Source organism: Furipterus horrens, unplaced genomic scaffold, assembly GCF_987537825.1.
Source record: "Furipterus horrens unplaced genomic scaffold, mFurHor1.1.pri manual_scaffold_11, whole genome shotgun sequence".
NCBI classification, from domain to species: Eukaryota; Metazoa; Chordata; class Mammalia; order Chiroptera; family Furipteridae; genus Furipterus; species Furipterus horrens.
Window position 1 is genome coordinate 14,562,218 of NW_028327181.1, and position 144,179 is coordinate 14,706,396.

Sequence of the window (144,179 nt, forward strand, 5' to 3'; positions counted from 1 at the left end):
GAGAATCTTAAAAGCAGCAAGAGAAAAGCAAAGTTACCTATAAAGGAGTTCCCATAAGACTATCAGCTGATTTCTCAAAAGAAACATTGCAGGCAAGAAGGGACTGGCAAGAAGTATTCAATGTGATAAAAAGCAAGGACCTACAACCAAGATTACTCTATCCAGCAAAACTATCATTTAGAATGGAAGGGCAGATAAAGTGCTTCCCAGACAAGGTAAAGCTAAAGGAGTTCATCAACACCAAGTCCTTATATGAAATGTTAAAGGGACTTATTTAAGAAAGAGAAGATCAAAACTATGAACACCAAAATGATAACAAACTCACAACTATCAACAACTGAATCTAAAAAATACAAACTAAGCAAACAACTAGAACAAGAACAGAATCATAGGTATGGGGATCATATGGAGGGTTATCATCTGGGAGAGGGAAGGAAGAGAATTGGGGAAATGGTGCAGGGATTAAGAAGCATAATTGGTAGGAACAAAATAGGGGGATGTTAACACGTTGCATTCAGATGGTGAGAATGCTCATCATTTGATCGCGTAATTTTAAACAAATAAGGTTACTTAGACATTCAGTAGTAATTTTTCGTTTGCTTTTTTTATTAATTAAGGATAGTAGTAGCTTAATTGTTAATTTTGTGAAGTCGTTTCATTAATATTAGCCATATAACCATATTTAAATCTTAAAAACCTGCTGGAACAGAGGATTAAAAGGCATTTAAATACCCTGGCACGCAACGTGTTAAGAATAGTACAGCAGCCCCTCTCTATATCGCGGTTCACTTATCACGGCCTCACTGTATTGCGGGATTTTTTAAAATATTATATTTGATTACTTATCGTGGATTTTTCGCTATATCGCGAGATTTTGCGGTACTGTATACCTATGTTGTTAAAGTTACGTACGTTTAAGAGTGTAGAATATGTTTAAGAACATAAGTAGTGTTTATAAAAGTGTGGAAAAGGTTAATAAGGGACTGGGAACAGTTTATAAGTGTGTGGGAAGGGTTTATAAAGTCTTAAAATGTATATAAATACTAAAGTAAATGTAAGGTTCCTACTTGGCGGATTTTCACTTATCGCGGGGTGGGTGTAGAATGTAATACCCACGATAAGTGAGGGAATACTGTATAGGAAATGGAGAAGCCAAAGAACGTATATGCACGACTCATGGACATGAACGAAGGGGGGGTGGGATTGCTGGAGGGAAGGGGGGTACTGGGTGAAGGGGGGCAAAGGGGGGAAATTGGGACAACTATAATAGCATAATCAATAAAATATACTTAAAAAAATAGCTGACCACTTAACTAAACTGAGCAGACTTCGGTGGCTACACATGACAAATAATATAGACTTTAAAAATCAGTCCAGGACAGTAGCAAATTCACAAAAGACAATAAAACAACAAATAACAATTAAACAGGTAAGTCTAGGCCATGAAAAAACCCAAACATCGGAGTTACGAAACAAAGACATTTTAATATTAAATTTTTCTTTCTTCTTCCTTTTTTTTTTTTTTTTTTTTTTCTGTTGTTATTGATTTGTTCCTGAGAGGCTACACCACCAAACAGAACAACACCCTGGTATCTAATGCCTGTGCAGGACTGTAGCTCCTTAAAACATTCAGATCTGCTTTGGGCTTCCCGCTCCCACCTCATCCCCATGAAGTCAAGTAATTTTCACATTTTTTAGTAAAATACCGTTAGCCATATAAATACTTTTTCCCATATTCCCAACTTCTTTTTTTCTTTCATGTCTGTGGATAAAACATTAACTAAAGAAAATTCTTAAAAACTAAAACTTAGAATATACATTGCTATCTCATTCACCCCAATTTTGGCTCTTCTCTGAAACACTGATGACAACTTAATATGGATTGGAAGTAGATTTAGAGATTGACTACAGTGGTCAGAGTTGGGATACAGATGAATTTTGGTCCTGGCAGGTCCTGGTATCCCTGATGTGACAATAAAAAAGCGAAAAGGCTCCTTGCTTACTCCTCCCTGTCTGAACAACTCTAAAGGCGGTAAGCAATGTCTGGGGAGGATAGGAGAAATTTCTACTCTATTAAAAGAGGAGGGGAAATGATACAGGATGATGGGAAAGAGAGAGGACAAAACAATAAAAGACCTTAAGAGATGATCCTGAGCCCCGGCTGGTGTGGCTCAGTGGATTGAGCATGGACCTGTGAACCAAAGGGTGGCTGGTTCAATTCCCACTCAGGGCACATGCCTGGGTTGCGGTCCAGGTCCCCAGTTGGGGGCGCACGAGAGGAAACCACACATTGATATTTCTCTCCTTCTCTTTCTCCCTCCCCTTCCCCTCTCTAAAAATAAAATCTAAAAAAAAAAAAAGACAGAGATGATCCTGAATCCTTTCCTCCAACTGCAGATATTTAATTCACTTGAATTATCATTTTCCCTAAGCAACTATTTTTGTTTCAGAGAATGTTTGTAATTTTATTTTTCTGTATGCACAAACATGTTAGCACATATTTGCAGGTGCATGTAGGTATGCATATGTGTCATTTGCTACCAGGCAAATGTTTCAGTTCTGGCTTTAGTTTAGTTTTCCTTTTTCTTTTTATTTCCTTAAAATTATTTTTCATTTTAGAAACAAGTTTGCCAGGGAACCAGCTCCTCTCCCACAACGCCAGACAGGCTGCAGCCATCTTTTTGTAAATCTCACTGATTTTCCCCTCACACCTCCAAACAGGAACTCCTCATGATGGCCACAAAAGGCTAGAGTCTCTCTCTGTCTGGTGGGAGGCCCTGGTGATGGTGAAGTCCCCTCTGCCCAAATGAAAGTTTCTGACTGTGGGACAGTCTGGTTTTTGTTGTTTCTTCCTGTCTTCTAATTTAAAAAGACATTCCTGGGTGACAGGCACTGTGCAGGAATGTGAGCTATCGAAACAACCCAGTGCAGTCTCGCAGGCCCAGCAAACTGGTTTACATTCCTCCGCACCAGTGACTTGTTTGTGGAAATCTGCTAGTTGTTTGTGTGTCACTGTGACGGCTCCCACAGTTGACTCCTTTGGCAAACCTTTCAAAGAATTCTCTAACCATCAACAAAAAGGTGCTGTCAACCTGCATGATCTCCCAGAGCACTCTGGCCACATCTGGTAGGGTATGGGGAAGACAAAAACAGCATGTGTGGAGCAGCTGGCTTACGAGTTGCTGTCCAAGCTGGTTCATCACCTGTCCAATCAGTTCTTTCCGTCATTCAAAGTCCTCTTCACTATCGTTGGCTACCCCAGGATGGATAAGGTCTTGTAGGAACCTCAAAACACTGCAGTTGGCATCCTGGTGGTGCAGGGTAGTAGAGGCAGTGGCCCACTGTAAGACAGGGATGGCCACCTGGGTCCTCAGCAGGGTAACAGGGCTAAGCTGAATAAACCCAGCGGCTCGCCTGAATAGGTCACCCACTGTGTCAGGGTGATTCTGGAACCCATTCTGCTCTTCTGGGAGCTGAATGTGGAGATGCATAGTGCCTGGAGCATGTCTAACAGTTCCTGCCAACAGCCCTCCTCCAGGCCACACTCAGCCACAAGGACACTGCCAAGGCACAGGAAAGCAGAATGCTGATGTGTACACGTTCGCCACCTCCACGACCAGCTGCAGAGCCCTTGTCCACACAGCAACAGTAAACAGCAAAGCAGAGGCATCTGCAACAACGTGCTACAACCAGATTAGCAGCCTGGTACTCACTCCCTGGGAATGGGCAGTCCCCAAGAGTCCATTACAAAGGCTTTATTTATTTATTTTATTTCATTTTTTAATCCTCACCCATTGGCTTTTTAGAGAGAGGGGAAGGGAGAGAGGGAGAGGAAGAAGAAGAGAGATAAACATTGACTTGAGAGAGACAAGACTTGAAAGAGATAAATAAAGACTTTAAATTAGGTATTATAACCATCTTTGAAGTACTAAACAAAACCGTATCTGAAGAATTAAAAGAGTGAGCACAATGCTTCACCAAATACAGAATATCAATAAGGAGATATAAATTATTTGATTTAAAAGACAATGGCACAAGGCGAACCCATAAGACTATGCTGATGGGTTTATAATGTATAAAGGTGTAATTTATAAAAAAAAAAAAAAAAAAAAGGATGCAATTTGGTAGACAATAATAGCACAAAGGAAGAAGAAGGGAAGGAGCTACACTGGAGCAAAGCTTTATATACTATTGAAATTATGTTGATATGATTTCAAACTATGTTGTCTTAAATTAAAATTTTAATTATAATCCCAGGACAACCACCAAGAAAATGACTAAACATATATACAGGATGGAGCAAAAGCAGGTTTATACAGTTTTTCATATGGAAAATAATACAATAATTACTAAATAATAATACAAGAATAAACTGTTTTGCATACTCACAACCGTAAATCTGCTTTTGCCCCATCCTGTAGTAAAAGAAACAACAAGGCAATTTAAACAGTACATTAGAAAATAATTATTTAACATAAAAGAGGGAAATAATGCAGAATGAGAAGAAAAGAGCATGAGTATATAGAAAAATAACAAAGACATAAGGAAACAAATAATAAAAAGGCAGGTATAAATCCTATGCTATTAGCAGTTACATTAAATATAAATGGATTAGACACTACAATCTAAGAACAGGAATTGGCAGAATAGATTTTTTTAAGTATATTATATTGATTATGTTGTTACAGTAGTCCCTATTTTATCCCCTTTGTTCCCCTCTGACCAGTATCACACTTCCCCCAGCAATCCCACCCCTTTTAGTTCATGTCATGGGTCATGCATATATGTTCTTTGGCTTCACACTTCCCTTTATTATTCTTAACCTCCCCCTGTCTATTTTGTACCAACCAATTATACTTCTTAATCCCTGCACCATTTCCCCATTTATCTCCCTTCCCCCTCCCAGCTGATAACCCTCAAATGATCCCTTTACCTATGATTTTGTTCCTATTCTGGTTTGCTTAGTTGGATTTTGTTTTTACTTTTTAAATTCAGTTGTTGATAGTTGTGAGTTTGTTGTCATTTCAGTGTTCATAGTTTTGATCTTCTTTTTCTTAAATAAGTCCCTTTAACATTTCATACAATAATGGCTTGGTGATAAGAAACTCTTTTAGCTTTACCTTGTCTGGGAAGCACTTCATCTGCCCTTTCATTCTAAATGATAGCTTTGCTGGATAAAATAATCTTGGTTGTAAGTCCTTGCTTTTCATCACATTGAATACTCCTTACCAGTCCCTTCTTGCCTGCAAAGTTTCTTTTGAGAAATCAGCTGACAAGTCTTATAGGCACTCCTTTGTAGGTAACTCTCTGCTTTTCTCTTGCTGCTTTTAAGATTCTCTCTTCCTCTTGAACGTTTGGCATTTTAATTATGATGTGCCTTGGTGTGATCCTCTTTGGGTCTGGCTTGTTTGGGACTCTCTGTGCTTCCTGGACTTGTATGTCTATTTCCTTCACCAAATTTGGGGAAGTTTTCCTTCATTATGTTTTCACATAAGATTTCCATTTCTTGCTCTCCCTCTTCTCCTTCTGGCACCCCTATGATTTGAATGTTGGCATGTTTAAAGTTGTCCCAGAGGTTTCTAAGCCTCTCCTCGTGTTTTTCAATTCTTGTTTTCTTATTCTGTACTGGTTGACTGTTTTTTTCTTCCTTTGTTCCAAATCATTGATTTGAACCCTGGTTTCCTTCCCTTCACCATTGGTTTTGTGGATTTTCCTTCATTTCACTTAGCATAGCCCTCACTTCTTCCCTTATGCATTTGCCATACTCAAGCATATCTGTCAAGCCTATGAGCTTTGAACTCTGAGTCTGTCAGGTTGGTTATCTCCTCGTCGCTTAGTTCTCCCACTGGAACCTTGATCCGTTCCCTCCTTTTGAGCCATACCTCTCTCTCTCCTCATCTTGACAGGCTCCTGTGTTTGTTTGCCTCTGTGTCTTAGGTAGAGCTGTCGCTCCTGTTACATTGTAAGGGCAGAGCCTTAGGTATTCGTCAGTACAGGGCAACCTGTTTCACCACATTGTGGTGCTGTATGTGGGGGAGGGGTCAGAGAGGGAACAGTGCTGTTTGATCAGCACTCATCCCTTTTCCAGGCACTTCTCCCACTTCCATATGGGACTGGCACCTCTCTAGCTATTGCCTTGGCTGTCATTCCCAGAGTGGGTGGGTCTGCAGATGATCTAGGTCCGTGGGGGCCCTTTAAACAAGCGGACTATGCTGAAAGACTGGCAATTTCTTCCTTGGCTCCAACCCCCACTGGTTTGCACAGTCAGAAGCAATGAGGCTTGATTTTCCCCGGTGCTGGGACTGTGAGCTACGCAGTCTCGTCAGGAACTGGGAACTCTCCCCAGGTGTCCTTCCCCACTTTTTAAAACATGTGACTGCACTTTCCGCTGGCCTTCTACTGCTGTCGCTGATGCCACTACCACACTGCATTCTCTCCACCCCAGCTCCACCCCTCCTACCTGTCTGGATGAGTATTTCTTCTTTATACCTTTGTTTGTTGGACTTCCATGCAACTTGATTTTCTGGAACTTCTGGTTGTCTCTGGTTTTGAAGTAGTTGTATTCCTTCTTAGTTGTGGAGGGAGACGCAGCGTGTCTGTCTTGGCCGGAAGTCCAAATATTTTTTTTTAAAAACATGATGCTACTATATGCTGTCTATAAGACATTCACTTAAGTTTCAAAGACACAAAGAGGTAGAAAGGGAAAGTATAGAAAAAGATGTATCATGCAAGCACTTACCCGAAAGAGATGGAATGGCTATATTCATATCAGACAAAATAGATTTTAGGACAAAAATTCTTACTAGAGATAGAACAGGATATTTTGTAATGATATAAGAATCAATTTTTCAGGAAGACATAATAATCATAAAATATAAACAGCCAACAATAAAGCCCCCAAAATACATGAAGCAAAAATTGACAGAATCAGAGAAATAGAAAATTCAACAATAATAACTGGAGACTTCAATACCCCAATTTCAATAATGAATAAAACCATCAATGACATCAATAAGAAAACAGAAGACATGAACAACACTATAAACTAGACATAATGGACATCTATAGAATATCCCACCCAACACCAGCAGAATACACAATTTTCTCAAGTGCACATGGAACATTCTTAAGGACAAGCTTCAATAAATATAAAAGGACTGACATGGTATCAAATATGTTCTCCAAACACAATGGAATAAAATGTGAAATAAATAACAGAAGGAAATTGGGAAGTCATAAATATGTGAAAATTAAACATACTCATAACCTTTAACGAGGCCGACCATATATTCAACATATCATTCTTCTAGTTAAAATCTTCCGAAGAGATTCCATCAGTCTTTGAATAAAATATTACCTGTTTACAGTGGCTTAAAAGGCCCTATAGCCCTGGCTGGATACCAGCCAATTAAGAGTGTCATCCCAACACATTAGGTTGCAGGATTGATCCCGGGTCAGGTCACATACAAGAAGTGACCAGTGAATGCATAAATAAATGGAACAATAAATTGATGTTTTCTCTCTCTCTCACTCTCCCTCCCTTCCCCTGTCTCTAAAATCAGTGAGCAAGTCCTCAGGTGAGGATTTTAAAAAAAAAAAGTCCAACTCTCCCAGTTACTAGCTAGATGTCCTGGACAAGTTACTTCATCTCTTACTAAGCATAAATATTCTCTATTGTTCCCTGATCAATGTGGATCAGTTGGTTAGGCATCATCCTGCAAAGCAAAAGGTTACTGGTTTGATTCCTGGTCAGGGCACATGCGTGGGCTAGGGCATGTAGAACACAACTGATCAATGTTTCTCTCTCACATCGAAGTTTCTCTCTCACATCAATGTCTTCCTTTTTCTCCCTCTAATCTCCTCTAAGATATAAATAAATTCTCTAAAAAACTCTCTATTATAAAGTTGGAATAATAATATCTACTCCATAAGATTACTGTGAGTATAAATTTGATATCACAAATAAAAGGATTCAGATAATCCTTCAGTAAATATGCACTCAATAAGAACTATTATTTCTGGTTACTATTATAATATAGATACACCAAAATGAAACATGTAGCCAAGATATTTTTAACATTTTCTTTCTTGCATATAATTCTGTCATTAGGTATAATACCTGACAAACAGGTATAATACTCTGTCATCAACTATTATACCCAATGACAGAATTCTGTCATCAGAAACAATTAATGAATGGGAAGAACTTTAAATCCATGAAGAAAGAGAGGTATTTATTGTGTGCTTTAAAATTAATAGAAAAATTCCCTTGTGAATGTTTCCTTTCCATGGTATTATACCATATGAAAATCTACTATTCCATGGGTTTCTCTTCTTATGGTAGGAACCCTTGAAGAAAAAAAACTATTTTGGTAACTCATAATTCACAATAAAATGATAGTAACTATTTCACAACTGACTTGTCTGAAAAGATGTGATTCAAAAAAATCCCAGAACAGAAATATAAAGGGTAAAAAGTCAAAATAAAATAGCTACAACTAAAAAGGGATATCTTCTATTAAGTGATAGTACATGAATATGTACCATACTGTTAATATGATCTGACAAAGAATACTGAGATAAATTACAAGGATGGCTACAAAGTCTTCCCTTCTATATGTTCTTGAGTAATCCCCTCCAATAGCAGTTCTGAGCTTGGCCATGTGATATGCTCTGGTCAATAAGATAATAGCAAATGTGGTACAGGCTTAAAAAATGCTTGGGCATTGGTGTTTCCAATCTCTTGCCATTCTTGGAATCCTACAACTGTCCTGTGAAGAAGCCCAGGAAAACCTGCTGGATGATAAAAGACACATGGCCCAGTTGCTGCTATTCCCCTTGCCAACACCATACCAACTGTCAGAAATGTGATGAGACTGTCTTGGATGATCCAACCACCTGGCAAACCTCTAGTTGACCTCAAACAGATGAGCAAGTCCAACAGAAATCAGCTGGATCAACCCAGACGAGAAGAGCCACACAACTGGAATACAGAATCATTATCTAAATAAGTGGTTGTTATTTTAAGCGACCAAATTTTGCAGTAATTTGTTACAGAACAAAAGCTAGTAGATACAAATACAGATCATCAATACGTTCCTTTTCTTCCCCCAAACAGTGAAGAGGTAGAACACTACAACAATGGAAAAACAGTATGCATAATTTTTAAAAAATCAATTAAATACTTTTACCAGAGCAGACAGTAGCAGAACTATGCTTATCTATCATAAATACCTAATAGATATTTATTGAATTGAAATAAATAAAATATAGCCACATATAAAATAGCAATAGGGTCTAATAAGTTATTCAAAAGAAGACATGTACTATATATGTGGTAAAAATTTATATTATTATTCCCTCTGTAACAGATATATATTAATGAGATATTTTATCAATTTTGGCATCATGCTTTTTTTTTAAATGATCAGCAAAAATTGAAAGTATTCAGAAGATTACTGCGATTATTACAAGGGAAAGAAAAATGCTCAAAAAAAGACTGGGTAGTTTCACTAAACATTATGTGTGTATAAATATACAACAATAAATAACATCATCATGATGATCATCATTATTAATGGCTATCATGTATTAGGTAACCTATAATGAAAAACTGTGCTAAGTACCTAACATTATTTTATTTAATCCTCAATGCAATCCTTCAAGGTTTGTAATGTTAACCCAGTTTATAAATGGAAAAATTGAGGCTTACAGAGGTGAAGTAACATGTAAGGGGGTAAAAAACTCCAAAGAACCAACAGTCCTTACTTCACATGTTTCAATATACATGAATTTCAGTTATCAAGAGTTAAATAACACCAGTTCCCTAACGACACATTTCAAATTTCAGTTACCATGGGATATTAACTGTGAGTAAATACATAAAGTACAAATTCTGCTGCTAGTTCTTTAGAGTACAATCATTTTGAAATTAAGAGATGAGCATCATGATTAGTGACCAATCACAACACGTGTTTCAAAGTCTGGCAGTGACTGGTCACTGCACATCTGTATTCAGCTCAAACACAGAGATAAACCCATGTGGACATTTTATAAAAATGAATTTTTAAAAAGATTTTATTTATTTATTTTTAGAGAGAGGGGAAGGGAGGGAGAAAGAGAGGTAGAGAAACCTCAATGTATGGTTGCCTCTCACACACACCAAACTGGGGACCTGGCCCACAACCCAGACATGTGCCCTGACTGGGAATCATACCAGCGACCCTTTAGTTCACAGGCCAGCACTCAATCCACTGAGCCACACCAGCCTGGGCTAAAAAAATGAATTTTTAAAAGAGATAACCGACAAACAAAGATGAATGCAACAAAAAAATATAAAATAAAATAAGAAGTGATAATGCTGCCCTGGAGGTGGCTCAGTGGGTTGGAGTGTTGTCCCCACATACCAAAAGGTTGCGGGTTCATTTCCAGGTACAGACATATCTAGGCTGTGGGTTCCATCCCAGTCAGGGCACATTCAGGAGGCAACCAATAGATGTTTCCCTCTCACATCTCTCTCTCTCACTCATTCATTCATTCATTCACTCATTCATTCTCTCTCTCTCTCTCTCTCTCTCTCTCTCTCTCTCTCTCTCTCTCTCTCTCTCTCTCTCTCTCTCTCCCCCTCTCTCCCCACCCCCCACGCCTGCCCCAACCCCCATCCCTTCCTCTCTCGCTAAAATAAATGAACATATCCTCAGATGAGGATTTTTTTTTTAAGTGATAATGCTGAAGGTAAAATTCAAAACAAACGTAAAGGGAATTACATAAGAAAGAGCTGCCAGTGGAGATGTGACCCCGCACCACAGGAGAGACTTAGAAGAACTGAGTGAGGTGAGCTTACCAACATAAATGAGGAAAGTAATTGTGACAAAAGGCTCAAAATCGTCCGGAGAAAGTGATGCTGGCAAATTTTTTGGAATTTAGGAATTTTCAGAGATATTTCACAAAACTCAAAGCACAAAGGTAGTTAAAGTGTTGGAAGTTGAAATTAGAAAGGAGTTTGAAATTTGCCAAGGCATCAAAAAGATGTTGACTCTTCATTGTAAATTATATTGTGAGAGAGCAGCAAGCATTGTTCAAATAACTCTGGATAAGTTTTTTTACAGGAAAATAAAGCAAATTCTCAATGTTTCTAACAGTTTAAATCAGTGTACTAAATAGTTTTAATATGTTTCCCATTCCTTATGCATTATATATCTACAGTAAAAAAGTTTTTAATGCTTTGACAAAAACTTTAAAAGTCACAGAACAATCAAAATTGCTCTGAAGATCAAACTGCAAGATTCTTCAGCTTACATAGACATTTCTATGGTACCATGAAAAGACAGGACTGCCTGAATATGCTATTTCCATTATACTCTGCTAGCTCACTAAACATATGAAAGGTTTTCATGTGGGGTAATAGAAAGAAATGTTAGATTGCTTCCAGAACTGATTAAAAAGTAGACTAAAACTATGAAGGAATTCGGCTAATGGTAAACAAGAACTTCTAAACCATCAGGGTGGTAAGTTTACGGTCTGTGAAATCTGCATCCTTAGAAGTCTTCAAGAAGAAAATATACAGTTACATCTCTGTATTTTCTCATTGATTTAAACACTGATTTTTTTTTTAAGTGGCCAGCAATAGCAAGGCTATAAAATAAGTAGAAGAGAATCTTTCAAGGAATGTTCAAGCTAGTTTAAGACTCAGGAAAGAAAAAAAAAGATTCAGATACACTCAAGTGACATGTTTACATAACAATATAATTAACTAAGTGAAATCAGCAATAGACAATGAATGTTATATTCATAACTTGATGTTCCAGTAAAGCTTCCAGAAAAAGGTAAGAGTTGACTGGATCTACTAGTGGGAGCAAAGAGAAAAATCCAGGCACAGGGGTTGGCATATATGTATGAGGAAGGAGACCGGACCAACAAGAAGAGCAAGCTTGTCAAAAAATAAAGGGGGAAATGTGGCCACTTGTGCAGTCTTGAATATCAAGCCAATTGGCAACATGGAACAACAGAATATTTTTGATGAGAACACTGCTACAATAGGAGGTTATTACAAATAAAATAAGAACCTGGACTGAAATACTGGCTGTGGAAATAAACTATGTAAAACATTTACGAATACATTTACATGCAGAGAAGTTATTGACTAATTTGATTCAAACAACAAAAAAGGAAAAAGATAAATATCCTAAATATATGAGACCAGGTAAATGAGAACAATAACCAATGAGAACACTCAAAACATCAAAAAAGACACCTGGACCAGGGAGGAAAGATGAGAGTGTTGGGGATCCCCTGAACATGATGAAACTCAAATCACTGAAAATAAGTCAATTCCGATTCCAGTAATGACCGAGCAAGATCCCAGCGAACCCACTCCCACACAGAAAACAACTATAAAATCTAGATATAATATAAAAAGAAGCCACCTGAAAGCACTGGAGAGTGAAGGGAAGCAGACAGATTCTGGAGGAAAAGCGCTGAGAAGTGAGTTCCCATTGTCAAGTGCAGAGGTAAAGGGCAGAATGTTGAGCAGGGTGACAGGAACGCTGTCTTTCTGGCTTGGGGAACCAGCATACGAAAGCACAGATGACCACAGCCTTTGGCCACGGAGGAAGGTGATCCCAGAAGGAAAAGAACCAGAAAAGGAATACTCAAATTCTGTCTGCCCACATCTTTGGCTAACCCTTAAGTTACACATGTATGGAACAAAGACAAAGCAGTTCAGCTAAAGAAAAAATATCTGTACTAAAGCTGCAGCTGCAATTCAAGAAACAAAGTATGCAGTTTTATTCTAAACAAGAAATTTATTTGCCAAACATCAACAACAATCAAAAACAATATAAAATTTTCTTGATAAAAAAGTAAACTCAAAAATATTCAGATAAACATACAAATGATAGGAAAAGAATAACAAAGGAACAAAAACAGAGAAGATAAATAAATAATAAAATAATTGAGGCAAAATCAACAGCATCAATAATTACATTAAATGTTAATGCATGAAGATTCCAACTAAAAAGGAAAAGTGATCAAATTGATTTAAAAAGCAAGACAAAATTACATGCTGTCGAAAATAGATAAATTTTAAACATAAAGTCCCGGAGAGGTTAAAAATATGTGGAGAGAAACAGATACATAAGACAAAGAGTAAGCATAAGATGGCTTAAGTAATATTATTATCAGTCATCATAGATTTGGAACACAAAAGAACTACCAGAAATACAGCAGAATCTTTCACAATGATAAAAAGATCAACTCGATAATAATAAATGTATAATATGTTAATAACAGAGCTTCAAAAAATATATGATGTAAAAGTTGACAGTATTAAAGGAATGGATAAAGTCAATTCCAAAATCTCAGCTGGAGATTTTAATTTTCTTATTTCAGCAACCGATGAACAAAAACTAGACAAAAGGAAAGTAAATACATAGAAGACATGAACAACAGTATCAATCACCTTGACTTAATTGATAAGCCACCCACAGGTCTGAAAAAAAAGAAAAGACACATGCCAAGCCATGCTAGAATAATTTACTAATCAAACTTCTTTTAAAAAAATCCCAAACATATTTATTATATATCAAACTTTAGTACGTACTGTAGCTATTATATACAAGTAACAGATTAACTCTTAAATAACCTTACAAGATAGGTATTATTATCTAATTTATCATAACCCTAGAGAGGTTCAAGAGATTTACCCAAAGCCACATGTCATTAATAGAAGGGGGGAAAAAATGAACTTAGATCTGTCCTTTGAAAACAGTATTCTACCTCCCAAATGTCATATAACCGTTCTTTAAAAACAGATTTTGTTTAATATACAATGATTATAGTTACTAAAGAAATCCTTTAGCCCTGGCTGGTGTGGCTTAGTGGACTGAGCAATGGCCTGCGAACTGAAAGGTCACAGGTTTGATTTCCAGTGAGGGCACCTGCCTGGGTTGTGGACCAGGTCCCGGGTTGGGGCCATACGAAAACTGATCGGGATCAGTTGTCTTGTACACTAATGTTCCCCTCTCTCTCTTTCTCTCTCCCTCCCCCTCTCTCTAAAAATAAATAAATAAAAATCTAAAAAAAAAAAGCAATGCCCCCAAATCTTTTAGAAAGAAAGAAAGAGAGGAAGAAATCCTTTAGGGAATTACAGAATACTAAACAATTCCTGAGGCAGCAGCAATACTGGAAATTCCACAGAGTGAGGCCAAAAATAACTACCAGAGTAGAAGTATAAAGTAATATGACTGTGACATATCATTAAGACAGTAAGAATCTCTTTTTAAATCTCTAAGAAAGAGTCATTAACCTTTGTTAACCCAACAGCCAAGAACAGGATCAAGTGGTTTTACATTCAATAAAAAATATCTCAAACATTTCAGTCACATGTTAAGAAATAGTTTCTAAAATAAACTGGGGGTTAGGCAGTAAATAGGAACACTGAAAAGAAAGTATATTTCCAAAACAAAGATAACTCAATCCTATAAGGGAATACAGATAATTACAATGATTTATTAGGAAAAGAAGTTTCACCAATCAAATACCATTCTGAAAATAAGTAGTTATTGACAGGGAATAATTAAATCAAAGGAAAGAAAAATGACCATCATACTCCATCTAAAACATCGGTGCAAAAATAATGTCCAAAACTTACGAAATAACTAGAATGTATCCTATCAAAAAGCTCAGTGAAAAAAAGTTCAAATCTCAAACATACAGGAAAAGGATTAAATCCGGACATAGAAAGCATACTTCCAAAGCATAGAAAAGGAAGCCATTCACTAGTGTACAACTCAATGAAACCATTCTACATTTTGCCAAAGTACAGACTATTAAAATAATAATTGCACTGAAGGAATAAAATTTTACATCAAAATTAAAAATCAACACAAAAGATTCTGTGAAAGTAAGTCAAATTTCTACCTTAGGCCACTTGGGATTGAGAAGTCGAGCCTTGATTGCATCATCCAGGGCCTTGTCATATTGCTGGATTTTCATATAAGCTGCCGATCTATTGCTGTACAGGATGCAATTCTGAGGGTCAACAGCCAGAGCTTCATTGTACAGGACAATAGCTGTATGGAAATCTCCATCATGGCAGGCCTGGTTACTCTGACGAACTTTTTCAACAAATTCAGCTTTGCTCAGCACTGGACCATCAGGACTTCTCTGGCCAATAGCCTTAGCACCAAAGAGAGGAATCTACAAACAAAGAAACTTGTGAGACAAAGTTCTGACAACCCAGAGGGGTTCCGTGTCTAAACTTCAAGAGAACACGGATATTCTTCATGGTCTACTTTATATTATAGTTAACTTTTGTGCCCTGAAAGACAATAAACTTTCCAAAAAGCAGCCAACAATAGTGCCTTGAGTACAAATGTATATATGTATGTGTATGTCTAGTTAAAAACTTACATATTTACATTTACATATTATATATTTTTTACTGAGCGCAATGAATATGAATGCAAAAGAGTACTCAAGCTTTTCCTTGGCAATTTAAAGTTATACTAAGGGAAAGACCAAAATACAAACTTCTATAGACAATATTATCTCAACTATGTTAAGATGGTTTCACTTAAGAATATAATGAGAAAAAAAACCAACATCAAAATATTAACTCTGCTAAGCTATCTTGAAATATAAGATTATGAATTACTTTTATTTTCTTAAAATTTTCTCTTACCCAACTATTGGGAAATGAGCATATGTTAGTTATAAAATTAAAAAATAGCCCTAGCTGCTGTGACTCAGTGGAGTGGGTGCCGGCCTGCAGACCAAAAGATTGCTGGTTTAGTTCCCGGTCAGGGCACATGCCTGGGTTGCGGGCCAGGTACCCAGTGGAGGCGTGAAAGAGGCAACCATTAATGTTTTCTTCTCTTTCTTCCTCCTTTCCGCTCTCTAAAAATAAAATATTTTTTGAACTAAAAAATAAATTTTAATGTATCAATGAATCTTTTTTAAAGATTTCATTTATTTATTTATTTAGAGAGGAGGAGAAACATTGATGCAAAAGAGAAACATCGATCAGTTGCCTCTCGCGCCTACCCTGACCAGGAACCAAACCCGCAACCCAGACATGAGCCCTGACCAGGAATCAAAGTGGCGAACTTTTGCTTTGCAGGACAATGCCCAAACTGAGCCACACAAGTCAGGGCAATGAATTTTTTAGAATGGCAAATCTGGTAACTGTAATTTGGCTACTACCATGGAATTCTAAGACAAACATCAGTTTTTGGAGATCACCAAAAAGAAAAAAAATCTGCTACAAATTATATCTTGGCAATTTAAGGTCCGATTTTGATGTTGATTTTTCCAACTCACTAAGTTTTCTATGACTTTATAGCAGTGACCTTAAAACCAAAGGAACTGACTCAGTGAAATGTTATGCACTTTTAAAACATGAAAATTAAGAATTGCATTAGAGTCCCAACAGAAGAAACTTAAGACAGCAATATCAAGAGACAGTTTCAAGTCTAAGCAGGCTTAAAACAAATTAAAACAAACGTGTAATTTTCTTTCCCATGTCTTCCTTTAAGACTAAGTCCAGTCTCTCAATTCAAAAGAGGGTAGATCTAATAATGTAACACACTAACTTATACAAAAGTAATAGACTCCTCACAGAGGTATTTGGATTAAAAAGAACAAATTCCACAGAGAGGAGAAAGAAAGGCAGAGCTAATCTCCCATATAGACAACCACTATTTGTCCTCTGCTTACAGAAATATCATGTCCTAGATTTCAAGGACAATTTGAAACACAAATTGAAACACAATTAAGATACCCTAGAAATTTCAAATATCAAGGTCCAAGTGATATCCCTGACCGTCCTCATACTGGAAGAGGCTAGCCAATAATGTATTCTGGTTACTCGTTGTTGTCCTGTTATGAGCATGAAACATATTGCTTGAAAGTGAACAGACTTTGTAATCTTTACTGAGCAATAAGGATTTTTCTAAACAGTCTTGTTAATCATTGTATCCCCATCATCAAACCAATGTATAAGACATTAATAATGTATCATATAAGACTAGCCTCATTTTGGAAAATAGTCATCATGACAATACTTAAGGGTAGTTCTGTGCAAGGCAGTTACAGACATGAGCGGAGCAAGGACGATGGGCCAGGTACAGAAGGTCACCAGGGTGGAAAGCGAAAGGCAAAACTGGGAAACAAGGACCTTGTCCCCAGGGTAACCTTCTCTCCCTTAGCATATCACTGGTCACACCGTTTAGACCCCTTGATCTTTCATATTGCTGGTCATGTGGTTTGGGCCCTCCCCTGACCTTTCCTCCCCAGGCATGTGGCTAGTCATGCAGATTAGACCCCCCATTAGAGGGGGAGTAAATAAGGCAGCCAAAGAACAGCCCTTCAGCATTAAGCATCCAGGACAATGAGGTTCCAACCTGCATGAAGTACTTCTAGGTCTCAGTTGTATTTCAGAAAAAGAGCAAAACCAGACAAGTGACTAATGACCCCCTTGCCCTAGTACCAACCAATCAGTGGAGACCACGACCCTGAAAGGACACACCTGGAAAGCTATTGAGACCCTTCCCTGAGATATCCCCCTAAAATCCCTGCCCTTACAAGCCCTTAGGAAGAAGGACCCTGCCCACTATCCCTCCCCTCCCTGCTGGGAGCAGGGGCTCCCCTCCCCCGAGGTTGCCTGTGCCTTTCCCCTCACCCTTACCCTCCTTTCCCCACCAGGTACATTACCTTTACCTCCCTCTCTCCTAAGCTCCAAGGGCCTTTCCTTTGCCTCCATCATGTGTTTCTTCTACAGCTCACTTCTTCTACCTCTGTGACTTTCTAAATACACCTTCCCTTATAGTTTGAGTCTTGGCCCTGAATTCTTTCCTAGCCAGAACTCAAGTACCAAGGTTGCTGAACCAAGGTCCAGTCTGACCCCCACCCCCGGTGACCTAACACCTGGTGCTGTTCTCGCCATCAACAACAGTACTAGCCATAAATTATAGAGAAAAAAAAATATTTGAAAATCTAGGGGTACAATATAAAAAAAGGTAATAATAGCCTTTAGAAGTAAAATCATTGGGTCCATATGTAGCCTAACAGTAAAAAAGACATGATCATACTATTACAGCATTCCCTACTTCGCAGAGTAATAATTTTGGTTCAGTGCCAACATGGAAAAGAATCAAACGACATGGAAAAGAATCAAACTAAGAAAAGAGAGGGTCTGCATTCTACTCTCTCCATTTATAGTAATACAAAGTAACATTTCCTAAAATATTATGCTCAGGATACTGGAATGAACAAGGTTAAGTTTCTTCTTTAGTGGAAGGCTTCTTAGACCTTTCATTGTACACATTGTGAACCTGAGAGGCGAGATACCATATATAATGAGATCAAAGGACCTATTTGGTAGAGTCCCTAGCTGGACCAGAAATTGCTGGAAACACACATATAATTAGAATCCCAGAAGGACAGAGAAGGGAATAGAAGCAATTTTGAATTCCTTGTGACCAAGAATTTTCTGAAACTGATGAAAGACATCAACTCATAGAATATTGAACCCATTGCTTTAAGAATTTCATCCAGCCCTGGCTGGTGTGGCTCAGTGGATTGAGCGCCAGCCTGTGAACTGAAAGGTTGCGAGTTCAATCCCAGTCAGGGTACATGCCTGGGTTTCAGGCTGGGTCCCCAGTTGGGGGCTTGTGAGAGGCAACTGATCGATATATCTCTCTCACACATCAATGTTTCTCTCCCTCTTTCTCCCTCCCTTCCCCTCTCTCTAAAACTAAATAAATATAATCATTTAAAAAATTCATCCAAGCACAAGATACCACAAAGAAAACTACACCTACATGCATCACAGGCAAACTACTAAAATCAAAAACAAAGAGACAAATGTTAAAGCAGACAAAGGAAAAAAAGATACACTACCTTCAAAGAAGCTACAGGCTGTTAACCCAACAGAAATGACAGAAACTGAAATAGCAGCTAATCTAAAATTCTATACCCAGAGAAAATACTACGATTACCTACTGTATGCTAGGCACTGTCACAGGAACTGTAGACAAAATCTGTACATAGTAAACAACAGCACAAGCTGCTTGCCAAATAAACACTGGCTCCATCTGTGACAAGCACACTCAAGCAGTTCTTTATGTCTTATAAAGCCCTGTGCTTCTACAGGGGAAAAAATCCTCCTAACCAAACCACAAGCGATCAGACCAGACCCCAACAGAGAGCCTCTCAATCAAGGAGTGACAAACCAGAAAGCACAGAAATTGGTCGTGCAAATAGAAATGCAATTACAAATCTAGAGGAAACAAAATAAAGGCAGTAAAGGCTAGGCACATTTGAGGAACTGCGAACAAGCCAGTGTAGATGAGCACAGGGCAGAAAGTAAAGGCATGTAAGGTCACAGAGGTAACTATAGGGTCCAAACTGTTCAGAGCTATACTACACAATAGCCACCAGCCACAGGTGGCTATTTAAATTTTTATTTTACTTAATTAAAACGAAATAAAAATAAAGATTCCGTTTCTCAGATGTACTATCCACATTGCAAGTGAACATGGCTAGTGATTAACAAATTGGACACTGTAGATAGAGCACATATCTATCTTCACAGAAAATTCTATTCGACAGAGCTAGTTTAGAGCTTTGTTGGCTATCATAAAGATACTTAGAGAAACTAATACAAGTCTCAGGGAAAACAAGATACACCACAAGAGGTCATCAGCTCTCCACACTAAAGCAGAGTTGTTGCCATTATCCTTACAGTAAATTCCCAGTCCTTAGGCCAATTAAATGAACACTCCCCAAACTCTTCCTTAAAATGATCTTAATAGGCATCCTTAAAAAGGTATTCCATTTTTCAACAATTTGGAGAAAATTAATATAAATAACTTGGGGGAAATTCCTCACTCATAAGTTTAAAAATTTTATTTCTTAGATTTGAAATCTTTTTTAGCTGATTCCAGAACAAGTTACCAATACTTTCAAATAGGTTGGAGGAAAACAAATTTGGTTACTGTAAGCCTTCCTTGGAATCTTTAATTTGCCAACGTATATAGTAAGTTTCCAAGAAAGAAACAGAATATAAAGTGTTTCCAAAGAACAATAATTATAATAATTATATATAATTATTACAATTATTGAACACTTACATGGCTAGACTTATTCTAAATGCTTTACATATGTTAACTCCTTTAATCCTCACAAAACCCTATGAAGTAGAAACTATTATTTTCCCCACTTTTAGATTAACAAACAAGGCACAGAAAGGTTAAATGACTAACAAAAAGGCAGGGTGTGAAAGGAATAAGCTAATATGCAGTAGGGCTGTGATTCAAACCCAGGCAGTCTGGCTCTGGAGTCTGTGATCTTACCATTATATGCTTCCTCTCAGAATTATTTGAAAACATAATATTTTATTCACCTCCAAGAGTACCTTTTAATCTTGCAGAACTTTGTTCCTACAGTATGGGAAACACTAAAAGACTACTTAGTACTTAAGCCTGTCTCTTTCTTACAACCTAAGACACGCTAGCAAATTACTTATGCTCATTTAAACACATTCCAGTTCCTAGTTTTTAGGTTTTACAATCTGTTGAGGTTTAATTTGGTTTGGTTTGTTCTAAGAAAGGCTAGGCCAGTCAGCTCCAAACTGTATTTACTTGTTAATTGCCAGTTTCATGCCAGTGAATAATACACTATGAACCATTCAATAAAAACCCTGATTTTGAGATTTACTACAACATAAATCTGATACTCATAACTTTGTATTTCTACACTGTTCTATTCACTTGAGATGGTTATAAATAAGTCAATACCATTTTATTAGGTAAACAACCAACTCTCTTCTTTTAAGGCTAATGTAGAAAATAGTTTGGCTTGTTCACTTATAACAATAGATATTCAAAGTACACAAGGTCACAATTAATTATTAAAATTTCAAGTTCAACCAACTTACAAATACAGTCAACTTACACATTTAACATGTAAGCATAAATAATTTATATTATCACATCCCATTAAACTTTAAAAGCACTATTTTTCAGCAATTGTGACAAACAAATCCCTGAGGCTATTACTGATCTCTGAATTTATTGGTACTTTCACACTCTTCTTTTTAGACAGCTATTTTCTGAGAGGTGAACCAGTAAATAAAAAACTACTCAACAACCTTGTTCCTGTTAAAATATCCATTTATGTAAAGGTAAAATCATGACTCTCAGGCAAATGTAAAATGAACATACATCAGAGACTTTATTTAACTCATTAATTAATGAGTGACCCAGTAAAATATTACAACCAATTCAGAGGAGAAGTCAAAGTATCACATATGTACAGACGATCAGAAATGTTGAAATGAATTTCTAAATTTGATGCAAACTTGCCTTTTCAGGGAAGGAGAAAAGTGAAATCAATTGTCCCTCAACCTGGAAAGAACAGTTGCATATCTCAGAAAAGAACAATTTGCATTGCTTTCAGTCATCTACAATGTACAGGGCTATAACGTAGTTCAAAGACAATGAAAGGTACAAAGTTCACAGAATCATCGATAACCCAGAAGGGGACACTGCATTTCAGACAACCCGGTTTTCCACTGAAGATACCTATAATCTTTTTCCAAGCCCATTTCAAGTATTTTACAATTTTTTCCAATAGTCCCACCTCCCACACTACCTGATATCAAACTACACTACAAAGTCATAGTAATCAAAACAGCAGGATGCCTTGGCCAGTGTGGCTCAGTTGGTTGAAGCACTGTCCCATACACCAAAGGGTCGCAGGTTTGATTCTGGGTCAGGGCACAGACCCAAGTTGCGGGTCCGATCCCTAGTCGGGGCACTATGAAAAGGCAACCAATCCATGTTTCTCTCTCTTTCTCTCTCTCTCCCTCCCTCCCCCTCCCTCCACCCTTTTTCCTCCCTTTCTCTCTTTCTCTCTAACAGTAGCGAGAGAGAAAAATAACAAAATGATACTGGCATAAAAACAGGTACATAGATCAATGAAACAGAATAGAGAGCCCAGAAATAAACTCACACCTATATGGTTAATTAATAATTAATAACATACAATGAAGTAAAGATAGTTTATTCAATAAATGGTATGGGAAAATTGAACAGTATCCAAGAAATGAAACTAGACCATCTTACACCATATACAAAAATAAATGAATTATATGCATATATAAAATTCCTAGAAAAAAAAAAAAACATGGGCAGTAAAATCTCAAACATTTCTCTTAGTAATATTTTTTCTGATGGATCTCCTCAGTCAAGGGAAACAAAAGAAAAACAAACAAATGGAACTACATCAAACTAAAAAGTTCTTGCACAGCAAAAGAAAACATCAACAAAATGAAAAGACAGCCCATTAAATGAGAGAACATACTCACCAATAATACATCTGATAAGGGGTTAATATCCAAAATGTATAAAGAACTCACATAACTTAACACCATAAAACAAACAATCCAATTTAAAAATAGGCAAAAGACCTGAACAGATGCTTCTCCAAAGAGGACACACAGATGGCCAATAGACATGAAAAGATGCTTAGAGCTTTTCTGTCTCCTGAGCTGACTCTCTTTCAGGCTCACTCTCAAGCTCGTTCTCAAGTTCATTCTCAAGCTTACTCTCAGGCTCTTCTTCTTCCAGGACGCTTGGATGGTGGTGCTGCAGCTGCTTGCATTTCCCAACAGACAGTATTTTGAATGCGAAGAAACGCCAGGCACAGCCTAGGATCCGGCTGGCCTGACAGAGGGTGGCAGGGTTATTCTTCGGGTGTTCTAGAGGGGACGAGCTCTGAGGCAGAGCCTGCCATTCTCCCAAAATTGTGTAATTTTTGTATTTTATTTTGTTTTAGTTTGTAAACTAAACCTATAGAAATAAGTAAAAACTAACATGGGGAATGGTAAGAGAACCCAGGTGTTAGAGTTTAGCCTTAATTGATAGGCCTCAGGGACTAATTCAGTTAGAAAACTGCTACACTACAGTACTCCCTCACTTATCGCGGGTATTACGATCTAGACCCCCCACGAAGTAGAAACCTTACATTTATTCTACGTAACTTTAACAACATATGTATACAGTACTGAAAAATCCTGTGATATAGCAAAAAATCCACGATAAATAATTAAATATAATATTTTTAAAAATCCCGCGATACAGTGAGGCCGCGATAAGTGAACCGCGATATAGAGAGAGACTGCTGTACTCCAAAATTGTGAAGCTGTTGAATAAAGACTCCTTTACTTTATCACACACACACAAAAAAATAATGCTCAATGTCACTAGCCATCAGAGAAATGCAAATTAAAACCACAATGAGATATCGCTTCACTCCTGTCGGAATGGCCATCGTCAATAGAACAACAAACAACAAGTGCTGGCGAGGAGGTGAAGAAAAGGGAACCTTCATGCACTATTGGTGGGAATGCAGACTGGTGCAGCCAGTATGGAGAACAGTATGGAGTTTTCTCAAAAAATTAAAAATGGAACCGCCTTATGACCCAAAGAAACCTAAAACACTAATTCAAGAGAATATATGCACCCCTATGTTTATTGTAGTGTTCTTTACAACAGCCAACCTGTGAAAGCAACCCAAGTCCCCATCAACAGATGAGTAGATAAAAAAAGCCGTGGTATACACACACACACACACACACACACACAATGGAATATTACTCAGCCATAAAAAGAATGAAAACTTACCATTGCAACAGCATGAATGGATAGAGGATATTGTGCTAAGTGAAATAACTCAGTCAGAAAAAGACAAATACCATATGATTTCACTCATATGTGGAATCTAAAGAACAATATAGATGAACAAATAAAACAGAAACAGACTCACAGATACACAGAACAGACTGATGGTTCCCAAAGAGGAGGGAGTTTGGGTGACTGGGTGGAAAAGGTGAAGGGATTGGGTAGTACAGATTGGTAGTTACAGAATCGTCATGGGAATGTAAAGTGCAGCATAGGAAATATAGTTAATAATGCTATAATAACTATGTATGGTGCCAGTTGGTTACTAGATATATCAGGGAGAACACTTTGTAAAGTATATGACTGTCTAACCACTATGCTGTACACCTGAAACTAATACAAGAAAGTCAATGTAAACTGAGTGAAAAAAAGGTTATTAAAAAATAAAATATAAAGAACACAGCAGAGTAAAACATCTCCAGATATTCAACTATTTCAAATCTCTTTCAGGAATAAAGAATGTGCCCTGGCCAGTGTGGCTGAGTTGGTTGGGTGTTGTCCCACAAACTGAAGGGTCGCAGGTGCGATTACTGGCCAGGACACATGCCTGGATTGCAGGCTTGGTCCTCAGGGCACCTATGGAAGGCAATCAATTGATGTTTCTCTCTCACAACAATGTTCCTGTCCATCTCGTTCTCCCTCCCTACCCCTTTCTCTAAAATCAATAAGCATGTCCTCGTATGAGGATAATAAAATAAAAATAAAGAATAAGCTCAAAATTTAATATTAAGTAAATATCTACATTTTGCCCTCACAAGAAATTCAAATGAAGAATAAATACCTGGAATTATTTTTATTTTTACAAAGGAAAAAAAAACACTTTTCTCAGGAAACTATAATTATACATTTATTTCACAAATATGGCCTAGGGCTAAAATTCTGAATCAAGAAACAACTTATAGTATTAATATGCTGTGTCTTTAGTTAACATTTAACTTGCTGTCTAAAGACTGATACCCAGTCTTTCCTGGAGAGTGAATAAAAAGTTTACTCTCTAATAAGGAAAAATAAAATACGGATACCCTTCGTCAATAAACAGGGAAGATATAAACAGAGACTGTATTTTATAATTCCTTTTATTTCAGAGATGCACACAAAATAAGAATCATGTCTTTACAATCTTAAAAACAGTTGTTTTTATGTAGTCTCATTTCATTTAATACTTTTCTTCATTATCTGGTTTAATTCCCATAATTCATTCAAGAAACATTTATCTCAGGTACTACATTAAGTATTAGTTTTAGAAGTTTTCTAACTTTAAATACTTAAAAATTAAACTGCTTATACTGTAGCTAATTTTATCTTTTAAATGATAATAAAATTCAAGAATAAACAGTATCAAATACTCATCCCTCTACTCTATCATCATTATAGAGACTCCAATCCAGAACACTACTGTGCCAACATAACCTTAAACTGCACAATAAAAACGAGGTTTTAACAAGATCCCCAGGGGAACTGCCTATAGTCCTGTCCTGCAATAAGTCTAACATTCAGCAGCAAATGATAGTTATAATTGACCACAATTTGCTTAATGATCATTCAAATCAAAGGCAGTCTAGTGCAACGACTCCACAAGGTTCATGGCTGTACAGCTGGCCAAAGGGTGTCCCTCCTTCTCTGTGGGAAAGGGCACCTGAGGCCATTTGGGGGCCCAGCAGCACTGCGGGGAGCCTTGGGGATGGCATGTGCACATGAGCACTGGGTGACCAGGCAGCATGAATGCCTCAGGGAAACAGGACCAAAAGGACACTTGGGTTGAGTACAACAGACGCAAACAGTGCGGTTTGGGTGGAGGCTAGTGGCCAGAGAACCGGGTGCTGGTTGCTGGGGGACCCAGTGCGTGGTAATGAACAGAATGCCCATTTGTGTGGAGAGCTCCAGGGCAACGCCTCGTCTGGCCTTTCATTTCCCCCCTAAGGACTGTAAAAGGAAAAAAAGCCACAAAAGCTTCACCGGCTGGCTTTCAGCATTTATTTAGCATTAATTGGGTGTGTTGTTTTTAATGGCGTCATAAGTGTGATGAAGTTAACTTAATAATGCTGGTTTCAGAAGGAATAGTGTGATGGTCTAGAGAGAAAGAAATTGAATAAACCCATTAAAATAAAATAAAATTTAAAAAGAATGTAGACTCCAGAAGGAGACTACTGAATCAGAATCCAGAGCCACTCAGCTTCCCAGCTGTGCGACCTTGAACGAGTTACTTAATAACCTCGCTGTATCTCAAGTTTCCTTATATGTAAGAAAGAAAGGATAACAGCAGTACCTACCTCACAGTGCAGTCGTGAGGAGTGAATGAGTTAATGCGCATAAAGGACTCAGAACAGTGCCTGCTACACAGCAAGCGCAACACGTGAGCTATAATAACCTGAACCAACAGACTATACTTATGCCACCCACGTACTCTATACTTTACACAGAACTTCCAAATATGCCTAATGAAAATTTTATTTTTTATAAAATATATTTGGAATTTATGGTCAATTTCCTGGACAGTTTAAGTGCTTTTCATAAATCTTTGTGGAGATTAGGAAGCAAAGAATTTAAACAGCATTATTTGACAGTAGGACAAATTTCAAAATTTCTGTTTCTACGTACGTTAAAATCATAGGTGCAAGTCAGCACTCAATACAAACCAGGACACAGAGAACGAAAGCGGCTGTGGCCGGGTCTTCAGCGCCTTCTCAGGAAATTGTGCCATCCGCTACAGTACACTGTTCCTAGTGACGAGAAACTACTAGCAGGGTCAAATGTCCAATAAAGGTGCCTGAATTCCAAATTCATGTTGGTAACATGCAAACTCCAGAGAGGAGAAGGAGAATATACCAGTTAACTTCAAAATAAAATGGGTTATCACACCCTAAGTGCTCGGCCTTATTAAATGTATACTCTTCAATACCAAACTGTGCTACCTAAATATCAGGAAACTAAGTTCCTAGTAGAGACTAGGTCACAGAAAGTCTTATGGGGTTGACAGTTTCCTTTGTTTTACATACAATTTGGCACAGTAATCTTATAAACACATAAAGGTTAAACATGCTTGTCATTTATGACTAATTATTTCAAAGGAAGTTCAGACATCTTAACATGTTCACATGACTTTTTCTTTTAATCCTCACCCAAGGGTATGCTTTCCATTGATTTTAGAGAGAAACAGGGAGAGAGAAAAAGGAAGAGAGAAACATCGATGTGAGAGAGAAACATCAACCAGTTGCCCCCCATATGCGCCCCGACCAGGAATCAAACCCACAACCCTTCTGGTGTGCAGAACGATGTGCCAACAAACTGAGCCACCAGCGAGGGCTCACATGACATTTTTTTACTTCATAGAAACTTTTTCATCCATCTTAATTTCTGGTGTTTTCTATATAAATGCTTAGTGAACATTTATTCTATTTTAGAAATCTTAACTATTTTGCAAAATATATCCAATTACTAGCAAAGTGTTAATAATTATTAAAGTAACGAGAGAATATAAAGATTTATTGTTGGATTCAATGTACTTTTCCATATACTTGAAATTGTTTATACATATACATCCTATTTTAACTATTACTTTTGAATTTAGTTTGTCACTCCATAAGACAGCCTTAGATGACAGTATGATCTCAGATGACAGGTATAATCCTGCTCATTTTACCATGTATTAATGAAAATTAAAATGGGGGTTGGAGGGAATAAAGACTTTAGGAGAATATCTTTAACAGCATTTTTTAATATTAGATATTTTTATTTTCTAATTTACATTTATAATATCACTAATGAGATATATTTCACATGCCATAAAATTCATCCATTTAATATGTACAGTTCAATGTTTTATTTGTTCACAGAGTTTTATAACCATTACAAGTTTATTTCCATCACCCCAAAAAGAAGCCCCATGCCCAGGAGCAGTCACCCCCCACTACTCCTCTGAACGTCCCTGGCAAATACTAATGCATCTTGGGTCTCCACGGATTTGCCTGTGCTAAATATTTCACATAAATGGAGCTATACAATATATGATCTTTCATGACTCGTTTCTTTCATTCAGAATAATGTTTTCAAGGTTCATTTACATTATATCATATATTGGTACTTCTCCCTTTATGGCTGAATAATATTCCATTGCATGAATATATCATTTTGTTTTTCCACTCAATAATTGATGCACATATGTGTTGTTTTCATTTTGGGGCTATTATAAATAATGCTGCTATGAACATTCATATGCAAATGTCTATGGGAACAAATGCTTTTATTTCTCTCAGGTATATACCTGGGAGTGAAATTACTGGGCCAGCCATATGGCAGCTCCATGTTTAGCATGCTGAAAAACTGCCAGACTATTTTCCAAAATGGCTACATGATTTCACATTCTCACCAGCAATGTATAAGGGCTCCAATTTCTTCTCATCCACATCAACACTTGTTATTGTCTTTTTTACTTTAGCCACCCTAGTAGGTGTGAAGTGGTACCTTAGGGTTTTGATTTGCACTTCCCTGATGACTAATAATGTTGCATACCTTTTCAGGTGCTTATTGGCCATTTGTATATATTCTTTGAAAAATGTCTCCTCAAATACTCCATCCATTTTTTAACTGAGTTATCTACTTATCACTGAGTTGTAAGAGTTCTTTATTTTTTTTATACTAAGTATTTATTCATATGCTGCTGCCAGTGTATATAAAATAATCATCCTTGTGAAACAGAAATCCATGAAAATTCAGAGAGGTAGATGTTAAGGATTGACAAAAGAAGTTTGTATGGTGTGGCATGTGTTACAGGGATCAGCTTTTTGTACAGGCTCCAAATTTAGCTCTCTTTGAATATTCACTGGTTCATGAGAAGTGGTTTAGAACACCTTCAAAGATTCATTTCACTACAAAAAGGAACAGACTTTCTGAGGTCTGAAGGGATTGGTACTTGAAGATACTCCAGTCAGCAGAGGGTCATGTTGAGCGTTCTGCAGACAGAATTGTTTCAAATCTGCAGCTGCCTGGGAAACCTTCACGCAGTTGAGCCCGGCCTCCAGCCGGAGCTGGTGAACCACTTTCTTCATAGCGGTGACACTGGAGGAACCAGTCATGGTGCACGCGAAAGCTGGGCCGATTTGTCCGTAGTGGGTCGGTCGGTCGGTCGGTCGGTCGGTCGGCCAGCCGTAGGTCCGCGGGGCAAGACGGCCGAGTTCTTTATTCTTGATGCAATTTATTTGTCAATATATGATTTGCAAATAGTTTCTTCCCTTCTGCAGGATTTATTTTCACTTTCTTTTTCTTTTATTGATTGATTTTAGAGAGCGAGAGGAAGGGAGCAAAGGCGGAGGGAAGAGAGAAACATTGATTTGTTGTTCCACTTATTTATGCATTCATTGGTTGATTCTTGTATGTGCCCTGACCCGAGATGAAACCCACAACCTTAGCATATTGGGATGACACTCTAACCAACTGAGCTGTCTGTCCAGGACTCATCGCTCATCAATTTCTTAAATATAATACCAAAATACAAGTAACAAAACAAAAAATAAAGTGGACTTCATCAAAACTAAAAACAGTATCAAGAAAGTGAAAAGAGCTCTTCTCTTTTCAAGATTGCCTTGGCTTTTCTGGGCACCCTGCACTTCTGTATGGATTTTAGGATCAGCTTGTCAATTTCTGTAAAAAAAGTGAAATTTTGATAGGGATTGCACTTAATCTTTACATCATTTGGAGGCATACTGCCATCTTAACAATGTTAAGTCTTCTGGGCCATGAACATAGGAAGTCAAGATTAGATTTATTCTTATTTTAAAACTACATTCCTTAAACTGCCTAGGCCAACTGCTAAAACAAAAATAACCAAGGGAAATACCTTCATCCCCCAAAAACGAAACCCATTACAGTTGTACTTGATACTTCAGAGGTCAATCACAAAAGAAAGAAGTGTCCCAGTTACATAGATACCAATAATATCTTTTAGAATGTCTATTTTGCAAATCTAATCATTATCCTCTTCTCTGCTCCCATCTCCATTTACTTCTACTTTCTACTTATTTAGTTGATTCTTTTCCAATACACCTTTTTCTTTTAATCTATTCTATCACTACTTCCTCCTCCTCATCTTCAAATACTATTTTTTCTTGTGTTTATAATCTAAAAATGAGTACTAATGGCTTTCTATATGCGTGATTTGTCAAAATATAAGTATCAATCTTAACTTGATTTCTTTATGATGACTGACATTAGAAGACAATTAAGAATCTTAGCAATTTTCATCTTCATCAAAGTGATCATCTTTGTGCAATTCTGCAAGCGCAAAGAATGTTGACAAATTTTTCCTACCATTTTCTGAACCAAGTCCATAGTAAGTCAAAACATTACTATGGTAATTTCTGAATTTTCGCTATGGCAAACTTAGCAAGTGATAGCATGAAAATATAAATATATAATCATGGAACAGGAAGCCATTTACAATAATATGCCTGCCTTCATTTAACAGTCATAGCTAACTTTTTTCTTTTTCTTTTTTTTTTTACTATTGCAAAACCACAACACAAAGTCAGGTTTTCTGTGTTACTTACACTACCAGCTACAATCTGTTCTTTATCCACAAAATTAGTACCACATCCTCATTACAAGTCATCAATTACTCATACACTAGAATCTCAACAGATCACATTTCAGATTACCACAGGTTAACTTTACACTATTAATCATTTAAAATAATGCATGTTCTTCAGACTGAGATGTCCTCTCCTAGAGGTTATATAGTCATAATATTAAAAAAGGGCTTTTGTTAGTGGTCACTGTGAGGGCAATTAGAACCATACTACTGACATGTACTTCCCCTCATTTCCCGTTCTATCCTCTAGTTATTGTTAATCACCTTTTCAGTCTCCCAATACTACTTCTGGTCTCTAGTAAAAGTGTCTACTCTTTGATCTCTAGTTAAAGAACACAGGGACATTATGGTTGCTTGCCCTTTCTCAACAGCAAGAAAACATTAATAATAAAACAAGCCTGATACTGCAACATTCAGTACCCATTCCAATGATATAATCTAGCCAAAAACATTTAATTTATATCCATCAAGTCTTCTTATACAGCTACCACTTTATAGGAAAGAGAGGAATAAGATAAAGTATGTAACATGGAAGGTACCAGACAAATCCAGAAGACAGGACATCTGGTTTGGTCCCTACTGTGAGTCAATGTCGTGAAAAAAGGGACCGTGCTAGATTAAAAGAAACTTAAGTGGCATTAATTAAGGCATGGCCCTGAATTAAATGCTGATTTTGACACAACAACTTTAAAGTACACTCTAGAATAGATTGGAAAAAAATTTAAATGGGAATTTGGGGGAATCATTAACTGAAAAAAAAGTGGGTTTCAAAATTGTATCCATTGGGTGGCCCAAAAAGTTCATTTGGTTTTTTTCCATAAGATGGCTCTGATAGCACTTAGTTGTCTTTAACTTCATTCAAAACAATTTCGTTAGACTGTATTGTGACAGTTGCCATATCAGCTTGCATTTTTTTAAAACTTACCAAATTGGTGAATTTTTGTGTAACCATTTTAATACTGAAGATGGAAGAAAATAAGTGACATTTTCAGCATATTATGCTTTATTATTTCAAGAAAGTTAAAAATGCAACTAAAATACAAAAAAAGATTTGAGCATTGTATGGAGAAGGTGCTGTGACTGATCGAATGTGTCAAAAATGGTTTGCAAAGTTTCGTGCTGGAGATTTCTCACTGAACAATTCTCCATGGTCAGGTAGACCAGTTGAAGGTGATAGTGATCAAATCAAGAGATTAACTGAGAACAACCAACATTATACCATGTGGGAGATAGCTGGCATACTCAAAATATCCAAATCAATAAAGTTATTGATGGAAATGAAAAATATGTCTTTCATTTTACAGAAAAAAAAACACACAAACTTTTTGGGCAACCCAATATATATACATTCACCAAACAAACCAGCAATCGCACTCTTAAAATACCACTCTTAAGTACTTAACAAAATATATATATATGTATATATATGTACACACATACACATACACACACACTCATATACATGTATATCTGAAATACGCAAAGACTTGTATGTGGATGTTCATGGTAGCTCTATTCACAATCACCAAAAAACTTGAAACAACAAAAATGTCCATCAACAGGTAAATGGATAACAAACTGCAGGACACATACAAGCACATAGTCTCAATCAAAATGGATGCAAAAGGCCCACTCCAAGACACATTATAATTAAAATGCCACAGGTGCCTTGGCTGGTGTGGCCCAATGGCTTGAGCACCAGCCCATGAACTAAAAGACTGTGGTTTGATTCTTGGCCAGGGCACATGCCTGGGATGCCAGCCAGGTCCCCAGTTGGGGGCATGAGAGAGGCAACTGAGCAATGTTTTACACATCGATGTTTCTGACCCTCTCTTTCTCTGTCCCTTCCCCACTCTCTAAAAATACATAAATAAAATCGTTTTTTAAAATGCCAAAGGTTAGAAATAAGAGAATCTTAAAAGCAGCAAGAGAAAAGAAGTTAGTTACCTACAGCAGAGTTCCCATAAGATGGTCAGCTAATTTCTCAAAAGAAACTTTGCAGGCTAGAAGGGATTGGCAAGAAATAGTCAAAGTCATGAAAAGTAAGGACCTACAGCCAAGATTGCTCTACCCAGCACTGCTATCATTTACAATCTAAGGGCAGCTAGAGCTTCCCAGATAAAAACAAACAAACAAAAAACTAAAGGAGTTCATCATCACCAAGCCATTATTACATGAAATGTTAAAGGGACTTATTGAAGAAAAAGAAGATCAAAACTATGAACAATAAAATGGCAATAAATACATATCTAGCAACAAGTGAATCTAAAAACAAACTGAGCAAACAAGAACAGAGACAGAATCATGGATATGGAGAGCATTTTGATGGATGCCAGATGGAATGGGGGAATGGGTGAAGAGGTGAGGGGATTAAAAAGTACAAATAGGGTAGTTACAGAATAGCCATGGGAACATAAAGTATAGTATAGGAGATGGAGCAGCCAAAGAACTTATACACATGACCCATGGACATGAATGATGACGTGCGACTGCCTGAGGGAATGGGGGTTGCTGGGTGGAGGGGTACATGGGGAAAAAACTGGGACAACTGTAACAGCGTAACCAATAAAATATAATTAATAGATTTTATTTATTTATTTTTAGAGAGAGGGTAAGAGAGGGAGAAAGAGAGGGAAAGAAACATCAATGTGTGGTTGCCTCTCGTGCACCCCCAACCAGGGCTAGCCTGCAACTCAGGCATGTGTCCCGACTGGGAATTGAACCTGCAACCCTTTGGTTCACAGGGCGGCGCTCAATCCACGGAGCCTCAGCCTGCAAACTGGGAGGTGGCCTGTTCGATTCCAAGTCAGGGCACTTGCCTGGGTAATGGGCATGAGAATATGAAAGAGGCAACTGATTGGTGCATCTCACACATGGATGTTTCTCTCCCTCTCTTTCTCCCTCCCTTCCTCTCTCTCTTCAAGTAAGTAAATAAAATCTTTTTTAGAAGATAGTATTTCCAGTGTAAATGATTATTTTCTTTGGTTCATAGTTAATATACATTCAATGAAAATGATACATTCCAAGCATTATATTTAGGTTATATCGTGTCTCTGATTTATTCCCATACAAAACAGCAATCTACTCTATCTACTGAAGAGACACCAAAAGCACTATTAAATTTAAGTTCAAACATCAACCTTTGTCTCTAACAGTTTTTTTAAATAGCTATCATCCAAAAGAAACAAGAATTAATTTAATTTCATTTTATATTGCTTTTGTTTTTAGAAGAAATAAGTAGCGAATGAACAGGGTAGTAAATATAAGCTATAGGATAAAACAAACAGCTTTGAGTTACTTATTATTTTTAATAATAATTACAAATACATTTCAAACACCCTATAAGCAGCTTAGGTTTAGCAAGCTTTTACAATGCAACAGTGAGGTGTGACAGACTTGGTCTTTCACTGTTCCTCAAGCACTCACAGAGTTTTCTTAGGTCACAGAATAGTGATAGGTACAGGAAGAGGTTTGAGGTTTTTGTTTGTGGGTTTTTCCTTCTTTTTTTTTTTTTTAATGTGTGTGTGGGTCTGTGGTTTGGGGTTTGTTTGTTTTAGGGAAGATTTTTTGGTTATTTTTGTTTTGATTTGGTGTCTTCTTTGCTTTTTGTTGTTTGGCATGCTTTTAAATGGAGTTAATTAACACAAGAAGATAAACAACAAATACCAAACCCCTACCACATGCAAGGCATTGTTCCAAATACCTACTTACCTTCTCTTTTATTTAACAGTTCCTTCAGATGGCTATTACTGTCCCATTACATATATGAGAACACTGAGACATAACAGTGAAAATTTGTCAAAACTCATACAACTAGTAAATAGTAGAACCAAAACTTAGAAATGTGCATCTAAATCTGTATCCACACTTAAGCTTTCAAAGACAATTCTTCCTCTCTATTTTGGTGGGGGTGGGGTGTGAAGGGCAGAGAGATTTGAAATGGAAAATTGGATCAGTGGTATATCCTTCCAATGAAATATTATTCAACAATAAAAAGGAATGGAGTACATACTGACACATGCTACAACATAGAGAAGCCTCCAAAAAAAACTGTGCTAAGTGAAAGAAACTAGCCATAAAAGACAATGTGTTACATTATGGTTAATGTCCAGAACAGTTAAATTCATAGAGACGGAAAGTAGGTTAGTTATTGCCAGGGGCTGAGAGAAAGGCAAATAAGGAATGCTAATAGGTACAAGCTTTCTTTGTGGGATGATGAAAATGCTCTAAAAGTAGATAATGGTGATGTTGGACATATAGTGAGTATACTCTAAACTGAGAATTGCACACTAAAGACCTTAATTTTATGGTAGGTGAATTATATCTCAATAAAGCTGTTTTTTTTTAAAGCTGGTCATGGGGATATGATATACAGCATAACTTCAGTTAATAGTATTATATTGTATATGAGGGATTTGTTAAGACAGTATATCATAAAAGTTTTCTTCACAGGGGGAAAACTTTTGTAACTATCTCTGGTGACAGATGTGTACTAGACTAATTGTAGTGATTTTTTTTGTAATATATACAAATATGAAATTATTACGTTGAAAACCTGAAATTAATAAGTTACATGTCAATTATACCTCACTTTTAAAAATTAAAAAATAGCCATGGCTGCTGTGGCTCAATTGGTTGGGGCATCATCCCATAAACCAAAAGGTTAAGGGTTCGATTCCCAGTCAGGGCACATGCCTAGATTGCAGGTTCGGTCCCTGAGAGAGCATGTAGGAAAGGCAACCAATCCATGTTTCTCTCTCGCATTGATGTTTCTCTCTCCCTCTCTCTCTCCTTCCTTTCCTTCTTTCTAAAATCAATAAGCATGTCCTCAAGTAAGGATTAAAAATAATAATAAATAACATCCATACAAAGCATTGTACAAAAATGTCATACTAAGACAATAAAGCACCTAGTTTTTCAATACTTATTTAGATGCAGTCTCAACTCCTAAAGTCTTGTGTTCCTATACATTCATATTTTGTCAGTGAACCAAAAAAAAAGAAGCTAATTAAATGAAATCAACTACTGAAATACCAAAAAAAGCAAGAAAAAAAGAGCCCCTGAAATATCAAATAAATTTCAATCAAATATATTTTAGCATTCACTCTGAACTAAACATAAGATTCAATTTCAAAATATCACATACAGAGGACAAATACTCAGAGATTTAAGTTAACCTTCAGCTTTTCTGAATAAACAATAATTCAGATTTGCTTTGATGAAAATGTAAATATTTACCTGCCTCAAAGGAACAAAATCCAATAAGCCTAGTGTTCCCAAATGATGGAGAGAAAGAAACATGCAATTTTGGGGGTGGGAGGGACATGCAACTTTTTTATTCAGAACTTCGTTTCAGAATTAGTTTTAACCTAGCTAGGGTATACATACTTTATAGTTTATACTAAGCAATGTATACCCGGCTTTGCCTCCAACATACTCAAAACAAGGCATTATAAACAGTCACAAAAGTTATGTTGGAACTTGATTTAAAAATCACATTATACAGTAATCTGACGTTCATTAATCTCAAAAGACTCCTGAAAATGTCTCAAGAACTATTTTGGAAACCCCCTAAGTCATTTAGTCTTCCGACAAATATTTACTAACCTTCTATCATGTGCCAAGCACTGCACCTGGTACCAGAATGCTATGGTGAGCTATAAACAGAACAGGTCCCTGCTCACAGGAAGATAGCGCTTATCAGATGTGCCTGATCATGACTTGGAAGTTTGTGAAAAATTCAAGGTCTGCTTGTATGCCTTGAAGAGCCCGTGGGCCTGGGGTGAGTTGTGACACCTGTATTTTCATAAAGGGCTGCTATACCCCGGTCGTTTTGAGAACCCAACGCTCAGGGCCATCCCATCCCATCCAGCAAGATGCCACACCTCCAAAGTCCATTTCGCTCAGCATCTTTCACCCTAACCAATAGGCCAAACACATCACGAAGCTGGGACAGATGTTTACAAACATTCCCAAACCATTCTGTACTAAGCCACTGACAAGATTTGCTTCCTTCCTGGGATGGACAGCTCACTCTCTCCGATTCCACCAGGGGCTGTCTGCACCTGAGCCTCCCGCGACTGCGCCTACACCTGCCTCCCAGCGGCTACTGTTTACCTCTCCCGTGGGCCCCGCGGGCCATCCCGCAAGAACGGAGGTAAGCGCGCGCATTAGGCGCCGACTGTATACCGCTAACCACCTCCCCCCAACCCCGGCGCGCGCACATACAATCCCGAGAAAACTGAGGCACACAGGCGACAGATCAGATCCCACCGCCCAGCGATGCGAGGCGGGGTTCGAACTTGCACGAAGGGGCGGGTTCAGCTTCGCAAGCGCTAGTCAGCCGCGGAGGCCCGGCCCCACTCGCACCGACGGAGTTTCACAAAGAAAGTCTCCCGGCCCGCGCCCCTCACGCACTCACCGGCGCTGGCGGCGACTCAGGCTCCCGCCGCCTACGGCTCCGTGCCGGGGTCGACCCCGGGGTTGGCTCGAGCGCCAGCGGCGACGATTGCTCCATCCCCGCGGGCCCCGGGCCGTGTTCGCTTCGATCTAACGGTCCCGCCAGCTAGGCGCGCGCGCCGGCTCCGCGCGCCATGTTCCCGCTGTTCCGCGCGCCGCCGCGGCAACCCACACCAGCCCCCGCCGACCGCGCACGCGCGCACTCGCCGCACCCGCTCCCCGCGCGCCCCCGCGGAACACCCCCTACCCTTCGCGCAAGCGCGCACTCGCCGCGTGCCCCGCCTCGCGCCCTTCTAGCTGGCCGCTGTTCCCGGCGTGGCACTTACCCCCTCCGCTCCCCTCCGGCCGGGCTGGAGCATTAGCCGTTCTGGGTTCGGCAACGCCGCCTGCTGCGCTGCGGACAACCCCAGGCCAGGTTCCTTGGCCCCTTCCTGGCACTGCTCCTTTTGCTTCACCCGCTACGCGGGGCTTGGACCAAGGGTCTGGGCCATGAGGGAATTACCCACAAGAAGTGCCGGGCGAAAGATGTGTCTAAGATGATGAGATCATCTTAGGTGTGCAAGCACGTGTGCCAACGTAATTGGCACAGTGAATGGCTGTGTCTCTGGGAGAGCCGGACTCCATTGAGACCCTTAGAATCCCGCATCTCCACTAACCTTTGTGATTAAGGTCAGGTGTCTGGGGATCTGTTTCTCCTTAATCAGGAATGCCTGACGACTAAGGCATGTTGGGAGGACACAATGAAATAATACAGGTAAAATGCCAACACCGCGCCTAAGACATACTAAGTGGTAACCAGGTGGCAAGACTTCTTAAAAGACAGTTTCATTTAATGGTTAAAAAACAAGGGCTCTTGAGAAGGGAAATCTCGGTTCAAGTCTAGCCTCCACCTATTACAAACTGGGAAAACTTGAATAGGTCACTGGACTGAGCCAGAGAACCTTGATTTCTAGGTCTGCAAAGGGAGAGTGGCAGTAATAACTCACAGAGATGAGTGTTCAGATGACCCATGTTATGTCCCTGAGCACAATGCCTGGCACACACCAAGCTCTCCAAGCTTCACTGATAGGATTTCAGCCCTATCCTTCCAAGACTCCTAAAAGTTTAATGAAAGGGGCTCTGCTCCCAAACCCTGTGGTGTAATTTAGCTGGGAGGGGTTCACTCAACCTTGGAGCTGGAAGGACTGTTACTTCCCACATCTTTGCTTTCCATTCTCTGCCCCAAACCACCTCTCTGAAAACCCTAAAGTTGGCAGAAAAACAGGAGCACAGAATATTTTCCCTAGTGGGGGTGGGGGGGAGAAGTCTCCAAGCTTCTCTCGAGTTAGTAAATGGTTGAATTTATTAGTCTGATCTTTTCCAGATACAAGTGACAAAAAACAAAACAAAACAAAAAAAACCCTCAGCCATATAAAATAAAACAGAGAACATGCTGAAAAGTCCTGGGGTGGTACCTTTCAGGCATAGCCAGATCTAGGTGCTCAAACAACCCCACTTTCCAATCACAGCTCTGCTTCCCTGTGTGATGGCTTCATTCTCATACTTCTCTTCCCATAGTGTCCCATGAAGCTCCTACCTCATATCTGACCAGGAAAGCAGAAGATTCCCAATGGTTTCCTCCAAAATCTCAGGGTTGACTGATAGCACCCATTTGGGACACATGCCCTTGCCTGAGCCACTCTAGGAAATGGGTGGGGTCAAGCTCTCCTAAAGGACATGGAGTGACAGCAAGTGGGATGAGAGATGCCTCCCCCAGAAAAATGGGAGTGCAGTTAGCACAAGAGGTATAAGGTGCAGGACTGGCACAATTGAGTTGTCCACTGCACCATCACCTTGGCACACAGCAGGTTTACCATGGAGCAACATGCCTGTTCTTCAGGAGAAAGTGGCAGTTGCTTCAGCCACTGGGAAATGCCCCTCCACCTCTGCTCCCCCACCACCCACCCCAGGCCTGGCATTCCTCAAATCTGCTTTGTCAAAGACATCTCAATCATCTACCCATTTCATGTGTCCTCCAAAAAGCTGAACAGATACTTCCTTGCTCAAGAACTTTCAATGGCTGCCCCTGGTTACTTATGTGGCCCTCCTACCTTTAACGATGGAAGCCAACACTGATGGAGATAGATCCCTTACCACATACACGCCAGGCACTTTAAATAGACCTTGTACCACGGAATCCTCATCAACACAAAATCAGTTGCACCTGTTTTGAATTTGCCCAAAGCCAGAGTCAGAAAATGCAGAGTTCAGATTAGCACATTGGCTCCTACCACTGTTGTCATCCATTTGCTCTATCACCATTTGCCCAAGTTTCAAAGTTCTGTGATCATCTTCAGCTGGGTGGTCAGTGGGACGAGCTCTACCAGGGAAAACCTCTAGGGACCCCTTCAGCTTCCATAGTGGGGGATCAGGTGGTCTTAGCTTTACCATTCCCCCCCCCCAAAAAAAAAGTAAGAGATTATAAAGTGATATTAGGTGGCCCTACATCAGCAGCTGATACCTCCCCACTGGTGAGTATATTACCTTCCCATGACTGCTGTAACAAATTACCATTAATTGGCTGGCTTCAAAGAGCACAGATTTATTCTTTTAGTTTCACCTGGTGTAAGAATGGGTTCCTTCAAGAGGCTCTGAAGGGACAATCCATTTCCCTGCTTTTTTTTTTTTCAGCTTCTAGTGTAAGCCCATATTCCTTAGCTTTCTCCACTTTTGAAATGCTTCACTCCATCTCTTCTGACTCTGACTTCTCCCGTGTCCCTCTTAAAAAGAACATTGTAATGACACGGGGCCCACCCATGTAAGACAGGACAATTTTCCCATCTCAAGACCCCTAACTGCAAAGTCTCTCTCGCCATGTAAAGGAACATAAATTCTGGGAATTATGATGACATCTTTGGGAGCCATTATTCGGCCTACTCTGGTAGGTATAATCAGAGGGGCTAACACAAAGTGCTCTGGAAACAAAAAAGAGCTCACTGACTATCCCGAGGGGAAAATGCCCCAAGAAACCACAGCTTTAACATTATTCAAATGAGCTAAACCCCATCTAACTTGGCAATCTCAGCCCCATTCCTTTGAACATGAAAACCACCTAATACCCATCTAGTCCCCAGACCAGCCAAGACTCAAGATTACTTGCACACCCTTTTAATGGAAAATGCAACCAGTACCCTCACTGCCTGGAGCAACAGCTGTGTACCCCTGCCCCTGCCCTGCCCTGGCTAGTTCACCGGTGGCATGTGAACCGAGGCACTCAATTTATGGCATGGCCAGCAAGCTACAATGTGGCATCAACCAGCTGAAGTTACAAGAGGCAAATGAGTGAGGAAGAGACAAGAGCAGGCAGCCATTAGAACTATCTGGGGTCCTGATGACTCCCAGGTCCAGCCAAGTGCAACCTTGAAAGCAAATCCCCTTTTCCATGAAGTAACTTAAATGGGCCTCCTGTTCCTTGCAATCAAGGTGTCCCAACTTCCAGATCATGGGGCTGTACCCACCCGTAACTGAACACACTAGCATTCAGGAATTAGACATCGGTGTCCTTGGAGTTTTGTCTGAGTCAGCATGCCTGGGTTGAATTGAACAGGGACTAAGGAGATGAAGAACATTAGTCAGGAAGACCTGGGTTGGGTCCCAGCTCTGCCACTAACTAGCTGTGTGACATTGGACAATCACCTTATTCCTTCAGCCTGTGTTCCTCACCTATAACATAAGGATGGTCAGAGGACCTAGCTCACAGAATCACTTTGAGGACTAGACAAAACCAACCAAGGGGGGCTTTACATAGGGCCTTCCTGATCATTGTGGGCAACAGGACACACCCACATGCCTTATCTGCATTTCTAAAATCCAAACAGGTCACCAAAACTCATTTGACAGAAAAGACCCAATTGATATCTCTGCAAGGCTTCTCAATCCTTTTTACTGAGAATATCTGCTACAGAAATATTAATGTTTGGTTACAGGACTGCTGGTTATTACACATAATACAGTTGATGTTCCATGTAGATCCCCTTCCTAAAATCAGGAAAATATTGACTTTTACAACTTATCTGACCCCGAGGTTTCAGGGACTGTGGTCCTGTATCTTTTTTTTTTCTTTTTTTTTTTTTTTTAATTGTTTTATTGTGGTAAAATACACGTAAGATAAAATTTAACATCTTAACCATTTTTTAAGTACACAGTTCAGTGGGATTAAGTACATTCACATTGTTGTACATTCATCAATACCATCCATCTCCAGAACTCTTTTCATCTTGCAAAAAAGAAATTCTATATCTATTAAACAAAAACTCCCCACCCCCAGCTCCTGGCAACCACATTCTACTTTCTGTCACTGTGAGTTTTACTCTAGGTACCTCATATAAGTGGGACCGTATTAACATCTGGCTTATTTCCCTGAGCGTAACTGTGGACCAGTATTTTTATGAGGGTGAGGATGAGAAATTAAAACAGGCCCGTGGTATTTGCACCAACATACCTACTAGCTCAGGACTCTGGCAGTCAGCCAGTCTCTACAAACCCCACCCAACTTCCCGTGCCCCTTTCCCTGCAACTTTCTAGGGAGCCTTTAGAATTTGTATGCCTCTTGCACAGGCTGAGATCAGCGATGTATCCTGAGAAATCTTACTGGTGACAGCCAAGGTGCAGTGCCAGACAAAAGGCATGTGATTTCAAATACACACACAAAAAGGCGTGCCAACTAGAGGGCTGATCATCACGCTAAAGCACAAAGCCCAGGTTCCATGCGGTTTTTGTGTGCTGATGACTAAGGAAAAGCAACTCCTCCCGTAATTAAAATGAAAACTCTAAAAAAACAAAGATAAAGAAAATGGCAGCAGAGTTCAAGAAGATATGTTTCTTTCAGGTGCAACCAGTGTTCACGACACAGCAGCACACACAGCCAAGCGTTTTGTGGTGCCGGCATCCTCCGGTTCCCCTTCCAGGAGCCGTTTTCGACTTGTAGAAGGCTGGAAGAGAAAAAAAGGAAGAAATGGTCAAAGAAAACCACTGGCTTCTTTGAGATGATCAGTTTCCCAATATGCTCCTAGTAAACCTAGAGCACTTCATGTGAAACTTCTTGTACCAAGAATGACTGGTGGTCCTCACTGACTTCGGAATCCCCGCCATGCTCCCGGGACTCAGACACATTCATCAAACTGCCATTTCTCTCCCTGTGGCTTCCCATCACTCAAGGATGGATATTTACAGTAAGCAGCGTAAGCAGCCTCCTCTTGGTCACCTCCCAAATTATGAAGTTTAAAGAGATGACAATGCCTTTCACTGGGAGCCCAAAGTCTTGCTCTTCTGGGAAGACAGACTTTTCTGTGTCTGTTTTATCCCATTTATAAAATTGCACGGGGAATGTGGGAAAAGGAGTGTTATCATTCACCAAAAGAAAGCAAGAAGAGAAAGATAGATGTTAACTTATACTTATAAAGAACTTTGGAGGAGTAAAATTATAATCACTAAATCATCAACCACTCACCCAATTTTAAATTGTTTAATACATTTAAAATTGAGCCTCTAATACAGTCTTTTAATCTTGCCTTGCAGGAGACTTCTTGAATGACAATCCCTAGCTCTGCTTCCCTAATGTATGAAGCATACTTTCATTATTAAATCTTCTAAGGGTACTAGAGCAGATCAAGCTGAAACAAAATATCTACTAATCACTATAAAACAATGTTAAGTAATTGCTATTGAAGAGGCTATTCAAACTCATCACCCTTGCTCACTGGCTCTTTAAACTTAGCCTACAGTTAATGACCACCACCTGGAATACCTGGGCTGGGACCTGGGGTAAAGCCGTTGACTTATTTTCTTCAAAAAGCAAATTTTGAAATTTTCTCTTCATGTCCTCATCCTATAAAGAAATGAAAAACATAAGTAGACTGTGTTTGAGAGAACGCTCCTGGAAAGACATAGCTAGGAAGCCCCTGGCAACAGAGAAGAGGGCAGACGTCTGGTCTGTCAACTGAGTAGCATGCCTTTGTTGAAGCTCTGGGAGGGAATGGACCACCTGCTTTCCCAGGGTAGCCTAATCAGCAGTCAGTGCTCAATCAACACTGGCTGAATCAAAACCACATGCTTAAGAGGTCTTGGTGGGTCAGAGGGAACCACAGATCTAAGCAGCCGAGAGACTTGCAGAACCAGCATCCCCGATCCCGGCACAGATGGCAATCAGGAAGCCACAGGCTGGGGCTGACTCCATGCAGCTCCTGAGTCTTTCCAGGAAAAAGGGAAAAAGGAAGAAATGTTGGCCCTCCCGCTGCCAACAACGAAGCCGTCCTAACAAACCAACCCAGCAAGTGCAATACAAGTGACCAGAAAGACTTCAAACCCGCAAAAGCCAGAGCTTGCATCTACTGAGAAAGGAAGACAAGTGAACAGGTCATAACATTACAGGTGTTTCTTGCTACTGGAGGAGAGGTTTGGGGTGGGGGTAGGGAGTGTGCACAGAGAACTCTCCCCTCACCTCCCTGGATGCTCACTTCTGCAGGGTTCAAGGATTTGCATCTGGCAACCATGAGACTCAATGGTGCAGCTCTCTTCGCCTTCAGAAAGGTGAAACAACCATGACTAAGGACGCAGGCTTTGGGGCCAGCTGGAAGCCCAGCTCAGCCAATGTAAGGAGCGTGTGCAGAACACAGACCTAGAGCTGCCCGATTCCAAAGCCCTGCGTACTTCCCCCTCTTCCATTCCTCCCCCTAAGCCAAGTGGACCCGTGCTGGTTGGGGGCGAGGACATGGGAGCGAAGGCCACCAACACTCGGCAACTTGATAGCTATGGAAAAATGAGAGTGCTCAGCGATTCACTCACCTGTTCTATGTCTAGTGGCTAGACTCACCTGCTTCCATCACTGTTTGCTGCACCATTCAATGTGGCTCCCCATTACCCACACTGGAAGACTGCCAAGTCTTAGGACCCCACTTCTCATGCAGTGCCACTCTCAAAGGCCCATCCCTTATTTCCTCCTGTCCCCACTCACAGCCTCCATCGGGAATGCCCTTCTTGCCCTCCTGCCCATCTACTTTCCCCACCTTCCTTATTCACTCAGTGAACAAACATTTGCCTTAGATGCCAAGCAATGTAAGAGACACAGTAGCCTCCATATCGGAGGGACTCGATCTGTGTTAAAAATGCTGTCCCCCTCTGTTATGGACTGAAATTGGAGACAGGGCCTTTAAAGAGGTAATTACAAGTGAAAATGAGGTTGTTAGGCTGAAGCCCTAATCCAATATGACTGGTATACTCGTAAGAACAGAAAAAGACACCAAAGATGTGAACGCACAGAGAACAGACCATATGAGGACAGAGAGAAGGCAGCCATCTGCAGGGCAAGGAAAGAAGCCCCAGGAGAAATCAAATCTGCTGAGACCCTAAAATTGGACTTCTAGCCTCTAGAACTGTGAGAAAATAAATTTTTGTTGTCTAAGCCACCCAGTTTGCGGTATTTTGTTATTGCAGGTCTAACAAACTAATATACCAATATCATCCCCGGGTGACTCACTTTTTAGATACCCTTTACACCAAGTTAACCTGTGGGTACCTAAACCCCAAGAGCAACAGCCCCTTTTCATTCTAAGGATCCCCACTACTCTGCACCTCCTACTACTACCACAGGCATCACACTGCTCTGTAGTGACTGTGGTCAGGGCTGGCCCCACCCAGACTGTCAGCTCCCCAAGGCAACAATGTATCTTATTCCTCTTTGCATCGCGGTGCCCTAACATTCGCTGAGGCACAAGCCCATTAACTGTCCTCTGAAAGAACAGACGCATGAAGAAATGAAACCACTGGAGCACACCTCACGTGGCAGCTCTTCGGTGCGGCCGAATAGAGCTGACCACGAGCCTATTTAGGCCTATATAATATAAAACAAGTTATCAATTAGCAATAATACGAAAAAAGGACTCTACCTTAACGTCCTACGGTTAAGGATGTGTATCTATAAACAACCTTTCTTTGAATTGTCTACAATGTATCCAAAAACACCAAACTGTTCATGTGCCTCAAAGGCAAGCAGGAAGAAATCCTCTATTTCAGGAAGTGGACATGAGGCAAAAAGTGGATGAAACGTATGCTCCCCAAACTGGATACCCTGCTAATGACACACCAGACCAGAATTCACAGTCCCATTGCTCAGTCCAGTGCCAGACCCACAGGACAATCTGATTTCTTCAAGAACAATGAATTTTCCCAAAATGAAAATTAAGCTATCACTCACTTAATGTTCACTCCACCTTTTGCTACAAAAACAATGTAGACAGAAGAATATTCAAATGAGTCAACCCCTGTGGCTGGGTTTAACTTCACCTTTCCCTTGGCTGTTAATGCCAGTTTTCTTTTGAAACAGAAAGTACAAGAAAAATAGGTTATGCTTGTTCATAAATTTGGGGCAGAAGCAAACCCTGTTCTGAGGCCTAACTAGGCAGCTCCATGGTTTTTTTTTTTCCCAAGGACTAACATAGCTCCTTTACTTCCACATCTGGCCCCTAAGAGTTTCCCTATTAGGGCACAGGAAAAGGGCCCATGAGGCATGTTTTTCTTTTTCATCAAAATTAAATCCCCGCATGCAAGGGTACCCTTTGTTTCCAGATTCCTTGTCTCCAGGGCCCTGCTGTTCCAAATCTGTGTGGTCTATTAAGTACTAAATCATCTGACAGATTTCTTCTGGGGTAGACTGCTGTTTCCAGGGCAACATCCCAAACACATATATCTACTTTCTAAACATTTCTTTTCAGGATTTGTTATTCTCCACCTGAGCTGACCTGAGCCAAACCGTTACATGTGAAGGGCTGAAGGGGAAAAAGAATGGAGACTCTTCCCAGAATCCCAGAAGCACAGTGCTGAGACTGGATGATTCAAGGAGTTCCGGGCCCAACAATCCCCAGAGCACTCGAGCCTCTAACTCAAACTACCTGGTCAAGTTCCCCACTCCCACAGGAAACAGAGAGACCAAATGAAAGTTCATAGAAAGGAGTACAACTGTGCTAAATGGAACTGCACTTAACAGGAGACCTGACATCCGTCAGAAAACCTGCCCGATGCTGTAGCTAATTCCTAAACGAATGATTACCCCAACAAAGCCACAAAGGATTTCCAACTCTGGCAGCTGGAATGAGGTCAGCGCATAATCTAATGGCAGCCACAACTCCCAGCAGAGACACAGAGACACAGATGCAGTGCACACTTGAAAGGCACAGGTGACAGCCTGCACTAATGGCATGCTTCCTCTCCACCAACAAGCGGGACTCTTTATATCATCTGGGCCTAAGAAATAGTTAGACTCTTCCCCAGGGAGGCTGCCCTGACTGTCCAACCAACCCCTGCTTTCTTGACTTAAAGTTGCAGATGGCTGGAATGCAGCCCATCCCACCTGTTTGGGGTAGAGGGTGTGAGGGAAGAGGGGAACACAGCTGGGCGTGGAGAGTCAGAGTTAGAGCAACCTCAAGAAGGAATACAGCCAAGCTGCAGACCCAGGGAAGCCAAGTGGAACCAAGACAGGGCACAAAGAGAGCTTGTCCATCCAAGAGACACGAATCAAGTTAAAAAAGGTCGCACCCCAACACCACACAAAAACCTCCCCCTACCCCACCCTCCACACGCCTAAAGCTTCACCTAAAACAGCCGCACTAAACAGACCCAAAAGGCCAAATGTTGTGTTTCCATCCTCTTCCTCATCTCTCAGACACAGTTCAGGGCTGCCCATATTATTTTATGCTACGAGGCATCGCCCCATACCCACCTGAAGCCACGGGTGTTTTAAAGCTTCTTCTGTCGTGAAACGTGTCTTTGGATCCACTATCAACAACTTCTTGACGAGGTCCAGAGCTAAAGCAATAAGAATTTGGTAAATCACAGTGAGAAGGGTAAATGCATTCAATCAACAAAACTAAAGTACGCCAGAATCACAGGCCAACATCCAGAAAGAAGGGAGAGGGGCTGAGGTCATAGAGGAGTCGGCAGGTATGGTGGGCAGGGCCTCCTACTCCCCCTCACTCTCTGTATTCACCAGAGTGGTCTGAGAATACGGCCTCTCCCTGCTCAGACATCACAACCTCTTAGCTGGCTGTGCCTTTTCTCATTGCTGGATCCAAGTTCAAACTAATTAAAAGATGAACTTGCACCCAGTTCTAAGACACTCAGGATGCAGAGCCAACTCTCCCTAAGACCCACGAATTGATGTCGTGAGAGCTCCTCAGGCAGGAGAGGCTCCTGGAACTGCAGGCTTGGCAGATAGAAAACTTGGTGGCCAGCACCAAGTGGAGGCTGGCTTGTATATTGCAACAATATTACTCCTTAGATACCAATATGTAATACAATCCTCTATGTTACATTATTCAGTCATTCGGTTTTAGTTTTCTACCTTTTTTCTTCTGAGAATTACAATGTTATACATTTAACACAAAGTAACTAATTACATTTAGCTCTTACATGCTTACTTACTGAAAAGGAACTTTGTAACTAAAAAGTTACTTATTGTGGGGATGTAAAGTACCATAAAGGACATGGAGTAGCCAAAGAACTTATACACATGACACATGGACATGAACAATGGTGAGGGATTGTGGAGGGAGTGGAGGGGGGCAAAGGGGGAAAAATCAGGACAACTGTAAAAGCATAATAAAATATAATTAAAAAATAAAAAAGTTACTTATTATTTTGCACATTTAAATAGGTACCAGGCACTTGTGTATGTTACTTAACCCTTACAAAAACCCTTTAAAGTAGGACTTTATTGTGGTCCCCTTTACAGATAAAGAAAATGGAGACTCAGAGTTTAAGCAACTTGCCTAAGGTCGCATAGCTAGGAGTAGCAGACCTAGGACTTGAGTCTAGATCTGCCTGGCTCCCGAGCCATGCTCAGGATACCTTCTTTTGCCCCTCAAACGGTGCAAAACAGGAAATAAGAACAGGACAGGAGAAAAATATCATGGAATTTGAAAAAAACAAAAACAAAAACAGTAAAACCCTCTCCCACCACAGCACACACACATTTCAGCAAACCATAAATTCTTTAACCCTTTCGTATCCATACCCTTCTCTGAGACCACAGCCCAGACTTCGGGAATGAAGTTGTATTTTCCACTGGTGATCTGATCCTTCAGTGACACTTGAGTCTTATGCTCAGAGAAAGGTGGATACCCACTAAGGCTTAATATTGGTAGAGAGAGAAAGGAAAAGAAATCAAGTGGCATTCTCAGTGGCATTCAGATATACAGATTTCTTTTTTTATTTTTTCAGCGTAATTCAAAATTAAGATTTTTCTATAAATCAATGGTCAAAAAAAGTGACCTAAATTAAACAAAAGCCCTCCACCTGGACATGTTTTTGATTTCACCTAATGAACTCCAACCAAATTCTGAAGCAATGAAAACTTTTCTTACCAAATAAAAAGAATAACTCCTAAACTCCAGCAGTCCACAGCACGATTATATCCGGCAGTCCCAAATGAGTTAAGAACCTCAGGAGCCAAGTAAGTAGGGGTACCACATAAGGTTTTCATGAGAGAGGTCTCCCCCAAAATCTTGGATTGCCCAAAATCAGTAATCTAAAATTAAGGACAAAAAGGAATTATTTTTAATGATAGCATAAAATAAAAATATTAATAGAGTCTGCCAGTCCCAAAAGACATGTAGGTTAGATCAGTTTCTATCCTACAGTTCATGTCTGCTGTTAATCTGTAATCTACAAATTTATGTCTAATTTAAGGCAATTCTGAGTTTTGCAAATTGTTTAATTTTGCTTAAAAATTCCTGAGCTGGGAAACCTCAAGGCCCATGCTTTTCCCCAACTTATCTGTATTCTCTGCAACCTTATAAAAGGTTTACAATCCTTATCACAGACCGTCCAGGATTCTCAACAGTTATGCATGGTTCTTGTTAGACCCCAGCTTCTCAACCTTGGTTGCACACTGGAATATCTGAGGAGCAGCCTGGATGTCATGATTTTATTTATTTATTATTATTTTTAAACCAATAGGAGATTCTCAAGTGAAGCCCAGTTTGGGAAGCACCGCCTCAGACAGAGGGAAGAAGATGGGATGTAATTCACTCATCGATTTAGACACCCCTCCCTCCCTCCGAACATAAAAGGGGCTTGTACACAGTGGAGCTCAACAAACGCCCTTTATAATCGGGATTGAAGCAATACCACCTGACCTGTAGAAACAATTGCTGAAAATGGAAGGATGAAATTCTCAACCTTTTTATGCTTCTACTTTTTACCCAATGAATTTAAAAAGTTTCTGAACAGAAATATACTGAAATAGCCACGTACAAAACATAAATGTCTTACCTTTATAAGACAATCCTCTTTTTGAGATGAGAGTAGAACATTCTCTGGCTTTAAATCCCGATGTATAATACCATTTTCATGAAGATACTACACAGAAAAGGAGGCATGACCCTCAGATTTATGGAGTACACGTGCGCGTAGAGACAATACACACACACGTGCGCGCGTGCTCACACCTTACATCTGGGCAAAATTGTAAGCCATGTTACTTATAAGTATTAATATATTCCCCCAAATCATAAAAAACTACTGGGTAAAAGGATTACAGTTTACAAATCTGTTTTCAAGAAAATCTTTAAAAAGTACAAAAATGAAAAAGATAGCTTATGATAGACAGTAAGTACAGGTTTTATTTCACTTTTCAAGAAAACAAATACCCCTTCAGATTGGCAGAAACATAAGGTGTCAATATCAATAATAAAAATATAAATAGGTGATATAAAATATTTCGAAGACATTATAAACTAAACCATAAAAATTCCACCAAAAAAATACATTTGGTTATTCCAACCCTGAGAATAATATTTTAAAGAGAATCTGTAAAGTACATATTGTAAATTATGTTTAAATGCCCAGAGTTAACAAATTCGTCATAAGTCAAATCATCATAAGTCGGGGACCTTCTGTAGTATGCTGGTGTTTCTCTGTGTGTTCCTTTTTTTACAGTAAGTCATATTTCACTCAGAAAAAAATGTCCCACATGCACTGATCTGCACTCATTTCATCTTAATATCCTTGGTATACTATAAAGAAGTAAATAAATCACAAAGAAAGTAAAGAACTGGTTAGGTGTTTACGGGCTTCAATTTCTCTGGCTATCCCTTTGTCCTAGAATAAAAAATTTTCTGAAACACTTGCCTTGGGAATGGGACCTGGTAGAACCCCCAGGGAGGGTAAGCCCAAGTGCACCAGCCCCAGGAAAATCTCACTTAATCCTCACTCAATACGAGAGCTGGTCCCAATCACATTTCATGTCTTCAAGGGAAGAAACCTTGGCTGAGAATTGCCACAACCAAATCTGCTCTGAGAGAGGCTGATGTTCTTCGAAGCAGGCAGCATGCCACCAGTGGTTCCTTCACTCAGCACTTCCATGGAATAAAAAGAAGGCAGTGTACAGGCCTGCCTGCCTGCCGCAGTTAACGGGATGCTGCACATGAAGAGGACCCCTCGGACCAGGCCACAGGGGAGCAATATGACTATCACAATAACCCTAACTTGCCAGGCTTATCCTTACACCTGCTCTGCTCCCACTGAGAAGTAAGAAGGATACGAAAAGGATGAGACAGAAGTAGAGATGTGGGACTGTGTGTTTATTTCTTTAACTCTGTCTTAAACTTCACAGCCAGAGCATTTTCATCTGAGTCAAAGAGGGAGGAGGGATTTGCTAAGAACAGAACCACACACACACACACACACACACACACACACATTATACACACACAGACCCTGTTCTCTATGTTCTCATCCATGGTCCCTCACTTCTTACTAAGTCAGAAGGTAATTCACCTACAAGAAAGCAGGATGTCATAAGCACTGTGGGCTTCTTACCTGTACAGCCAGGAGCATCTGGTAAAAATAAAGTTTGCACGTAGCTTCTTTCAGGCGTCTGTTCCCCACCACCCTGTCAAACAGCTCACCTCCTTCCATCCTGAAACACACAGGCAGAGCAGGGAAACTCACTTGGGTGAACGATAATAATACAAACAAAACAAACTCATTACGACAAGCAAGGAGTTGCCATTTTTATTCACCCTTGACTTCCACTGTAAAAGCAATGCAGTTCTAAGCTTCATCCACAAAGATGCCCCCAATGGAAACTAAGAAACAAGGAAAAATGGAAAGAGGGTGCAGTGGGCATTGTAGACACTGGGTGAGCTATTAAAAATCTGATTCAGTGGATCGGAGGCAGGGCCCAGGAGTCTGTATTTTAATCACACATGCCAGGGGCTTCGGAGACTGGTCTAGAACAGCAAACAGCAGTATACACAATCAGGCAAGTAGGGGTCTAAACCCCAACTCCACAGCTTCCCAGCTGGGGAACTTTGGACAAGTTATGTGACCTCTCTGATCTTGTTTCTGCCTCTTAAACACATAAGAATGATCCCACCTCCTTGAAGGCGGTTGTAAAAATTAAGAGATAATGATGTAGAGGGCACAGTCTAGATGCCTGGCAAGGTTATTGAATCCCTCAGTTTCCTTTGCTGTAAAGTGGGACTAAAAGCAGGAACCCACCAGTAACTTGTAAGTAACCTGGATGACCGTTATGAAGGTTAAATGACTCAACCCATGTAAGGTGCTTAGAGCAATACTTGGCTCATATTAAGTGCTTACTTACTGTCAGTTACTGTTATTGTATTATCATTACTATTATTAAACTGGTTTAACTAGGCCCAGCCAGGTAACATTCTATTTAAGAGCAACAGCTATTCTGTCAAGCACCACAATGGCTGTCCAGTCTCTCCTAATGCTTTGATCAGGACTGTTCTTTACTGTGTAATCTTAATAGACATTCTGCATAGCCACCCAGGAGCAAAGCCTCGCCCTGCCACAGCAGCTGCTGCCAGAAAGGGACATCAGATAGGCCTCTTCCAGGAATGAGACAGAAAATTACTTTGGTCACACCAAATAAAACAGGACTCTATAACCACTGATATAAATCAGCACCTTGAAGATACTCAAGTGTCACCATGCAACCTGGTAGTACTGGGATTCCAAACAGATAAGTCCACCAAGCCAGGTATTTGAGAGTAATAATACCCCACTGTGATTGAGCCCCTGTGTGTGCCAGGTGCTCTGCTGGAGACGTCACAGCATTTCATCCTTCCGACTCTGTGAATGGGGTATCACTATTACCCCATTTAACACCAGGAAATTTAGACAGAGAGGTGAAGTCAACTAACCGTGGGCAGTCAGCTAGTCACCTGCAGAGTGAGATTAAAACCCAGGCCTCAGATCCAGGACCTGGAACCTCTAAGCCACCTGCCTTTGAAAACATTGGAGGGGTTTCAGATATAATATTAAGCCCCTCACGCACTTTGTGGGCCTCTCACACACACACCCTCAACCGAGGGCTGAGGGTCCCCAGGATGAAAAAAGCAAGCCAGCCTTAGTCCTTAAATAAACATTTTAATGGGGGGGGGGGGGGGGACTTACTACTTACAATTCCAAAACGATATAAAAATCTTCGGCATCAAAGAAGTCTTTAATCTTGATGATACAAGGCTAAAAGAGGGAGGAGAGAAAAAAAGTAGTGAGAAGCTCCCAAGAGGAAAACCACAGAAGCAGCACTCACAGCATTTGCCCAGGGGGTCAGGGAGGCCAAGACCAGGCATTTGGCCCCATCTTGGGACACTGCCAAGATCATGCAGGGGAAAAGGCAGAACAGAATTAATGTGGCTCCTCAGTGAGAATGTACAGGAAACTTGTCACTCCACCAAGCTGGCGAGGAACTGCTTCATGTTTCACACGTAAGGATGGCACCAAGGAGAGAAGGCCAGGTTCCTACCAGGCACTCCTCCTCACTGCCCCAGAACACAGCTGCTCAAGGACATCTCGGGACCTGGAGGAGCCTGACAAGCAGCATAAATGGAAAGCAGGCCAGGTGGGTGCCCAGCCATGCTGACGGACAGCAGGTTATTCAGCTCAGCGTAACTAGAACCACAGTGGAATAGGAACCCTGTACAACAAGTTCTCCCATTTTTCAAGGGAATCAGTTTCATAAGAGCTGTAAAAGCACACCAGTGCGGTGAGGGAGACACACACTGACGGCTGCTGGTTTGTGACTCTGATCAAGGTAGACGCACAGAACGTTCAAGAACAGAACTGTTTAAAATGCATATTTAATAGTATGATTTCATGCTTAGAAAGCAAACCTTTTGTTTTTACAGAAAAAACAGATAGACAGTAGAGCTCAGTGGTTAAGTAAAAGATGTGGCATCTATCAGGGATATGCCCCCACGTCCGAGCAAGAAGGACGACTGTGATTTTAACAGAATTAAAGAGAAGAAAGCTATGAGGATTTTAGATTGAAGAGTAGCAAAACTCACCAGAGTGATCTTCCCACAAACCCAATTTCACCACATCCACTGCTCTGATTAAAACCCCCCAGTGGTACTTTCCCGGGGTGAGCTATTATAAAGCAGTGAATGGAAGCCCCACTGCCCTCCCAACCCTGTGGATTTTGGAAACAGAATACCAAGTGGAAAAGGCAAGTCACGAGAGACTTTAAAGAGTATGAAGTGCTCCAATTGTACGGTCAAGTTTTCATTCTTAAGCTGAATGGTGAGTTAAAAGGTGTTCGTCTCACTGGTTTGCTTTATAATTTACATTTATTACATTACACGTGTCAAATATTACATGACTTTAAAAATATTTAGCCCTGGCTGATGTGGCTCAGTGGATTGAGCGCCAGCCTGCAGACTGAAAGGTTGCCGGTTCGATTCCCAGGCAGGACACATGCCTGGGGCCACGTCCCCAGTTGGAGGTGTGTGAGAGACAACCTGCATCGATATTTCTCTCCCTCTCTAAAAATAAAGATAAAATTTTTTTAATAATAATAATAAAATAATACAGTAATCCCTCTATATCGCAGTTCACTTATCGCAGCCTCACTCTATCATGGGATTTTTTAAAATATTATATTTACATATTATAAAGAGGACTCAAAAGGAGAGCTAAAATTCTAATATTGACAGGAAAGCAACAAGCTGTCTAAAATAAACCAAGAGGCAGCAGTTTATGTATATTATGTAGAAATATGGAGGCAATTTTTTTTTTAAAGGAGTTGAAAAACGTTTGCAGAGAGGGAGATCAGCAGCTCCTGTTTGCATAATAAATCTTCTAACACTCTTTAGATTATATACATGCAGTACCTTGATAAAATAAAAAGAGAAGCAGAAGACTCATGGAAAAGGAAGAAATGAGAAGGAAAAATGAGATCTTGAGAACTTCTTGGTTCCATTTGGCTTCATAACAGACGGTGCCCACCTGGGAATGGGTGCAGCTGGGAGCTAATAAGGCATAAAGCAGTCCCCGGGGTCACTGGCTGGAGCTGTCACAGCTGTAAATGTATCTCAGGAACCAGAGGCTACTAACTTAGACCCTCCACCTAGGCCACACAGGGAAACATGTAAGGAATCCCAGATCTCTGTCATTCCCCAGGTGTGTGCTCTGCTGAAAGCTCTATGGGCACATCTCATTTAATTCTCACACTGACCTTCAGGATTAAGTATCCTAATTGCATCCACTGTACAGAGGAGGAAACAGAGACTGTGAAAAGCGAAATGACCTTCTCAGAGCAGGTGACAGAGATGGGATGGGAACCCAGGTCTGGCTCTCCACCAGACTGAGGCCACATGAGAGGAAGGATGGCTGAGTCCATATGTGCTCACCACAGAAAAAAGGCTGACATAATATTTGATAATTGATTGGATCAGTGTCTGACTGCAAAGGCCAGGCTCTACTGGGCTACCAGGCTCTATCCAGTGTTACCAAAATGAACCCGTAAGCCCATACTTAGTTCCCAAGGGCTTCCACATGCCCTTGTATATTACCAAGTAATATCTACAACGCCCTTTTTTAGGGTTCTCTTGACAGCAGTGGACACTGAATTTATATGAATGTTATGTGTGGGGACCCTCCAATATCACAGAAAGTTCTCTGGGCATTCAAAGTTTTTACCTTAGGGGTATGTTAGAGGCAACCCCACCCCCCAAAATTAGAGGCCTCCTCTCTTTAGCAGGAGATTCCAGATGCCTTAGAAAAAGGAGGGGAGTTCAGAGACGAGAAAGAAGCTGCACGGGAATTAGAAGAAAGCCAAGCAGGAGGGTCGGCCACCTGTATTCTCATGGGTTTTCAGATCCACCCATGAGTTGAATTGTTGTGTCGATGGCAGTGATTTTGTTCTTGGTTTCTATTTGTTTGAGGGATCTGAGGAGGTGTGAGAAGAGAGAAGAAATCTTTTTGTTGTCTGGAGGTTAAGAACCAAAATGAGATCCTGCTTAGCTGGACACACCGGAGGTCTCGTTTCATGTTCAACCCCAGTGCCCACTTAGCTCATGACTTCATGGAGGCTCATGAATGAATGAAGGTAAACGGAAAGAATAAAAAGGCAGACGGAGTCAACCCCCTACCTCTAACTTCCTCTTCTCACATCTTTAACCTCCCACTGTAACAAGGTCATCAGTGCACAGAAAAGATAGGAACTATTAACACCGACACCACTTAATCAGACTTAAGGACAGGCTGGTGTCATATGTATTGGAAACCCTTGGATTTACTTCATTGACTCCCACTGAGGTAAATGGAAACCAGCACCATCAAAAGGTATTTAGCGGTATTAAAAACTTCAGGTATAATCAAACCAAATTTACCAAATTAGCATTATCTTTCCAAATATAATTAAATAAGTCTCCATAAGATATAAAATTTAGGAGATTCATTAAGTCTTCTGTTCAAGAACTAAATCAGTGTTAATATCATATGATTACGTAATCATGAAATCTTTACACAGCTTGTCCTTTCAAAAGCTGAGGGTAGCCCTAACCAGTGTGGCTCAGCTGTTTGTGCTTGTCCCACAAAGCGAAAGGTCACTGGTTCAGTTCCCAGTGAGGGCACATGCCTGGGTTGCAGGTTCAGTCCCCAGTCAGGGAAAGTATAAGAAACAACCAATTGATGTTTCTCTCTCACACTGATATTTCTCACCCTCTCTTTCTCTCTCCTTTCCCCTCTCTCTAAAAAAAATAATAATAATCAATAAAATCTTAAAAAAAAAAAAAAGTTCAGGATAAAGCTCTTTCCAGCAAAATGACAACTAAATACATGTATGCATGTCTATACACATGCACACACACAATTACAGAACCCAGGTTAATACTAGCTTTATTACATTAAAATGCTTTGTACTCTTCTCATATTTTGAGATAAATGATTTTAAGTAAGGGCCATATTTTACAGCAATACTTACATGATTCAATTTTTTCAAAATTTCGATTTCGTTTTTAACATTGAGAGCCGGGTCCTTTGATAAATAAAATAACATTAGAGTTTATTAATAATAACAATAGCCAATATTTAGACAGTATTTACAGTTAAACTTTGCTGAGTAACAGCTGCCTGAATGCCCAACCCAGCTCTACTCATAACAGAAAAGTCAAGGCCTAGAGGATAATGATCTAAACGACTCATCTAAAATCACTGTGTAAAGTGTGTGGCAAATAGGAAGTATTCAATAAATGAGCAAGCTGTTTATTTAAAAACATCATCTTACATAAGCCTCACAATCCCCACGTGCATTGGGTTCTATAATCCTCCCCACTTTGCAGATGGAGCAACTGAGATTCCGAGAAAGGAAGCCACTTGCTCCAGTTGCCATAGCCAGAAACATGTGTTTCCACTGTTCTCTTGCTTCCCTGGTAAGTTCTGCTTGTCTCATTAGCTATGGAATTGTTTGCAGTCTTAAAAATGATAAAACGAACAAAACCACAGACAAAAAGGTTATTTAATTAAACTATATTAAGAAACCGTCAAGTCAAATATCTAATAACAGAGCAGACCCAGGTTTCAATTTCAACTGCAGGCTGACATATTTATTGAGATTCTTAACTAGAGGAAGCTTCGGAGTCCTGAAGTTGTTCTCCATTCCAATTCCAAAAGGATGAAGCGAGTTTTACTCAACCTCATGGGCTACATCCTCCACAAGCACAGAGGATATAGAGTTACATATTTATGTAAAATGGACTTCAGCTAAGAAACCCAGATGTTTAATTTTAAAACCCTGCCTCTTCCTGTAAGCCGTTAAACTCATTACTAAGTCAGGGTGTGCTCTGATGATAGAGGTCTAAAAGAGTTCAAAATGATTTGAAAGATGGAATTAAGAACTAAAATTTTGCTGCAAGTCATTAAGAATCTGGTAGGTATTTTCTTCCTCCCCCAAATGGGAAACAAATCCAGAATCACAGGGGAAAAGATCCATAACAAAGTGAACACAGAAAGGAAATTCCTCTTGCCATGTGAGAATGGCATTGTGTTAGGGGGGAAAAAAAATCATCTTTAAGGAATGTTAAAGCATAATAGCCAGAAACAGCTGGCCACAAAGGAAAACGTGATTACAGGTCCCATTTTACATCACTTCATTGAGCCATGTGTTGAAAGACCGAAACACTTGGCCGTTTCACTCACACAGTAAAAGTGCATTACACCAAATGTAATAAAATGAATGGCTAGTATATAAAAAAACTATTAAAGTAACTTAATTAAGATTTTAAAAACCTATAAACACTAAGATGTTCATTGCCACATTACCAGGAAGAGCAAAGAATCAAAAATTATCTAAATGATCCACCAGAGAAATGGTTGAATAAACTATGATAAAGTCAATGAAATAGAGACTTGACCATCAAAAAGGATATTTTAGGGAAAAGTTTATGCGCTGATGTTTGTATGGGAGAGCAGAATACAAAATTGTATATACAATGTAATTTCAACCGTCTAAAAACACAAATTCATATGAACAAAGACTAGAAAGGAAAAAGAAAACTGAAAACAGCTGTGGGGTTACAGTGGTGGGGATATGGCTGGATTTTTTTTTTCCCCTCATTTCCTTTCATTTATTGTAAAAACAGTCTTGTGACAACTTAGAAGTGAAAAAAACCCAACTTCCTGCTAGCACATTATTAAGTGCAACCAAATATTTTTTTGGAAACAAATTAATTTTAAGTGTCTAGATTACTTGAATATACTCAAAAATTTTCAATGTTCCTTGGTACAAATTCACATATCTGAGCCGTAAATTCATCCTGATATTGAAAACAACCACTCCAACATTAATCTGGGACATTTAAGAAGTGTTAAGAACAGCTGAACAGCCAAATACGGGTACTTACTGCCTCTTTCTCGGAGCCAATAGCAAACTTCCTTTTGCTGATGATCTTTATGGCTACCTTCTTACATGTTTTCCTCTCAAAGGCTAGCTTCACCTCGCCACAGGCCCCACTACAGAGAGAAACATAGAAAGGGATTGTGAGAATGTTTTTAATCAGGAGACTCACCACTCCCGAGCTGGCCTCAGCTATTGCCAAGTAAAGGTGGTCCAGTGCTCACTTCAGCAGCACATATACTAAAACATTGAAATGACACAGAGATTAGCACGGCCCCTGCACAAGGATCTCTCTCTCTCTCTCTCTCTCTCTCTCTCTCTCTCTCTCTCTCTCTCTCTCTCTCTCTCTCTCTCTCTCTCTCTCTCTCTTTTTCTCACACACACACACAAAGGCAGTCCATATACAATCCTTCCATTGTTCCTGTTTATAAACACAGTGAAACCTCACCAACATAATATGTCAAGGGCATAAGTGAACGTGGACCATCCACCACCACCAGGTCAGCTCCAAATTCCACTTTTCAAACTGATACATACATGTCTTGCCGTCACTCCAGACGGTAAACTTCTCATAAAGACACTAAGAACAAGCAGGAGAAATGACTTATCCCAGAGATCGGCGAAGCATCAAACAAAACAAAGTCCTAGTCAAAAATGGGTCCCCGAAACAAGTTATAGCAAACAATCTCTGCCAATTACTCTCACTGACACATTTCTGTCTTCAAAGGAAGTGCATAAGCAGTTGATGCCATGAATCGTTTGCCAAATAAAATCACAATACCTAAGAAACCAAAAGTTCTACACAATTAACCTGTTTGCAGCAAGCTCTCAAAAGTTTACAATTAATTGGGACACTATAATAGAGGAATGCAAACCTAGGATGTCACTCAGTACCCTTAACACGTCGCGTACTGGGGTATTTAAATGCCTTTTAGAAATGAAGAGAATTCTCGCCACCCCTATGCAATGTGTTAATCCTATGCAGGTGCTGTTCTCCAAAGCACCTTGGATCAGCCCAAGGTCACACCTACTTGAATACCAATCATTCGTTACCTGCTTGAAATAGACCATTATAACTATTATGGGTTTTGGGGTGGCCATGAAGGGTTTGCCAAGACATCATTTTTATTGTGTACTGTCTTTTATATATAATGTACATAACACAAAATCTACCACTGTAATCATTTTAAAGTGGACAATCCAGTGGCATTAAGGACATTTATAATGTTGTACAACCACACCTATCCAGTTCCAGAACATTTTTATCAGCCCAAATGGAAATCTATATACACTAAGTATTCACTCTCTCATTCTACCCCTGCCCTCGGCCCCTGGCAACCACTCATCTGCTTTTTGTCTATGAATTTGCCTATTTTGAATATCTCATTAACAATACGATCATACAATATGTAGCTTTTTGATGTCAGACTTTACACCTAGCATGTTGTCAAGATTCGTGCATCCTGTAGCATGTATATCAGTATGTCATTCCTTTTTTTAACTAAATAATATTTCATTGTATGGAATATCACATTTGTTTATCCACTCAATTGTTGATGGACATTTGGGTTGTTTCCACCTTTTGGCTATTGTGAAGAGAGCTGCAATGAACATTCATGCACATGTTTTTGTTTGACACCTGTTTTCAATTGAAGGGGGATGTACCTACAAAGGGAGTTGCAGGGTCACATGGTAATTCTATGTTTAACATTTTGAGAAACCACCAAATTATTTCCCCCAGGGGCTGTACCATTTAACATTCCCACCAGCAGTGTACGGGGGGCTCCAATTTCACCATATCCTCACAAACACTATTTTCCGTTTCTTTATTATGACCATCCTAGTGGGTGTGAAGTGGTATCTCACTGCGGTTTTGGTCTGCATTTCCCTAATGACTAATGATGCTAAACATCTTCTCATGTGGTTTAGCCTCATTTGTATATCGTCTCTGGAGGACTGTCTATTTAAATCCTTTGCCCATTTTTAAATAGGGTTATCTTTTTGTTGTTGAGCTGAAGAAGAGTTCTCTATTCTGGATACAAGATCTTTATGATATATGATTTGCAAATATTTTCTCTCATTCTTTGAGTTGTGTTTCACTTTCATGACAATGTCTTTTGATGCACAAAACGTTTTTTAATTTGATGGAGTCTAATTTACCTATTTTTTTTCTGTTGTTGCCTGTGCTTTCGGTGCCACATTTAAGTAACCTCTGTTAAATCAAAGGTCTTGAAGAGTAGTCCCTATGTGAGAATGGTCCATGTAATTAGTATTATTTTAAAAACTCAGAACGTTTTCCAATTCCTCATCTGCTGAGAAATCTTCCCTGAGTCCAGTGGAATGTCTGTAATAGTACAACACTCACTAATAGAACCACGGGGTAGACATGTAAAATTGAGTTGATCAGGGTTTCCCCTGGAATCAAATGCTGATGTTGGGAGAGAAACAATTCTCTTGGCTATGATTTCTAGAAGAAAAAAAAAAAAAAAAAAAAAAGAAAGAAAGAATGTTGAACTCCTGAAAGCCAAAGAGAGAGCAATTCTATATGAGGGCAACAAATTGTAGCTGAATCCAGAGAGGGAGCCAGAGCCCTGGCAACACTGTGGGAGCCTTCAGATCTAGCCACAGACAAAGCCAAATGGATAATCAGAATTCAAGAGTGAAATAAAGCTCAAAGGCCTCCTAGTCCAGCCATGCCTGAAGTCAGTTGTGCCCCTATTTTACGCAGTTACAAGAGCCAATAAATTTCTTAATTGATTCATTTAAGTTTCAGGAACCTGCTACAAGTAAAGAGAATTTGTATTGAATCCTCCCTTAGAAAAAAATAAGAGTCCCATATTATTTCTTAAGGGCAGGCACCATTTGGCTATGAGCTTCCAAGCAGCCAATGCAAATATGAAAACACAGTGAGTTACTGAATTTAATGTCCATAGATTAAAATATCTCCCATAGATGGTCATAAAGAGTAACCTATGCTTGATTCTGTGTGGCAGCAATATGGATGATTATTTCCTATTATTTTCTATTTTGATGTTACTAAAAATATCAACAGGTTAGAAAGGATTTTGGGGATGGGGAAGGAATGGTAGGATTAAATACACTGTGGAATGTGGGGAAGGTGTCCTGAAACCTTCCCTAAAAAAGTGGTTCTCAGAGTATGATCTGGAAACCCTGAAGGACCGACCCCCAAGACCCTTTCTAGTTGTCCACAAAGTCAAAATTATTTTCAGAATAATACATTACTCGCCTTTTTCATTTTCATTCTTTCCTAAGTATACAGTTTTCCAGAGGCCACATGGCATATGATATCAGAAAAGAACAAATAAAGCAGCAAATATCACTTTCGACCAAGATGGCAGTGTAGGTAGACATGGCTCACCTCTTCACACAGCCACATCAAAATTACAACTGAAATATAGAACAACCATCACTCAGAACTGTCAGAAACCAAGTTGAATGGAAATCTGACAACTATGAAAGTAGAGAAACCACCTCCATCCAGATGGGTAGGAGGGGCACAGACACAGAATGGACTGGTCTCTCACCCTCTCTCCTGTGCGGTGGATAAAAATTCAGGGAGGATATCTCAGGAGCGAGGAGTAAGATAAATTCCCACAACTTCTGGCTGCAAAAACCAGTGGGAATTGAGTCAGTGGAAGAAACTGCTAGCATCCCAAGCAGTTCCTCTTAAAGAACCCACACATGGACTCACTCCCTCTGAGCTCCAGGACCAGGGTGGCAGCTTGAAAGGCACCAGGGGCATACTGGAAGAAACTGAAGTGTCTGGCATCAAGGTCAGCAGAGGCCATTATACCTTTTCTAAACCCTCCCCCAACAGAGCCTGCAAGCTGGTGCAGTATCTGAGACTTCATCAATGTGGCTAACACTGTTGGACCCAAGTTGGAGATCCCCAGAAACTTTGCTCCACCTAACTTATGGGTCCATCCAAGCTGCTTTTCCATATGAATGGCTGGTCTTGGTTCTTGCTTCACAACTTCCAAAATCCTCTCAAACAAGCAATAGCTGGCCTCAGTGAGCTCCAGGCCCAGCACTAGCAGCAGCCAGCCTAGGTTCACAGCTTGGCTTCGCCTGGGAATCTCCAGGCCCAGCACAAGTAGCAGCCGTCTCAGATCACTTTAGAGCTCAGGCAGGGTGGCCTCGGGCAAAACACAGGTGGGGGCTGACCTGGGCCTGCACCACCCAGCAAACCCCAGGGCCAGCGCACCCATGGACGTGAAAAGTTAAAGGGACTTATTTAAGAAAAAGAAGAAGATCAAAACTACGAATATTAAAATTATAACCAACTCACAACTATCAACAACTGAATCTAAAAAACAAAAACAAACTAAGCAAACAACCAGAACAGGATCAGAATCATAGGTACGGGGATCATCTGAAGGGTTATCAGCTGGGAGGGGGAAGGAGGAGAATGGGGGAAATGGTGCAGGGAGCAAGAAGCATAATTGGTAGGAACAAATTGGGGGATGTTAAGAATAGTATAGCAAAGGGAGAAGCCAAAGAACTTACATACACGACCCATGGACATAAACTAAGCAGGGAGGATTGCTGGAAGGAAGGGGGGTACTGGGTGGAAGACGGCAAAGCGGGAAAAATCGGGACAACTATAACAGCATAATCAATAAAATATACTTTAAAAAACTTTTTAAAAAGTTATTACAGATAAAATTTATAAGGAAAAACCCTTTCAACTGATCACTATTAAAATAATTAATAACACACCTATTACAAATCAGTGGCCTATGTTGTGAATAGATAATGAATGTTATAAAACCAGGAACAAAAAACTAGGCAATGACAAACGTTTAGAAAATATTAAGTACAATTTCCATAAGAAAAATATATAATTTACCTTCCAAGAGTTTTTGACATGATGTATTTGTCTCTTAATTCCTTGGGATAAACTGATTGGTCATCTACAGTCAGATCGAAAAATACAAAAACTAAGGAAAAAGAGGGCAGAAAGAGGTCTAGTTAACTCATTAAAGAGAAGATGAATGGTCCTAAATTTTAGTTAACATATGAAATGTAAAACAATTGTTTTAATTACATTAAATATCTAACCCTAAAGAAATTATTTAGCTAGGCTAAAACATATCATAAAGCCCACAGAAAGTGATGACAAGTCATTCTTCAATGGAAATACACAGCATCATTCTCACTATAGTGCATAAAATCCATACATAAATACTAGTCTTATTCCATGACCTCAGAATATTAATTAACTGCACTAATCTAAAATACCTGTGCAGATTACAGAAGACCAGAACCTAAAAGCAATTAGCTTGAGCCTATATAAAACTGTTTTAGGCAAGTAAATAAACATCCCAATAAAAATTAGGCCATAGATTATCACACTAGAATTATCTCCTTTTAGCCATTTATACCTTTACATATCTGGTATTTTATGGTGCACTTGTAAAGTTAAATAAATAACACTTCCCCAAAATTCTCCCTTACTTCTCCATTGCTCATGCTGTATCTCAGAAAAAGAAAACAAAAAAGCCACCCCACTCATTTAACAATTTAGCTATCCATGTGGGCCAATCCTATAATCAGTCAACAAACATTTCAATTCTACTGAGTCATCGATGATAAATTTGCAACTACCTATATTACCTTGAAAGAGTAAAACTTGTTAAGACCCTTGCATTTCTCAGATTTCGGGTGATGGGCTTTGACCTCCCTGGAGCCCCCTAGAGACCCTGTCTCTGGCACAGCTCTGAGCCAACTTGGTATGCTTCATTCCAGGCTGGTCCATGTGAGGCAGACACTTGCTTAGTGAGTGAGACCTGCTGGCCACCCAGGATACAACTGTTCTTCTGGGCTTGTGGATGCTTATGAACCTAAATGTCCCAGTGGCACCTGAAGATCTTGGAATTTGAGGGGCTATGGAGATTATTTCTCACAAATGTCCAGGTCTGCTTTAGGGGCTGCAAATTCAGTTGCCCACACAAGCCAGCAAGGTCACACAGATCAGGCTGGGTTGAATATTTAAGATAACAGGGAGCAGTGGGGATTTGAACCTGAAGACACATCATTTCACTAAAAGAGGCAGCCTCTACTCAGTGTAGGATTAGGCTGAGTGTGGCCAGATATTCCACCTTTTCAAGAAAATCTAGAATTTCATGTTGAAAGTATAAATATCAGCAAATGCCTAATAAAACGTCAATAGGGTTTAGCCATCTGCAGAGTACCAGTTTGCTCTATTTCAATCAGGGCCACCTTTATCCTATATAACACCTTTGTTCAAATTACAAAAGGTAATTGACCGACCAAGCAAAAAAGGTGACACACAGTTTGTCAAGTGGAGGAAAGGTCAAATTTCCATGCCCAGTTGCCCCTCTCAAACAGCAAAACCCTATGCAGCTGCCCTGACTATATCAGATAGTAAACAAAATAGTCAGAAACAGGAAAAACTAAGTCAATGATAAGATACATTTCAGGATGCCCAGAACAGCCATAGTTCTCAGATGCCAATCTGAAGACTGACTGCATGAGAATCACCTGGGCAGGATTTTTTAAATCCCTGGAATAACTGAATCAGACTATGTGGAAGAGTGCCTGTGGGAATCTACATTTTCAAGGTGTTTAACCCCCCCACACACACACATACCCCTCCAGTCATTCAACTCTCATATAGTTTTGGGAAGTTCTATGGGTTTTTATTATTATTATTATTATTGTTGTTATTATTATTATTAAAGAAACAAGACTATACCAAAGATTTAAAATCACTGTGAGCTCCATTTAACTCTGTAGCTTGTTTTCATCAATTATTCTTTCTGTTCCATTGACATGTGATACTCGTGAAGTTTTAGGAGTACATACTTATAAAATGCTACCTGATGATGATGATAAATACCATCACTTTCAGAGATAGCCAAGTGGTATTTAAGAAGGTGGAAGATCTAAATTGAGATTCTTACCAAAAAAAAAAAAAAAGATCATAGCCTAATGTCTGGTATAAAATAGAAGTTCAATAAATATATGTAGAAATGAATGGAATGAAGAAAGGGAAGAAGAGGAAGGGAGATGAATAGCCTAAAACAACTCATAGATATCTAAGAATGATGTGACATAAAATGCATCAATCAATGAACTATCTTCAGCAATATGCTAATTCAGATGACAGCATATGGTTTTAAATAAAATTAATCAAACCAATTAAACCTTAGGAACCCTGTCTTGATAGAACTTTTTCATAATTTAAAAATACAACTAGGTCTGAGTACAATCTTGAACACTAACCTACTTATTTATCTAAACCACATAAAGGAGGACCCCACCCCCCCAAAAAACCAGAATTTATAAAAAGTGTGTATTTAGCACTGGCTGGTGTGGCTGAGGGGATTGAGCACCAACCTGCGAACCAAAGGGTCACTGGTTTGATTCCTGGTCAGGGCACATGCCTGGGTTGCAGGCCAGGTCCCCAGTTGGAGGCATGTAAAAGGCTACCAATGGATGTATCTCTTGCATATTGATGTTTTCCTCCTTCTCTCTCTCCCTCCCTTCCCCTATCGCCTTTAGGGGAAAGAGATGGAGAGAAACATTGAGATGAGAAACAATGATCAGTTGCCTCTCATCCACAGCCCCACTGGGAACCACCAAACCCACAATCCAGGCACGTGCCCTGACTGGGAATTGAACCAGCAACCCTTAGCTCCACAGTATGATGCCCAACAAACTGAGCCACACTGGTCAGGGCTCAATTTCCTTTTTTATGGGAGGGGAATAATCCAATAACCATAAAATAATGACTTACCTTTATTATTCCACACTGAAAGTGCAATTTCAGAATTGTTATTCAAAGGAAGGCGTCTTCCTTTCCCTACAAGCTCTCTATTTACAAAGGTTCCATTCCCACTGTGGTCTTCTATATACGCAATGTAAGAGTTTTTAGGACCCATTTCCTAAAATAGAGAACATTTTATTTCAAAGTTTTAACAGAGGGGAGTTATCATAGGAAGATATCTAAGAGTGACTACTAGATTACCAGCTCTCCCAAATACATGGTTATTTGTCACCTACCCTGAAAATCCGGAAGTGCTTCTTGCTGTAAGTCCGGTACTTATCCGTTTTTTTCAGCAGTGGCTCATCAAAGCAGTACTCACAGCTTCTATCCCTCCCAAACCAGTAGCTGTCATTAACACACTCTGTAACCAAAGCATACACCAGAGAGCTGTTGAATTTCATGCATCAAACACCTTTAAAAACAGCTCATAAAATCTACTAGTAGGAAAATAGCCTAAGAAGGCAATCAAAATTACAGATTTATCACGATGTTATAAGATTAAAAAAGAAACAAAAATTTTCCAACAATGAGTTAAATAAATTACGGTTTATACATAACCACAAAATAACAAGCAGTCATTAGAAGTCCTCAATTTTTAATCATCTGGAAAATACTTACAATAATTTTCTACTCATTACCCTCCTGAGGCTTCCTATCTAACTCAGTAGTTCTGCACTCCTTCTCATGGCAGGCTAGATGCTCAGGATCTGTCCCCTTCCAGCCTTACCTTGTGCCCCTCCCCTTGGCTCATTCCAGTCAGCCCCACTGGCCTTCTTTTACAGCCGCATATACCAGGCCCAATGTGCCCTGCAGTGGCATACTTTGTTCTCAGGGATTTGAACAGCCATTTCACCTTTGTGTCTGAACTCAAATTATCTTCTCCCACTCGGCCTTCTGCAAAAGCAGGCTCCCACCCCACCACATATCTAGTATTGTAATGATGGCCTGTTTCCCTTCCCTGTAAGTACAGACCATAACTGGAAATTATCTTGATTATTGGTATATTGTCTCCCGCCATTCCCGTTAGAACATAACATCAGGAGGGCAGCCTTGAGTAGAAGCTCTCTTAGCACAGTGAGGATGACAGGTCCTTGCAGGTTCAAGCCTTAGCACAGGTGCTTGTAGTCCTGGGTCAACTTGTACAGGCCCTACAACTGGCAGTGTCTTGAGTTTTCTGCTGCAACAAATATCTATAGTTGTTTTTCTGAACACCATATTAATATTACACCATAACAAAGGGTCTTACCAAGATTGGAGAATCCATCCTGAAGGGCCCATAATCGGGCCCAAGGGGCAGGGACAGACTCCTCGGGTTCTTGGTCCTCAGGAATAGAATACAGTTCCTGAGTGGACACTGTCTCTAAGGAGCTCAGTGTCCCCGAGCTGGAGTGCGAAGATTGGCTGGACGTTGGCACTGTGCTGGTGGAGGAGCTGGATGTGCCCTGAGACTGTGAGGAGGAGCCTTGTGTCTGTGAGGAGGGGCCCTGGGACTGCAAGAAGCCACCCTGTGACTGTGAGCAGGCGCTGCTGCCATGGGACTGCTGACACTCCACATCCGGCTCCTGAGACATCACGACCTCAAAAAATAAGTGTCCAACAATAAGGTGAGCTTCATGGAACAAGACTCAAAGTTCAAGAGTAAAGGATGAGCATATTACATGGCCAAAAAAAAAAAAAAGAAGAAATCCAGGGCAAACATGCTCTGCAAAAATTAAAATTCTAACAGTCTAGACCTATAGTTTCATCAGATCACTTTCTCTAGATCAGTTTTTTTGTCTGATAGCCACAGATCAAAGGGGAAAGGAACAACAACAAAAAAAAATCATTCAAAGGCTATAAATAAATAAAAGCAATGAAACAGAGTTGAGGAAAATGAGGAAAAGACTTATAACAGTTTACGTTCATCCAATTTAAAAAATTAGAAAACCTAAAATGTATTCATTAATACAATCAACACTATACTTAAATGTCACATATGTTTGGAAAGAGAAAGAAGAGGAAGAGTCTGGGGACTTTGGGGTAGAAGATAGGCAAAGAGAAACCTCAGTTATTTGTTGCACCACTTGGCGAGGGTGGGGGAGTTGTTTATGTAAAAGATCACTGGTGACCCTCCTCCCCCAAATCAGCTCCGGAAGGTAAGGACCAAGTTCTGTTGGTTGATTAAAGATTCCCATGACTTAAGTGCTGGGCCACTTAATGAGGCAGAGAGAACACAAAGAAGACTGCTATAAACAACTCCATCTAGTCTTTTGTGATGCTAAGTAACTATGGGCTCATCTCTTCAGCATCCTAAAAGGCCTGCCACCCCTTGAGAATCTTGCAGGAACCATTCTTTGAGCCACAGAAGACCCTAACAGAGGTTCCCACACTTGCTTTAGAATCTTGATGGACAACTAAACTCTGACAACCTAAAGTCAAAGTAACTTTCAACCCCCTAACTTTAAATCCCTAATCTCTTTTTTTAAAGGTACTTTCTCTCTAGATTCCCACACTCAGACTACTCCTCGAGGAAAACAGTAAGCATTACTCACATTGACTGCATTTACACAGCTTTCCAGATACAAAGGTCCTGATGAGTTTTCCTTAAAGCACACCAGGAAGGTGATGCCAGAACTGAGTCTGCCACTCTGGCTGCATTAATACTACCTCAGCCAGGCTGTGTTCTTCTTTAGTTTTTTGAGGAAGACTTCTCCACCCTGAAAACTGGAAAAAGACAGTGTGTCAAGAGATAGTTATCATTGCTTATGATAAATAAGGTCAACCAGGTGGGGACCACACTGGCCTCAGTCATGAGAAAGTACAGTGGAGTGGTTAGAGGCAAAGAGGTCTGGAGTCAGATGCCTGAGTCAGATCTTTGCATGGCCTTTAGGTAGATCACAACTTCCTGGAACCTCATCTGATAAAAGTAGATATTGAAGGTTAAATGGAAGCTCCTCCCCCAGCGATACTTGATAATTGGGAGAACAGAATTCCAGCCCCAAAGAATCCAACAGCACCTTACAAGTGCAACACAATTTTTTTTTTTTTTTCAAATAAACCAAGGAGGACTGGTGCTTTCCTACCCTGTTCTCCCCACCCAATTCCACACACTTACTTATGGACACTTGCAGGGAATCCTCCTACGCAGGTCAGCGTGTTTCCAGTTTCTGCGATGCGTAGCAGCTAAGAGTGGATTCTCGATATTTTCGAGATTCAACCTAAGTACGGTGATAATTACTAACATTTATGGAACTCTTTACAAAGCAACTTCGCTCTGATTTTGAAGGTACAATTTTGCTGCTTCTTATCTTGCACGTCTGGGCCAGCTTCAACTTGTAAATAACAGGGGAAATGAACTTCACCTGGAAGTTCATCTACAAAGAAGGAAGAGAGTCGCCCACGCACTCCTCTTCCACCCTCCCCCCACCTCGCCCGAGCTCAAAAAGAAGACAAAGTGTGAGCTCAGGAGATTCAGCTCGCACTGAGACGCTGAGGACGGGATTCGAACCCCAAAAACCCAAGAGACGTTCCCCACTAAGACTTACCGCATGGGCCCACCTGGAGCCACACACTCACAGGAGCTGCACCTGGCGGCGTGGCGCTAAACAAATACAAACTCCACTCTCAACCAATCAAAACACCCCTCCCCCGCTGCCGGACCAATGAGGAGCAACGGATGTGACCGTCCAAGCGTAGCCTCATTGCTTGCCGGTAGTTGTGGTTTAAAACGTAGAGCGGGACTCAGAATTCAGGTTTCCCCCGAGTGGTCCCGCCCCCTCAACTCTCCAGCCAATCAACAGCATTAAACCGGCCGGCCGCAGTCACCCCGGTTTTCCTTCCCCAGTGACCGCGGCGAAATAGGCCGCGGGCCAGATGTGGGGCGGGAGGACTGGGGCCTTGCCCCGGGTTTGGGGGTTGTGGCCGACAGGTGTCCTCGGAAGAAGACCGCTAAGCTGCAATGCTGCGTCGATAAAAGGAAACTCCCTCCAGTGTTGGAACTGCGGCGGCCCAGGGGACCACACTCGTGGGGACGGGTTCTTCTGCCCGCAGTGCCGGGCGCTGCAGCCACCTGACCCCTGTAGAGACCACTTCAGCCTTATGGACTGGTACGGGAGGCGGTTTTGGGAAACGCGCGGGGCGAGGGGAACGTCAGGAGCTAGCGCGCGAGAGGGAAGGGCAGGTCAGATTTGGGAAGAAGGTGGAACCAGATAGGTGGGCGGGGCCTTAGAGATTCTCCTGGGGATGGGGTCTGGGCGAATGTAAGATGGGGTGTGACCTGAAAAAGGGAATTGAACGGGCCAGAGGAATGGAGGCAAGAGTGGAGAGAGGACTGGAGGAGCAGGGAATAAACTTAGGGGAAACTGAGGGCTACAGGGAGACGTGAAGGGCGGGGCCTGAGGAAAGGGTTACTTGAAGGGCCTTAGAGAGAGGAGAGTTGAGGGATGAGGTCAGAACGATTACAGTTGGGTTGAAACTTTTAAAAAAGGAGTACTGAGGTATTATCCAAAATAAGAAACTGAAAACACGGAGAAAACCAATATGGTGGGCGGAGTCTAAGGGGAAAATGAGAATTGGAGGGAGAGGGTCTGAGAAATGGGTATTTTTCCTGATTCTCCGAAGGTTGAGGAGCTTGGAGAGGTGGTGAGATTTGGGCAGAACTAAACTGATTAGATAAGGCAGGCTCTGGGACTAGAAAGCCAAAGGGATTGCATTAAAACAAGGTGGGTGATAGGTGAAGGGACCGAAACCTTGGAAAGACAGAGTGGGATTTGATAATGCCTCTTCCCCCATCTCTGGGATCTGCCCCCACCAGTCAGTCATTGGGCACTTACAATGGGCTACAGTAACAAAACTGATCTTTTAAGTTCAAGAGTGCCAAACGAGTATGTTTCCTCTTTCTACATGACTTTCCAGTGATCTTTGATTACTCATCATTATCATTCAGGTCGCAGCTCAAATCCCATCTCTTTGTCCACCATATCTCCCACTTTCTCTTACCCTATTCTGTTTTTCTTCACAGCACTTAGCACTTTAAGAAATTATCACTGTCTGCGTGTTTATTGCATATTCCCCTATGGGAGCAGGAACCAGGCCCATAGTATACAAATCTATAAGTATTTGATGCATGAATTTTATCTCCCAATTTCCTTCCAGCAACCGTTCCTTCAAAGTTGATACTGCAAAGCTCCAGCATAGGTACCAGCAACTACAGCGTCTTGTCCACCCAGATTTCTTCAGCCAGAGGTCTCAGGTAGTCTGTTGGCCACCCTTAATCATACCCAAACACCTGTGCATCTGGGTGGGTGGCTGTGGCGTTGTGGTTATTTGATTATCAGAGACAGAGCTGGACAGCCAGCTCCACCCTATGGCAGCCAGACCCCAGCCAGCTAGGCCCTCGACCTGTCCTGTAGAATTAGAACCCATCAGTTCAAAATAAATATAACTCATCCCACCCCAGTTTTACTTTGGCCACTTCCTTAGGTCCCTGCCCATCAGCATTTTATGAAACGGTTTGTTAATGTAAGATGGCTGATTTGGATACTAATAAGACTATCTTCCTCTCCACTAACAGACTGAAAAGGACTTCTCAGAGAAGCATTCGACCCTGGTTAATGACGCCTATAAGACCCTTCTGGCCCCCCTGAGTAGGGGACTATATCTTGTAAGGTGATTTCCCAACCCTTTTACGATTGACTACCTGATGTCCATAGCACTAAGAGATAGCTACTCCCCTGTATTCAGCAGAGGAGTGCTTGAGCCCTGAGCCAGTTCAGAGACCCAAACATACTATATGAGCGTAGCTTTCTCTGGGTATTCTCTGTAAATCTTACTTGCCCAATTGCATTTTTTAAAATCATTTTCTATAAATTTCAAGGATTGTATGGCAATGGCCTTTAGGGACGTAATTTGGGGGGTTTGGGAGGAGAGTGGAGGTGAGTACCTTAGAATTTAAGGATTTAATAGAATCTTTACAAATACCTAGTTCAGACTTACACGTGAAAGAATGATTACCCCACGGTCACACATTCTAAGTAGCAAAAAGGGATCCCGTCCAAGCATTCCTTTCTCAGTCTAAGTTTCCAGGACACCACCCTCATACTTTCATTATTAGGACAGTTTGTTTTCCCTGCATGGTATTGTGTTTGGACAGGTGAGCAGGATTTATAATGTTGGCCCATAGTTTCTTGATCACAACTTATTTCCCCTGCTTTATGCCCCAATAGCTAAAGCTCCATGGAGTAAAGATTCCTGAAGGAACAGATTATGAAATGGACAGGCAATTCCTCATGGAAATAATGGACATCAATGAAAAGCTCGCTGAGGCTCAGAGTGAAGCTGCCATGGAAGAGATTGAATCTATTGTCGGAGGTAAAAGAAAACACCGCCAAATCCATTTTATTGCTATTATGAATATATTTCCATTGTTTAAGTGAAAAATGAATATAAAGAATACATATTGGTCATCATAATGATTCAGGGAGTATCTTTTTCTTGAGTATACTGAAACCAGTTTTGTCTGGAGGTTAGAGCTGTAACATCCCCACCTCCCTGGAAGGCAGCCTTATCTTCATATCATGAGTCTATTTAAATGGAGAAATTAAGATAATGGTTTTCTCTTTCAGCAAAACAGAAAGAATTGACGGACAGTGTGAGCAGAGCTTTTGAACAAGGTAGTGTCTTCATTTCTTAACTTTTCAAATATGGAAAGAAATTGTAATCATGGAGTACAAACATCCATTCAACAAGTAACTATTATGTACCCATCTTATGATAGTTACATGGGGATGTATTAAATATATAATAGATGAGTGTACACTTTTGCCTTCAGAATTCAGTCTTGCTGGAAAAACAAGCTGTGTGCCAAAAATCATCATGTGCCAGTGAAAGATTAGTTGAGAGAAAGTGCTTTCGTTCCCCTTTAACAAGTAGGAAAAGATAGGATGAAGGAAGTAGGCTGAAGCCAACACAGGTAGATTCTGAGGACAAGGCTGCACATTCAGCATCTGACAAGGCCTACACCCCTTTTCCTGCAAAGCCCAGGAGGAGAAGCCTGTGGCAGAGCACTGCCCAAATTACAAATATGGAAGGTTCTTCCTTGTCCCCACTGTCCTGGCTCTCAGCGTGAAGAGACTATGTTCATTGCTAGCTGTTTTTAAGCAAGAACAACCTTTCAGTCCATTCCTGACTGGTGCCACCCCTTAACTAAGAGAATAATGGCCCTTCAGCATAAGGTGCATTTCAAAGCAAGAAGCAGAAAGCCACTCAGGGTAGCCCAGATAAAGGGAAGTTACTGTAAGGAATGGGGGCTATCTCCCAGAATCCAAAGAGAAAGTCCCGGCAATGATTATAGTACAGTGTGATAAGAGTTTTTCTGGGACAGAATCTGAGAACCAAAAAGCAGTCTGGAACCAAGACTGTGGTCCTGCACTCAGTGGCCCTGGTAGTTCATTCCATCCTCTCCTCTCTAAAAACCACTTCTATCTGCTTTATTGGTATATGATGCCCCAAAGTGGCCTCCCCCCACTGCATGACTCTTAGTTCTCCTTGGTCTATTACCTTATAAGAACAACGCCTTTCACCATCTGACTACAGACCCCTAGACCCACGTCTAGATTTCTGGGAGAGAGAATGTGGCCCAGCTTTAGCCGAATGTACAGTTGGCTAGGGCCATGGGAATAAGCTTACAGGTGTGCTGCCTATTTTGCAGATACTGTAGGAGTTGATTCTGAAAAGCAGGCACAGGGAGGGTCTCTAAAAAGATGGTGAGAAACAGATTAACAGCAGAAAAGACAGGAACCCTACCTGTCTGCCTGAAACCCATGTCACCCAGTCCACAGGCTAAGATGGTCAGATTGCGATCCACCAGAGCCCACCCCCAGCTCCTGCTGTGCCTTTGTATACTTTAATATTTTTAATTATGAAATATAATTTTGAAAAAGAAGAATGTGTAAGTACAATTTAAAGAATAATAGAAAAACACCTATGTCCTCACCACCCAGCTTCAGAAATAGAACATGCAAACAAGATATATAAATGGCCAATAACCACATAAAAATATACTCAACATCACTAATCATGAAGGAAATGAAAATGAAAACCACAGTGAGAAACCACCTCATACACATTAGGATGGCTACTGTAAAATTTTTTTTAATGCAGAAAATAAAATGTTTTGGCAAGGTTGTTTTTGGAAAAGTTGGAACCCTTTTGCACTGTGGTTGAGAATGTAAAGTAGTGCAGCCACTAAAGAAAACAATATGGCATTTCCTAAAAAGTTAAAAATAGAACTGCCTTACAATCCAGCAGTTCTACTTCTGGGTATGTGTATATCTAAAGAATTGACAGCAGGGACTCGAAGGGATACTAGTACACTGTCAAAGATAAACAAAGCCAGATACTAGTTTAAGCAATAAGGACATATTTGAATCAGTAATAACTATTGCAATAGCGAAGAGTCCAGCGTAAACTAAACTCAACTTTGATTTTTGACTGGCATTTTTCTTTTTTTTTACTTTAACTTTTTATAATTTTTCTTTTCTCTTTTTTTATCATGTGACTGAGCATTTTAAAGAGAGGAAGAGGAAATACGGAAGAGGTGCACAGGGGCTAAGTAAAGTCAGGGAAGTGAAAAATTCCAAAAAGTGAGAAGAGGGGAGTTGGTCCAAATGAAACAGATGTGGGTTTGCTAACTGGCACTTATCAAAATTAGGCTCCTACTGTCCCACAGAGCCTGGGAGTCAGGTGCCCTATCTTTAGGTGTTGACTGGAACAAACAGTAAAAAAGAGACAGCAAGAATAGATATTCTTCTTTCCTCTGAATAATGTAAGTCCATTTCTCATTTGATTGCCTTTTGTTTATTAAGGATTAGCTGAAGCATCTGTTGAGACAATAGTTAAGAGGACATTTGTTGAGTAACGTGAGCTATCAGGCATTTAATGAGGAGCGTCTCTATGGAAACAAAAAGAAAAACAAAGATTACTGGTTAGAGCAGAATATAAACACAGTTTCTGAATCAAGAGTGAGTGCAACCACTTGAGGAGACATTGAACTCTTAAGCGTCTTTAGATGGTGCCATGAGGGTGGCAGTGGCAATTGATGGATTTCCTGGTTGATGTTTGGATGTGGAGATGGCAAAGACATCATTGTCACAGTTGTGGTTATTTCCCAGAGCAAAGCATGGAACTTGCAGGACTTCTGGTGGGCTCTCTGGGTGGCCCACGTGCCAGTAGCTCTACGTCGTCAGGCTCAGCTTGCAGGACTTTTTCAGATTCCAAAGGAGAGGGGCAACTGCAAGACAGCCTAAGTCCCAAAAAGGATCTAGGCAGTCGGGTTTTAATTCTTAGTGACACCAAGTCAAGGGGGAGAGAAAAAACTGGAAACATTGGTTTGTAGAGCTGTGGCCCAGTATTGAAGGAAACTAGAAGAATCGAGGATTTGGTAAGGGCTGACAAAATGTGTAAGATGGCAGGATCCAGTTCATTTTACAGGCAAATAAAACCTCAAAGACAATGAGCAAGTCTAGATTATGATAACCCACAGGGGTATGTTATCGTTTTCCACTGAAACAGAAAATTTGTCTCCACAGTCATCCCCCCCTTTTTAATCAGTGGATTGAGCGCTGACATGCGAGCCAGGGGGTCACCAGTTCAGTTCCCGGTCAGGGCGCCTGCCTGGGTTGCAGGCCAGGTCCCCCGTTGGGGGCGCGTGAGAGGCAGCCTCGCGTTGGTGTTTCTCTCTCTCTCTCTTTCTCCCTCCCTTCCCCTCTCTCTAAAAATAAATAAAATCTTTTAAAATAAATAAACGAATAGTTTTAGTTTCATTGTTTGGCTTGATTATTTAACTCCAGCAAAAAAAGGTGATTGACCATACAGGCCTTTTTAAGTCTTCTTTATGGAACGTTTTATAAGGAATTTCAGGTTGGACTTTAAAAGCCTCTCAGTGCTAGAAAGTCAAGCCAAGAATCCTCTATCAGGCATCACCTTCAGTGGGTGAATTCCTCTCTTCTCAAGGTCCCCAAAATAAGCTAGGTTTCCTGAGCCTGCCAGTAAGTTACCTTACTTACTCACTTGTAAGGCTGAGAACTCTTTAAGCCAGATACCAGGTCGATTTTTTCAAGAGGGCTTTGTAAGCATTGGCTCCAAAGAGTCAACCTTAGTTCCTTAAAATTGTCTAGTCATATCTGATTTTATGCATCATTTTCAAATATGGCATTCCAGTCAAAGCCTTCATAATTCTGTCCTATCACAAAGAGGATAGATTTTTATTGAACCTCTGCAAATAACTATATCACTATGAAAATAAGAATACTCAATAGTTTCCAATTTTTTGAGGGATCAAGCAGGGAGAAAAGGAGATAGATAGATTAAGAGAAAACAGAACGGGATTGTCTTATATCTGGAAAATAGAGCATTTAAGAGCCAGCAATATTTCAAACAAAATATGTAAAAAAATATAGTCACCCTGAACAGTGTGGCTCCATTGGTTGGGCATTGTCCCTCAAAGTGAAATATTGCCCAGTCAGGGCACGTATGAGAGGCAACAGATTGATGATTCTCTCTCATATCGATGTTTCTCTCCCTTCTTCTTTTCTCCCTCCCTTCCCCTCTCTCTAAAATAAATTTTAAAAATATTTTTAAAAAATCATATTCTTTATCAGTTAACTCAATCTCATGTAATTAATTTTGTTCTGCTTGATCTTGGGTTAGCAATTTTATGAACACATTGGCTTTTAGAAATCCTGACTTAGTTTATTGGTTTGATTTCAAAGTTATTTAAGCAATGCCATCAGAAGCCTGTACCCCAGAGTACCTGGCAGAGTGCTTTTTCTTGGATCTTTCAGACAATTTTAAAATAATAACTGGGTTGATAACATTATACCAAGACATATTGTGGATAGTGGTGGCACTGACAAATTTCTACAAATTATATAATTTCTGAAATAACATTTTACCCATACAAATATAACTTCGGGAAGGTTAAATAGCTCTTCTTCGACACTTCTTCCCATGTAATTTAACATATCAAATAAACCTAATTTGTTTCACATCTCTTTTTTTAAGGTGAGAGAACAAATCTTTTGAGGTTTTCCAGGGGCCCTCTTGGAAACTTTAAACTCAGTTCAAGTTCAAGAAGACTTTATTTAGAATTTGATTTGGGAAGGTGCCAAAAATGTCAAAAAGTTTGAAAAATTAATTAAATAGGATCATAGGTCATTTTGAAGCAATACTTAATTATCTATTTAACCAAAGTGGTGATAAAAGATTTCAAAGGCAAATATAGACGGTAACATGAAAGAAAAAAAAGTAAGGCTTATTTCTCTTAAATAATCAAGCACATGATAAAGACAACATGAAGCACAGAAAATTATTTTGAGAAGACACAGAATATATGTCTCCAAAAAGTAAAGAAGAGCCTCTCACAGTCTTTTATTAAGAGCAGATCAGTAATCTAAGCAACTTTGTAATTTTAATAGAAAATCAAAGTCTGGTTTTATATCAGCACACTATATATAAGTCCACTTAATCTTAGCCAGCTTTGACATCACAACATAAACATTTCCTTCTCCACAAATCTACAGCTTCTTGTAATACCCATTCAGGTTTTCTCCAGCTCTCTCCCTCTTTCACATTCTACTTTAGGACAAAAATCATTCTCCCTTTTATCTTAACAAAAACACATTTCTCCATCGCTTGCATACTTTTCATATAAAAACACGGCCTACTTTTCATCCATACTTTGTATACAAAGTTGTTTCCTTTCACTCTTAACCATTTGTAGTAGTTTTGTTTTTATATATTTATTATAAATGTAAACCATTAGTCATCTTTATTTCACAGTGAAACTGGGAAGTAGACATTTGAGAACTTTTATATACCACAATTCTGTAAGCAGATTAGCAGATGAGCAGATTTTATGAATATACCACCTCAAATCTCTAGAGGTATATGCTTTTTAGAATACATCTTTGTAATGTGGTGAGAACATGTTTATTAACAGACCCACGTATGTTTGGCTTCTCTATAGACCATATAGAAATAAGCCAAAGTATATAAACTTAAATTAATGCTTCATAATGACTGTTTTAGCCCTTTCTCTTATTTAGAGATTAGTTAATACTTAATATTTATTATTTAACTTAGCATATCTCTAAGGTTACAAGTTGCCAAAAAGATTTTGGAAACGATTTTTAGATGACATTATAAAACACAATTATTGTTGAAATAGTTTTTCAAAATAATTTAATTTGAGTAATATCAATTTTATCATTTCTATAATCTGAAATACCTAATACAATATTAGCTTATTTGACTAGTAAACCCAAGTAGAATAAAAATGTATGCTTGCATTGTATTTACTGTTGGCAACTCAGAAGATATACCTATTTTATTAAATTAACAATATCAAACTAAGTCTTATTTACCAAAGATTTATCCAAATTATATGAAACTGAAAAACATTTGAGTTAGTTCCTATATTTCTGGATAGTTTAGTAAGATTTCATTTATATAAATCTTATTTCTCTGTAACCCAATTAGGATACAACTTTTTTTCCTTTTTTATATTTTATTTATTTTAAATTTATTTTTATCCTCACCCAAGGACTTTTTTTTTTTTATTGCTTTTAGAGAGAGAGGAAGGGAGAGAGAGTAGCATTGACTGGTTGCCTCCCATAGGCACCTGAACTGGGGATTTGATTGCAACCTTTCAGTTATGGGACAATGCTCCAACCAAAGGAGCCACACTGGCCCAGGCAGGATACAACTCCTTTAAGGGGTTTTATAAATTAATTTGGTAATATACTATCCAGAGGTAGGAAAATATAATTTATATATATAAACAACAGACCAGCCAATACAAATAGAGATCTTATGGTTTTCATTCTAAGGTTTTAGCTGTAAGTCAGGCATAAATAAATAACATAAAACTCATTAGTTTACATATAAGAGTGGCTCTCATTTTTGCTCCATTTTATATATCCGAATTGAGTTACTGGCAATGGAGCAAGTTAAAAGTTACCTGCTCAATATGAGGGCTAAAGCTTTCCACCAATATTTATGGAAAACACTTTTAAGATTTTTTTGTTTTGTTTTTTTGCCTTGCTATGTAATCTTATGTAAGCTGTGGAATAAATGTCTGCTTCCAATTAGCTTTTTTTTTCTTATTCAGCTTCAGGTTGTTGCTTTTAGGGTGCCTGAGTCCTTTGAGAGTCCCCAGTGGGGACAGGGAGCCCAATGTTTCAGGGACTATAAGGAGTTGAGGGGTGGGAGTGGGAAGGGAAAGGTTTGACAGGGTGGGCAGAGGGGTGGAGGAGGTAGGGGCTTGAAGGGGGACATATCAAAGGATGTAGGAAGCTGAAGGGGAGATGGAAGGTGGTAAAGGAGGAAGGAGGAGTGGGGGTGATGGGAAGGAGAGGTCTTGGAGGAGATAGTTTAGGGAGATCTTAAGTTTCCCAAAGAAGGTACAGAAATTCCAAGGTTTCCTAAGTAAAATCATACTGTCTAAGAAATGGACAGAGCACCATGGTGATGTACTGTCAGCAGTTCGAGAAGGGAGGTTTCAGTCGACTGAGAAGTTCCCATGGAGGAGCAGACTCAAATAGAACAGAGGCCTTACAAGGAACCAGGAAGAAGAAAATTTCCAGCCTGGGAGTCAATCCTCACTGGAAACAAGGAGCCAGGAAGAATTCTAGCCTAGGGGGTACCTTTCAAAAGAAGCCTGGGACTCTGCCAGCTTTAGAGAGTGTACTCAGAATTGTAAGAATCAAAATCTATCCTGACTGGACTTCAACAGACATTTGGGGAAATGAAGTTGGACTCACCACAGGGTACCCAAATGAGCATCAGACTGGAGATTAGACCAAGGTCTCTGCATGTTGAAAGGTCTGGTTGTTACAACCAAGGGCCCGATGGTGTTTTCAATCCAGATCCAAGTCACAGTGCCAGATAATTTTCAAAAATAAACAAAAGCAGACAGTAGTTAAAGTGCAAAGTACAGATTTTAATCAGTAATAACTATTGCAATAGGGAAAATAATCCAGTGTGAACTAAACAACTTCAGTTTATGACTGGGCATTTTAAAGAAAGAATGAGGAAATGGCAGGGGGTGGGGGTGGGGTTCAGTAGAGTCAGGAAAGTGAAAAATTCCAAAAGCAGGAATGGGGAGTTGGTCCATGTGAAACCCATCTGGATTTGCCAGCTGACACTTATTGAAGTTAGGCTCCTACCCTCCCATAGAGCCTGGGAAACAGGGGCCCTACCTTCAGGTATTGGCTGCGTTAAATAGTAAATTTTTTGGCAGCCTTGAATTTACTCAGGCAGACATTTTAAGAGAGGCTAAGGTTATCCTAGGGATACGGCCTTGAGCTATTAGAAGCTATGTTAGCATGTGTCAGTATAGGTCAAGGTTGAGGCCTAGTTAAGCGGCGAGCTCAGAGGAGCCTGGCCAGAGATTGGTCAGAGACAATTTTGGTCGACACCCATGTTCAGAGAATTTTTCACAATAGCTAACAGGTAGAAGCATCCCAAGTATCCATCAATAGTTGAACAGATAAACAAAATATGGCATATACATAACAATGGAATATCATTCAGTCTTAATTAAGGCAGAAAATTCTGATACATGCTACAACACGGATGAACTTTGAGGATATTTTGCTAAGTAAAGTAAGTTAGTCACAAAAAGATAAATACTGTATGATTCCACTTACATGAGTAGTCAGATTCAAAGAGACAGAAAGTAGAACGGTGGTTTCCAGAGGCTGGAGTGACAGGTGGGGTGGGGCGAACAGGGAGTTATTGTTGCCTAGGTACAGAGTTTCAGTTTTACGAGATACGAGTTCTGTGGCTAAATGGCGTTGCTGGTTGCACAACAATGTGAATATACTTAATGCCACTGAACGCTACACTTAAAAATGGTTACAGTGGTAAACTTTATGTCATGTGTATCTTGTCACAATTAAAAGAATTTTTGTAAATATAAAAAATAATATAGAACACGTCCAGTGCCTTCCAAGCCCCCAGTAGGCCCTTTGCAATTGCATCCTCCTTCCACCGTAACCATGCTTCTGAATTTTGTGTGATTTCCTTGCTTTTTTTGATAGTTTTAACCATATATAAATATAACAGCATGTTCTTTCGTTTTACATATATCTAAGTCAGAGTTTCTCAACCTGGCACTAGTGTGTTGGCCAGATAATCCTTTGTTGTAAGGGTCCACCCTCTCCACTGAAGGATGGTTAGCAGTGCCCTTGGACTCTATCCACTAGATGTCAGTATCACCTCCCCGGCTGCAATAACTAGAACTGTCTCCAGACACTGCCACCTGTCCCAGTGGGCGCAAAATCACCCTCAGTCAAGAACCACTGGTTTAAGGGCTTCATTCCCAGAACTGAGGTACAGACAGTCCTTGCCCAGTGGTTCTGCATCCTCCTCAGGGTTAGACCACCATGTGTGATGTATGAAAACTTGAAACACAACCACTTATTACTTGAGAACTGTCCTGAAGAGAATCTGCTTCTCTTACTTAAAGTCTGAACCCTGTCAATAAGCATGCTTTTGCCTCCTTTTGGTTAGACCCTCTGGCCCCTTAATAATCCAGACGTCTCTTGCTCAGACTGAATGCGTACTTGATCAGTCCTCCAGAGGCCGGGGCTCAACTCGAATCCAGCTGCTTTAGTCAGCAGACTTAGTTTTCTTCTTGCTTAAGATGAAGTCTCACATTAATGTCTCTGTTTATTTCAGATGATTTTGAAAAAGCCAAGGAAATTTTAACAAAGATGAGATACTTTTCAAATGTAGAAGAAAAGATCAAGTTAAAGAAGATTCCCCTCTAATTGTTGCTAGTTTTAGTGTGAAAAATAAAGCTCCTGTATATTTCTGTGCTGGCTTCTGCTAATTGAGAGTAGATACGCTTTAACTGCACGTATCATCTTCTGTGGCTCAAGCATCAGTGGATGGCAAAGCGGCGACAGCCTCGCCAAAGTCTGCGTGGTCCATTCACGCGATGCCGATACACTAGGCCCCCCCACTAGACCCGGGGGTGAGGAGGAGGGGATGGGGCCCACTTGAGGCCCTAGAGGAGGCGTTTGGCAAAATTTTTCTGCAAAGGGCCAGGTAGTAAATATTTTAGGCTTTGTGGGCCCTACTGTTCCTGCCATAACTAGTCGGCTTGCCATTGTAGCACTTTATTTACAAAACTGGCATTGGGCTAGAGTTGTCGTGGATTTGCCAACCTTTGCCCTAGAACCACTTCTTCCTTCAATCATAGTCCTCTTGTTAGTGTGGCCTTCAGGGCATTCTGTTTGGTACCAGGTAAAGCTGCCCAAGAGTCTCTGGCCTATATATCAAAATGTAATTAGTATTATCAAGAATTAGTCTGGTATTCAACACTAACCACATTTTCAGCTCCGCCTTGAGGTAGAGCACTTTCAGTTTCTCTGGGCTGTTGACAGTCTCTGGTCATGATTTCATGCTCTTCTAACCCAACCCGAAACAACTCCACTTCCCCTTTTGGGTCTTTAGAACTTCGGTTTTAGTTCTTGATCCATTTCCAGGGGAGCGGGGGGGGAGGGGGGTGTTAAGTCTTATGGATCAAAGAAGATTAAAACAGAAAATTCTGATTTAAAAATTCCAGCAGACAGCATTCAAACTGTTGGAGAAAATTACTTGTTTATAACTATAAAAATTCAGGCTTCTGAACCACGGTTTACATACTACCAGAGCTTAAAACTGCAGCTCCTTTGCATCCGTCCTCATCCCTATCTAACTATTCATATCTTCTGAATCCTGACCCAGTTATACTCAGTAATATTCGAGGACTTATGGATCTTCTGAAGGAAAACTGACCACAACAGCTGCCTGGCTTACTGGTACCTGGGGATATCAGTACAATCTCCAGCCCCTCACAGTTTACAAGGAGAATGAGTTACTTGTCTGAAAACAGACAGGGAGTCCTTTAAGTAAATAATTACAATGCAAGCAAGTGTCCTGATTAAATGTGGTTCTTCTTCGAAGAATGAGATGAAAGGAGTGTTTGATATACTTCCCTAGACAATCTTTATTCCTTCTTCAGAACAAAGATCAGGCCAAAACAATCTGACCACAAAAAAGAAATCAGATAAATATTGCCTCAAATGACATCTCTGGAGGAACTTCAAAGAAATGTTCCCTTACCTGTTGCCCTCAACTGGAAAGATCACTGGGCTTTCCAGTAAATCATTTCTGACTGCGGGAATAAAGAAAAAGGACTTTATTTCTGAGTCATGGCTTCTGAGTCAGTGGGATTACTTTTTTACCTTCTAAATTCTTTTCCTTTTAGTCTAAACCCTTAAGTATAGCTGGACTCCTACAGCCAGGAACACTTGAAAGTGTTCCCTGACAGAAGTCTATGGGAGGTGTGCTTCTAGACATCTTTGGCTTCAAGTTTCTGACTCAGTGAAGCAAATTAAGCACCCACCTCCCAACCCCATATCATTCCTAATATAGTGTCAGAACAAATCAGAGGTCTTGACTAATTTGAGACTGTCAGCTCTGGTGTCAGACAGGCATGGAATTATGGACAAAATGTGTCCCGCCCCCACCCCAAATTCCTATGTTGAAGCCCTCACCCCTATTATGGCTATATTTGGAGATGATATCTCTAGGGAAGTAATTAAGGTTAAATGAGGTCATAAAGATGGGGCCCTGATCCCATAGGATCAGTGTCCTTTTAAGAAAAGACACCAGAGTCCTGGCGGGGTAGCTCATTTGGTTAGACTGTCATCCCAATACGTCACGTTTGTGAGTTCAATCGCCAGTCAGGGCACATACAAGAAAGCTACTAATGAATGAATAAATAAGTGGAACAACAAATCATTGTTTCTCTCTCACCCTTTGTCTCTCTTTCTCAAAATCACCTTTCTAAAAAATTTTTAAAAGACACCAGAGAGCTCCCTTGTTCATTCTACCCATACTCATGCCCTCTGAGAAAGCCAGAAAGAAGCTTGCCATGTACAAGTCAGGAAAAGACTCCTCCCTAGAAACTGAAACTGACCATGCTGGCACCTTGATCTTGGACTTCCAGCTTCCAGACTCTGAGAAAATTAATTTCTACTGTCTAGGCCACCTCGTTTATGGTATTTTGTTATGGTAGCCTGAGCTTGACTAAGACACCTGGGTTTTAATCCTAGCTCTGCCACTTATTTGCTGTGAGTCCATCATTATGCCAAGCTTCATTTCTTCTTCAAAATGGTGACAGTAATAGTACCGATCTCACAGGGTTGTTGTGAAGATTAAATGAAAGAAATTATCTATGCAAATTACTTAGCACAGTGAGTGGCACACAGTAGACACTTAAATGTGATTTTCTAAATGACAGTGACTACTTTTATTTTCATTTTGGCAACAAAGCCATGTCTTTGGCTATGGGGTAAATACCATCCTTTCAACAAATTTCAAGCACCTGCTTTGTGTAAGAGAATGCTCAGCCCTGGAAAGATACACAGGATGGTTAGATGCTTCCTGTCTACTTGGGGAAAGGACTTTTACACCAACAACCAAAACAATAATAAAAGTTCCCATTTGCTGCTCAGTTACTGTGTGGCAGGCACTACATGCAGTACTCTGCATGATTCCTCAAATTAAACCCAATTCAATTCATTTTACACATGAAGAAACAAGTTCCCAGGAGGTTAAGACAGTCAAGAGCTGGGATTGAAACCTAGATCTGTCTGTAAAGCCTGTGTTCTTAGGGAGACTGAACCCTCCAAGATTAAGTACAAGCCAAGAGGATTAAACAACATTTACAAGAGGGGCCATTTGCCAGGGCCTGCACCATGCCAAGCAGAGGCAGGATTTGACCTGAGCATCCAGTTTCACTGGGCTTAGAGAGGATGGCACCAAGGTACAGTAGTAACCAGGGGAGAAGGCTTCAAGGAAGAGGGGCAGTGGGATTCAGACAAGCAGAAAGAAGCTGTGTCAGGTGTCCCCAAGGCCACCCCCAGGTTCAACAACTCACTAGGAACACCCATAGGAGTCATACAGTCCCACTCACCGCTGTGATTTGTCACAGAGAAAGAATACAAAAGCTAAATCAACAAAGAAAAGAGGCACATGCGTGAAATCTGATAGAAACCAGGCAGAAGATTCCAAGTCGTCTCCCAGTGGAGTCACACAGGACACACTTACCTCCCTGTGCAACGAGATGTGACAACACGTGTCCATGTGCAAATGCTGAGTGCAAGGGAAGCTCATTAGCCTCAGTACCCGGAGTGTTTTCTTGGGAGCTGGTAACATAAGCACCTTATGTTATGCTGGAAACAAGTTTTCAACATAAACTACAGTGTTTGTGCAATTTGGGCAGAGTGGGCCACTCTTACTGTAACAGCACCCCTGGGCTGCTCCGATTGAAACAGAACCCACGGGCTGTTTAGTTCGGGGTCCGATTGCCCGCCGCCAGAATTATAACTCTGAATACCAGAGTTTGGTGAAAAGAAAAAGAATTGTTTATTCACACATAGTTCTGCCTCCCCCTCCCAGACCTGGCCAGCCTTAGGAAAGTCAGAAACACCGTTTCCCTACTTCCTAGGCACAGTTCAGCTTTACCAGTAGCTGCCAATCACTCAGTTCTGATTGGGGAGGTCCTTTCTGTGCTGTGGTGCCCTCCAGCTCTCAATGCAGAACCGCGTGGATTCTCAGCCTCCCTGCAAACTGCCTTCTTCCTGTAAACCGCGCAGATCTCCTCTCCTTCTGAAAACCGCCTGGCAAGAGCTTCTTCTTTAAGCAGCCTGGAGACCCCTTCTCCAAGCCACATGGAGGGAACCCACAAGAGCCAGAGAGTGAGGGCGTGAGGGCCAGAGAGAGCCTGAGAGCCAGAGAGAGCCTGAGAGAGAGAGAGCCTCCTAGAGCCAGAGCCCGCCCAAAATGTCTGCAGCTCCTTCTCCCTTCCTCCCTGCCTCCTCTCTCTCCCTGCGTCCTTTCACGCAGGGGGTGTTGCAAGCAGTTCTGACCATTCACAGAACCCTACACAGGCTCTGTAGGCTCCTTCGTACCATCCCCCAGTTCAAGACCCCTACCATCTTCCTGAGCCTTGGAAGTTTCAAAGCAGGATCTTTGTGCAACAAAGTTTCTAGCCACTAGCCCTAGGCATGCAAGGGCATCCTGAAAGCTGCTTCCTGCTCCCTATCTCCCAGCCGCAAACTCAGGGGTTTGTTTTTGGACTCCCCTGTTTCTGTAACATTGCCATTTTTAAAGCATGAGAATTGGTTCCTTAGGGATTGTGATGGTTACTTTTATATAACTTGACTAGGCTAAGGGATGCCCAGATAGCTGGCAAAACATTCTTTCTGGGTGTGTCTGTGAGGGTGTTTCTGGAAGAGATTAGCTTTGAACTGGGAAACTGAGTAAAGCAGATGGCCCTCTGCTATGGGTGGGCATTATTTAATCTGTCCAGGGCCAAGAGAATAAAAAGGTGGATGAAGGGCAAATTGGTTCTGTCCCTCTCTCTCATTGAACTGAGTCATCCATCTTCTGCCCTTGGAAACGGGCTCTCCGGCTCTCAGGCTCCGACAGGGACTCACACCATCAGCCCCCCAAATGGCAGGCCTGAATTACATCATTGGCTTTCCTGGTTCTCCAGCTTGCAGATGGCAGATGGTGGGATCTCCTGGCTTCCATAATCATGTGAGTCAATTTCTGTAATAGATCTCCTCCTATATACAGGTTGGAGCAAAAGTTGTTTGTATGGAAAATAATACAATAATTAATAAATAATAATACAGTATTCCCTCACTTATCGCGGGTATTACGTTCGAGAACACACACACACACCCGCGATAGGTGAAAATCCGCGAAGTAGGAACCTTACATTTATTTTAGTATTTATATACATTTTAAGGCTTTATAAACCCTTCCCACACACTTATAAACTGTTCCCAGTCCCTTATTAACCTTTCCCACACTTTTATAAACGCTACTTGTTCTTAAACATATTCTACACTCTTAAACCTACGTAACTTTAACAATGTATGTATACAGTACCACAAAATCCCACGATATAGCGAAAAATCCGCGATAAATAATTAAATATAATATTTTTTAAAATCCCGCGATAAAGTGAGGCCGCGATAAGGGAACCGTGATAAAGAGAGGGACTACTGTACAAAAATAAACTCTACGTTTCACATACTCACAACTGTAAACCTACTTTTGCCACACCCTGTATATCTATTGGTTGCGTTTTCCTGGAGAAAAATGACTAACGCAGGGATCTTCCCTTGAGTATGCATTTTATGGGTGCTCAGCAGGAAAGAACGTTTTTATTGGTTTGTGGAAAGTAGTGATGATATTCCTGGCTCTGGATTGAGTCAAATCTTTCCAGAACCATCACTACAAACTGTGGGACCCTGAGATAAGTCCTTGCCCTCTCTGAATCTTAGTCTCTTATTCTGCTACATGGTGATATTATTAGAGTTATGGTGGAGCTGACATGAAGGCGTGTACTCAGGACAGTGCCTGGTAACATAATAAGTGCTCAGTACTCTCTGCAGCTGGCATTGATTGCTTCTTTTGACCTTTTTTTTTGGGGGGGGGCATAGATAATATGTTTGTTACACTGTTAGCTGGTTTTTCGTTTGGAATCAGCTACCTGAGATTTTCCAAGACTGCTTTAACCACCTCTTACTTAGTGTCTCAGCTAGGGACGCCTGCCTCAGTTCTGCCTAGAGACCCAGCACAGGTACTTGCTGCTGCTAAAATCACCTTGGGTTCAGCTGTCACTCTCAGTTGCTCAATGAGACTGTCCTACATTTGACTTGGACTTTCAACTCTGGCACGTGCTTGTTCCATAGTCTGTCTCAAGTGTAAGAAGTCCCTGGCCTGCTCCTTCATGCCACTGGCTGTTCCTCAGAACAGAATGTTAAACGAGTCCACAGGCACTCTTCTCTCCTTTGGCCTCTTATCTTTAACCTCGTGTCTTAGTCCATTTGGCTTCTATAACAAACACCATAGACTGGGTAGTATCAACAACAGAAATTTCTTTCTCATAGTTCTGAGATCAAGGCACCAGCAGATTCAGTGTCAGGTGATGGTTCATTTCCTAGTTCATAGACAGGCATCTTCTCACTGTGTCATCACGTGGCGAAAAAGGCAAGGGAGCCCTCTGGGGTCTCTTTTATGAGGGCATTCAGCTCATTCATGATGGTTCTACCCTCATGACCTAATCACTTCCCAGGGGCCCCACCTCCTAATTGGGGGTTAGGATTTTCACATATGAATTTGGAGGGGGACATAAATATTCAGTCCATTGTGCCTCATCATATTGAACATGTTTATTTAAAGAATATCCCTTATCTGACTACAAAGTAGTACACATTTATTGGAAAAGAATAAAACTTAAATTTATGGCCTCCACTCCTCATGGGTATGTGCCATCAATAGTTTGGTTTAGTAGCTTTTCTTTTTCTGATGTTTATTTATTGGTTGATTTTAATTTTTTTAAAGATTGTATTTGTTTATTTTTAGAGAGAGGGGAAGGGAGGGAGAAAGAGAGGGAGAGAAACATCAATGTGCAAGAGATACATAGATTGGTTGCCTCTCACATGCCCCCACCTGAGGGCCTGGCCTGCAACCCAGGCATGTACCCTGACTGGGAATTGAACCAGCGACCTTTTGGTTCTCAGGCCAGCACTAAATCCACTGAGCCACACCAGCCAAGAATGGAGATCGACCCCGCAACCTTGGTGTATCAGAACCATGCTCTAACCAACTGAGCTACCTGGCCAGGGCAGTTTAGTATCTCGTCGACCAGGGGGGATGAAACCTAATAATTTTGTATTAACATCCTGACAAGGTTGTTCCTTGCTAACCTCTATTAACTAATGACTGTTAATTATGTAGACAAATTACTTATCCTCTCTAAGCTTAGTTTTATCCTCTTTATGTAGACACATATGACTGACTACCTGTGGTCCAGTTGTGAGAGTAAAATAAGAAAAGGTAGAGCTCTTAAGTGTGTATCATACACTAGCACATAGGCATGTACATGTACATACACAAATAAGAAAAAAGACTTGAAGAATATTCATAACAATAAAGCTTCCCGCAGGATGGTATTAAGGCAATTTTTACTTGTTTATCTGTACCTTTATCACTGCCTCCACTAATTTTCCCGCAGGATGGTATTAAGGCAATTTTTACTTATTTATCTGTACCTTTATCACTGCCTCCACTAATTTTCACTAAGAACCTATATTTGTTTTATAACCAGAAAGCATTATTTTGGGGGGTTTTTTTTAAAGATTTTTTTTTAATTGACAGATGAGGTTTTTAAAAATTAATTAATTTGTTTGTTTGTTTGTTTGTTTTTAGAGAGAGGGGAAAGGAGAAGGAGAGGGAGAGAAAGAAACATCACTGTGTGGTTGCCTCTCACTCACGCCCCCAACTGGGGACCTGACGTGCAACCCAGTCATGTGCCCTGACTGGGAATCAAACCAGCGACACTTGGCTCACAGGCCGACGCTCAATCCACTGTGCCACAGCAGCCAGGGCTCTAAAGATTTTATTTATTTATTTTCAGAGAGAAGAGAAGGAAGGGAGAGAAACAGCAACGTGTGGTTGCCTCTCACACACAACTGGGGACCTGGCCCGCAACCCAGGCATGTGCCCTGACTAGAGATTGAACCAGCAACCCCCTTGGTTTGCAGGCCAATGCTCAATCCACTGAGCCTACCAGCCAGGGCAAGTTTTTTTTTTAAAGATAAAATAAAATTAGCCACCAGGAGAAAGAAGTCTGGAAGCGTTTTTCTAAGTGTCTGTATAACTCTGACCCACCAATCCCATGAGAGGTGAGCTAGAAGTCACTTCAAAGAGGCAGGCCTGTACTGTCACTGAGAAGAAGAGATGCTCTCAGTAGCCACTGTCAAGTTCTGCAGCCACTCTCCCTAGGCTAGGGCAGGAGACGATGCACAATAATCCTGTCTTTTGCTTCCAGGGATCTGAATCCCCATGCAGTCTCTCACTCACTGTAGTGAGGCTTTCCTGATTGCCCCAAAGTACCTTCTTCCAGAGAAATCAATGAGTGGAGCAAAGCTTAGCAGTCTACGGCAGAAGCTAAAGTCTCATAACGGCTTGAACTCCTTTACTTATAGCGGAGGGAGTTGGGAACCATAACTTGCCTCAATTTCCTTATCTGTAAAATGGGAGTAATAAAAGCATCTGGTTTAAAGTTACTGTGAGGAACACTTGACTTTTTTTGAGCAAAGAGCACCTACAAAGAGGACGTACCTAATAAATTATTAATTCTAGTACATTGCCTGATAAGAGATATGCAACCTGGTGTAGAATTGTGAATGAAGGAATGAATCTGAATAGGCATTCAGGAAATATAGAAATTTCAGAATGATATACAGGACTCCCTTTTTACAAATATACACTTATATTTATATATGTATATAACATCATCTAGCAGGATTTTAAAATTTATTTTAGAGAGAGGAAGGGAGAGTGAGAAAGAGAAGGAAAAAAAAGACATTGACTTTTGTTGTTCCACTCATCCATGCATTTACTGGTTGACCATCATATTGCCTGGACCGGAGAGCAAAACCACAATCTTGGTGTATGGGGATGACGCTCTAACCAACCGAGCTACCCAACTGGAATAGCAGGGTATTTTTTAAAGTAAGAAATAGGCAGCCATTTGTAGATAGGACCCAGGAGATTATCTTTTAAATCCAGTTGAGGAAAGTAGGGTGTTATCTAAGGGAAGCAAAACGGAATTGTAAATACCACTAAGAAAAACATAAACCTAATCCATTATATTACATTAGGCAAAGAGGGTTCATTCATTTTTTTCTTACACTATCATGAGGTCAATGGAAATGGAGAAAGATAATCTGGAAGCGTTTCACAAGTAAAGCCCATAGGACTTGCTAACTGATTAAATACAGGGTGAACACAAAAGAGGCATGGATGATGCTTAGGTCTTTAGTTAGAAAGAAAAAAGCATATTCTGATAGCTGAAACTGGCCTGGTACTATCAGGTGGGACTTGGTATCTTCCTATTAAACAGTTTCCCAGAATGCCAACATCAAACAAGGACTGAGATGTGACTTTGATGGATCAAGATGAAAACAAAACAGCCCTAGCTGAGTAGTTCAGCTGGTTGGTGCATTGTCCCGATATGCCAAGGTTGCAGGTTCAATCCTTGGTTAGAGTACATACAAGAATCAACCAATGAATCCATAAGTAAGTGGAACAATACCTCTGAGCAGTGTGACCCATTCACAAAGCAAAGGTTGCTGGTTAGATTCCTGGTCAGGGCACATGCCTGAGTTGCCGGTTGGTCCCTGGTGGCATGTACAAGAGGCAACCATTTCTCTTTCACATCTATGTTTCTCTCCCTCTCTTTCTCCCTCCCTTCTCCTCTCTCTAAAAATAAATAAATAAAATCTTTTTTTTAAAGATAAAAACAAGACTACTTCATAATTATGTCTGAATACACACAAAAATGTGAACATTGTCTAAAACACAAAAATAACCAAATATCTCTCTATCCTGGGTAATAAGAAGGACTGCTGCTTCCTTACCAATTATATGTTTAGCCAACCTTCATTCCTCACACCTTTTAGAAAAGACTGACTGCCCTGGCTGGGGTGGCTCAGTGGGCTGAGCGCCAGCCTGCAAACCAAAAGGTCACTGGTTCGATTCCCAGTCAGGGCACGGGCCTGGGTTGCAGGCCAGGTCCCTGGCTGGGGGCATGCGAGAGAGGCAACCACACGTTGATGTTTCTCTCCCTTTGTCCCTCCCTCCCCTTGTCTCTGAAAATAAATAAATAAAAATTTTAAAAACAAAAGATTGACTAAGACACCCAATAATAGAATTATCTCTGCTTCCTGACAATAGTAATTCCAGAGCAAAGCTCTGTTTCCTTGAACCTTCCCACAGCTCAAATCCTATAAAAATTTCCCCTTACTAGAGACTCCCTCACTGGAAGGAGTCTATTAATAAACACATCTTTGTTCAATTTTAGGTATGTTCTTTGGCTGATGGGCATTGACGTTGGCACAGGCAACTCAGACTGGATGATGGGGCCATTCCCTGAGATGGAAAAAATAGGGCATAATCAGTGTCTTGGGCTGACCAACTCTGCCAACCCCTCCGGCAAGCCTGTCTCTGGGTGCCCCGGGCAAAAGCTGGAAGGCTTCTCACAAGCACTCTGAGGTCTTTACCAACCCTCCCTAATTTTCCCTCTAAGGCATCACCAACTTCATTTACATTAGAACATAGAAGGAATTAATAGCTGATATTTAATGAATCTGTACCATGTGCAGTTAGAAGCGTTCTAAGTGCTCTATATGTTTAATTCATTTACTTCTCCCATCAACCCTAAGAAAATAGATATTATTATTATCGGATTTTACTAGTGAGAAAACTGAGGTACAGAGATTACATACCTCGTGTACTGAGGATTCGAACCTACGTCGTATTCAAGACCTGACAGAACCATCCTCAGCCTTTAACCTCTTAAACCAGGGCAGCCATCTTGTTTGTAGTCTGGAAGGACTGCAACTTCCGGCATTCCTTGCGGCACTTGCTCTCCTCACACAACAAATCCCGGCGTGCCCCTGGACTGCCCGGGGTGGAGGGTTCTAGAAGGCGTGACGTGAGGTCAAGAGCAGGCTCAGAGGCGGACACCTCTCAGCAGTCACTGTGGCTGCAGCTGCCAGACCTGAGGACGCGTGCGGCCCCACTGGCGGGCGCAACCTCCTTGCCTCCCCGACCATGGCCGCGCTCGGTCGGCCCTTCAGCGGCCTCCCCTTGAGTGGTGGCTCGGACTTCCTGCAGCCGCCGCCGGCTCTCTCCGGCCCGGCCTTGCCGCCGGGGGTGGACGGTGCCGAGCTGGCCCCTCGGCCGGAGCCCCGCGTTTCCCCGAGCAGCGCCGGTGGGAGTGCGGCGCGCGGACGGTGAGGAGCCGGGCGCGCGCGGGGCGGGCGGGCCGGGCGCTCCCTCCTCAGGACCCTCCACGGGAGCCTTCTGAGCTCCAGTTTACCAATGAGAAAACTGATCTCCAGAGACCGTAACTGGAAGTCACCGGAGGTCGTGCAGCCCGGGAGGGGAGTCCCGTTTGGACCTCGGCCCGTCCGCCCCTCCGTGGAGTGAGCAGACTTTCCCCAGCTGGACCGGATCGGGCTGGGATTGAAACCCGGGCCGCCTGCAGCCTAGTTGTGCCCTCAGCGGGCGCAGCGCTCGCTCCTCTTTCAGACACGGGGCGGCCGCTGATGGGAGCCACTTGCGGAGTCTCGGACAGTCAGCCTCTCATCTGCAAAGTGGGTCCTCCGAGGGAGGTCTTGGAAATAAAGCGCTTATCCCGGTGCCTGCCCCGAGTGCATTTTTTCTGCGTGCATCTCCCCAGATGGGCCTCCCCGTACTGTGGCAGAGTGGAAAGTTCAGCTCTCAGCCTCCGGTTAGGTGAAGGCCTCCCACCATGTACCCGACCGACTGCGTGACCTGTGTATCCGTGCCACTGCGCGGGGCAGGCGCGGCTGGGGAGTGCGGGCGAGGACGCTCGCTGGTGCTGACGGACGGCTCAGCACGTGTCTCTGTTGACCGATTTCTTTTCTGTTTGTTTCAACAGTGCTTCAGTTCCCTGTAAAAAGAAACACAAGCTAGAGCTGGAAGATGATGAGTAAGTTTCAGGCGCCATTTATTCACGTCAAATGGTCATTTAATTCACCGTGTATTATTTCCTCAATTAGTTGTAAGTGAAAAGATGAAACATTAGATGTCTCTGAAAGGAGGCACAAGGAACTGATAACTTTTTTTTAAAGAGTTTATTTATTTATTTTTAGAGAGAGGGGAAGGGAGGGAGAAAAGAGAGAGAGATACATCAATGTGTGGTTGCCTCTCGTGTCTCCAACTGGGACCTGACCCCCAACCCAGGTATGTGCCCTGGACTCAATCCACTGAGCCACACCAGCCAGGGCTAAAGTTCCCTTACTTTAAAAACCACTGGTCCAGAGAGTATTTATGTTCTTTATTGCCTTGGGATTGCTCTTTGCTTTTACCTCTTGGAGTTCCCTATGCGAAGCTGTTGAATAAAGGATTCCAGTGCCTCCCCGGCCAGGTAGCTCAATTGGTTAGAGCATCGTCCTGCTACGCCAAGGCTGTGGGTTTGATCCCCAGTCAGGGCACATACAAGAGGCAGCCAATGAATGCAGAAATAAGTAGAACAAAAAATTAATGTTTCTTTCTCTCCCTCCCTCTCTTTAAAATCAGTAAATAAAAAAAAATTTTTTTAAGTTATCCACCTTTAACTTACAAATGGAGAGACTGAGGCCCTGGGTGGATGAGGGACTAACATTTGGGTGTGTAATGCCCAGAAGTGTGCTGCCCAGCTGCCACTCTACAGCTCTTATCAATATTTTGAAGTCCCTTATATTACATTTTCTTTGGGACTTAATCATCACTGATCTCTAATTATTTGTAAAATAGACCTATAGGCATGAACTAATTTAGTCCAAATCATGTTAGAGGTCAGAGATCAGAACCCAGCACTTACATTTGGTTTCATTACATTGTTGAATTGTTCAAAGTGGTAGGAAATTACCTGTTCTCTCTAGATTTATTCTGCTTTTCTTAGCTAGTTTCTTATGTGTTTAACTTTTTCTTCTGCTTTCCAAAAGATCACATATTTTGAAACTATTCAAATATTATAGAAATAGTTCATGTATAGCTAGACATTGTTAATATTTTCTTATGAATTAAAACTAATTATAAACTAAACATTTAATAGTTGATTCCAGTCAACAATCTGGGTTCAAGAGAGCATTATTACTTGTCAGATTTTGTATCACCAGAGTCTTAAATGTTGATTTTCATAGTCTTAACGTGGAATAGGAACTTCGTGTGAAATCTGTGCTGCTTCCTTTGACCTCCGGTTTGGAGGATGAGAAGCTGTGGTAGTCATTAATGAATTTTGTTGGCTGCAGAGCTCTATTCCGGTCTTGAGATTGTACTTGCTGATGCCCAGACAATAAAGTACTTTGGTCTAAATACTTAAATGGAACAGGGCTGGTTGTCTGTTTAACTTGCTTCAGGCAGCTTTCAACTAAACTGGTCATATCATTGTACTTGCAAATACTAGTTCATGGTAAGAGTTTAAACAGTCAAACTTTCCTAAGGAGGCTGGAAGTTTTAGTGAAAATGGCACAGAAGTATAGGATTCAGGATCTCTGGGGTCTGTCTGGTGCCCAATATATAACTCTGTCTTACATGACACTTTGAAGGGGGCACTTTAGTTATTCTAGTTCCTAGTTTGCAAATCCGCAAAACAGAGAAATTGGATTTGATGAACTTGAAGGTCTTTATGAAATACAAAGTTTTCTAGAAATTAAAGGTAGTTTGTTTGAAGAATAGTATACCCCATTAGTCAAGGACTCAAAGAGCCAAATGACAGTATGACATTTTGGAGAGGACCAAGAAATGAGCGATATCATTCATCAGCACCTGCAGTATTTGGAACAGACCTGATGAGGCATATATTTTTGCCATAAGGGAATAGAGGGTGCCTACAGACCACCGCCCCGTATGACCAGTTTGATGGAGCTGCAGCAGTATGACAAAATATGGCTGGCGCTGAGTTGTTGCTTTTCCTTACTCCCACTTGACCTATTCAGAGTCAGATAAATAGGAATGACTTTAAGTTCCTATCTTGAACACTTCTAATTTGAAAAAGCAGAATCTTGCAGGTACAGCTTAGTTTGGCAGCGAGAACAGTAGAAGAAAAAGTCTCAGGGAGTCTGTGAGAGTGACAGAAAAGAAAATGCATGCTTTTCCATCTTGTAATCACACAGTCAAAAATTATTAGTTTTAGTCCATATAAGAATTTCATTAGAGGGATGATGCACATTTCATTTATATTAGTCAGGATTTTCGTTGTAATTTTTTTTTCCAGTTGCCCAATAAGAAAGAAAAGGATAACTGAAGCAGGGCTCTGTGCTGGTCCTAATGACTGGAGTCTTTGTGCACATCAGGATATAGAAGGTCATGGAGTAAATCCATGTACTAGTGGCCTTTCTGCACCGGGCATGTTAGATGTTATTTGTGAAGAAATGGATCAGACAACTGGAGAACCACAGTGTGAAGTTGCCAGAAGGAAGCTTCAGGAAATTGAGGACAGGTAAATGGGCAGCGTATGCAGCAGGCTTGTTGTTGTTCCTATGTCATGTTGCTACTCTTTTAAGCTAATCTAATTCATCATTCAATGATACCTTGATCCTTAACCTTTCAGAGAGACTGTAAAAATAAGCAAACTCATTAAATGTTAAAGTAACCTCTTCTCATAGAACTAGACATAATACTTTCAGTTACTATCTCTGGATATTAATTTTTGGTTTATGAGAGTTTTCAGGGATACATTCTTGCATCTAATATAAAACTTCTGTAAATGAAATGTTGAGTAATTTCTGTATATAATTTTTTCACTCATGTATAGTCTCATATTTTACTTGACCTTTGGATGTAGCACCTGTTGCTTTTACCCTTTTTTATTTCAAAAATTGTGTCCGATTACTAGAATATATAATAGCTTGACTAAAAAAGTTTTCTTTCTCTGCTGCTTCTGCCTTTATTTAGGATAATTGATGAAGATGAAGAAGTTGAAGCTGACAGAAATATTAACCATCTCCCCAGTCTTGTCCTTTCTGATACCATGAAAACAGGTTTGAAGAGGGAGTTTGATGAAGTTTTTACAAAGAAAATGATTGAGTCCATGTAAGTTTTGGTTCCTGGTTTTTACTTAATTACGATTTTGGAGGGAAAACCCAGTGTCTGTAGATGCTGCGTGTCCTATCCTAGCCGTCTCTTCATCTACAGTTAAAGGACAGAAGGTTTTGTATTTAGCCCAGGTTACAGACAGACCTTTACAATTCAAGGGGGTGAGCAAATGCAGTGCAAGCCGGAGTTTGAGGTGTGCGCGCGGGAGGGGCGGCTTTGCCTACTCACCCTGGATTCTGTTGAAGTCTGAAGTGCACTGTGTTCTGTTTGGGAATGGGAGGACTGGCAAGAGAGCCCATTCTTTTACTTTATTTTTTTATTTTAAAGCTTTTATTTATTTTTAGAGAGAGGGGAAGGGAAAAAGAGAGGAAGAGAAATTTTGATCAGTTGCCTCTTGCACACCCCGAAGCCAGAACCCTACATGAAACCCAGGCATGTGCCCCAATCCTTTGGTCTGCCTGACCAAAGTTACAGAAGTAGTAGGAGTGAGCCAGCTGGGCTGCAGCGGCTGTGGAAACAAGCTACAGGGGCAGAAGAAGGCTTGGAGCTTAGGAGAGAGGCAAAGCTAAAAAATGTGCCTGGGGCGAACAAGGAGGGGGAAGGGAAAGGCGTGACGGTCCTAGAGGGAGATAAAGAATCCACATTTCAAAACCTCTTGTTTACCAGGCTTTCTCAGTTATTTGGGGAACACCATCATCAAAATGTCTCCCAGCAATCAAAAGAGTTATTACAAAGGCTATAAATCAGAGCTCATTTATCTCATAGTGTATATAGCCCCCTAGGCCTTTAGCTCTGAGAACCATCTTGCCCCTAATTTAGACAGTTTAATGAGTTGAGTTTGCTGGTTTCCTAGATCATCAGAATAGAAGCACAGAAACAGCTAGTGAGAGCAGAACAAACTCAAAGTAGTGAGTAGTAAAAGTATAGTGTGAGGACAAGAGAGGAAACAGGAAAGCGAACATAAGAACCTAAAAAGTAAAACATCTTGGGGCTCGTTCATACAGGAACTAAAGATAGCTCTAATTATTGTAGTCCTTGAGCCTAGGTGATCTCAAGTCCTCATTATCTGCTGTAAGCAAGTTGTAAAGTGCCATTTAGGTGTTGCCTAGATAAGAATTGATGCTTAGTGAGTGTGACAGATATCTGAAACAGTCTCTTAGGACACCAGTCCCAGTGATGCTAGGTAGATGAGGCGTTATTGCCTTTGGCCACAGTGGGTTCAGCTGCTGCTTGATGTTAGATCACAAAGATTTGGGGTTGGCCCCCTGGCTTAAATTTATAATTTACTGCCCAGCTCTGAGGGCAGGCAAACAGTTTAGCCAAGAGTAAGCAGGTCACATTGCCCTCTAGTCTTGGTAGTTTTCCATAAGCTAGCCTTTGGAGGTATTCTTTATTGTTTGTGTTTTATTTTGCCTTACTTGCTTTTGGGCTCTAGAAACCATCAAACCATTAGCAGCTGGGGGAGGGCTGGGCGAGGGGTGGCGCAGACATAGGCATTGGGCCCATAAATCATTTTGGCTTACTGCAAAAAGCATTATACTTCATAGCTATAAAGGACATACTGAGATACTTTTAATGTGTTTGTCCATTGTTTCATTTTCATTTTTAATGGTTTTAGTACAAGATAGTAGCCCACACCATACTATTAAAAAAGTTATGCCCTGGCTGGTGTGACTCAGTGGATTGAGACTGCAAAATGAAAGGTCGCTGGTTCAGTTCCTGTAAGGGCACATGTCTGGGTTGCGGGCCAGGTCCCCAGTTGGGGGCAAATGTGAGAGACAAGTGATCAATGTTTCTCTCCCTCTCTGTCTCCCTCCCACCCCCTCTCTCTGGGGGAAAAAATAGAAAGTTATAATGTTAAGTCAGAGACCTGTATTTTTTCACATTAGATGTTTGTTACTTTTAATCACAGCACCAGTACAGCCACTTGGTTTGGTTAAAAATGCAAGCAGAACTGTAAAATTTTATATATTTAAGTGTCCTTTCTAAATATTAATTTGAGTTATCATAAATCTCTTTATTTTGATATCATCAGTTCTTAACCCTACACATTAATAGCAGATACTAGCTTTTTAACATACAGCTTTTATTTCCACATCCTAAAATTTTTTATTTAAAAAATCTGTTATTTTATGTCTTAGGAGCCGTCCTTCTATGGAGCTTGTGCTCTGGAAACCTCTCCCTGAACTCCTTTCTGATAAGCCAAAGCCATCATCTAATGCTAAGAACTACACGGGAGAGAGCCAAACTAAACATGCCGTCACCGGCACTGCCTTCCCTGGGAGAACTGAACTGTTCTTGGAACCTCGGCAAACAGGGATGCCTATTTACAACAGTTTGGAGACAGCTGCTTGCACAGAAGAAGAGATGGAACTCTAGAAATCTGTTTCTAGTTGACAATTTTGAAAGGCTCATGTGTTCAGTTGAAACGGGTGTATCTCCACCTGTGATCTGGGGTGGGACTCTCATTTTGGGTAGCCATTTCTTAAATTCAACTTTTTGCCAAGGAAGCTTGTCTCAAGGGAATAGCTGTTTTCTAGAGAGATTATTATTGTGACATTATAGTCTGCACAGGCAAATATAGAAACTATATGTGTAAGGGTGACTTAAATCATTTGTCACATGGTCTAAACCATTCAGATACTTAGAGAAGACTCAGACACATGAGTTGAAAAAGACGCATTAAGAAAGAAAGATACTGCTACTATAGCTGTACCCTGACAGTTGAATCACAACTTTATCTGTAGATAAGAGCTCTGTTTACAGTGGTGACTGATCAGGGAGAAGGAGGGAAGAAAGCAGTAGCTTAAGCCTATTGCTAGGAAATTTAATAGAGACTCTGAAACTTGTACAGTAGTTGTCAATATAATGTAGCTAAATAGCCAGTAGCATTGTGGCTCACCTCTTTGCCTCTGAAAATGTGATGAAAATACAAAGAAGATGTTTTTCTTTTGAGGCTTTTTTACTTTATGCTACTGGAGCTCCTTGGATTCCCTTGGGTAGTTAATAAACCAAGCTATTCAGTAATGTTTACAACTTAATTTGAGTGATAAAAGATTTTGAGGTAACCCCCCATGCAAATTGGCTGAGAGAAGCATCTCTTAGGTAATCCCAAGGAAGTGCTGTGTTAACTAAGCCCAGCATTGATAACTTCAGTAGTTAAAGGTTGTACCTGTATTAGCAAGTTGAGTGTTTAATGTTAATTTAGAAAACAATGACAGAATAATTACCTGATAACATATGTGCAGGCAATGTTGAGATTTACTGAAATAGCCAGTTTGCCTGGTGCTTCAACTATCGTGCAGTAGCTTTAAAAATTAGTAGAGAATAGCTTCCTGCTAGCAGGGAGTCTTCATTTTTCAGACCTAAACCAGCTCAAGATGTCCTTTGGGATAACCAGGATTGAATTTTTTTAATTTCTCAGGAAGAGCTCTTCTGTGTGGCAAGGACTCCGTAGTGCAAAGCGAAATGACAACTCCTTTAATGCTACAGAATATTCACTATAACTTGTTAAATGAGTGTAATAGTGTAATACTGGCCCTTTCCTCACACAATGTGAACAGGAGACCATCCCAGTTCATTTTCTGGGTTTCTTCCCCCTTTGGAGGAATCAGATACCTTGTGTAGAAGAAAAATGATTTATGCCAAGTATAGAGGTAACTTTTTAGTAACTAGCTCCCAGGCATTTTGGAAACACTCTGAAATCCCTTCCCTTGTTACAGATGGCATAGAAGTCACAAGTCTGTTAATTGGACTCTTTCTTCTCTTGCCTTTTGTTCCTCCTTTATTTCTGTCTGGATAGTCAGGAAAAAACTTAATGTTTAATATTTAAACAACATATTTAATGTCTACACAGTAAAATTATTCAAACTTCAAACCAGTATTTAAACTAGTTGGAAACCAGCTAATAGTTTCTTAATCTCAGACTTAGAGATGAATGTAAACTGTATTCTGTTGAAATCTGCAAGTGTTTGATTCATGCCATTTGAAAAACTGCTTTTAGGTCATTGTTTAATGGGACCAACTTGCAAAGTTTGTAGCCTTAAAGAAATCTCCACGCTAAAAAATTTGTTCTAGTGCAACCAACCCCAAAACATGAAGCAACTGCCTGGAATTTGGAGTTAGTCCCAGTGTTAGGGTGGGAGGGGGGGCGACAGCTTTCCCAAGAAGCACCCAGACACACTGATTGTCTTCTATAGGAATTGTTGGTCAGGCCTCTGACCAAAGGTCTGTGTTGTGTGTGATGAAAAGGAGGAAAGATGTGCCCCCAAACAAGGCTCTAACATCATTGGTAAATATAGGAAAAAATTGAGATCCTGCTAGTTAAAATCTAAGCAGAACCTGTTTCAGGAGTCAAGCTATCTTGACAGAACAATTATTTCTGCTGGAGAACGGATGTTCAATGCTTCTTTTTAAACCTCTTGCATATGTTTATACAAAAATTGTCATCTTCATCCTTGTGGTGCTTGTTCATCTGAGCCTTGTCCACAGTCCCCAGGCTTCTGCTTTGTGTTTCTTTTGTAGCATAAGGCTTTTGCGTTTGCCTTAAGGTTTTCCTAGAGGAATAATCGGTCTTTTCATTTTGTACAGCTGTTGCAGCATGGATCAAACATTAGCTTTCTATGCTAATGAGTGAAGAGAAAAAATATTACCTAAAGCAGGTGAGCTTTAATGAACAAATGTATATTTTCTCTGAGTTTGAGTAGGGTGTGTGGGTGGTTGTTTTTTTAATTAGTATGAGGAGAGTAAGTCCAGTTCTCACAAATATTAATCAGCCAGGTTTTTTTTTTATTAATCGCATTCTTGAAAGGTGCAAATGTAAAATTTTGAAAAGTAACTAGAACCATGGAAAGAACATTTACCAGCAAGTTTATTAATTACTTTGGATTTGGAATTGTTTTTTAATAGTGATAAGAATGGTGCAGTACTAGGAAAGTTCTGGAGAAGTGTCACTTTAAAATGAGAATCTGGTGTTTCTGTATTTTGTTGTTTTCAATAAAATTCCTAAGTGTTTTGGACTTTTTGAGATATTTGTATTCCTTTGGTTTCCTCTAAATTGTATTTGAAGTAGCATTCATATCAGTGAGGGGATTAAATATGTTCTAAAGAGATGATTACATTGGGCTAAAGGTAAGTTTTATAAATGAATTAGCTCTTTGCAAAACAGGCATACTGTGCTTTGCCTTTCTAAAACCCTTAGAATGCTTTCCGCTCTTAGTGCACTGCTGTTGTCAGTCAACAGCTTTGATTGATAATAGTGATTGATTGCCAGCATTCAGATGGCATTGGTGACGGAGTCTTCAAAAATTTTCAAATATGAAGTTGAAAATGGAATATAGAGTTCACAGTTCTGTTTTTATAGGTTTGGGACCTTTAGGGAATAGGAAAATTCCATGATGTTCAATTCCATGATCATTCCTTTCTTGACTTGATAGGTCACTGGGTGGCAGTGTTGCCTGCATAGTCACAACCGCTGCTTAATAAATGTGGGTCCCAGACTTAAGGGCAGAACTTACAGTTTACAGAAGACTCAGGATCTTGTTTTGTTTTTCATCGAAATTTGTAAATCACAGCTAAAAGTTATCCTTAAAAGTTCTTTTACCTGTTTGCTAACTAAAACCTTAGTAGATAGTGACAAGATAGTATTATAATCCAATTCACCAGGTCCAGTGTTCAGACTTGACCAGTGGTTTTACAGTCTTTTTGCAGCAATACCTAAAATATCATTTAGGTTTCATTGAACTCTACAATGAAGTTCAGGCAGCGTAACATTTAATTCCTTCAGGGGGAAATAGAGTTTTGTATACATCAGTTTTGTTTAAATATTCTATCAGTGGCGTTTTAGAGATGACAACTCCAGCCAGATAAAGATGACTTTAACAGCTGAGTGATTAGTGGCTAAATAAGCCAGTCTTGCTCTTTCTTTTTTTTTTTTTTTTTTTTTTTTTTAAGATTGTTTTAGAGAGGGGAAGGGAGCAAGAGAAACATCAGTGTGTGGTTGCCTCTTGCACACCCCCAACTGGTGGGGTCCTGACCCACAACCCAGGCCTGTGCCCTGACTGGGAATCAAACTGGCCACCCTTTGGTTCACAGGCTGGAGCTCAATCCACGAGCCACACCAGCCAAGGATTGCTGTCTCCTAATGAACATTAGAAATCACAGAGTAAAGATTTAATTCTTAGGAAATTAGACTTAACCTATGCCATAAAACATTCCTGGAGTGGGCAGCATTACCTTCTGACTGCCATTCTGTGCCTACTTTGTGTCTGCTCCAGTAGTATGCCTAGAAAAGCAAAGGAGCACACACAGACTGGTGTTACAAAGCCCCGGAAGATGGTGTACAGGCACCTGTCACCTGGTTCTTTTAATCTGTCATGGACAACCCTTTGCATTTAATAGAAATTATGTTTTGGTTTTGTAGGAAAAGGTCTTGATTCTTGTTTCTAACCATTGAGTGTTTGAATATGAAGATGTCCTTGAATACCAGGTGTTTTCTCAACACTGAGCAGTGTTTAGTTTTTTTCACCCATCTGTGCAGGAAATGAAAACCCTGATAATCTACACAAGTTATGTATGTCCTGTTACTCCTGTCAGTACAGCTGCCTCTTTCATGTGATGTACTTGAATGTAAATTACTTGAGCCTCAATCCCCAGATGCTTGTACTATTATGATGGAGGCTTAAAATGCATCTGTAATTACATCTGCCTACACAATTCCTAAATAGTCTCAGCACTTAGGTTTTCAGGTACAGAAAACCAGGTGATCAAAGTTTTTAATCACGGGGACAGCTGGAGACTGTCCCGGAGACTGTCCTTACATTTATGATACAGAAACTAAGCAAGCTTGCATGCCAAGAACCACAGCTGGGCTCTGGCTTTAGTGACCAAGGATCTTAGGCTGTCTTGCTTGCAAGTATGCTGTGGACATTACTCCAGTCACACCAAAAGTGTTCTCTTGTACTTGGTTGAAAACTTGAGCCTGCTTTGCCTTGCTGCTTGGGACTTTTTGTATCCCATCTCCTTTTGTGTACTCCTTCACTTTGACCTCCCCAGAGTGTCTTAATAAATATTGGTATAGAATGCTGGCCTAGGTGAAATGTCTTAAGTTAGGGAAGCCCTTTATGTCTTGTAAGATTCCCAAGGAAGAGGTGCACCATGAAGGATGATGTCATCAAGTCTCTAGTTTGGGGATTGTATTAATACCTAGTTTTCCTTGGACAGGTTCATTCTTTAGTGAAAAAGTTCTAGAGTGTATGATTCTATAAACGATTAAAATCCTTCCAAAGTGGATTAGGTGACAAAAGCTAACTTCTGAGTGCTTGGGATGGTGCCTGGCATATTCTAAGGGCTTATAATATACCATCTGTGTGAATTGTTTAGCAACTGTTAAGAGACAGTGACTATTATGCCCTCGTACAGATGAAGAAGTGGTATTATACGTCCAGGGTTACCCAGCTAACAGTGGCAGAGTTGAACCCAGGGAGTCTGATTCTAGAATATGCTCTTAATTCCTTAAATAATGGCAAGAGAATCTTGGTATTTAACACATGTCCTTCTCTTACATGAGGTGGTATAGCAAACCAGTGGTTAAGGGTTCTAGCTCTGCCACTTATTAGCTGTGATATTGGTCTGTTAGGCTGAAGAAACTGTCTCAAATATAGTAACTGCTCAGAGTAGATTATATCACTTATGGCCACCGGGAATTGGAGCAGGCAGTAATTAAGGGGGAAAAAAATCTTCAGTCACTTTAAAGTTGCATGGTTACTGAAGTTGGATAAATCACTGCCATGGCAAACAGTGAAACACCTAGAGGGAACATAAGACAAGGTCCAAGAACGAATCAAAGAACAAAGACACTGCATTGCACTTTTTAATTGCATGGGTAGTTTTAAATAAATGGAGAAAGCACCTTCAGAAGTTACACTAGCAGGGAAAGATTCCATCAGGCATTTACGTAGTAAATTTCTGTAACTTTATAAAAGATTCTTGATCTTTACTGGAACTGTACATGAGGGAAAGAGAGCCCCCTCGGGTAGGTTTCTCTCTGCTTGCAGAAGCAAACTAAAGGACCTAAAATCGGAGGCAAGCCTGGGATGCTGAGAAATGACAAAGGGCCAACGAGAAATGATAAAGGGCCATTCATAAATTCCCTGTCCGATGTCCTCTACATAAGTATTTTAGAGCAAACTGTTGCCCTTAAGATAAAGGTACAACCTCAGAAGCAGAAGCTATAATTCTGCATTATAGTACTGTATCTTGAGTACCCCGCCCCGCTGAATGTCAGAAGACAATACCTGGGGGGACCTGTGAAGTTTGAACAATTTCTTTGCTGTTTACCTTCTACTGTGGCTTTTGAATGAAGCACAAACAGGCTTCTCTACCATATTCCAGGCAGTGTAATAGTCAAGGAAAAGGTCAGTATTGGACCATTCCTTAGACACTAATCAACTGGGGGAAAAGTTCATTGGCAAAACTGTCCTCCCAAGAATGGTCTACATCAAGCAGAGGGGACATGTCGCTGAAGGGGGAAGGAGAGCCCTCATAGCTACAGTCACTGTAAGCATCCAGCAGGCAGGAAGATGGCTTCAGGCAGGGGCTGGATGGAAGATCTGGGATATCCAGCTCTGGAATGAAGTCATCTTCTACAAGTTCTTCCTTCACTGAGACAGTTAATTCAGGGTGTTCTTTCTCTGAGGGGCTGAAAGGTGCTTCCTCAATTTTCACTACCACATTAGCTTGGCTCTCTGTCTCAGAGGGTATCTCTAAGACTAGAGGCTTGGTATATACATGGTCAAAACGAATCAGTTCATTAATGGCTTCCAGCTTGGCTGATGACGTCCCCAGTGATGGACAATCGGAGGCTGGTAAGGAACTGGGTCCTTCTGAGGAGACCTCTGGGAGCTGCTCCACGCTGGTAGACTCTGGAGAAGGACATCTGAGGAACATGACTGGGTCCAAGTTGAGTAGAATACCCAACAGGATATCAGACTGCAAGAGGCAAAAAGTAAATGGAGTCCAACTATTAGAATGCACCTGAGAATCTACCTAGAATACTTAGTACTAGGTTCCATAATGTAAATTAGTCATTATGCTACATGATAATCTCTGGAACCCACCAAACCCATTTATCTACACTTCATTCCATGTCTTGGATCACCTGGAAACAGAAAGGTAGTCAGTTGATGTCCACCCCTAACCCAACCCAAACTAACTTCTACCCTAATCTGTCTGGTTAGGGATATTGGGCATTGAACAGATGTTAGACAGCTCTTAGTAAATCCACATAACCCCTACCTCAGAGTCCGAAGAGTCAACACTGTCAGAATCCATGGGGACGTGTTCTGGAGGGGTGACAACTGGGCCTGCACCTGCTGCAGAGGTGCACGTAGTCTGAGTGCTGCGGACTCAGCAGACCCGGCCACCGGCCTCGCTTCATTCCCCTGAGAGGAAACACCAAAGTGATTAAACTGCTCAAACAGCTGAGGATCCCCAAGGAAAAATGCTCACCAGGCAGCTGTGATTCTCAACTTTTCGAGAAATTTAGAAAACTAATCTTTAGGGCTGAAATCTTTCCCTTACCTTTGTTATTTCCATTTTCTTGAGTCCTCAAGAAAAGATGAGAAAAGGGAGTAAGACTAACTTTTCATTGTAATTTTGTATACTACGGAACATTTTTACTCCCCCAAGTTTCAAGCAGGATGCTTTTTTTTTTTAAAGATTTATTTATTTGCAGAGAGAGGGGAAGGGAGGAAGAGAGGGAGATAAACACCAACGCGCGAGAGAAAGATTGATCGGTTCCCTCTCACACATTCTCATCCAGGGACCTGGCCCACACCCAGGTGTGTGCCCTGATCAGAAATCGAATTGGTGACCTTTCAGCCTGTGGACAACGCCGAACCCACTGAGCCACACAAGCCAGGGCTAGGACTGATATTCTTAAATAATATCCTAATGATATTCTCCATAATAATAATGTCCCTAAGTAATATAATGTTATGGTAAATTTAGACCCAGAATCTTTTTGGATAGTGATTATTTTAAAGTTTGTCCTTAACATTACCTTCACAGAGTAGAACTGCCCTACTGTCGACCTTAGACCACTTAAGCATTGTCGTTGAAGCTAACAGAATCCACAGATTACAAGCCACAAATCTTCTATCAGAGAAGTGTCACTATGAAAATGAGTCCTTTCCTTAGTCATTCATAGTCATCAAAAAGCTACTATAAATTTAGTAACATTCAAAGCCAGATTTGACTGGCTCTCCTATTCTCGTTCTCCTTAATACTGGCACATCTTAGTGGCTATCGACACTTGTTAGAACTTGCTTTTAGAGGGCCATGTAAGTTATTTTAATCATTAGCATTTAGTACTATTCAATACACAACTGAAAATAAATGTCATTAAAGAAAGAGGTTATGCCATGTCACTTAGAACCAGTTCTCATATATGACACCAAACAAAGGAGATACTTACCTTGGTTTCTTCCTCCTCTTCAGTAACCTGGGCCTCCATCCCCAAGCGCTGTCTTAACTCTTGGTTCTCCACTACAAGGCCATGAGTTTTCTCTCTTAAAAGCTGATTTTCCAGCAGAAGTTTTTGGTTCTGGAAGAAAGTTCATAAGAGGCTATTAAAACATCTCTTTCAACTTAATAAATCTGATAACATTTCACTACAATTAATTTCCTTTCCTTCTATGTTAGAAAAACTATGCTTATCCAGTTCATACTAGGTATTAGAAGGCATGGTCATAATTACTGAAAATAAAGCTATTTAAGAAGTGCCATTTCATGGAGTCACAAATAACACAATGCCTCCAACTAATACAGACCTCAGCCAAGGGTGATTTGTAGCTTTAATTTAAATATGATGTCAAAAAATACCCTATCTTGAACTGGCAGGTAACAATAAAAGTAGGCCATAAAATCAAAATATGTTAAAAAAATAAAAACAATATAAATAATCCTTATGTATTTAGGATGTGTAACTCACAACAATTTAAGATTAGGTGGACCCTAGAAGGTAAAGAGAACCATTAGTGGACTTTGGCCAAGTCAGGAAGGGGGTCAAGTTTAAGCAATGATTTCCTATCTGCTCTTAATTTCTTAGTACTAACTTGATGAACAGTGTTGTAATGTAATTCACCAACTTTGAAACAGATCTAGTACCACATGCCAGAGGGTCCATCACTTCTCTCATCAAACTTCACCATCTACCTTAACTCAGATTAGTTTAACTTTTAATTACATGTTCAGTTTTATTCTAAAGGGACTGAAACAACTTGGGATGGGCAACGAATATCAGCACATTTACCAAGGAAGCATACACGATGGATAAAAGAGGAGAGTTCAGCCTTAAGTATTTTTACCTCTTCTTCCAAATCTACCACTTGTTGTTCCAGCTCACTCATTCGAGCTTTCTTTCGGTCTCTGGCAGTCTGAGCTGCTACTCTGTTTTTCAGTTTCCTAAGAACAGAAGGGACATACACACTGAGTCATCTCAAACCTTATTTATATCTTTATTTGAAAACTTGGCCAGCTGGTGCTTTCACATCAATTTACAATATAAGGGAGGCAAATGGTAAAATACACTTCAGGCTGTTCCCCTCAATAAAATAAAACAAAACAAAAATGCAGCCTTCTTTCAATCTCGCTTGAACTGCTTTATTCTCTTTCATATTGCATCATCCACCTCAGTCTCACTCCGGCCACAGCATGGGGGCTGGACACAAATATTACTCATCTTGCAACATTAAGAAATACCCTCCTCCCTTTTCCATCCCCCCCTCCTCCGCCCGCCCCATTGCTTCCTGTCTCCAAGCCCTCAAACAGGATCAACCTGGAATAATTAAATCTAGTGAAGGCCACAGTCGCGCTATGACATAAACCTTCTCTCCCCAAGCACAAGTCAAATAAGGGAGAGGCTGATGCTTTCCTCTCTAGTGCTGAGATCCTAGGCTGGAGCCATGTCTGCTGGAGGAGGGAGGCACTTAAGAAAACACGAAGTGCACACAGGTCAGAAAAGATCTAACGTTACAGAGAACTAAGTAATTGGCATTTCTTTCTTAATCTCCCCAACGACCTCATGAAGTAAATACCATTTTAAGGCCGCAGAGTCTGACTAGCGAGCCTAACAGAGCTCCCAGTGCTTGCAACAGCTGTCATTTCAGCGGCTCCTCAAAATAAAGTATGTAAACCGAGAGGCTGTTCGACTTCAAGCTCAGAAAAGCTGAACGACCTGTCTGTGGTCACACATCAAAAAGGGCCTGGAACCCAGGGTCCTGCACACCCAGCCCTAGGCATATCTAACGAGATAGAAAAGAAGGAAATAAAAGAGACATGAGCAGCCCGAACTCAACTCAGCGCAGTGGATCCGGTCAGTCCAGACTTCCTGCCCCGCCCCGCGCCACGCTGGCACCGGACCGGCCAGGCCGAGGGCACCCGAGCGCGGCCCGATCCAGACCCACCCCTGGTCCCGGTTTCTGACCCGGTCCCAGACACGGGGCCCTCGCCCACCTCCGTAGTGCCTTCTCCTCGGGGCTCAGGTGTGTGAGGCGCTGTCGCTTTCGAGCCTGGGTTGGTGCCCCGCTCTCTGCCTCTGCGCTGGCGCCTCGCTGGCCCGGCAGCATGAGTGGCACATTCCGGCCGGCCGGGGCCCCGGCGGCAGTGGCGGCGGCGGCAACGGGCTTGCCGGACAGTAGCAGCACTTTGGGGGCCCCGGCCACCGGGCTCTGCGCGGATGCCACCACCACCATGGCCAAAAGCGTCTACACCTGTGCGCACTGCAGCCAGCCAGCCGCCAGGCCCGGCTGCACCCAGCCTTTCTATGGTCGTGGCCCCCCACGATTGGCCAATGCTGCATGACGCACTTCGATCTCATCGCCTATTGGCTCGGAGTGCCCGGCAGGGGCGTGGCCAAAGCGTCTAGCGTGGCAGCGCTTTTTTCCCCGTAGGGTGTGCGGGGGACATTTTTTTCTCGGGGGCGACCGGCAGGACCCAGCCTTGGGCGGGTGCAGCTGATAGAAGGGCCGGGGGACCACCCCCCCGGGCTCGTGAGGCAGGGTCGGGGCCAGGTGGAGTTTCCCTAGCAAACTAATTTTTCCCCGTAGGCTGCTGCATTTTTACTCGGAATGACAATTTAATTCCAAACCGAGAGATTTCCGTGTGGACGCATTTCAGCCCAGATGAGGATGTTTACCTCTAGCGCACAGAATTTTATCTCGTGCGCCACCTCGTACCCCGAGTGGACGGAAAGTAGGGAGAGAGCCAAGTCGGGCCTTGAGTTGGAAAACAAAGCCTGTAAAGAAACTCAGAGAAGTAAGAGTCTTTAGAACATGAGATCGCGCATTTTTAAACTAGGTTTAGCTCATAGTAAGGGCTTAATAAAAATGATAGATGTTATCCCCGAGTGGCAGGAATACAGATATTTTAATTTTTCTTTTACTTTGAGTTTTCTAGTATGAGCGTATGTAATATTTTTAAAGAAGTAAAAAAAAGTACTTCACGTGTAAAAATGGAGGGAAGTTGAAGGTTTATGACCCGCGGTTGTGGAGTAATGGGGTTGGGGGCTGAGAACAGCGCTTGTGAAGGAGGGGCCCTTGGGATGGCAGCTAGGGAGCAATTTAGACACATGAATATTAACGTGGAAAATCCCGAGAAAACACCCCACACATACAGGTTTACCTTTTAAAAGCAAATTACAAACTTAAGTTCCCTAGAGTCACAAACCAATACTTGCAACAAGTAGTTACTGCTTCCTCTGTGCTCAGCACACTTCTAGGTTCTAGGGATGCAAACATTAGTAAACACATAGCCAGTGATTGGAATATATGCAAAAAGTGAAAAGATAGACTAGTTCTAGGCAATTCTACGGTGTTACTATGTCAGATTAGCTCTTCAGTTATAATTTGGTGGGGAGGGAACAGGATGGGAAGAAGGAACTAAATTCAGTCTCTTGATATGCAGGCCCTTTAAAGGGGCACAGTTCCTGTTATTCCCAAGGATACCCCATGAGCCTCCTAACAGGTATTTTCTTCCTCCAAATGGCAGAGTGAAATCAGTGACAATTTATTTAAAGTGAGCTGGCCCAGTTCACGGCTTCCTGAACACACAGTGCTTCTGTGGACAGGAAAAGAGGTGATGGTGATCCAAGACTTCCCCAGGACAAAGAAGCCTGTCTCCTTAACTCTCATCAGCCTTGAAAACTATGTGGGTCCTAACGTGGCTGCAAGGGTAAGGAGAGTTGTAGCTGGTCTCCCAGGCCTTTTGGGAGAAGTTTTTGAAGTTCCTTCTGGTTGACAACTGCACTGCACCTTGGAAAGCTGTAAGATGTTCTGAGAGAAGTAATGTAATTGTCATGCAATCTTTTAAGTTAACATTTGTGAAGGCCAGGCAAATGTCTGACACTGTGTAAAAAGTCCCAGAAAAACTAAAAAGAAATTTAAATCATTTAGGCATAAAAATAAAATGCATGAGGCCATCGCCCAGTGGGTAACCATGTGGAGAATGCACAAGACGCTGGTGCAGAGGAGAAAAGGCTGGCGCATTACATTTTGATCTTGGTTAATGGGGTAGAAAACCAATGTTAAAGTTGACTCCCCCAGTTTTGTATCTTTTTGATAAAATTTAAAGTCATGCCGATTTTAAAGTAATTTGACAGAATGCAGATTGCTATCCATGAAGTCTCAAGTACTCAAGTGCATACCTCTGAACAGTTTCATATCCTGTATGTAAGACTAATCTGATAATCCTTGTATCAGATGCCATTAGTTATTAAAGTACTTACTAGGCACTTGTAATAAGAGCTCTAAAATGTGCATAATATACAAAGTTCTTAATCTTTGTGCAATGTAAGAAAACAGTGATGAGAAGCAGTAAGTCATTAAGTCTAAATGTATCAGTGTAACAAAACAAAACCCAGTAACAGACTGAAAGTAAAATTCAAGAACTGCTCTCATATGGTTGTCACTAACCACGTGTGGCTTTAAAGATAACTTGAAATGCAGCTACTCTGAATTAAAATGTACTGCAAGCGTGAAATGCACAGTGGATTTGAAGACTTAGTATGCAAAAAATGGAAAATACGTCACTGATCATTTTTATACTGATTACGTGTTGATAGTATATTTGATATTTTGCTAAACTGCTTTTTTAAATATTAACTTGACCTCTCTTTTTAAATGGACTGCTAAATTTTGAAAAACTACAAAAGTGGCTTGCATTGTATTTTATTGAGTAGCCCAGGTCTAGATGGTATTTCAATATGTAAGATGGCACAGGTAAACAGAAAGACGGGAAATAAAAGTGTTAAAGATCCTGCCTCCTTTGGGGGAAAGGATGCATAATGATTAATACTAGACACTATTAGAATAAATAGATGTGTTAATAGTGAGAGCAACAGTGAGAGAGAACAATAAAGTCATTCCAGAAAGTGTAAGGAAAGCGGGAAATACAAGGAACAGAATATGTAGGAAACAAAATAACAGGATAGGAATAAGTCCAAATATATTATAAAAAGTAAACACAAATGGACTGTTACTCTTTGTCAAAGAGAAAGGCTCTGGTTGAATGAAAAATCCAAAATTCAGCTATATGCTGTTTCTAGGAGGTAACACATAAAACAAAACAGCTTAAGAATAGAAAGTGGCTTACCAGGAAAATGTTTACAAAAAGAAAGCATATGTAGCAACATTAATATCAGACAAAACAGAATTTAAAGCAAAGGTGTTAAGGACACAGAAAGGTGCTTCGTGTTGATTAAAGTTACAAGTTACCAGTCATAAATCTTTAGAAACATAGTAACATATTTTTGAAATGTATAAAACAAAAATTGAAAATAAATGGCGAAGACAGCAGATCCATAATCATAAATATACCTTTTTCAGAATCAACAGATGGAGTAGGCAAAAAAGATTTGAATAGTACAACTTTCCTCCCAACAAAAAACACTGCTTTTTTTTTCAAAATACAAACATTCACAAAATTTGATCCCATTTACTCTTTTCATTTACTCTTTTTTTTTTTCTGCATCCTCACCCGAGGACATTTTTTTTTTCATTGCTTTTAGAGAGAGAGGAAGGGAGAGAGGGAGAAAGAGAAAGATCAGTGCAAGAAAGAAGCGTCAGTCGGTTGCCTCCTGTACAGGCCCAGACCAGGGATCGTACATGCTCAGATTGAGGGTTAGGGTTGCACGCACCCGCGCCGAGACCAGGGATCAAACAGCGTGGGTATGCGCCCTGACTAGGAATCAAACCCACAGCCTTTTGGTTATGGGATGACGCTCTGACCAACTGAGCCACACCAGCCAGGACTAATCCCATTTACTCCTAAAGAATGAGACTTCTGGCCAAGATGGAGGCGTAGGTAGACAGGCTTTGCTTCCTTCCACAACCATAAGAAGAAATACAACTACCTCAAAACTAAAAACCACAGAACTACCAGAAAACTCAACTGCGTGGAAGTCTAAAAAGCAAAGATATAAAGAACTAATACTCATCCAGACAGGTAAGAGGGGCGGAGCCGGGGTGGAGAGGACTCAATATGGCAGTGGCAATGGCCTACCGGGGGAAAGCGCAATCACACATTATAAAAGTCAAGAGGGACACCTGGAGAGCGTTCCCAACCCCAGGCCTAACCGCACAGCTCATGATTCCAGCACAGGGGAAAATCAAGCCTCATTGCTTCTGACTGTGAAAACCAGTGGGAGCTGGGGTGGAGGAAAAAACTGCAAGTCTCTCAGCAGAGTCCATTTGTTTAGAGACCCTCCCCCCCATGGTCGTAGAATGTCAGCAAACCCACCTACTCTGGGAACCACAATGAGGGCAAGAGCTAGAGGGGCACCAGTCCCATACAGGAAGCGGGAGAAGTGCCTGGAAAAGGGGCGAGTGCTAAGCAAGCGGCATTATCTCCTCAGGCCCCTCCCCCACATATAGCTCCACAATGTAGTGAAATGGGTTGCCCCATATTAACCAATACCTTACAACATAACAGGTGCAACAGCTCTACCTAAGACACAGAGGCAAACAAACACAGGAGCCTGTCAAGTTGAGGAGACAGAGAAGTATGGCCCAAAAGAGGGAATGGATCAAGGTTCCAGTGGGAGAACTAAGCGACAAGGAGAGAGCCAACCTAACAGATGCAGAGTGATAATGATGTTCACAGACTTGACAGACATGATTGAGTACGGCAAATGCATAAGGGAAGAAGTGAAGGTTGTGCTAAGTGAAATGAAGGAAAATCCACACGAAATCCATGCTAAAGGGAAGGAAGCTGGGGTTCAAACCAACAATTTGGAACATAAGGAAGAAATAAACAGTCAATCTATGTATGTTTAATTTCTTAAAAAACTGCCCTACCAGATTTTCAAAGCAGTTTTATTATTTTACATTCCCACCAGTACAGAATGAAGAAACAAGAATTGAAGAACATGAGGAGTGGCTTAGGGACCTCTGGGACAACTTTAAACTTGCCAACTTTCGAATCATAAGTGTGCCAGAAGGAGAAGAGGAAAATGAAGAAGTTGATAACTTATGTGAAAAAATAATGAAGGAAACTTCCCTAATTTGGTGAAGGAAATAGACATACAAGTCCAGGAAGCATAGAGGGTCCCACACAAGCTAGACCCTAAGAGAACCACACCAAGACACATCATAATTAAAATGCCAAAGTTTCAAGATAAAGAGAGAATATTAAAGGCAGCAAGAGAAAAGAAGAGAGTTACCTACAAAAGGGTTCCTATAAGACTATCAACTGATTTCTCAAAAGAAACTTTTCAGACCAGAAAGGTCTGGCAAGAAGTATTCAATATGATGAAAAGCAAGGACCCGCAACCAAGACTACTCTATCCAGCTAAGCTATCGTTTAGGATGGAAAGTGCTTCCCAGACAAGGTAAAGCTAAAGGAGTTCATCGTCACCAAGCCATTATTCTATGAAATGTTAAAGGGACTTATTTAAGAAAAAGAAGATAAAAACTATGAACATTTAAATGACAACAAACTCACAACTATCAAGAACAGAATCTAAAAAATAAAAACAAAGCAAACAACTAGAATAGGAACAGAATCATAGGTATGAGAATCATTGGAAGGGTTATCAGCTGGGAGGGGGAAGGGGGAGAAATGGGGAAAAGGTGCAGGGTTAAGAAGCATAGTTGGTAGGTACAAAATAATATAGGAAAAGGTGAAGCCAAAGAACTTACATGCACAACCCATGAACATGAACTAAAGAACGGGGGTTGTTGGAGGGAAGTGGGGTACTGGGCGAAGAGGAACAAAGGGAAAAGAAATTGGGACAACTGTAATAGCATAATCAATAAAATATACTTTAAAAGAAAATCTACACTCAACAACAACAAAAAGAATGAGACGGACCATTGTGTTTTAAGTTTAGAAATAGAATTTTTTTCAGTTTTTGGCTTTTGTGAATAAGGCTGTTGTGAGCATTTCTATACACATTTTTGTGTGAAAGGTCTTTACATTTTCATCTCTCTTGCGTAAATACCTAGGAGTGAAATTGTGGGATCATTTGGTAGGTGTATGTTTAACTTCTTAAAAAACTGCCCTGCCAGATTTTCAAAGCTGTTTTATTATTTTACATTTCCACCAGCAATGGACTGCTTTCTTACATTACTATTGCAGCTTGTCTTTAACTTCATTGTTACCCAACTTTTCATTTGTTTACACTGTATTATTTTTTCAATTGGATTTCAACACGCTCATTAGAAACAGAAGCCATTTGTTACACTTCTTTGGTCTTCTGTGTTTAGTGTAGTGCTTGGTATTAGGCACTCAATAAATATTTTTTTAAATAATTACTGAATTGTTAGGTTGTCTCAAGTATGCTTTAAAAGACAGGACATCCTTTAAATTACCCTGGAAGATTGTTGTATAATATCATTTTCTTGAAAGCAGAATTCTTATAACAAAAGCCTGGAATGTGGTCATTTTAATGTACTAAGGCAATATTTCTAGTTACGTAAACAGCATCTATCCTAATTCTCTTATTTAAAAAGATGAGTTTTTTGTTTTGTTTTGTTTTGTTTTAAAGTTCAGAGTGTCCTACTGAACACAGCCTTCAGATTCCAGAGCTGTGAAGAGCCATGTAATGCATTTCAGACCAATGCGTAAGTGGAAATTCTAGGCAGGGAGGATTCCAGGAAGCCTTTCATCGTTTGCCTGCTGCCCTTTTCTCCCAAATCTTTTTACCTGGAATGCTGATGAAAGGTCAGAAGATAGAGAAGGTTCAGTTAGTCATCTTGCAAGCATGAGCAAGGAAGCTGCGCGGTAAAGACGTCTGAGGGGAAAGACCGAAGAAGTCTGGGTTCCTGATGGCTTCATGGAGTGGCCAGCTAGTCCTGGCCTAGCTTTAAACTGCCCACTGCCCGGTCCCAACTTACATGACAAATATCAATGCCATGGTGGCTGGTTTGGGTCACACGCTATACAACCAACCCTGACTTTTACAGGCACTTTACCTTCCACGTTGCCCTAGGTTAGATTTCTCACACACGGTCTTTGTTTCTCTTGGGCATGGACTACTTACTGGCACTGCTGAGGAACAGGTACCCTTGAGCAGGGCCGCTGAAAGTAGGTCTGTCCCAGGGACATAATTTTTATCAGTGGTACTTCCTTCTGATACCAGGACGAGTCATTTAGCGTTATAACATCACTCTTTTGTGGCTGGCTGGGAAAATCTAGCTCAAAGGGAAGAAATAATCAGCTGAAGGCTATAGATTACTTTCCCAGTTTACCTATCTGTGCCGCACTCCAGTCCTATCATTTTCTTGGGATATCCTTTCCCCCTGAGTTTGCCCAGCAAACCCCTGTTCGTCTCTGTTTAAACCACGCTTTCTCAGCCTCTGCTTTATTGACATTTGGGACTGGGCAATTCTTTGTTGGGGGTCGGGGGGCTGTTTTCTGCACTGTAGGGCTTTAGTAGCATTCCACGTTTCTACTCACTAGATGCCAATAGTATCTTGTCCCACCTCTCCAGTTATGACAACCAAAATTATCTCCACACTTCCAGGTATTCCCAGGGAGCCAAGATCTCCCTCGGCTGAGAACCACTGCTCTACACTGATGTCAAAAAGCACCCCGTTCTGCACCTGCTTTGTTCCCATGCAATCCTCCACAGACTTCCAGCAAAACACCTGTGACACTTGGTGCTACAAGTTCACCTTCCTGGACCTGCATATTAGACTGTAAGCTCCTTGAGGTCAGGGACTGCATCTGACTCATTTTTGTATCCCCCTGTGTATTGACTACACAGGTTTCAGAATGGTTCACGAGAAGAATGGGAATAGAATTCAGTTCTTGCTCTCTCATGCTATGATTTTGACACTCATTGTTAAGACTCATGTGCCCCATGCCATTTCTTGGTGTCATGTTCTATAAACTCTCATACTATAGTCAAGAGTCAGAGTCTAGCAAGAAAGCACTACATGGCTCATTTTTCTAAACACCAATTAAAATGGAAAAGAAAAGCAAAAACTTTTTATAGATTTTATGTATTTATGTATTTATTTATTTATTTATTTATTTATTTTAGAGAGAGGGGAAGGTAGGGAGAAAGAGAAACATTGATGTGTGAGACACATCAACTGGCTGCCTCTCACACGCCCCCAGTTGGGGACCTGGCCCACCACCCAGGCATGTGCCTTGACCAGGAATCAAACTGGCAACCTCTCGGTTCGCAGGCCAGCACTCAACCCACTGAGCCACACCAGCCCGGGAGAAATGTAAAAATTTTAAGACAACTTTTTATATTCTCACAAACAAAAATGAAAAACCCTCAAGTGATTTAGAAAAAGTGAAGAGCAAAAGTCTCTATAATATTTTTGTTTCCCTAATGGAATCAAAGTTTCGTCTTAATCTTGCAGAAAATGCTATGTTCACTCCTCACCCAGTCCTAGTTTCCCCTAGTGTCTGTCATTTTACACAACCATGGTACATTTGTCACAACTGAGAAACCAACCTGGAGGCACAGGGCTTCGTTACCCTCTAGAAAGGGATGAAGTTCTTTGCTAGGACTCATGATCCTGGCGCTTTTAATTTTATCAACATGTTTTTTAAAGGAGGGCGTTTATGAACCGTTTTAAGTAAAGTTGAGACACTGAGGAGGAAATCCTTCTAGTTCCTTCAATCCTGCGGCTGCCCACCCCTTTCTGGAGAGGAGTTGCAACACTTCCTGAAGCTCATTTGTATGTATTAGGATTCTAAGAAATTCAATACTCCTTTGGCTTCTGCAAAACAGCTCTAGTTCATTTGCCTGGTAAATTAAACAGCTTAAAAGGGCACAACAACAGAAGGATGCGTTTGAAAAGCGCAAAGATAGCGCACTTCTCCCTTTCTCCCTTGGCGTTGACCCAGAGCAGTAAATGGCGCTGCATTTGGTTCTGTCTAGTGAAAGAAAATACAAATTCTCCATTGTCCATACCTTTATTGACACTATGGTTCAAAGCTGGCAAGAGAGACAAGTTTTATGTTACCTGAAGTTTAAGAGCTGCAGGCCTCCTTCATTTGTACTAGAGTAAATATCAGTACACTGGTTTAGAAAATTTTTAAAGTTTTTACTTTGTGTAATTTTAGATTTACAGAGGAGTTACAAAGACAGTACAGATAATTCCCATACAGACACCCAACCAATTCCAGTTCCCCTCATAGTATTCACTTACGTTACCAATGGCACGTTTGTCAGAACTAAGAAACAACGCTGACTCGCTGCTATTCACTAAACTCTAGACTTCACTGGGCTTCAACCAGCTCTTCTCTGCGTGTCTGCCGTCCGTTCCAGGCTCCTGTCTTGGTTTTGCTTCTGTATGGAACCTCTGCTGTTGCAAAATGTTTTATGACTAATTGCAGTAAGTAATATTTATTTGAAGAGTTGAATTTACTCAAGTTGAACTGTCCCAGATGCATACATACTCTGAAGCTTTGGTTCCAAAATAACAGCCATTGACTTATTTCCCCCTTTGCTGAGGGGGCCTTGCCTTTTAGCTGATGCTGTGAGTCCTTTGCATGACTTGGCTCAAAAGACATTGGTTTTTCTGAGAATGGCCTAGAGAGTCTCAACACTAAAAAACAAACAAACAAATAAATATCCTCTTGGACTTATAGCTGACTTTGTATGTTTGCGATACATGTGGGGAAAGACAGCAAATTGTACTTTTTCTATTCTTTCACAATTGTTTTTTTTTGTTGGTTTTTTTTTTTTTTTTTTTTTTTTTCATGAAAACAGCCAGGATGTATGTGGTTCTTAGGGCCCGCTGGGTAAAATACGGACCAAACTCTGGTTTGGTGAGTAAAGGGGATATGAGAAGAAAAAAGCTTTAGGAGCAGAGGAGGAAGCAGAATGATGTTTGCTTCTAAGAACACTAGGACAGAGGTCATCCATCTTTCATTTCCAGACCCTGTAAGACAGACCATTACAGCCTGGTGACTAAAGATCTTGGCTTGTGAAATAGTCAGATGGACATAGGGTAGGTTTTTTAGCTCTAAAACCTACTAATTAGGTAAAACAGGACAAGTTACTTAACCTCTCTGAACCCGTCTCATCAGTAAAATGAGACTAAAGTATTGAACAAGATTATATATTTAACACAGCGTGCAACACAAAGGAAGCACGTAATACCTGTTAAGTATTATTGTCACCAAAGGCAGTTCACCCTAAGGCCATTGGACAGTGCCAAACTCTTCTTAGTCTACTGTTAATCTCATCTTTTCGTCCATGTTTCCATATTTGGTAAGCAAGAAATTCAACAGGTCCTAGAAGGCGAAATGAAACAACAGAGTGTCCAAGTCTTTAAAATATCTCTAATTAAGTATAAAATTTAATGACCAGTTACAAGCAGAGATAGGGTCCATGAAGCAGGAAAAATATAACAATGGACCCGAGGTGAGTTTTCCCCAGTTGTTCCCTCCCCCAGCTTTGACTCCTGGCTGGGCCAGACCTGGCCACAGACTGCCAGTGCGATCTGCCCTGTTACTGTGACCTGGGATAACATTCCCAGGAGAGGGTTGCAAACATTTGTTGAGCACACAAATCCATGACCTACTGTGAGATTCCAGGGCTGGAGTTTGGATTGCGCCATAACTGGGTGGTAGGTGGCTTGTGGGGGCTCCTCTCCACACACCAAGTATGTGAGGCTGTGGGTCTGGGAAGAAAGCTGGGCTCTGCCATTTTAACATGGGACCTTGTTTTCTACAAAACATTCGTTTTCTATTTGAAAATGAGTTGTATTCTCCACCATACACTTCCAGAATTATGGAATTTTTTAATAGTCCTTAGGAGCCACAACATGTATCCAAAGATACTTAATCTGTATCTGCAGCAACCTGTAGCCTCTCGGGGAGCTGAGAAGTAGTGTTCTGGCCACTGAACTAGAGCCTGATGGGGCTGAGCACTTGGCTCTGCTGGATGACCTGGAATAAACCATGAACCTCTTCAAGAGCTTCCTTTGTTGTTGTTTTTACTAGAAGAGGCAGGAATGTGCGTGAAAGCAACCTAGCAGAGAGCCTGGCACATGGAGAGGAGCTTATTTCATTTAGCTCCAGACTCCAGAGCAATGGCGGCCATCCTAGCCTCACTCTAGAAGTTCTGCCTCTGTATCTAAAGAAAGGTGATAGCAACGGGAACAACCTGTCAGGAACCTTCTGAGCCCGCCCTGCCCACAGATAGCCTCCTTGGCAGGTGGGAACAGTCTCTGACACCCACCTAGGGGGCTGCTTTGTACAGACACAGGAGCAGCAGCTGAGGGAATGAACACAGATTCTTCAACATCCTAGAAATAGATACCGAGTGGACAGGGGGTCCTTTAGATTCACCTTCCAGGTAACCAGGTGACTTTATAACTTTAAGGTTATGCAAGTCTGACTTTTCTTACCTTCTGGAACAGATAAAGGACTCGAGAAGATAGCTGCCCTGGGCATAGCTTTGAATGGGAATAAACATTTCTCAACTGAAGTGTTTCTTATCACTGTCTCAAGAAGTCAGATTTGTTCAAGTTTATAGGAGGTGGATTGTCTGATTCTAAGTTTTACTTTAAATTTCTTTTGGGGGGTCAGGGAGAATTGAAAATAAAGTTTTCTAAAGGGACTCTCCTAATCTTCATCAAGCATATGTCCTGCATTCCTCCAAATGCCAGCACCATTTGTGGGGGTTGGAGGAGAGGAAAGAGAACAATTTGCCTTTGTACCAACTTGAGGTTCTCCCTAAAAATCTTCAAATTTCAACTGTGCTCCACTATTCGCATTCAAAGAATTTTTAAACTTGATGTGCAAGGGCTAGGTGTCCACATGCAATAAACTGGTATTTCCAGCATCGTGATCAGAACCATGCCCAGAAAAAGCTTGATTTGGGGTCATTCATTCATCCTGAACTCTGTGCTATATTTATCTTGTTCTCAGGGGAGCAGAATCTGGAAGAGAACAGAGACAAGTAAATAATTCTGATGCAATGCAATAACTGTAACCAGCCCTTAGTGGTGCTACCAGAGGAGCCAGGGCCTAACTCCGCAGAGCCATCAGGGAAGGCTGCACCAAGGGGCTGATGTTCATGTGGGCCATGAAGGGTAAGTAGGAGTTCACACAGGATTTAGCTTTTCTTTTCCCCTTGCCCCCTCTCCCTGCTAGAGAAGCTAGGTGCCACCTGGACCGTGAGACAGAATTCAGGAAAACAGTAATACTTCATCTGGTGCTATAAAAGACCTGAAACTAACACAAAATATATATATTCAACCTTCAACACCTGCTACTATTCCCAAGACTAAGTGGATAAGAAGATCCTTCTGGATTTCTGTATACGTATTTTAACTCTCTTGGATCATCCCTTCTCTCTTTCCTACTTTCATCCTCACCCCCCCTTCAAGACTTCCTTATCATTTTTTTAACCAACAAATTTTATTTAAAAACGGAGTCAGGAATATGAAAGAGGGAGGGGATCTTCCACCACACCCTACCCCCCTTATTTGGCTTTAAATTCTGCAGTCACCCCTGCCCTCCCCTGCTCTCCCCTCTCCAGAAGGAACTTTCGAGTGTCTGAGCTTGGGCAGTATAGTATTGTAATTCTCCCTTGGAGTCCTAGGGAGAGGTTATCTCTTGGGGTCAGAAGCTGGGATGGAAACCTAGGGCTCCTAAACCCTGCTCCTGTCCTGCCTCATCACTTTGCACAAGGAGGTAGCTGACCTTTTCTATTTCATATCGTTTTTTCACTGCACCCCACTTGGCTTGACAACCATAAGTCAACATTGTTTCCTCCTTGGCATTTCTTAAATGGATCCTGCTTAAACTGAAAACTCAAAAAAGGGGAAAAGCCCTGTGAACCTTGAAAGGCTGGGCTTGTCTCCTGGCCTTGGCTGCTGGCCTGGCAGGTGCCACCAGCTCTCCTGGGAGAGTGGGCAGCTGGAGAAATGTGGAGGCCCTGGCACCTCCCTTCCAGTGTGTGCCCTTGTTTGCAAATCCTGGTTCAGGAACCGGAACCGCTTGTTGGAAATTGGTCAGGGAGGTAAAGTTACTGACTGAGTCTTGAGTGGAGCTGTAGGGGGTGGCCTCCCTGAGAAAGACGAAATCTGCCCATCTGTTTTGGCCGATTAAAATCTCCCTTGTTTACCTTCTCCTTGAGAAATTCTTGGAACTCTTTTACAGGAAGGAGCCAGGTAATAGGAAATCAGAGCAGCAAAGAACATTAAGACTTGTTTTTTTTGCCCTCCTTACTCCAAAGTTCCCTTTATGTTCAAGGAAACTGGTGTGAGAGTGTGTAAAGTCATTATTAGGAACAATAGCTAATGAGTATGGAAAGTGTGCCAGGCACTGTGCGAAGATACTGGCATCCATTCTCTCTTTTATTCCTGCAACTGATTCCATTTCTCAGAGGAGGAAGATGAGGCTCTGATAGCTTAAGCCCCAGGTCATGCAACTCCCCATTGGTGGAACTGAGGCTTGACATCCCCAGTTCCCATGCCCCACTCCCCCAACCCCCACCCCACCCCCACCTGCAGCTGCCTAGGAGATAACAGGGTGCTTCAAACTAAAAATAAACTAAATCACGTTCTGCTTTGATCAGCGCATCGCATCCGCAGCTGCCAGATGGCCAAACAGCCAACAAAGCTCAAAAAACCCCTTTTTCCTTCCCCCTATAAAGCAACCCCCTTCTCCCCTAGGAGTTCGGAGTCCTGATCACCCGTGGCAGGGTTCCCTCCCTGCTTGCTGATCCTCGCAATAAACTTTTATTTTCCTGCTCGCTGTGTCTTAATGGCCTTCTCAGCGACTCCATTCTTACAGGACTGAAATCTACCCTGTGACTTCAGACATTAAGGCCTGGCCCACTGCTTTTAGGACAGGGCACTTCTGAGGTGACCCCCACTTTCAGTGATTTGTATTTTATTAGGATAGAAACTGAAAACTCTGGTCAAGGTGTCTGAAACCAGCAAAAAAAAATTTGTTTCAGTCAGTCTCTGTTCCCATTCCTCTGTTGGAAGTGTAGACTGGTGGGGCATGGGTGACATTTACTTTGCAAACAACAGACTGGGAGCCGGGCAGAGCCCACACCTCGCTGAGTAAATAGCTCCTGGAGGACCAAGCAGGGCATGCAAGGTCCCCAGCGAGGCCTTACTTTGAGAGGCAACCAGGACAATGTGCCTGTGGCCTGGGAGCTAGGAGCCTGCAGCTCCGGTCCTTATGCTGCCATTTTTAACACTTGGACTTCTGTGGAAGAAACCATCTGGAAGTAGAGGAAACCAACCTGATGATATCTGAGGTCCAATCTGGCTCAGTTTGGCTTGGGTCATGCAGCATGGTAGCTAGGCAGGCAGAAGGTAGAATCCAGTTGCCTGAGTTCAAGTGTGAGCTTCACTACAAACTCTGTGATTTTAGACAAGTCCTTAAGTTTTCAGAGCCTTCATTTTCCTGTCAAGAATAATAATAGCAGCCACCTCGCTGGGTTGTCAAGAAATCAGCTGCCCTGACCAGGTAGCTCAGTTGGTTAGAGCATCATCCCATATGCCAAGATTGTGGTTCGATCCCCATTCAGAGCACAAACAAGAAGCAACCAGTGAATGCATAAGTGGAACAACGAATCGATGTCTGTCTGTCTGTCTGTCTCTCTTTCTCTGCCGCTCTCATCAATTAAAAAGAAAGAAAGAAAAATCTGCTCTGCTAGTTCAGGAACTTCTCCAGAGGCCCAGACACAACAAGACTCATGCGAGAATGAGGACTTTGTGGTCACACATAGCACATTTTCAGTCCTTACTTTGACCCCAATCAGCTGGATAACCTTGGACAATTTACCTAACTTCTCTGAACAATTTTCTTTTTTGTGATGGTTAGTTTTATGGGCCAACTTGGCTGAGCTATGATACCTACTTACTCCATTGAACAATAATCTAGTTGTTGCCACAAAGGTATTCTGTAGATGTGGTTAACATCTACAATCAGTTTACTTTAAGTAAAGAAGCTCATTAAGTAAAGGCCTTGTCCAATCAGCGAAAGGTCTTAAGAACCAACATGTTTCTCTGAGAAAGAAAGTCCACCTGTGAACAGCAGTGCTGACCCCTGCCAGTCTGCCTTACACATTTCAAACCTGCTAACCCCACAATCACATAAGCCAATTCCTTGAAATTAACTATATACATGAATATATATACATATTTACATATACATGTGTATATAAGTCATAAATATATAGGAGATATCCTCCTGGTTCTACTTCTCTGAAAATAGCCAAGAAGACATGCTTCCTTTCTCTTCCCTGACATCCCAGGCCTCATCTACGTTCCAGTCCTCTCAGTTCCTGAACACCTAGTCATGAAAGCACAGATCTTGGACCTGGAAAGGATCCTAGGGGCTGTGTAGTCCACTGTTCTCTACACATGGGTGAGGATATTCAGACAGAGAAGCCAGGCGGTTTGTCCCAGGTCTCAAAGACTATATTGGAGGCATCACGGTCAGCACTTAGGGCTGCCCTGTAAGGTCAGCGCCAGGCAGAGGCAAGAGAGGCACTGGCCTCTGGGACAAAACTCAAGGCAGTGCTCCAAAATTCAGTCATCAACATAAATAATATTTTTATGCACTATTTGAAAAAAATCTAAATTAATGCAAAAAAATCCATGATGGTCAAAGGGCCGCCTTTTTATCTTTTAAGATTTTATTTATTTGATTTTAGAGAGAGAGGGGAAAGGAGGGAGAGAAACATCCAGGTGCATTGATCAGTTGCCTATCCCATGCCCCCAGTAGGGGACCGGGCCCACAACCCAGGCATGTGCCCTGACTGGGAACCGAAATGGCGACCTTTCAGTTTACAAGCTGACGCACAACCCTCAGAGCGGCACCAGTCAGGACAAAATGCTACCTTTTTAAATAAAGAAGAATCCGAGTTGTTGGTTTTTCCCTTTGCTGCAGGCTCTGATGTGGTTGGCATGGCCCTGTTGCCCTGCGTCTACTAGGGTCTCTGTGTTAGACACGGCGTCACATGCTACCTGTAGTGTTCGTCATTATTCTGAGTTGTGGTTTCCTCTGACCTTCAAGACTGCATGTAGGTGGCCAACTGTCCCAGTGTGTTCAGGGCTGAGGGCGTTGCCCAGGATAGGCCCAGGATGGTTGGTCATCCTATCAGAGAAAGAAGAAGGACCTGGCTCTCAGTACCTTCGTACCCCTTGGGACTTCATTGCCCTCGATAATTATTATTGACTGAATCTGCCCTTTTCGGTAGAGCGCCTGGCAGGCGCTCAGTACATCTGTAGTCAGTTGCTTATCTGAGGCACAGAAAGGCTAGAAGTGTCTTGCCCAGGACCCACTGGCAAATCCTGGGTGCTCCAGTGCCAGGTGTGCTGCTGCTCCTCCATGACCATCCCCTGGGACTCAGGAGATAGGGGTCTACCTAGTGTGACCGGTGGAGGCTTATTTGCCTAAAAGCTGCCCAGGAGGCTACGTGCTTCTTCTCTCTCTTTTTCTTTCTTTTCCTTCCTTCCTTCCTTCTCTCCTTTCTTTCTTTTTGTAAGTAAATAGTCTAGCTTTGGAAATTTCTATGCCTTAGACACAAATGGTCATTTTGCTTCTAGGACCATTATGCCGTGCCTTCAACTAGAAACAGCCCTGGGAAAATGCTAGGCAGGCCGCTAACTAGACTAGCTCTGTCACCTGGGTCAAGAGGCCTGCCTGCTTTGGGCCCGAGTTCCTTCAATTACCAAATGAAAGGTTGGAGCTCCGTATTCTGGGAGACCTTCAGTTTCCTCCTCTGTAACCTTGGCATCATGATAGCTTGTAAGGTCATTGTGAGGATTAAATGGGGTAACGTATAGAAACCACCTTGCATAGCCTCTTGTGGGAGGTTATTTGTTTCCTTCTCTCTGGTTTTCCTATGAGTCTAAAATGCAGCGATTTTATAATTCCACTTTTACAATCAGTAGCACAGATAGTTTTTCCATTCATTCATTTACTCATTCCAAAATTTCTTATTGTTCACCTACTATGAACACTAGGTACTAGGTGTTAAGGACATGGTAGTGAGCGAGAACCTTATTAGAAAACATCAAAAATCATCTGGACATCCCCTGCAATGTAAAGAAAGCCCTAGCAAAAAGACCAATGACAGAATGCTCCTATAAGTCAAAAATCATTCCTATCATGACCATTTTGAAGGAATTCTGAGTAGATGCTGCTTGGCAGGTAGTCACAGGTCTCCCCAGTGGCTGCTATTCTTGTATTTAAAACACCTGCTGCTGTTTCCAGGATCCTAACATTTACTTTGGTCTTTATGTCAATGCCTTTTGTAGAGAGAGCAGCTGTGGGGCTTTTCTCTTTCAACATCAACACTGAGTTATGCTTTGTTGATAAGAAAATAAATACCACTGGTGTAGATAGCATCAGAGCTGCTTTCAAGACTGGTTGGAGCAGGAGACTTCTGCGTAAGATGAAAAGTAGGCTTTATCTTGTTGCTCTTAGGAATGTAGTCCTTCATGGCTTGGATCACCTAGCTTAATTTTACCTTACCTGCTGTTGTTTACGTCCTCCGGCCTTCCCTTGCTTGTAGCTCTTTTAAATAATTCCTCTCTACTTGTACGATCTTAGCAGCCCGTTGAGAACTGATGAACCATGAAAAGTAAAGGTTAGACAGAACACCGATTCGTGGCTGCCAGAGGCTGAGGGTGGGGAAGAACTGGAGACCCACTGCTTATTGGGGACGGGTTCTCATTTGAGGGGTGGTAATGAACATGAGAACTAGATGAAGGTAGTGATTTCACAACATTGTGAATACACTAAATGCCACCAAATGGTACACTTGAAAAGAATGAATTTTTAAAATGTGAATTTCACCTTGATCAAAAACAAAATGTTCTGTGAAGTTAAAAAGCCAGATACAAAAGGGTATGACCTGTGTGAATTTACTTATCTGAAGTTGGAGAACAGGCTCATGTATGGTGATAGAAATCAGAACAGTGGTTGCGTGGGGGCAGGAAAGAGGCACACGGGCACTTACTGGGGTGATGGAAACAGTGTACCTCTTGTTTGGGCAATTGTTACAAAGTATATACAATTGTCAAAATTTCTGAATTGTACATTAAGATCTGTGCATTTTATTGATGCTAATTATACCTCATTAGAAAATTAAAATTAAAAAAAAATTTTTTTTAAAGTAAAGAAAAAAGGCAGAGGATGTGGCAGTACTTAATTTGACAAGTTTCCCTGGAGTCGAGTCATCTATATTTAAATGTGTTGCCCTAAAGAACTGTTTTTCTGGTATTTCATAGCTGGTTTTATGAATACATTTTTTGAAGGGGAGGAGGCTGTGTTATTACTCACGTCCATTTATTACTCACATCCATGAGGCTTTTGTACATAATTTCATTTCAGAGGACTTCAGGGTCTTTGAGCTGCAGGAGACTGGTCCCACACATGTCAATGAGTGTAGCCCTCTTCGGGAGAATGGCTTTGACAAAGCGGTTGGTTACCAGCCTTGCTTGGCAGCCAGATGCCCTGGATTGGAAGCCAGTGCCAGCAGTTCGACTCTTGCCTCATCCCTCTGCCTGAGCCACTCAGTAGTTGTGTGACTTTGGGCCAGTTGCTTAACCTCTCAAGACATGACTCCCTCTGGGGTACAAGCAGGGAGGTGACAGCCCTCCCTAGCAACATAGTCACGAGGACTGAGCTGATGCCCAGAGCCATGCCCAGCGAAGGCCAGGGTAAAATGCAAGACGTCCAGGTACATTTCGGTTTCAAACAACCAATAATTTTTAGTATACAACTGTCATGGCCTGAATGTTTGGGTCTCTCCCACCCCTAAATTCGTATGTTGAAGCCATAACGGCCAGAGTTGTTGTATTTGGAGGAAGTAATTAAGGTTAAGGACGTCAAATGGGTGGGGCCCCGATTGATAGAATTAGTGTTGTTACCAGGAGGGACAGCTGTGGTCCTGACCCTTGCGGCTCAGTTGGTTGGGTGGGTGCGGTCCCACAAAGTGAAAGGTCTCAGGTTCCACTCCTGGCCAGGCACATGCCTAGATTGCGGGTTCGGTCCCCAGTGGGCACCTGTACAGCAGGCAGCCAATCACTGTTTCTCTTCAACACGCATCAATGTTTCTCTCTCTCTCTTTCTCCCTGCCTTCCCCTCTCTAAAAAGAGAGAGAGAAAGAGAGACAGTTGTGTAAAGACACGTGAGAGGATGGCTTTCTGCACACCGAGAACTCTCACTCACAACCAAGTGAGCCGCTACCTTGATCTTGTACCCCTAACATCCAGAATGTGAGAAAATCATTTCTGTTGCTTAAGCTACCCTGTCTATGGTATCTTGTTATGGCAGCTCAAGCTACCCTGTCTATGGTATCTTGTTATGGCAGCTCAAGCTGACTAGTCAAATTCATAGAGAAAGTAAAATGATGATTGCCAGGAGGTGGGGGAAGGGAGAATTGGGTGTTGTTTAATGGTATAGAGTTTCACCTCTACAAAATGAAAAGAGTTTGGGAGATTAGATGCACAACAATGTGAGTATAATTAACACTACTAAACAGTACACTTAAAATGGTTAGGATGGTAAATTTTATGTTATGCATACTTTACTATAATTAAAATGTTTAAGTAAATAAAGGAAGTACAGATACATGCTACAACATGAATGGATCTTGGAAACTTTATGCTAGGTGAAAAAAGCCAGTGACAAAGGACCACATATGGTATGAGTCCCTTTTTTATTAAATGTCTACAGCAGGCACGTTAATAGGGACAGAAAGTAGATTAGTGGTTGCCTAGGGCTGGGGTGGGGTAGTGAGAGGGGTTGGGGATAATGGCTAAGGGGTACGGAATTACTTGTGGTGATAGTTTCATAACTCTGTGAATACACTAAAAACCACTGAATTTTACACTGTAACTGAATTAATCATATGGTACGTGAATCATATCTAAATTAAGCTGTTTCATATGTACATTGCATATATTTAGGAAACTAAATGCCAGATGTGTTTAGGAAAATAAGGGAATATCCTGAGAAAGAGGAAGACTGGGGGTGCAGGAAATAGGGGCCCCCACACAGGAGAAGGTGAAGAGAACCTGAAGAGGAAGGCTGTGCCATTGACTATGAGTACAAGCAGACTGCATTAGAGCAGGAGGGCCCTAGATAGGAATTAACAACAACAACAACAAAATCCACAGAAGTATTGGCTTAAAAAAAAAAAAAAAAAAGCAATAGGTACATAGAAGAGTAAAGAAATAAAAATATGAGCCCTGGCCGGTATGGCAAAGTGTATTGAGCACCGACCTGTGAACCGAAGGGTTGCCAGTTCGATTCCCAGCCAGGGCACATGCCTGGGTTGCAGGCCAGGTCCCCAGCTGGGGGCCTATGAGAGGCAACCAATCAATGTTCCTTTCGCACGTTGATGTTTCTCTCCCACTCTTTCTCCCTTCCTTCCCTTCACTCTAAAAATAAATAAATAAAACCTTTAAAAAAATTTTTTTAATATGAGGCAGTTATTAAGCACAGGAAAAGAAAAATTAATCATCATCTACTATGTGCCTCAGTTGTGAATAATAATTCCATAATCATAATGAACCCCAGTAATAAAAAGATATAAAATATATAGGGAGAATGAGGGAAAGTAGGGTGATTGTGAAAAAAGAATTAATTCCTCATCTGGAAGTCAATTAATGAAATCAAAGATTGATAATCAAGCTAGAACAATGTAAGGTTATCGCTTAGGAAAATGAAGGCAAACAGCAGAAAAGTTGCTTCTTAGGAGCAAGACTGGCGAGCGGGGGTTGGGGGCAGACACCTGGGTTTTGTTGTAAGCCTTTTGAATCTGCCTTGACTGTAACCAAAACAAACTATAAGCACATGGGACTTAAAATATAGATTTTAAAAGAGAAACCTAGAAATAGAATGATCACATTGCATGCTTATTAAACTCTTTGGCATGCCTATTTCCTCTTGAGAAAAAGGGCTAATTTAGAGCTCAGAGCACCTAGAGGGAGCGGGAGGGGACGTGTGAGAGAGTTGTGAAAGAGTCGTCCTGAGCAGGGTACAGACTCCTCCGCCTTCCCAGCTGCGTCGGATTCCTGGGGCTACTCTCTTTTCTTGCTGCCCTTTGCCATTTGCGGTTATGGGTTCCAGATTCCGTGCAGTGGCGCCCTCCACAATGCTCTTGCCCTTGGACCTCGGTATTCCTGGGAATCTTTTCCGCACTGCTTCCCCAACATGCTTGCCCATCTTGCTGCTTCTCAGATGCCCGGCCTAGGCCTCCCATTTCACTCTTGCCCAGCACAGACTTTCCTTAACTGGACACTTGGGACTTCCCCTGGTTTTCCTCATTCAGGGCCCTGACGCCAGTTCCTCTGTCATCCACACCCCATACAGGCAGCTGCAGGGCACCCACACCCGGCCCAGCTCCTGGAACCCTGGCCTCGGTAGGATTTGGGATCCACCTGTGTGACCAAGAGGGAAAGTCACCCAGAGAAAACTGCCACATCTCTCTGTAGTCTCAGGCTCCTCACTGGGTACATGGGAGAAATTATTCACATTGTGAACATTCAAGAAATATAGCATTTAAAACTGTGGCTGGCACACAGGGGGCCTGCAGAAATTATTAGCCAATGAAACACTGACGTAGAATATTATGTCAAGAAACATCAGCAGACAGCTGGCTTAGTGTGCATGCAAGGCAGCAGGGGCCAGCGAAGCTTCCAGAAGGCTGAGCGGATGGTTTCAAATTTTAACAGTTCTTAAGGGGTCAGGGACACTGTGTGCAAAACTGGATGGGCTTCTACACCCATCCCTCGGGCCCTGATGTATTTTGATCACACCCAGAGACAGGGACACTCATTATCTTTAAAGAACAAAACAAAAGACTATATCCATCCAGGATTCCTCTTCCTAGTTCCCCTCCCTTCCGTTTCAGAATACCTCCCAGCAATTCTGGGCTTTGGTCGTCAGCCCCTCAACTCTGCTAAAAGACTTATGGCCTTACTTTCACTAGAACCAACTCCCCATATATTTGTGTCTTCCTGACACTCCAACTATTGAACATTTTCCCCTGGGAAATGCCCTCTGACTCTGCACTTCCTGAACATCATGCTTCCTTTTTTTTTTAATTGTTGAGAGAGAGAGAGACAGAGAGAGAGAGAGAGAGAGAAAGAGAAATGGATCAGTTGCCTCCCACATGTGCCCTGACGAGGATTGAACCTGCAACCTAGGTATGTGCCCTGACTGGGGATTGAAGCCCCAACTTTTTGGTGTCTGAGACAATGCTCCAACTAAGTGAGCCATCTGGCCCTGGTATGATTCTGTTATCACATCTTTTCATTTCACCAGGAAAAGAAAAAAAAAAAAAGACCTAAGTAGAACGATCATGATTATATTTCACTTCCGCAGGCACTTTAGGTTGTTTATTTTAAGGGCCACTGCTTGAGGGCTGGAAGTCTTTAAACTACATTAAGATATTTGACTTGGATTTGCTTTTCATGGGAATCTGGTGCTTGACTGATCCCAGACTTTCAGAATACACAGTTCAAAAAGATTTTTTTTTTAAGTGTGTGTGGGGGTGTCTCGCTATAGGAACAATCGTCAATTACTATCCAAAAGAGTAGGAAAAGCATGATCTCAGAATATAGAATGACTTTTTAAATTTAGTAAATTAAGTTTTGTTTTTTTTTTTAACGTCCTACATTGTGCCTATTTTTCTCCTTGCTCTCCTGTGGTTTGGCCGGTAGGAACAATTAGGCTGAGGTTAAAGATGAGCTGCACCGCCATCTAGTGGCTGCTTGTTCTCACTGCACATGCAAGTGTTCTATTCCACAGTTCGCCAAAATGGTTAATTAACTCACACCCAGGATTTCCTGCACAAGGATCAACCTTTGCCATTTTGTGGAACTTTTGAAATTCATTTTACAAAAATTCCTACAACCTCGGACTTAAATATACTGCCTCATTATAACTCTAAAGATTGAGTTTCCAGTCATTGAAAGGGGATTTTGAGCACTGTTTCCCGAGCTTGGCAGGCTTGGGTTAGAGTTTGCTGTTTGGGTGACTTTGGGGCAAGTTACTTGAACCCTCCTCAGTTTCTTCTTATAAATGGACATAATAACAGAGGACAGGATTGCTTTTAAGATAAAGAGAAGTGTGCATGTCATATATTTGCCACCATTCCTGACAAGTTATTGATTCGTTCAATGCTTAGAGAAAGATGAGATGTTGTCCGGATTACAGGCAGAAACCCACCAAACAGGCCTAATTGGAAGGCTCACTATGAGAAGTCCGAGCAGCATCTCAAAAAATCTTTCACTTCTTCTCAATAATGTTTTATAGTTGTTGGTTGGATTTTTTTACTAGAGAGCTGCACAACTTTTTATATTAAATGTTTGATGCTATTGTACGTGGTACTTTTTTATATTTCATTTTATAATTGTTACTTGTGTGTAGAAGTACATTTTTAGATTGGCCTTGCATCCAGCATGCTAATAATTAACTTATTTATTCTAATCGTTTGTTTTTAGATTCATCTGGGCTTTCATGTCACCATTGAATAGTGGCACTTTTACCTTTTTCTGTGCAAAATGTATGCCTCGATTATTGCCTGATTGCATTGCCCAAGGCTGTTAGGATAATGGTGAGTATTTGTGATGTATGCAGGTATCCTGTCTCATTTCCTGTCTCAGAAAGAGAGCTTTCAAATTTACCATTAAGTATATTTGCTAAGGGTTTTTAGTTGGTCAGGTTTAATGAGACCTCTTCTGCTCTCTAGACTTTTCAATAACAATGACTCCTCTATATAAAAACTGAGACGTATACTTGTAACTCTTAACAGTGGTTATTATATCAGGTTGGGGTTGTGGGGAGAGGTTGTATGACATTATGGGGAACTTTCGCTTTCTGAGCTATAAGTTACTTTAACATCTGAATAATTTACAGTGAATGCAGATATCTTTTTGGCATCAGGAAAAAAAAAATAAAGCCAAAGGACAATTTAATTAAACCAGTGTAACATAACAAACTCTAAATAGTAAAATAGATCATTCTCAGAGACTTGGTGAAGATATTTCCAAGGACGCATTTGTCACTAATCCTTTTCCATCACCACATCCTGAGTCTTTGCTTAGAATATTTCTTACTAAATCACACTGAGTGGCAGTGCTGGTGATTTGGGCTTCGTGGTGGATGCTCTCTGTGCCCTGCCAGGCCCTGTTTATCAGGCCAGTGCGCCCATTTCCCAGCTGCTCTGGGTGTTGGCTGCTAACTCTCCTGGCTCCATTCTTCTTTGGCAGCTTCTCTTAGCTAATGGGAGCTGCCCTGCCAGGAGATGCTTGGGACGTTACACACACAGCCAGGGTGGCCCATGGCCAATGGCTGACTAATCGGGTGGGGTTTAAAGCCCTGGCCTCAGGGCAGGACAAACTCTGTGGTGTAAAAAAGTGCCCTGAGAGCTCCCTGTGAGATCGGGCCATGATGAGCCTTCTCTTGAAAGCATGTATTTGCTTGGCTTCTTCCCGCCTCTGTCCTGCTTCCCTCCCTTCCTTACAGATTTCTCCCCAGGGCCCTCCCTCAAGAAATCACTTGCACAAGAATACCGCCTGCCTCAGTCTCTGCTTCTAGCAAACCCGACTTAAGCCTCTAGAAGTGGGCACCCTTCATTCATTCATTAGGCGGCCAGGGAAGAGCTGGGTGTGATGGTGTCTGGGGCTCCTCAGGGGGGTCCGCCTAGAGCAGGAGCAGGAAACACTCTTGGGAGGGAAAGCAGGGCCTGAGGCTGTCTGTCCAACTCTGAAGCCTGGATTTGTGAGCGTGACCTTGTACCACTCTTCACGCTCTGCCTAGAAAGTTTCTACCGTTTTAAATGGCAACTTTTCTCAAAACCGTTAAGAGGCATCTTCCTTCATCGGTGCAGCTTCTAAGGTGCTATAAGACTTTGACTGGCCCTGTTGCCTCCCTTATCCAATCCTAAACCAGTCCCTGTGGACAGGGGGATGAGTGTTCTGATTGGCCAGCTGGGGTCACAAGCCCAGCTGGGTGACAGCTGGTAGAGGGTCGGAGCATTGTAAACAAGAGCCTTGCCTGAACCGTTGGAGGTGGGAAAGGGTAGGTAGACAAGGAGGAAAAACCATAGCTGTCACAGGCTATAAGAGCCACATTGCTCGCATCATTGGCTGGGCGGGCTTGGTGTGAACACTCATGCCAGCTGGATCCAGAGAGGCATGGTGGTGCTGCCTCTGACTTGTGGGCACCTATGGACCAATGAGTTGTGAGCTGGGCCAGAGCATTTAATTGCTGATGTAAAACCTTTCAGAACTTTATTTCCTTCTGTTATGGCAACCAGCAATATTCAAAACAGGGGCTACTTTAGTATCATCCTGGCATTTAAATGGAGCAAAATACCAGCAAACATGTAATGGATATGTATCACGAGACTGCAATAAACTTTGTTACAAGACACTGAGGTTTGCGGGCTGTTTGTTACTGCAGCATAACCTAGCCTGCCTCGTCTAACACAAGCACTGAATTTAAATGGCAATACTGTACTGTAACGAGGGTTGATCCAGAATGTTTATATTAAGTTGTTTACATTATTAAAACAAAACATTAGAATAATCAAAAACATAATGACATTGTGGATATCTCAAAGTGTCCTTATTTTTAGGAGATGTATTTTGAAGTGTTTAGGAATCAAAGGTTTTCTTATTGGCAACTTACTTACATATGGCCCAGCAAAAGTGAAACAGAGAGATAAGGCAGAAGGTTAATAATTTGCAATTCTAAACAAAAGCTGTATATATTGGTACTTCCACTTTCTGTAGGTTTGATATTGATATATTAAACATTAAGATAGAGAACTGAGGGAGCCCACAGAATATGTCCTGATTTGAGAAGCAGCTCTAGTCAGTGGGGAACACAAAATAATTTTTAGTAGAGAAGAGACAGGACCAGATTTTTGATCCAGAAGATCAAGAAGAAAAAGGTCTGGGTGAGGTTGTGGCTGTGATTTAGGCAAGAGTGGCAGTGGGGTGGGGAGGAGATAATGGGTTTGGAATAGAGTGGACAAGGTTTGGTGGCAGCTAGTGGGTGGTAGAGCTGCGAGTCAATTGCCTTCCTCCAAAGTCTGTTCCTGCGCTGTCCAATATGATGGCCACCAGCCACTCACAGCCATTTAAATTTAATTAATAACAATGAAAAGAAATCAAAATGTGACTTCCTCAGTCATACTCACTACGTTTCAAGCACCCAATAGCCATACCTGGCTACTGGCGGTGGTATTGACAGTGCAAATATAGTCCATTTTCATCACCACAGAACTCTACTGGTGCTGGTCTATTCTGTTCTGTGCTGGTCTATACCTTTCTTACTTCGTTTCACTGCTCCCCCACCTACTTTCAAATGGCTCAGACATGGTTCTCTGTCCTCTAGGAGCTCATGGGCAACCGGATAACCAAAGGACTTGAATACAAAGTAGATCTTGTTGAGATACTCAGAAAGATAGGGGGTGCTTTCTGTAGGAGTTCGGAGGAGGAACCCGGTGTTTCTGGGAGAAAGCAGCACTAGTAGAACCTTGCAGGTGAGAGGACAAGGGAGGGGCAGTGCGGGGACGCTGAGCCTGATGGAGCAGGCTCTTCCCCTGTTTCTCTGAAAGAAAGTTTGCAGATGACCTCTTGCCTCTCTGTCAGTTCCCCCCAAATTGATCTCTGCAGTCATATCATCCCAGCAGGTTGTGTGTGTGTGTGTGTGTGTGTGTGTGTGTGTGTGTGTGTAAACGGGCAAACTGATTCTCAAATTTATATGGTAGAGACGGACAGTAGGATGGTGATTACGAGAGGGAAAGGGGTGGGGGAGTTAGGAGAGGATAAGAGTGGGGAGCAAATGGGTTAGAAGGAGACTTGACTTGGGGTACTGAACACACAATACAATATATAGATGATGGGTTATAGAGTGGTAAGCCTGAAGATGATATAATTTTATTAACCAACGTCACCCCAATAAATTCAATAAAAAGTAATAAAATTTATATAGAAGTGCAAAAGATCAATAATAGCCAGAGTGATATCAAACAAGAACGAAGCTGGAAGAACCACGCTACCTGATTTTCAGACTTTTTAACAAGCTGGACAATGAGGTACACGTACAAGGGTGGGGTGGGGGTTGGCAAACAGACCAAGCGATGGACCACAGAGTCTAGAAACAGACCCTCACATAGACGGCCACCAGATTTGTAACAAGGGTGACCCTGCAGTGCAGTGGGGAAAAGGATGGTCTTCAATAAACATTTTGGGTGGATTTAATTTCTGTTTGGAAGAAAATGAGCCTTGACCCATACTTCACACCATACCCCAAAATGAATTAAAATCAATTATTGAATTAAATTTGAGACAAATCAGACATCTAGAAGAAAACATAGAAGACTATTTCATAATCTGGGAATAGGCAAAAATATTTTAAAAACGGGGGGAAGGGATTTCTCGAGGGAAGGGGATACCGGGAAGAGGGGGGCAAAGGAAAAAAATTGGGACAACTGTAACAGCATAATCAATAAAATATTTGTTAAAAAAGAGAGTGAAAAGATAAGATGCAGAAAGAAAGATGATATATCTGGGAGAGTCTCATATTCAGAATACCTAAAGAACACTTACAAATCAATAAGAAATGATAGACAACCCAATATTTTTTATTGTGGTAAAATACACATGACAAAATTTACCGTTGTAAATTTTAAGTACAGTTCAGTGGCTTTAAGTATATCCACATGTTGTACAACCATCACCACTATCTAACTTCAGGACTTTTTTATCACCCCAAAAAGAAACTCTGCACCCACACTCCCTTCCCCTCATCCTCTGGTAACCACTGATTAGCTTTTTGTCTCTCTGGATTTTCCTGTTCTGCATATTTCATATAAATGGAATCAAACGATGTGTGGCCTTTTGGGTCTGGCTTATCTCACTTAGCATAATGTTTTCAAGATTCATGTTTCATTTCGTTCCTTTTTATGGCTGAATAATATTCTGTTGTATGGTACACCACTTTTTGTTTAACCATTCATCAGCTGATAAATATTTGGGTTGTTTCCACATTTTCATTATTGTTGATAGAGTTGTTATAAACATTTGTATACAAGTTTTTGTATCAGTACAAGTGCGAATGTATATTTTCAATTCTTCAAGGAATACATCTAGGAGTAGACTGCTGGGTCATATGCTATTTCCATGTTTAACCTACTGAGGATCCATCAAACCGTTTTCCACAGTGGCTACACCATTATATATCCTCACCAGCAATGTATAGAAGTTCCAGTTGCTCTGCATTCTTGCCAATACTTATTTTCTTTTTTTAAAAAAGTCATTCTAGTGGTTATGAAGTGGTATCTCACTGTGGTTTTAATTTCCATTTACCTACTTACTGATGACATTGAATATCTTTCCATGTGCTTTTGGCCATTTGTATATCTTCTTTGAAGAAATATCTATTCAAGTCCTTTTCTTATTTTTAATTAGTTTTGTTTGTTTGTTTGTTTATTGAGTTGTGGGAGTTCTTTTTATATTCTGACTACTCGTCGGCAGCCGTTCGTCTCGAGAGACGATGGTGTAGCTTCTTAAGAGTCTATCTGCACCGCCGAGAATGGCTGTGCAGTCCGACTCGGGAGTGACACGGTATCTGTCTCCTCCCGTGTTGAATCGACATCTTGCAATGACGCTGGAGTGTCCTCTCCAGTGAAGCTGAAGCTACAGAGCCTGGGCAGGGTGATATGGAGGGTCTGCTGTTGCCCATGCAGCAGACCCCCCCCCCCCCCTCTTCGCAGCTGAAGGGTCCAAGGGAAAGACGGAGTCAATACAGCTTGGCTTCAGGTGCGCCGCAGGAGTTGCCGGTGTTGACTACAACATCAAACCGCCTTAGGGACTCCGGCTCCGGATTTTCTGTCGGGGTTTACTCCCTTAGCCTTTCCCCTGAAGAGGTATGCCGCAAGGCAGCGGAGGTTTTTTGGAATCAGAGTTTTCCTTCTCTGATGTGCCCTGACTGGAAGATCGAACCAGCGACACTTAGCTCGCAGGCCGACGCTCAATCCACTGAGCCAAACCAGCCAGGGGAATTCTGACTACTAGACCCTTATATATGATCTGCCTATATTTCCTCCTATTCTGTGGGTAAATAATCTAATTTTTAAATTTAAATAATCCAATTTTTAAATGGGCAAAGGACGTGCACAAATATTTCACAGAAAAATAATATCAAAATGACCAATAAGGTGCTCATCATCTTTTTTTTCATGAGAGAAATTTGGTTTACAACTACAAAGGTATAACATGACATACCCTCCAGAATGGCTAACATTTTCAAAACAGACAGACATGTTGTTAGTGAGGAGCAATTGGTATTTTCTTATTTTGTTGGTGAAAACATATATTGATACCACTACTCTGAAAAAATATTGACAGTAGTTATACTAAACCTAAACATGTATATACTCTACGACCTCGCAATTCTACTCCTAGGCATATACCCAACAGAAATGAATGTTTTGTCTACAAAAAAAAAAAACCCAAAACAAAAACAAACAAACAAAGAAAACATGCTCAAGAATGTTCTTTGCAGCTTTATTCATAATGGCCTCAAACTGGAAAAAGCCCAAATGTCCATCACCATGCCATAAGATTCCACTGTCACGAAGTTCAGAAACATACCAAATTAATCCATGCTGATGGAAGTCATAATAATGGTTGCCCTTGGATGGCTGCTGACTGGTGTTGGGCACAAGGGAGCATGCTGGGGTTCTAGAAATGTTTCCTGCCTTGGTCTGGGTGGATGATGCCTAGTGTGATACACACTAGCATCTTATCCGAGGCTTTTCTACTGCACTGTAGTGGACGTAGCATATCACCTCCCACCGCCCGGTGCCCTGGCCCTGCCTTATTTCTCCTCATAGAAGTTATGACCACTCTACCATCTTAGCTTAGACTGCCCAAACACAATACCACACGCTGGGTAGCCTAAACAATGGGCATGTATTTTCTCACAGCTCTGGAGGCCAGGAAGTCCAAGACCAGGGTCCTGGCCCACGTGGTATATGGTGAGAGCTCTCTTCCTGGCTTACATGCAGCTGCCTTCTCGCATGCATGCTCACATGACCTCTTTGTATACACGGAAGCAGCAAGAGCATGAGAGTGTCTTAAGACACTAATCCTATTGGATTAGTCCCCCACCCTTATGGCCTCATGTGACCTTATAGACCCTATTTCCAAAGACAGTCACACCAGGGCTCAGGGCTTTAACTTTCAATCCGTAACACCGCCACACCATGTGTTTGCCTATTGACTTATCTGCTAACTCCTCCAATTAGACTTTAGTCTCCCTGAGGGCAGGGACTCTGTTTTGGCCCCTTTGGCATCTCCAGCACCAATAACAGCTCCTGGCTCAGAGGAGGAGCTCCATGAGTATTGCGGAATGAACAATAGAAGGAGGATGGGGTAGCGGTCATACCAGCCAAGTGCTACTAAGCCTAGTGTCTGGCATGTGGGAGTAGCATGATAGATGATAAAGGCCAACATCAGTGTACGTAATCACCACTTCTTAATCCTCGGGATACTCAGTACATTCCCAAAGTTTCTGCCTTCAAATCACTGACACTCTAAAAGAAAAAAGACTTGTTATATGCATTTTGCTGTGTTTTTTATAGCATGCACTATGTTGGGTCATAGCTTCTTTAAATAAAATTATTTCTTGAGTTTATCACTCTGTGGGAAGTGGCTTGAATACGGGCAGAGTCGACGTTTAGGACTTGGTTTTAGTCGTGACCTCACCAGTAAGTCACCGTGAGTCCTAGTGACTGCCTTTCCCTCTGTAGTCCTGGCCCTGCTCAACTTCCTCACTAATCCGGTAGGATTAGTGTCCTTATAAGAACTTGAAATAAAGGGTTTTGATTGAATTATCATCTCTGATGTCAATTCTATGCAGCTGGAAAATGTTACCCCTCGCCTAATGTGTTGTTCTTGTTTCCAGCACTAGGGGGCAATCAGGACATTGGGACGCATTCTGCTGTTATGGTTCCTACTCTTCCATAAAGTGGTTGATACAGAAAAATAATTGCTCTCTGCTTTGGTTCCCCGACCCCTTCCAAAAGTTTAAGCCCACGAATTTGAGCTTTCTGCCCAGCTGGTTGGATGCTCAAACTTCCACCCAAGGGAATGGGGCTGGATAACCCATGAAATCTTGGCTCCATCCCTTTTCTCTCTGTCATGGATCATGTATGTGGTTTGGGAGATGGTATGTGGGTAATAAATTGCCTGTGAATGACAAACAGACACCCGGAAGGAGGAGATCTGAGGTGTAGACTGAGATTTTGTTTGGGAGAAAACAATGTAGTAACACTGTCTTGCTGTGAAGGTCCATTGAGGCTGTGCCTAGAGAAGAAGAGCCACCGCCTGGACTCAGAGACCTGCAATGAAGTCCCAGCCTGTCCGATGACATGATGAGTAATCATGGGCAGGTGACTTCACCTCTGAGTATCAGCTTCCACCTATGAAACGAGAAGAAGGGGCCCCTACATAGCAAACTATGTCCCGTGTGCGTCTCCACCCACTTTGTATTATGGCACGTGTCTCTTGCCAGCCACAGCAGCCTTTCCCACTGAGCCCTGACCAGCCTCGGAGTCTTTTTCAACACCACAGCAGGTAAGAGTTGGCCCATGAGAAGAAACCTTTTTGGTTCTCTCTGTTGACTTAAATGATTTCTAACACTACTCCCAGTGTCAGTGTTCTACATAATGGGGCTTTAATAGCAGAGATCTCTCTGCTGTTGACCAACTCAGGATGGTTCTGGGTGGTTTGGAGCCAATACTGCAATGATTTTGCACATTGGGTAGAGACAGAAAAGTTTTCTGCTTTACGTGATTATAATGCTTAGCAAGGGTTGAAGAACATGATGCTTTAGCCCATTGGCTTAGCAAAGGGCTTTCCTTGTGTGGAAATGTTGGTGAGCACGTTTCAAAGCTATTAAGAGGTAAGAGACATGTACTCATCTTAGCCCTTGACCTTCAGAACTTTGCTTGGAATTTTCAGATTCAGATACGGAACGTGGCTACATTTAGGCACAAAGATCAGGTTCTTCTAAGTAAATCTGGAATTAACTCAAGCTTCATTCCTGGAAGATATCTCTATTGTATGATTTAACCACCGATGATTTAAAGTGTGTGTCAATCAATAAACATGTCCTGTTATTGATATTACTGGGCTAGAAAACGGAAGACCGGGGTTAATTACACCTGTTCTACCTATCTCAGGTTGTGAGGGTCAAACGAGATTATATATCTGAAAGTACCTTGCAAAAGGCAGTACACCATGAAACTTCAAGGGAACATGATATTGATTTTTGTAGGGACCACTAGGGACATATTTATCTCCTTGAACTCGTCAAGGATCTCAAGATTTCTGAGCTCTCATGGATTGCTGGCAGAATCGTAAATCAGGGCAACTTTCCAGAGGTCTGTTTGGGCAACATGAACCAAAGGTCTTAAAAATATGCATGCCACACGCCCACTACATGGATTAAGATGAAAAAAGCGTATAATACCAAATGTGGTTGAGGACGTGGGATGATTAGAACTTTCATATGCTGCTGGCAGGAGTGACGATTGGGGAAACCACTTTGGAAAACTGGCAGTATTTACTGAAGTTGACAAAAGACACACACCCTGTGACCCAACAGTTCCGCTCCTAGGTAGTCACTCAACAAAAATGTGTACATACGTGCTCCAAAGAACGTGTACTTGCGTGGTTGGAACAGCACTCTTTGTGATAGTAAACACTGTAAGTTGCCCTAAATCCCATCCACAGTAGAATAGATAAATAAACCGGGGTATATTTGCACTATCCAGCAGCGAAAGAAGGAACTAACATTTGTTGCCACACTAAGATGAATCTCATAAACATAATGTTCAATTAAAAGTGCCAACTCAAAAGACTCTCTGCCATATAATTTCATTTATAGTAAGTTTCAAAACAAACAAAACTCATTTGTGGTGATCAAAGTTAGGGTACTGGTCACTGTTAAAGGGAAGCTGTAGGGGCTGGAGTAGGTGTTAAGAGGGCTTCCTGGGGGCAGGATAATGTTCTGTTTCTTTATCTAGTAGCTGGTTACACAAACATGTTCATGGTGTAAAAATTCATCAAGCTGTAGACTGATAACTTTTGCACTTCTCTGTAATTATGTTAACCTTCAATAAAAAGTTTACTAAATAATGTGCCCTGACAGAATCTTTACTTTTGAGATTATTTTTCAATGAATATATTTTAAGCAATTATTGGTGACAATTAACTTAGATTTGGTAGAGTGTTACTTTGCTATAGTGTTTTTTTAAAATACAGTCACTGTAGTTTTATTAGAATTTACATGATATATCTTTTTCCATTCTTTTACTTTTGGGGCATATTTTTTATTATGATAAAATATACATAACATAAAATTTATCATTTTAACCATTTTTAATTGTACAATTCAGTGGCATTATAAGTACATGCAAATGTTGTACGACTATCACCACTACCTATTTCCAGACATTTTTCATCATCTCGAACAAAAACTCTGTTCCCATTAAAAAATAACTCCCCAAACCCCTGGTAATTGCTGTTCTACTTTCTGTCTCTGTGAATCTGCCTGTTCTAGATACTCCAGACAAGTGAAATCACATAATATTTGCCCCTTGGTGTCTGGCTTATTTCATGTAACACAATGTCTTCAAATTCATTAGAGTCGTAGCATGTATTGAATTCATTCCTTTTCATGGCTGAATAATATTCCATTGTATGTACAACCACATTTTGTTTATCCATTCATCTGTTGATCAACATTTGGGTTGTTTACACTTTTTGGTTATTGTGAATAAGGCTGCTATGAATGTTGGCGTACAAGTCCCTGCTTTCAGTTCTCTTGGGTAACCTAGATGTGGAATTGCTGGGTAATACAGTAAACTTATGTTTAAACTATTGAGGAACTGCCGCTATTTTCCGTAGCAGCTACACCATTTAACACTCCCACCAGCATGCATGATTTCTCTGCATTCTCACCGATTGTGAATTAGCTATTTATATCATGGCCCTCCCAGTGGGTGTGAAGTGGTATCTCATTGTGGTTTTGATTTGCATTTCCCTGATGAACTAATGACATCTGTATGCCTTCTTTGGTTTCACCTTTTTTTAAGGTATGAAATATTTGACAAACCAAAGATATAAAGGATAATATAAATAAACACCTGTGTTCCCACCACATGGCTTAAGAAATAAAACATCCCCAAACTGCAGTCTCCTCTGTACCTTCCCATTCTCTTCTTCCCCCAAGTAAACCCTATCCCAATCTTGGTATCTATTATTCCCATGGGTTTTTTTGTGGGTTTTGTTTTGTTTTGTTTTGTTTTTGGTAACTTTATTACATCTATATATACACCTTAACAAGAAGGGGTGTTGTTCTGCATGTTTGTACAGCTTATTTCAGTGAACTCATAGTGCATGTTCTTCTTCACCTTTTATTTAACTTATGAGCCAACCAAGCTGATGCATGTAGTTGTAGTTCTTGCACTTCTGCTCTGTGCGATTTTATGGTCAATGTGCCTCAGCTATCCATTCTCTTGTTAATGGTCATTTTCTTCCCAGTTTTTTTGCCATTGCAAACAATGCTCCCTGAACATTTTTGCACCTGCTTCCCTGTGCACATGAACAAGGATTTTTGCAGATATTTGCATGTGGAAGTATAACTGAGAGGTTGCTGGAGGTACGCATCTTCAGCTTTACCAGTTACTATGAAATTGCTCTTCAAACCCACAGTGCCTACTTACACACTCCCAGCAGTGTGAGTTCCTGCAGCTCCGCGGCATCATCAACATTTGGTATTGTCAGACTTGTTCATTGTTGCCAATCTGATGGCTGTGAAATGAATCTAAGTGTGGTTTTAATTTGCTCTTTCCTGTCTGTAAGTGAATTTCTTCACACATTTATTGGCCACTCAGGTTGCCTGTTCTGTGGCTTGCCTGGTGATGTTTTGCCCACTTTTCTATTTGGTGCTTATCTTTATCCTATTTATTTATAGATGCTCTATGTCTTCCTGATACTGATCTTTTGTTGATTACATGTTGCAGAAATCTTCCCATCTGTGGTTTGCATTCTCCCTTTTTATTGGTGTCTTTTGTTTGACAGAAGATTTAAGGTTTGATCTCTCTCTCTTTTCCTTTATGGTATGACTTGTTTA

General features: G+C 41.2%; 4 protein-coding genes, 1 long non-coding RNA gene and 2 pseudogenes across 9 annotated transcripts; 3 read left to right on the forward strand and 4 right to left on the reverse strand.

Moving 5' to 3' along the window:
• Positions 1-28,374: 28,374 nt before the first annotated feature.
• On the reverse strand, positions 28,375-28,852 carry LOC149996978 (guanine nucleotide-binding protein G(I)/G(S)/G(O) subunit gamma-5 pseudogene; annotated as a pseudogene).
• Positions 28,853-41,546: 12,694 nt separating this feature from the next.
• CHEK2 (checkpoint kinase 2) lies at positions 41,547-68,953 on the reverse strand. 2 transcript variants are annotated; one of them, XM_090291437.1, is made up of 16 exons: positions 68,872-68,953; positions 68,309-68,480; positions 67,024-67,354; positions 66,014-66,138; positions 65,748-65,895; positions 62,835-62,925; positions 57,972-58,080; positions 56,054-56,107; positions 52,250-52,311; positions 50,638-50,737; positions 49,090-49,176; positions 48,180-48,343; positions 47,831-47,946; positions 46,538-46,623; positions 42,572-42,652; positions 41,547-41,756 (listed from the first exon to the last, which is right to left on the reverse strand). In XM_090291437.1, the coding sequence occupies exons 3-16, from the start codon at positions 67,346-67,348 to the stop codon at positions 41,667-41,669; spliced, it is 1,638 nt and encodes a 545-aa protein (XP_090147563.1). In that variant the 5' UTR covers positions 67,349-67,354; positions 68,309-68,480; positions 68,872-68,953; the 3' UTR covers positions 41,547-41,666. The 2 variants fall into 2 exon arrangements, with proteins under 2 accessions (XP_090147563.1, XP_090147562.1); XM_090291436.1 differs by having other exon boundaries at positions 42,563-42,652.
• Positions 58,181-58,253, forward strand: LOC149996980 (U6 spliceosomal RNA; annotated as a pseudogene).
• A 600-nt stretch (positions 68,954-69,553) lies between the features above and the next one.
• On the forward strand, positions 69,554-89,844 carry HSCB (HscB mitochondrial iron-sulfur cluster cochaperone). Of its 4 annotated transcripts, none has more exons than XM_090291648.1 (6): positions 69,554-69,862; positions 70,911-71,007; positions 71,329-71,418; positions 71,981-72,125; positions 72,380-72,427; positions 89,722-89,844. In XM_090291648.1, exons 1-6 carry the CDS (start codon positions 69,630-69,632, stop codon positions 89,727-89,729), a joined length of 621 nt encoding a protein of 206 aa, XP_090147774.1. In that variant the 5' UTR covers positions 69,554-69,629; the 3' UTR covers positions 89,730-89,844. The 4 variants fall into 4 exon arrangements, with proteins under 4 accessions (XP_090147774.1, XP_090147773.1, XP_090147776.1 ...); XM_090291647.1 differs by lacking the exon at positions 89,722-89,844 and adding an exon at positions 81,498-81,633; XM_090291650.1 differs by lacking the exons at positions 70,911-71,007; positions 89,722-89,844 and adding an exon at positions 81,498-81,633 and having other exon boundaries at positions 69,815-69,862; positions 71,329-71,423.
• Positions 74,599-80,523, reverse strand: LOC149996982 (uncharacterized). The gene is made up of 3 exons (XR_016514083.1): positions 80,465-80,523; positions 79,577-79,639; positions 74,599-74,706 (listed from the first exon to the last, which is right to left on the reverse strand). It is a non-coding gene; the product is annotated as an uncharacterized LOC149996982 (long non-coding RNA).
• Positions 89,845-92,253: 2,409 nt separating the features above from the next.
• Positions 92,254-100,283, forward strand: CCDC117 (coiled-coil domain containing 117). The gene is made up of 5 exons (XM_090290914.1): positions 92,254-92,692; positions 93,364-93,414; positions 95,683-95,907; positions 96,363-96,500; positions 98,645-100,283. The coding sequence occupies exons 1-5, from the start codon at positions 92,511-92,513 to the stop codon at positions 98,880-98,882; spliced, it is 834 nt and encodes a 277-aa protein (XP_090147040.1). The 5' UTR covers positions 92,254-92,510; the 3' UTR covers positions 98,883-100,283.
• A 4,076-nt stretch (positions 100,284-104,359) lies between these two features.
• Positions 104,360-109,311, reverse strand: XBP1 (X-box binding protein 1). Its single transcript, XM_090292325.1, is given in 6 exon segments — positions 104,360-105,491; positions 105,798-105,881; positions 105,884-105,943; positions 106,978-107,106; positions 107,870-107,966; positions 109,017-109,311. Coding segments are annotated over 6 exon segments (1,164 nt in total). The 5' UTR covers positions 109,256-109,311; the 3' UTR covers positions 104,360-104,936.
• Between the last annotated feature and the right edge of the window lie 34,868 nt (positions 109,312-144,179).

Bases quoted from the DNA above. Each gene is read 5' to 3' on its own strand.
- CHEK2 (XM_090291436.1), bottom strand. From the start codon at position 67,348: ATGTCTCAGGAGCCGGATGTGGAGTGTCAGCAGTCCCATGGCAGCAGC. The intron at 62,926-65,747 runs GTAAGTCATTAT...CTTTTTCCTTAG, and splicing joins TTCAGTGTGGAATAATAAAG to TTTTTGTATTTTTCGATCTG. The intron at 49,177-50,637 runs GTAAGAAGCCCA...TTTTCTGTGTAG, and splicing joins AGATGCTCCTGGCTGTACAG to TATCTTCATGAAAATGGTAT.
- HSCB (XM_090291647.1), top strand. From the start codon at position 69,630: ATGTGGGGCGGGAGGACTGGGGCCTTGCCCCGGGTTTGGGGGTTGTGG. The intron at 69,863-70,910 runs GTACGGGAGGCG...ATTTCCTTCCAG, and splicing joins CACTTCAGCCTTATGGACTG to CAACCGTTCCTTCAAAGTTG. The intron at 72,428-81,497 runs GTAGTGTCTTCA...TGTTTATTTCAG, and splicing joins GAGCAGAGCTTTTGAACAAG to ATGATTTTGAAAAAGCCAAG.
- CCDC117 (XM_090290914.1), top strand. From the start codon at position 92,511: ATGGCCGCGCTCGGTCGGCCCTTCAGCGGCCTCCCCTTGAGTGGTGGC. The intron at 95,908-96,362 runs GTAAATGGGCAG...GCCTTTATTTAG, and splicing joins CTTCAGGAAATTGAGGACAG to GATAATTGATGAAGATGAAG. The intron at 96,501-98,644 runs GTAAGTTTTGGT...TTTATGTCTTAG, and splicing joins AAGAAAATGATTGAGTCCAT to GAGCCGTCCTTCTATGGAGC.